We start from the raw sequence: 115235 nt of genomic DNA on the forward strand, positions 1-115235 counted from the left end.
GAGGGAGGGGAGGGTTCAAAGCCTAAGCCTGTGTGGTCTGATTCACAATCCTGGTGGCCCCAAACAGGAGCCATAACAGGAAGGTGAGTGAAGTTACAAAAAAATTTTTACATGTCTAGAAATTATATGTGTGTGTGCATGTGTGTATATACACACAGAGACATTTGAGAAAAGAGTAGGGGGTTGCAACAGGGCCTGGGGTCAGGCCTCAATACATATGTACAAGTGTTGGTGATGGGGTGGCAGGAAACCACACTTGTACCCACTATGACCAATAGGAGAGAACAAGGACACTCTGCAGGCAACACTGGAAGCTCAGGAAGCCAGTGCTCTAACAGTGTGGTATTCCAGGAACCGGGTAAGGCTGGGAATGGAGGTCTGACAAGATGCTTACAAAGGGACCTTGGATCTCCGTGCTACCACTTCCTAAAATGTTTCCAAAGAACCAATATTGGCAGCCAGGCCAACCCATATGACCCAATGTTATCTTAAATAGTGTAGCAGAACCAGTGTTTCTTTCTAGAAGTTATGAAGCCCACACGACCAGCTTCAAAACAGAAAGTACCCTCATTGCTATTGAGAGTTGAATACTGAGCATTCATAGACTGCAATGTGAGGCCTTGCTACTCAAAGTGTGGTCCTTGGACCAGCAGCATCTGTCAGAAATGCAGAATCCTACAGGACCAGGACCAGAGTGAGTCAAGTGAGGCACCCAGGGCACAGCATTTAAGGAGGCCCTCACCACAAGGGCCGCACAATGCCACTCCAGGCGCCTTCTTGCCTCACCCTAGTTGCAGCCCCCGAGTCCTACCCAGGCATTCTGAATCAGACTCTGCATTTTAACAAGACCCTCAAGTGATCTGTGTACACAGTAAAGTTTGAGAAGCTCTGGCCTAAGATTTGTGGCACGGCTTTGGCAGGGAGGATGCCAGACACTAGCGGAATTGTCAAGGAAGCGTGCAAATGCCATATACTCTGCAAGCCAGTGTACTGGATTGACTAGTGTTCCCCAAAACTTCATGTCTACCCAGAACCTGTGAACGTGAGACCTCATTCGGAAATAGGCGCTTTGCAAATGTAATCAAGTCAAGATGAGGTCATACTAAATGGGGTGGGCCATAAATCTAATATGACTGAGGTGGAGAGATACACAGAGACAGGGAGAAAGAAGGCCATGTCATGGTGGAGATGGTGGAGACAGAGATTAGAGTGATGCAGCTGCAAGCCGAGGGATGCTGGCAACCACCAGAAGCTAGGAAAGGCAAGGAAGGATTTTCCCCAAGAGCCTTCAGAGAGAGTCACGGTCTTTTTGACACCTTGATTTCAGACTTCTAGATTCCAAAACTGTTTGAAGGAACACATTTTTGTTTTCAACCACCAGGCTTGTGGTAATTTGTCATGGCAGTTCTAGGAAAATAATGCAGCCAGAGTTTTCATATCTTTACAAATGGGGATGCTGCCTTCCTTACTATGTCACTGGGCTATTGGAAAGAATATATGAGAGAATGATGTAAAGATGCTTTAAATAGTATAAAATGCAATGCAAATGTGAAGTGCTATTATTTTTAGTGAAAACATATTTTCATTTATAAAATTTAGTTGTTTTTATGTAGTTTTTTTCAAAGAAGTGTGATAGTTTGTGTGATAAATTATTGTGCAGCAAATACTTGCTCCCTTCCCACTGTGGGCTTCTTGCTCCATTGACGTAGGCTTGGCCATATGACTTCCTCTGGCCAATGGGGTTTTAGAGGGTATGATGTGAGCAGAGGCCTCCAATGTGCTTGTACAATTTGGCTGACCTCTTGCACTCCTGCCACTGTCTGTGAGAACAAGTCCCCCAGGTAATCACCTGGGCACAGAATGAGACACATGCAGGAGATCTGAACCTAAACCCCGGCCTGGAGCAAAGCCTAGCTAGATCAACTGACCCACAGACTATTGGTATGGGAATAAATTCTAATTATTGTAAGCCACTGAGTTTTGGGTTAGTTTGTTAAGCAGCATTATTGGGAAATAGCTGACTAACACAGAGTGGAATATTACAAAAAGTAGAAAAAACAATCTATCCACACTAATACTCTCCAAAGACATATACTGTCGACATTTCGACGTGTCTTTCCAGTCTATAAAATCCTGTATCCTGGGGCATTTTTGTGTATTTTTTAAATTTAAGTTTAGTTGGCATACAATATTATATTAGTTTCAGGTATGTAATCCAGTAATTTGATATTTATATACCTTACAGTATGATTACCACACTAAGTCTAGTAATAATCTGTCACCATGCAAACTTATCACAATATTATTGACTATATTCCCCTTCACCTTTCTCACCCATCCTCCAATCCCCTCCCCTCAGGTAACCATCATTTTGATCTGTTTCTATATATCTGTTTTTGTTTTATTTGTTAATTTGGTTTTTTTTTTTTCAGATTCCATATATAAATGAAACCATATGTTGTCTTTCTCTGTCTGACTTATTTTACCTAGCATAATACCCTCTATGTCCATCCATGTTATTGCAAATGACAGAATTTTCATTTTTATAGCTGAATAATATTCCACCATACATATATCACATTTTCTTTAACCATTTATCTGTTGATGGACAAAGGTTATTTCCATATTTTGGCTCTTGTGAATAATGTTACAGTGACCATGGGGTACAGATATAGCTTCAAGATAATAATTTTATTTCCTTTGGATAAATTCCCAGCTGAGAAATTGCTGGATCATATGATCATTCTACTTTTATTTTTTGAAGAAACACCATACTGTTTTCCATAGTGGCCGCATCAGTCTGTATCCTCATTTAAGATATTTTCTTTCTTGCTTTTCTGATCCTATCCAGGAAATTCTTGTACAGATTCTGAATTTGATCATATTTTCACCACAGCCAAAGCTAAGAGCATTAGCCTAGTCAAAAAGAAAACTGGAACAACAGTAGAGGAAAATCGAAGCCTCAGTTTGAATCTGTAAAACAAGGGTTTGGATTGTGTGGTTTCTTGTAGCCCTTTGTACTCCAGCATTCTTCGATTATGGTACATTTTCACCCACAACCAGGTTGAGATACATCCGCCACTCTGATGTAATAATCTAGGGTATTTGCACCATACGTGTACTTTTCTTCCAAATCTCTGGCATCACTCTGCCAACACTGATCCATTATCTGAGTCAGGCCACATAATTCTGTAACTCGAATTTCAGGGCAGGTTGACAGGCTGTTATGACAGCCAAATATACCCCAAGGACAAAAGGGATACCAAGAGGTTAAATGGCTATGCCAACCAATGTTAGAGCAAGTGAAATCAGGCTTCTGCCTCCCCAAAGAGTAATCTTAACAGTAATAGAGCTATTGTTACATGGCTAAAAGAATCAGAAGGCTAACATGTATTAAGGTCTATTACTTGGGCTTCCCGTGAGTTCTCTCAATTCAACCTCTGGGTGAGGTAGACATCATCAGCCTCAGTGTAAAAATTAAGAAATGTTCAGTGGTGTGTCGGTTAATGTTTAATAATTCTATGAGAGGGAGGGAGGACTAATTTGCCAATTTTCCCAGTGTAAGACTCCCACCACAGCCAACATGACACCAATATGACATCAGTGAACACAGAGTTAGGAAGAGATTCAAACACTCAGCTCTCTGATCGGGATGAGCCAGCTCCAGGACAAACCAGAACCGAACTGTGTACACAGAAGTCAAGCAACTTGTCAAGGTCACTCAGCTAGAATGTGGTAAGTGAAGATTTGAACTCAGATCTTCTGCTATGCTCTTTAGCACTACTCTTGATATTTCTGTGTGAACAGTAAGGCCTCTTGAGCCAAGAACCCTAGGTTGCCTTTATTTGCAATAATACCCCTGAAGTGACTTTTCCCAGAACGTAGTTGGGTAAGGACTACCAAAACTCCATGGACATATTTTCCTTCCTCCAATTATATTACGCCAGATTTCAAATGCCAAAAGAGTGAAAATTTCTACTAAAAAAAAAACTGCAGACCTCAACTCCTGGCCCACTTGTCTAGTAATGACATTTAATTGCAAATCTGGGTCAGAGTTAGGGTTCAAGAGGGGAGGATAGGGTTCCCCCTTCTTAACAGAGCAAACACCAGTCCTTGACCGGAGACAACCCCATCTATCCCCATCCCCATGACTGGTTGGCCCAGGTCTTGCTATTGCTTATATGATTAATGTCAATCCCACCAGAGAGAGGTGACTTTTCCTCAGGGCTGAGCTGTTTTTAGACACTGAGTAATATGTTCTTATTCTGACCTTTTTTTCCTTTTATAAGTGGTTCTTTGAATCGGGTAGACATCAGGGGAGCAAATGGGCAACCAAACACTTGGCAAGAAGCTATTAAATAATTTATTGCTTAAAACTAAGCAAAGTTCACTCTAGGATAAGAGGCTGCAAATGAAAATACATTTGGGGGCAGGTGATGTACATGGGCACAGTTTGTCAGACATGAGAGCACACAGATTTGTGAGACAGGCCCTACCTACATAATATAAATATATTTAATTTATATTAAATAATATCGTATAATTTATATAACTTAAATATATAATGTATAGACTTCTATCAGAACTGCTTAGCTACAAGGGACAGAAAATCAAAAATAATAGAGGTTTTTCTCTCTTCTACCTAAAACTCATAAAACATGTCAGGGACCCACATCCTTTTATCTTTTCACTCTGCCATGCACAGCTTCCACTCACAAAGTCAACTTATGGTCAAACATGGCTGCTTTATCTTCAGGATTATGTCACATGGTTTCAGTTAGCTACAAGGGAGGTTGAAATATTTGGTCTTTATTCAGATTAGCCATGGGCTCAACTAAAAATCAGAGTTCTTTTAGTGGTAAAGAAGATGGTAATAGATATTGGGAGACAAGTAACTCTTTCAGCCATAAGCACGTACTATGTGCCAGGAACTATGTTAGCTGCTAAGCATAGTATATTAAACAGTTTGTAATGTACCAAAAGACAGATGTCTGAGCAAATAACTCTATAATACTGTATAATAAGTATTATTCTTGACATATAAAAAAAATACATGAGAACAAAAAAAATGAGAGAATAATTGGTTTTGTTAGAATCAGGAGGAAATTAGGAAGGACTTCACAGAAAGGGGACATTTAAGCTTGGCCTTGAAGGATGAGTAAGACTTTGCCAAGTTGGGAAAAGGGTGGGTATTAGATCAAGCTCGGCAGAGGGGGCCATTAGTAGAGAGAGCCAGTGAATGAGAGCCAAATACCTGACAATAATCACCAATAAAGTAATTGTATTAATATTTTATTAAGGATTAATAAATCATGTATTTACAATCTATATTATTTTCAGTAATGACAGAAAGCCACCACTGTTAAAATTTGCTTTCCAAACATTTCATATTCTAACTCTCTGAAATCACTATGTTATACCTTCTTCTCAAGAAGCTTCCTCAACATTTACCCTCGGCTTCTGAGCTCACCTGTATATTATTGAGCAGAGTGAAGACATCAGATGGGAACAGCCTCTTTTCACTCTGCATTTGCCCTCCGTGTCTTTCTTCCCTCCTGCCTCAATGAGAAAAGTGTCCAATCTCCAGCCTTCTGAGTATTATCCCCTTGCGATCCCCAAAGAACTTTATTTCTACAGTTTCCTCTTCTCTATTTTGCATTTTTCACCTATCCCTATCTCCTGGTGCATTCTAGCCTGCAAACATGTTCTCTATCTAGGAGGGTTTTAAAACATGGCTGCAAATTCTTTGCTTCCCATCAAGAGGTCAGGTCTCTGCCCCTCCCCATAAATCTGGGTGGGCTTGTGGCTGGATTGACCAATAAAGTACAGCAGAAGTGATGCTATGTGGATTCTAAATGTAGGTCACAAAAGGCTGTGTAGCTTCTGTCCTGTTCAGGGGACACACCCTCTTGGAGCCTTGAGGCTACCGTATAAGAGCTTCAATTACCCTGAGGTCACCATGCCAAAGAAGTCACAATCAGGCACTGCAGTTGACAGTCCCAGGGGAGCCCAGCCTTCTAGTCATCCCCACCAAGATGCCAGACCTATGAGTGAAGCCATCTTGAACCCTCAAAACCAGCCCATTCAACAGCTGAATGTTACCAGTGACTCTCTCTAGTCAATGCAATGTGGAGCAAAACAACCATCCACCCAAGCTTGGACCAAACTCCTGAGCCACAAAAATCATGGAATAGAATATAAGCCACTAAGTTTTGTTGCTTAAGCCACAAAGTTTTAGAGTACATGTTAGGCAGCAGTTGATAACTACAACACTATATCCCACCTTAGATTTTGAACTTTACCTTGCCCCATTTTTCTGCTCAGTAAAACTTCTCCAAAAAGTTAAGAAGACTAACACGCACTTTCTAATGTCCTTAACTCACTCCTCTCTGGATTCTGTTCCTAATCCCCCCTAAACCCTGCCATTATCCAGGTCATAAATGTCCTCCATTATGCAGCCTCTCAAAACCTGCTTGCCAGTGTCTTCCTTAATAAAACACTGTTCTCTCTCGACTTCCCGACTTTCATGATTCCAAACGTTCCTGAGTTTCCTCCTACCTCCCTGGTGGCTCCTTCTCGGCCTGCTAGCTCCTTCAAATGTCAGCTTAGTTCCCTTCTCTTCTCTCTCTATGCACTTTCCCAAGGTGGCCTCCACCAATCTATTTGTTTTAAGCACCATCAATATGGTGATGCCTCCAAATTTAACTCTCCGGCTCTGACCTCTCCCCAGAATTCCAGTTATTTCCTCAACATCACCTTTGGAGGTCAACCAGATATCTCAAACTTAATATAGCCAAAGTAGGGCCTATGATTTTCCTACTCTAAATCTGTTGCTTTTTTGGACTTCTCTACCCCAGTAAATGAATCTCAATCCATCCAGTCCTCAGGTCCTAGAGCCTAGGGATCATCCTTGATACCTTCTTTTCTCTCATCCTTTGTGCATTAGTTTCCTATGGCTGTTGTAACAAATTACCACAAACTTGATGGCTTGAAACAACACACAATATTCAGCCATAAAAAGGAATGAAATTTTGATATATGCTGCAATATGATGGACCTTGAAAACATTATACTTAGTGAAATAAGCCAGACACAGAAGGACAAATCTTATATGATTCCACTGATAAGAAGTACATAGAAAAGACAAATATAGAGACAGAAAGTAGAACAGAGGTTACCAGGAGTTGGGGGTAGGGAATGAGAAAGGGGTATAGACTGCTTTTTTGTTGTAGATGATGAAATGTTTTAGGCATAAATAGTGGTGATAGTTACACAATATTGTGAATGTATTTAATGCCACTGAATTGTATACTTAACTAATAGTTAAAATGACAAATTTGTATGTTTTACCACAACAAAAACAACAATAACATAAACATTTATTCCCTTAAGAGTTCTTAAGGTAAGAAATTTGAAATCAGTTTCAGTGAGCCAAAATCAAAGTGTCAGCAGGGCCATATTCCCTCCAGAGTTTAGGGGACACTCCATTTCCTTGCCTTTTCTAGTTTCTAAAGCTGCATTCTTTGCATTTCTTGTCCTCCCCTTTCTCTGTCTTCAAAGCCAGCAGTGCAGCATCTTCCTTCAGTCTCCACATTACCTTCTTCTAATGTAACTCTAGCTTTGCTCTCGCCTGCAATTAACATAGCAACAGGAGTGGCCTTTTAACACATAAAGCAGGCCATGTACAACTTACATGATAGGATCCCTGCCTATCTCCCCCTTTACCCACTAACCTCCAGCCACAAAGATCTGCTTTCCGTGACTCAAATACAGCAGGCTCCTTGCTGCCTCCATATCTTTGCACATGCTATTTCCTGGAGCATTATTCCCAGGACCCTTTGCATAACAGCTCCATCTCATCCTTGGGTCTTAGTTCTAATGAAGCAGCCCTTCTAGACCATCTCCACTCTCCTCCCCAATTCCTTTATATCATATCAGCCTGTTTATTTCCTTTATCGCTCTTGCTGTAATTAGTAATTACCTTATTCGTGTATCTATTTAATGTCTATATTCCCCAACAGAATGAAAGCTCCTTGAGAGGAAGGACTGTATCTGCTCCAGCATTTAGAACAGCGGCTAGTACAGAGCAGATGTTCAGTGTATTAAATGAATAAATAAACAAGTGATTGCAGTAACAAGCAACCTAAAACCACAAAGTTTATTTCTCATAGTATATATCCATGTGGTTAGCCTCAGGGGAGCTCTGGTCTACCTAGAGACCCAGACTGATGGAGCAGCCACCATCCCAAATAGTATCAGTTTCAAAAAATTGAAAAGAGAACTATCATATGACCCAGCAACCTGACTTCTGGGTATTTATCCAAAGAAATCCAAAACACTAATTAGAAAAGATATATGCATCCCTATGTTCATTGATGCATTATTTACACTAGCCAACATGTGGGAGTAACCTAAGTGCCCATGATAGACAAATGGATAAAGAAGATGCGGTGCACATATACATATACAATGGAATATTACTTGGCCATAAAAAGGAATTAAATCTTAACATTTGTGCAACATGGACAGACCAAGAGGAAATTATGCTAAGTGAAAGAAGTCAGACAAACACAAATACCATATGATCTCACTTATATGTGGAATCAAAAAAAAAACAAAATAAACAAAACAGAAACAAAGTCAAAGATACAGAAAACAAACTGATGGTTGCCAGATGGAAGGGGGTTGGAGGGCTGTGTGAAAAAGGTGAAGGAATTAAGCAGAACAAATTGGCAGTTACAAAATAGGGATAAAAAGTATAGCATAGGGAATATGGTCAATAATATTGTAATAATTATGCATGCTGTCAGGTGGGTACCAGGCTTACCGGGGGGATCACTTTGTTAGTTATATAAAATTTAACCACTATGCTGTACACCTGAAACTAATATAATATTGAATGTGGACTGTAGTTGAAAAAAACTGTTGTCAAACAAAAAAAGAGAACCTTGGAAGGTCTCACACCAGCAATTAAATTAAATTAACATAATTAATAAATTGCAACTCATTGGCAGGAACAAAACGTAAAAACATGGTCCCACCCAACCCAAAGAGTCAGGAAGTACAATCTTAAAGTGGCCAGAAAACCTGAACTATGTGGCAAATAGCACTAATAGCCACCACATGGCCTTTTACAAAATGACCCAAATAACCTTCCTACTCCTTTCCCTACACTCCTCCTCCACGGCCCGTTATCCTCCTGCCATTGTGAACTGTGCATTCCCTTGCTATTCCACGACTCCATGCCTCGTCATACCTCCATTACTTTGTATGTACTGGGCCATCTGGCTGGGATACTCATCAGAGGTAACTAGTTTTCTGACCATTGATTCATTTTTTCTGTTCTTGAACTTTGTATAAATGAAACTGTACAATATGTACTCTTGTGCCTGGCTCTGTTGCTCAACACAATGTCTGTGAGATCCATCTGTGCTGAACATGCCAAGTTCCTTCTTTTTGTGGCTTCCTAGGAGCCCACTGTATGACTAAACCATAATTTGTGGATCCATTCTCCTATGTGTAGCCTTTTGGCTTATTTCCAGTGTAGGGCTTTTATGAATAAAGTTGCTATAAACATTTGGTATATATAAGTGTTCAGTTCTCTTGAGTATAAACCCAGGAGTGCAATTGCTGAGTCATTAGGTGGATATACGCTTAGCATTCATAGATAGTGCCAAACAGCTTTCCAAAGTAATTGTACTATTTGACATTCCCATTAGCACTTTAAAAGAGTTCCAGTTGCTCCACATCCTTCCCAAAACTTGGTACTGTCGATCTTTTAAATTTTGGCCATTCTGGTGGGTGCATAGTAGAATCTCCTTGTGGTTTAAATTTGCATTTTCATGATGAGTAATGAGCACATGCTCACAGGCTTATTGGATACATTGCATTTCTTCATCCAATAAAATATAACTGAACATCCACAGCGCATGTGCAAGTTGCTATAGCCATAGGGAATAAATAACATTCAAACTCCGTGAGATTCCAAATCATTGCTTTGTTTGCACAACATGAGCACTTTTGCTTTGGGGAGAGTTTGTTTTTAAAAAGAAAAAAAAAAAACATATTAAAAACCTAAATAAATTTACAGGCAAACTCTGACTGTTCTTCTGTAGAAGATCCCAAATAAGAAAATATAATTGACTAGTAACAGAAAAAGCAGAAGGCACAGTTAGTAGACACTCATTCATTCAGCAAATATTTCTTAAGCATGTATCATGTGCAGGTAGTACCAGACACTGGGAAGCAGCAGGGAACAAGCTGGACACAGCCCCCAGGCTAACAGAGCTCGAAAACCAGACCTCGGTGACACAATCGGGCTCTCACACTATTAGTGACGGTTTTGTCTTCTACCCCTCCTAAACCGGGAACTCGTCGAAGGCAGGGTCCAGGTCTTGTTCATCTGTGAGTCCTCATTTTCTATAGTGAGCACCTGGGGCACATACTGGCATGTTCTCAGGATATGTGTGCTGAATTGCTGAGCCTGAACCAATTCCTTTAGTTTACAGATGAAAAATACAAGACAGACAAAAGCTTAAGAACATAGACGTTGTACCAAATAGGATAGTAGAGGTGTTCCAGATGCAAATCCAGTTTCCTGTCCCAGTTTAATGACCTTTTACACATGTGCTATCTCTGGCTGTGGTAAATTCCAGAATGTGGTTTATAAAAACAGCCCATATACTGTTCTGTCCCATTTCTCACATCCACAAGCAAAATAAAGTGGCAGATTAAAGTCCGCCCTCTCATTTCAGATTGAAACTTTTTTGTTACAGATTTTAAAAGGATCTCGAATAATATTTTTAAAAATTCTAAGCATTCTACAAATCCTCGTGCCAAAACCTTACTACTACTGAGTGACGCCTCAGTAGGAAAATAAACATGAATCTCAACCCATGACTATTTTATTCCCTCAAGATCATTTCCCCACAGGCAGTTCGGCCACGTCAGCGGAGCCCACTCAGATATCTTGGTCCCCACCACGTGAAAGCCTCTTTTCTGCATACCATTCCATGAGAGCTGGCTGCCCGGAGACTTGACAACCTGGTACCATATCCTCCCACAATCACCCTCCCCTTCCTTGGGCTTATCATTGGTGTCAGAGAAGAATGCAGCCTTCAAGTTTGTACATTCCAACTCCAGCACTTAGAGGAAGAGCCCTCAGCAGAGCCAGCTGCCGTCAGCAGGGCAGGGCGGGGGCAGCGGGCTGAGCAAGTCACCTGTCACCTAGGCCAGCCCCCCTCACTCCATCCCGGGTTGTCAGAGTTGTAAACAGAGCTGGACAGGACCCCCTCGGAAAGCACCAATTCTGGGTCTCTGGAGCAGCCGAGATTAGGAGTATTCATTTCTGGAGTTCTGGGAATGGGATGGGAATGGCAGGGGTCAGAACGCCTTGAAACTCTGACCAATGACCTGACATTGGCTAGGTATGTTTACTTGCCATACCTGTGGGAAAAGGCCTACAAAGCTAATGCCAGGGAAGGTGAGACCTGGTCACCTGGGCAAATAAGCCAGAGCCCAGAATAGAATAGTGAGAATTAGATCACCCTTCTTTCTCAATAGATAATTGGGACTCATCTCTGTAACCTCAGACAAACCAATTTCCCTCTCTGGGGTTCAGTTTTCTCTCTCTAAAATGGACAGGGAGGGAACCAGACAAGTTCTAAAGTCACTTCTAAGGCCAAGGATCCATGACTCTGATTTTGATCTAAAGCAAGAAAAGAAGTGTTGCCAAGTATGTAAATTACTGGCTCTTTTTTTGCCCCTGTAGGCTATGGTTCTACTAACACTCTAACCTTGTGATCTTCTTCCACAAGATCTTTCTCCCAAAGATCCATAAGAAACTTCTTTGTGATTCAATTCTCTCCTTCCACCTCCATCCCCACCCCACCCACTGTGCCCCAGTTCAACCCTCACCTGAGCCCTTCTCGAGGCTGGGATGCTAGGGACCTGGGTTTCGAACTTCAGGCACTTGAATGTAATGTTTACCATCTTGCATCCTGCCCCGTCCACTCCAGGGCACCATGAAGGAATTCTGACTCACCACCATGAAGGAATTCTGACTCACCACGTACTCTTCCCATTCATTTGTTAAACATTTGTCCCAAGTGCCAGACACCACCCTGGCCACCTGGGCTACCGAGAAGAATGGCATGGCCCAGTTCTCAGGAATTTTAGTACTAAGTTAGGGAGCCATGTCATCCACCTGATGGCAGTCAGCCCAGGTCACCTGGGAGTGAGCCCCAAGGGAGAGCCTGCTTGGGCAAAATCTTAAAGGGTGCTATAGCAGATGCTGTCAGTGCCCATCCTCTTAGCCCTCCCTGGAGTTGCTTGATCCATGCTCAGAACAAGCCAGGCATGCCCGGCAGTGAAAGCCACAGGAAGATCCGAGGGTCCCAGAGAAGCTGAGCGACCTACTCATTAACGCAGTGCCTTCCTTTCTCTGTCTCACTTCCTTACTCATTCTCCATGCTTCTTGGGATCACCTCCCAAATAAACTACCTGCACCTGAGTCCCTATCTCAGGGTCAACTTTTGAGAGAACCCACAGTAGGTATGGAATGTGAGCTGAAATGGTCAAGGGGGAGAGAGAGCCGCTTGGGTAAAGTGATGGCAGGCTGGAGGTGGCATGGCTTTTGGCATTGTGTGGCGTTTGGAGGACACATACTTGTTGGTCCCAGGACTTTGTTGTGAGACTTTAGCATCCTTGTCTGGAGGGGACAAACACTTCATTCATCTTTTCCTGACCTCTCAGAGGTGCTAGAAGAGAAGGGGCTGGAGAAGGTGGCCAAGGCCTTCCTGAGAGGTGCCCAATGGCCCTGCTCAGGCATCTGCTTCAGTCCTGGGCTCTCAGGGCCCCAAGGAGTGGGCTCTGTTTCTTCTGAGAATGAACTGCTCATCTATGAAAGGAAATTTCCCAACGCACCTGGCTTCTTTCATGATTTGGGTCTATCTAAATATTTGGAAAATGTTCTCTTGTGCTTATAGGGAATATTACAGTGTCAAATGCTGAGGCCTACGGAAGACAACGTAAAAGCAGTGGTTAAGCCAGACAGACTAACTAGCTGTGTGCTCCAGAGCCTATCAGCCTTTGTGAGCTGCAGTTTCCTTATCTATAGCACAGTAATAACAGCCAGAACCTGATGAGGATTCAATATGATAATGCATACGAGCTTAGGCTCTGACTGTAATAAGTGTTCAATTTAAAGAAGTGTGATTGTTCTGAGAAGGAGAGAACACCCACTGGGGCAAGGCCAGCCTGCCACCTGAGTGAGACTAGTAGGCAAACTCTGCCAAGCAGGGTCTGCCACCAGACTCCCCAGCTCAAAAGCCTACCTGGGCAGGCCACCCAAGGTGTGTCTGCCTGGGTTGGGTATGACCAGAGCCAGAGCAACAGAGCTGTCCGGAAGGCCAAACCTGGACACCAGGTCAGCCTGTCCAGTCAGGCCCTTTGCTGCCATTGGTGAACTAGCCAACAAGCAGTGGGGACAAGAAGTTGGCTCAGAGGGCCTGGGGCTCTGGGCAAGCACAGGGTGATGACCTCAGGGGAGTTCCAAGACCAGGGCCTCTCCAGGTTCCTTGCTCCACAGGTGGATAGAGAAGCACCCCAACATCACCCCCTGGGGTCCTCTTTTACAGCCCTCCATGAGGAGCCAACTTACTTCATCCTCAGGCTCTCTGTTCAAACAGGTGTTTTCCGTGGATTCGGCTTCCTCTCATCTGGGCAGCCCTGCCTGAACTTCCGAGACCCCTGCCGGCCTCAGGTGGTCCATTGCCCCTAGAGTAGACCTGGCTGCTTTAACTCGGAGAGAAGCTGATGTTTTAATTGACCTCTGTACCCGGTGAACCAAGCAAAGGCAGAGGTAGAGATTCACCTGAGGCTGCCCCCTGACCCACACTCTGGTCCTCTCACCTTCCCACCTTTCCCTCCCACTTGGCCTCCTGTGTTGTCCATGGCGTAGCGTTTCTACCTCTGGGGCTTGGGCTCCCTGGGTGGTGACTGCACTGCCCCAGACAGGGTTGCACAGAACAAGCCTCTCCCTGCCCCAACCTGGGACCAATGCAGAAATGCTTCTGAGCAGCAAGGCCCTGGCTGGCACTGAGGCTGAAAGGCTATTTTGAGGCTTTGGGTGGAGAAGGCCTCAAAGATATCCCCAGGAATGTGCAATTATCCAATTAACCCAACATGCCAGTTCCGAGGTATCCTGGGGTTCCTCAGGGCTGCTCAGATAAGGACTGACAGGAGGAAAGACCCCTGCAGTTCTGATCTCAGGGTCAGTGTTCGGGAGGTTGGGGGCGAACAACCCCTGGCCTGGGGGTGAGGGAAGGTGCAGATCAAAGGTCCTCAGACTAAATGAACAGTCTTATAACTCGGAGGGAGAAAGGCACTGTCTGCTCTAAACAAATGTGCTCTAAACAAAGCTCATCTAGCATCACTACAGCTTCAGGGAGACCTGGGGCTCTCGGTAACCAGGATCAATAACCCAAGCCATGAGTCGAGAATGCTTTCTGCATTTCTGCCCTTTTTATTTATTCCCACCACTTCTGAGAGACAAACATCCGTGTTGTCACTGAACTGGCTCCTAGAGAAACCAGACCAACCCTTCTTGTGTCCCCTGGATCTGGTTTGAGCCTGTCCCTGCTCCCAAACTCCTCTGAAGCCCCCTCTCTGGCCACCGTTTCCCATAAATCTCTGCAGACCTTCGTATGAACTAAGGTACATTCCTCCTTTGGGGTGTGGGGCCTCCTCCTCATGCTGGCTCACCATTTAGCATCCAACTGTCCCAGGAAATGGGAACCACATGGCAAGAGGATCAGATTCCTGGGAGGTGACACTGCGCCTCTGCCTCACTGTACCCATTAGCTCTCAGCCCTCCCCTTGGCCAGGGAGAGCTGACTCCCTCATTTCTCAGCCTGGAAAGGAGGAGTAAGGTGAAGTGAAGATGGGGAAGGGCTAGGAGGAGGTGCTGGGCATGCAAAGGGACAGGCTCAAGCCCAGAGTGAGAGGAGGAGACAAGCAAATGAAGGTGTTGCTAAAGACCACAGTGTGAGAAAGGAGGGGCTGCAGGAACCGGGGTATCTCAGGCCGCCTCAGTGGGTGGGGCCAGAGGGCAGGGGCATCTGGGAGACAGGCCTCTCTGGAATTCAGAGTTGAGCTGCTGTCTAAATCACTGGCTCCTGGAATCTATAAGACAAGACTGAAGACTGCAAAGGGGCATCCAGAGGTCCCAGATTCTAAAAGGTCAGCTTCCGGTGAGTATGACATACTGCTGGACACATGGCTTCCTTGCCTTAGTTTCCAGGATCTTTCTCGCTGCCTTAACCCCTGAGCAGCAAGAGGGAGGCCGGGGTGGTTGCCCAGAGACCTAGTGGTCGGCAGAGATAGCTGGGACAGGAGTACACACCTACAGAAACGGAGGAGTATCAAGGGGTGACCTCACGGCCAGGGCCTGCTAGAAGTAGCTCTGCAGCCCCCAGACCAGCCCATGGCTGCCTGATCCACCCCCACCTGATCTCTCAGCTGCCCTGTACAACCCTGGATACTCCAGAAACTCCACGCCTAGTAGCCCTCAGCCGTCCCTCCTGGGCACAGCTGACCTCAGGAGCCATGGCTTTTGTTGGGACCAGAAAATATGACTCCAGGTTCCCAAGCCTCACAGCTGTTTGAGGGCTCCTTTCTTCCCTGAAAGCAACTCTGAGTTGTGCCCTCCCAAGAAAGAAACTCAAGATCTTATTTTAAAATGTGACCTGCAAACCATGTCACATGCAAACCACGACTCATCTGCAACTCGTCAGTTGTAGGGGGGAAAATTGGGGCAACTGAATTTCCTCGAGATTGACACAATCTTCCTCTAGTCCCATCTTTATAGTCCAGCAGAACTTTTTCCCTGGCTGAAGTCATTCGTTGCACACCTGGGGAGAGTTTACAGGAATAAAGGACATGTTCCCGTCCCTGGGGAAGTTCGTGGCATCAGGACAAGTAACTGAAGAGGGTTACGGGGAGGTTCAAGCCCAGACAGGACAGATGAGGGAGGCCTTCTGCAAAAGGTCCCCTGTGGATTAGCACCCACATAATGAGACAGAATTAGAGGGAAAGGCATCACTGGGAGAAGGAAGGGCAGGAAGTGCCACGGCCTATTTGTGGAGGGGATGGGGAAAAGCAGGTAGGGGCAAAGTCACTGCACACCCAGTAACGCTGGGAACGTCCACTGCCTCCCAGGGAGCATCTAAGGCTCGTGCTTCCCCTCAGAGCCTGGGGGTAGGGGGGACATTTGCCCTGCCTTCCGTGGTTTCCGCTGGATTTAATGGGCTGTCACGTTGTTCTCTCCCCAGCCACGCGCCATGTGGTGGGCCCTGCTGCTGCTGCCGCCAATGGCGCTGCGCACCAGCAGGGCAGGGCTTCTGCAGGAGAGGGTCCCCCTTTTCCGGATCACTCAGCAGGGTCCCTGGGGGAGCGAGGCCAGCAACACCACGGGCACATCCTGCGAGGGTCTCTTCGCAGCGGAGAACACGACCTTGACGCTGGTGAATCGTAGCCTAGAGCGCCTACCTGACTGCCTGCCCCGCACGCTGCGCAGCCTGGACGGCAGCCACAACCTGCTGCGCGCCCTGAGCGCGCGGGAGCTCGGCCACCTGCCGCAGCTGCAGGTGCTGACGCTGCGCCACAACCGTATCGCCGCGCTGCGCTGGGGCCCAGGCGGGCCGGCGGGGCTACACACGCTGGACCTCAGCTACAACCAGCTAACCTCCCTGCCTCTGTGCGCCGGGCCCTCTCTGGGCAGCCTCCATGCGCTGGAGCTCGCGGGGAACCCTCTGCAGACGCTGCCGCCCAAGGCCTTCACTTGCTTCCCAGCGCTGCGCCTGCTCAACCTCTCCAGCACCGCGCTGGGCCACGGCACCCAGGGGGACATCGCCGACGCCGCCTTCGCGCCCCTGGCCACGCTCGAGGTCCTGGACCTCAGCAGCACGATCCTCACGCAGAGTGAGTCCTGAGGCTCCGGGTTTTCAGAGGCATGCTGGGGGATGCGCTCCCCGTGGTCGGGCTGTAACTATCTCCAGGGGTGGTGACCTAGATCCTAGCTCACAGTGCCGCTCATAGATAACCCCAGCTACATTTCCCGAACCAAGTGGTCCCTGTTCAAAGCTCCATACAGACGTTAACTCCCTGAGTTCCAAGAGGTGGGAACAGGAAGGCGAATGACTGGCTCGAAGTCTCACAGCTTATTAAGTGGAGCCTCCAAATCCAAACCCAAGCTTTCTGGGTCTAGAGCCCAAACTTTTTAGCCACGTAGTTCTACTGGCACAGCTGGTAAATGCTCCTAGGATGGAGAAGGGGATGTTTGGGGCTCAGCACTGAACACGCAGTTCATGTGAAGCAACCGATGTTCTAAGGGTGAATTCGTTGGCTTTTCTACTTGGTTGACTAAAATTGTGTCTGTAAATGTTGACTCCTTCAAAAAAGACACAGGAGGAAGGTGAGAATACCAGTTCTCTTGTACTTAGTGTATTCTGACTCTGGTTCACAGGTCGGTTTTATTATTTTTTAAAAAAACACTTCATGTATCTATGATCACCTGTTCCACCATAGACAAAGAAAGAAAAGAGCGAAAACTAGAAACCCAGAGGAAGGGAAACTTCCCCACGTGTCAGGAGAGCCACAGAGTTAGGTTTCTGGGCCTCTCCTCTTCTTCTTCCTCACCTTCCTCAAAAATTTCCCCACTCATGGCAACCATCGGAGTGAAGTGTGGATACATCTGTATGAAGTTTGGGGTGTCTCTGTGTGGAGAGGGTGGGCCAGCAGCAGACTTGGAGACAGTGCCCTTGGTTCGAGTCCTGGCTCTGTCTTTTCCCAGCTGTGTGACCTTGGGCCAATCATTCACCTCTCTGGCCTCAGCTGCCTCAGGTCGAAAGGAAGGAAGGACCCGTCATCTCTGAGGGCCCTTCTGGCTGAAACGGCCCAGGCTTCTGAGATTCCCAAAGCTGCCACTATGCCCTTGCTCAGCGGTGACCTTCGAAACTCACTTTGTCACTCTCGGTGTTTCCTTAAGGTTGTGCCAGCCTCCCGGGTTTATGCCTTCCTGGGTAGTAGGAAGTTTCTCTTGTGTTTCAGTTCAGACGGGGTGGATCAAAGACCTGTCGAAGCTCTCATCCCTCCACCTGAGGAAGATGCCCAGGCTGAGGAGCCTGGAGGGAGACATTTTCAAGATGACCCCTGACCTGCAACAGCTAGATTGTCAAGATTCGCCAGCACTTACCTCTGTCCAGACAAACATCTTTCGAGACACTCCCCGCCTACAGCTCCTTCTGCTCCAGAAGTAAGTGTTTCCAAGTCACATGGCCGAATTTTGTCCATTACACTATGTTGAATAGGTGTAACTATTTTATAGAACACACTAGACCTTAATTTTCCTCCTATGGCTCCTTTAAATCCTTTTTGGGCTTTTGTTCTTCCTCATCCTAAGATATCAGCAGTGATATCTTAGGCAGATTCCAGCTAGTCTGTCCAGCCTACAAACCATGCAACTCAGTCTCGTTCAGGGCAATATTGAATCTCCAAACTCTCATGCATGTAAGGTTTCCCTTAAGCCCCAGGTGAGAAACCTTGGGAAGAGGGGGTGAGGGCATCGCATTCTCTATTTCTCCATCCACCTGCTTTCCCCTGTGGGAAGAAAGCCCCTTCCGGGTTTGAGTGGGTCTAGGGAGGAAAGGTGAGAGGGTAGGAAAGTCCTACTTGCAGTGGGGACCCAGGGTTGGTGCCCTATGGCCCAGTGATGTCCAAAGTGTCACTATATCCACCCTTCAGCATCCCTTTGAAGATGACCCCAGGCTGTCTCCTTTCCTAAGCACCCACATCTGGGTCCTGGGAAGGAGGCACCTTTGCCCCACCATCACTCTCAATGTAGCCACTTTGTTTACTCTGCTGGTTCCCGCCCTAATCACAGTACTTCACTTTGGGGCTTTTTATGAGGAATAGGGAATCAGAACATGCAGAGCACTTAGTACAGTGCCTGGCACATGGTGTATGCTCTATAGCATTAATGAAGATGAGGTGGTTTGTGGTGAAGGAGATGGTAACGATGACAGTCGTGGTGGTAATGGTGATGGTGATGATGTTGATAGTGTGGTGAATTGATGATAGTGATGGTAATGGTGATGATGATGGTGGCGGTGATAACATTGATGAGAATGAAATCATCTCTGGCTCAGGTTCCTCTTTTGAGCTTTAGACTGATGCAGCATTGTGTAGAAGGCACCAGATGTGGAGCCAAACTGCCTCGGCTCAAGGGGCAAGTTATTTAATGCCTCTATGACTCAATTTCCTCATCTGTGAAATGGGGATAATGGCCAAATTCTCTCCCTTTGAATTGTTGAGAGAGGAAATGCTTTGATATGCCTGGCATAGAACAAGAGTTTCAGATTATTATTATTAATGGGAATTTGCACTAGATGTCTCATAGGTCTTTTAGTATCCAGCAGGCAATTGGATACATGAGCCTGGAGCTTATCACAAGGCCTGGGCTAGAGATACCTGGAAGTGCTCAGCCCAGAATTGTTGGAAGAAACATACAGTGATGATGCTGCTGGCGATAGTGGTGGATGGAGGTATTGGTAGCAATAATGTTGTTGATGGTGATGATGGTTTTGGTGATGATGGTGGCAGTGATGATGACAGCACAGCCCCTGCTTTCAGGAACCTCACAGTTCAGTGTAGGCAGCAGACATCTGCCAATTGTTACAATACATTATGATCAGTGTCAGAGGCACACACCACATATTGTGTTATAAAACAAGTAGGGCTAATGATCAGCTCCATCGGATCGTAGAAGAACATAATGGATCCATTCCTTTAAAGGTGAGTTCAAACTCACCAGGTGAATGCCGGAGGAGAAAGACAACCCAGACCCCAACATAAGCAGGCATAGCTGGTTCAGAAGTGATGGCCACCTCCTCTCATCCCTGCGCTTCTCAATTCACTGCAATCTGACCACCCACTTCAGCTCCGTGATTGAATGGAACCAGTGGTATTTCAACTGCTAAATCCAGTGGATGCGTCTCTGTCCATTGAGCCTCTTGTTGATTCTTTCCTCCCTATCAACACTTACTGTCTCCTTGTTCTCGGAATGCTGCCTTGGTGCTTCTCCAGCCTTCCTGCAGATGCTTCTGAAGGTCCTTGGCTATTTACATTTCCAACTTTTTTGCATGTCATTTCTCACTCTACATGCTGACCCCAGCACTGTCTCCACTGCCATATCTGTTGCCTCCTTTGCCATCTCTGTGCTGTGGACACTCAGTTAAGTATCTCCAGCTCAAGCCTTTTGATAAGCTCCAGGCCCATGTATCTAACTGTCTGGATGTTGGAAGACCTATGAGACGTCCAGTGTAAATGCCCAGAAATCATCATCATCATCATCATCATCATCCGAACCTTTTGTTCTGTGCCAGGAATTTTTAAGACACATATCAAATCATTTCCTCTCTCAAGAATTCAAAGGGAGAGAATATAGTCACTATCCCCATTTCACAGATGAGGAAACTGAGCCAAAGAGGTATTAAGTAACTTGCACCAATTCACACAGCTAGTAAGCAGTGGAGTCAGGACTTGAGCCCAGGCAATTTGGTTCCACATCTGATAACCTTAAATACTGCATGAGTCTGAAGCTCAAAAGAGTAGTCGGAGCCAGAGATATAAATCTGGGAGTATAAAGATTAAATTTGAAGCCACAGAAGTTAGTAAGATCAGAGATTTAGATAGAAGAGGGCCCAGGACTGAGTCTTAAAGAACCCAAACTTTTAAGATCAGGAAGAGGAAGAACCAGGAAAAGAAAGTACCACCGGTGAGGAGAGAAAAACTGGGAGGGTGTGATGCCCTGGACAGAAAAGAGTTCAGTTCTGCCAACCACTCCCTGAGAAGGGAGTGGTTGGCAGAACTGAATGCCTTTGAGAGGCCTAGTCATCTGAGGACAGGGGAATAACCCTAGGATTGGGTGTTGGTGACATTCATTCTCAGTGGAGCCAGAGGAGAGCATGTTCAAGAGCCACTGCTGGTGTAAATGGCTCTTAAGTTTGGCTTTCCTGTCACCAGATCCAGCCTGGTCTCAACAGCCCCTTCCCAGCTACCCTTTAGGGCAGCTTTAGGTCAAGTTCTCATCATTTCCTACCCCACTTACCAAGGGCCTTATAATCAGGGACTTTGCCTTCAGGGCCCCACCCTTTAGTGTAGGGGATCTTAAACGCTTCTGTGCCATGGACTTCTTTGGCAGTCTGGTACAGCCTATGGACCTTTCTCAAGAATGTTCTTAGATGCATAAAATAAAGTACATAAGCTTGCAAAGAAACCAATTATAGTTATAAAAATATTTCTAAATGGTGTTTTAGGAATATACATGTATGTAGAGTGCTTTTTTATTTAATACCTTAAATGACAAAATCCAGCAGCGGGTTTAATAACTTCGATAATTTTGATGATTATAAATGACAAGAAACTACTGAAAAGTGATATGGAAATATCTATGATTTCTATTGGATATTCGCCCATGGTTTGTTGCCTTCATTCATTGTTAAAGCAAATGGTAAATTTTAACAGTGAAATATAGTATCCTCCATCCATGTTCACGGACCTGTCTCTGTGGACCTCAGGTTAAGGACCCTTAAATCCAATCACTACATTCAGCCTGGAGATCTGTCTAAATTATAAGCCTCCTGCCAAATGAAACCCTTTCAGTGCTTTTCATGGCTTGAAGAAGGTTTCATTTCTTGGCTGGCTTATCCTGGGCCCCATACCGCACCGCCACTGATCCAGCTGGGAGGAGGGAGCCTCTTCCTTTCTGGATGCTCTCAATGAGAGCCTCTGTAGCTTGTTAAATTCTACCTTCCCTGCTGGATTCTCTCTCTGCCCCCTCAGCCTGGCCTAATCCTGGCATTCCTCAGCTCACTCAGTTTCCTCCCCTGAGAGGCTATCTGTGATAAAGAGTGGGTGACATTTGGGTGCACCCTCTGGAGAGGAGATAGGAGCCTTCCTGGCTGCTCTGCCAACTCAGCATGCTCAAAGCCCTCCACAGTTCCCTCCAACAACACTGCACACAGGAGGGAGAAGCCCTTGCAATATTTCTGCAAAGAAGATAAAAGACTATTTGGAAGAACAAATGGAAACTTCTTTCATGCTAGGGCTGTGTCAGTTCAGACTCAGAGTACCCCTAAAGGGGGACATGCACTAGGACGTGAGCCAGGTTCTCCTTTGCCTCCTGGGAGATGAGAGACACAGGGAGAGAGGCCCCAGCAAACCCAGTTAAGGCTCCATATATGTGAGGCCATCCTAAATTTTCTGGCCTCAGCTGAGGTGGCCCAGATCACAAGAACCACCGAACCAACCCACAGAATCAGGAGAATGAATAAACATTTATTGTTTTAATCTACTAAGTTTGGGGAAAATTCTCTACTTAGCAAGAGTTAATGGATACTCTTCAGCGAGGTATCTTCCAATGGACAGGTGTGGCGGGCCGTCAGCTACAGTCCAACTGCAAGAGTACACATCCAAGATTCTCATTAAGAATTCCTGCCATTCTTTGCGACTAGTCTATAATAACAATATCTTACTTTTGTGTAGAGATATACATTTATAAACACTTTCTTCATCACAGACTCTTTTTAATATAACCAGTGGGCGGGGAATTGTCTCCATTTCATCCATATATCATCCACATAATATCATCTATATCATCCATATAATGGGTGATATTGACTGGGTTGGTGTCTCCACTTTACAGATGACAAAAAAGGAAGTCCAAGGTCATTAAGATTTTTGCCCAAAGTAATATCTAACCCCTAACAGAATGGTTTCCCCATGACACCACCATGACTCTCTGGGAATAGTTCTGACCTGATTGTAAAAGCCTGACTTAACTGCTTTTCTGTGTATTTCAGCTGCAACTTGAGTTCCTTCCCTCCTTGGACCCTCCACTCTTCCCAGGTCCTATCCATCAATTTGTTTGGCAACCCCCTCACTTGCAGCTGTGAGTTGTCCTGGCTCCTCATGGATGCAAAGAGAACTGTCCTGAGCAGGTAACACATTAACAAAACAGGCGACCGAGGGGTGAGGGTCAGCCCCCCAGAGCTGAAGTTCTTGCAGCTCATGCCTTGCTCACGTATCCATGCTGGGATGGTTGGCAGTGTTGGGCAGAGCAGCTGTCCCCCATGTTGTCATACTCAGGAATCTCCAGGTGATGGAGATTTTGCCTCCCTTCCAGCCAGCCAGAGGTGTGGGCAACAGGGAGGAGTAGACATAGGACATTTTAATGAGCCAGGCCAAGAGGTGGTGCTCATCACTTCCACTCACATCCCACTGATGGAACATCAGTCAGCAAACCAAGCTTAACTGCAAGGGACGCTGGGAAATGTAGTCCGGCTCTGTGCCCAGTAGGAAAAAGAAATGCACTCTGTGAACAGTTGGCTTGTCAATGTCAAGCAATGTTAGCAGTGCCCCATTTTACAGACGAGTGGATTGGGACCCAAAGAGGGGGAGATACTTGCTTAGATTCATGCAGCTGCTGGGTGGAGAAGGCAGAATCCATCTTCCTCCAAAACTGCGCTCTTAACCAGTGGGCCCTCTTAGGTCCCCAAAACAGAACCTGGCCTCCTGTGTCATTCAGTTCAAGGCCAGTGAGCTTACAAAGCTCTCGTGGGACAGGAGTCCTATGAAGACTTCTCATTGGCTCTTGGCTGGAAGAGCTAGTTTTGCAGTGGGGAGACATGCCCAGGCTAGCCACTAGGAAAGGATGGGGCTGGGGACATCTCTGGTCTTGAGCGCCCTCAACCCAGCTCCAATGCTAACCTGTCCTCTTTGCAGCTCACTTTGGAAAACAACCCCCCTTCCAGCGGGGGTTCTTTTCTTACCTCCCACCCAAGCCTGAATATCAAGCAAAGATCAGTCTGCCCCACTCGCCCCTTCACATTATCTCCGAAGTCAAACACCCAGGCCCTTTGCAGTGAAGGGTCTCACTTTGTATTAATGATAAGGTTCAGAGTGCATGCTCTTTACACCACTTATTACTGTTCACTTTGGCTGCATTACTTAACCTCTCTGGGCCTCTACCTCCTCATCTGTAAAATGGGGATAATAGTACCTACTTCATTAAATTAAATTAGCCGATACAGTAAAGTGCTAACAATCGTCCCTAGCAAGTGGCAAGTACTCAGAAAATGTTAGCTCGTATGTGTTGTTATTAGTACTCATGGCCAGGGAGCAGGTAGGTGAGAACAGAATGGCCCACTGTACTTAGAGAATCTAGGCCTGCCTTTCACAGTCCTTCCCCCATTTGCTGGCCATACTATATAGGCAGTTAGTTCTTTCTGCACTTCCGTTTCCTCTTGCACAATGGGAGTGATGATAGGTGCCTCCTCCATAGGTTGCCCAGAAGGGCAGAGAGGTAGTACGTGTCTAATGTGTACCTGGCATGTGGTACCTGGAAGATGCGTTGACAAGGTTTTGGCAGAGTATAGTCTGCACTGAGGACACAAAGCCCAGCACAGGAGCAACCCTGATGCCAAACACCTTCTAACTGGTTGGCCTCCCCTCTAGGGCAGCAGACACCGCGTGCGCACCAGCTGCAGGATCCCACGGTGCCTTCTCAGCCCCTCTTCAGCTCTCCCAGCTGCCCAGTGTGTGCCATTCTGACCAAAGCACTACCCTCCTAGATTCCAATCCACCCTCCTCTGTCCATTCCACCCATGCACCATCTACACAGGGTCCCTCCACCCTGCGGGGCACAGCCCCCTCCCCTCAAGCTGCAAGAGGCCAACGGAGTGTCACAAAGGACCCCTCCCACCCTGTGGGGCCCCACACACAAGCTGCATGGCCGCACAGCCTTGTTGGAGAGGGGGCCACCACCTCCATTACCATCTCTACGGGAGGTTCCAGCAACTCTGGCAATCCGCCCAGGGCCACAAGCACAGCTGGGACAGAGCACAGAGAACATGCTACCTGGCTTGTCCTTGACCCTAATGTCTCAGCTGTCTCCACCCCATGGGCCAGCAAACACCCCAGTCTCGTCCCTGCCTCCCCAAACCCGGTGAGGACGCCCAAGCCCGCCTGGAGGACACGGGCCACCCCACAGGCTCTCCACCCGAGTCCTTCCGAAGGTGGGATTCCAATCTTGCTGTTGGACGACTCCAGTGAGGAGGAGGAGGAGGGGAAGAAGGAAAAGGTGGGAGCCCCTCCAGAGGATGTCCCCTGTGACTACCACCCCTGTAAGCACCTCCAGACCCCATGTGCAGAGCTGCAGAGGCGCCTGCGGTGCCGGTGTCCAGGCCTCAGCCATGATGACACCATCCCAGACCCTCCCAAGCTGCAGGGGGTGTCTGAGACCACCGACACGTCCGCACTTGTCCGCTGGTGCGCCCCCAACTCGGTGGTGCGCAGCTACCAGATCCAGTATTCTCTGGAGGGCTGGCCGGGGAACCAGTCGGTGGTGAGGGATATCTATGCCACTGCCCGGCAGCACCCCCTGTATGGGCTCTCACCGGGCACCACTTACCGTGTGTGTGTCCTAGCGGCCAACAGAGCCGGCCTGAGCCAGCCGCAGGCCTCTGGCCCGTGGGGGCCGTGCGCTGCCTTCACCACCAAGCCCAGCTTCGTGCTCGTCTTCGCGGGGCTGTGCGCGGCCAGTGGCCTGTTGCTCGTCAGCACCCTGCTGCTGTCCGCGTGTCTCTGCAGACGGGGCCGGGCAACACGCAGGCAGCACTATGACACGCACCTGGTGGCTTACAAGAATCCAGCCTTTGACAACTCGCTGAAGCTCCAGACCTTCAGTTAGCCCAGCGTTCCCTCCACCAGTCGAACTCGAGCTGAGGAACCAATTGCCTGTGTGCAGAAAAGAAGATACAGAGTCAAACAATGCCCTCTCCTATCAGCTCTGAACATCTGTAATTCTTGTGAAGCTGGCACTCCTCCCACACGCGCGGAATTTGCCAAGCTAGTTTCTCAGTCCAAGGAACTTCCCTTCCTTCTACTTCACTGCCTGTTTCCAAAAATGTGGTGGTCTACACCAGACAACTTCTACTGAATGGGGCATTCTTGTGTGTTTTATTTGGTTGTGTTTGTTTTTGTAGCAATCGGCCCCAGTGTTCAGTAGACTAGTATTGTGTGTGGAAGAGATAAAACAAATTCCGCAATCCAGCCTCTTATACTAGACTGGAAGGAACATCCTCAAGTCATTTTAGGGAAGTTCACTCATGGTCAAGCTCATAGGCAACGCACGTGTTATTCAAGGAATCACTCCAGTGGATTCTTAATCTGAGAAGTGGGGGTAAGGGAGAAGAGAAATGGTTGTTTCCTGAGGACTTCTGGGTTTCTTAGTTGCATTCTAGGATATGGCAAAAAATGTGCTTCTCTAGCTTTTAGTTAAAAACACAGTCCTCTGGGTACATTTGTGAAACACAGGAAAAAGCTGTCCTTCTTAAAGTGTTTACTGAATTTCACCTAAATGGATAAAGGAACTGTGAATTCTTTTTTAAGGAAGCATAATGAGCTCACTTTTAGGAAATTTTTCTTAGAAGAAATGAGTGAAAGAGAACCTCAAGGCTCTGACTAGAGACTAAGGCATTTTTCTGCTCCCAATTGCATTAAACAATGCCTTTATGATTTGTATCTGAGTGTTGGATACGCCTTACCACATTTTTTCACTTTTATACAAATTTAGGAGAAAAGGTGATTTTATCAAACTATAATGGGGTCATATTGCTAATTTTCTACATTAGCATTTATATTAGTTTCCTGTGGCTACCATAACAAATTACCACAAACTGGCAATGAAATAACAGAAAATTATTCTCTTACAGTTCAGGCCAGAAACCCACAATCAAGGTATTAGCAGGGTTGGTTCCCTCTGGAGACGAGAATCGTTCCATGCCCCTCCCGGCTTCTGGTGGTCGCCGGCAATCCTTGGTGTTCCTTGGCTTGCAGATGTATCACTCCAACCTCTGCTTCTGTTGTCTCATGACATTCTGCGTGAATTTTTTTCCCTTTTCTATTCTTTTCCTCCAGCTTTAAGATATGTGACATGTAACACTGTGTCAGTCTTGAACATATCTTTTTGGGAGACGCAAACCCACAACAGCATTTATTTCTACAGTAAAAAAAATCAAGTTTGAGTCTCATGTATTTTTGTTTCCAAAAAGCGATACAAGCACAAAACCCTGCCGCAGAAACAGCCTATTCAAGTTTGACCTGAATGACTGAACCACTATATATTGTTTTGAAAAAGTTTTGAAAAGTTTTGAAAAAGCCTCCCCAAACTCTAAGGACTGAGCTATTTAAAATGTTGTCTACCAGCTTCCGATTAAAAATTGCAAAGGAAAAAAAAGCACAACGAAATCCAAAAACGTGACTAATTAGCATAGTTTTCAGACATGTAATTATCCCAATGCCTTTTAAGCTTACTAAGATTGTTATCTGTTATGTAGGGGCACCCAAATGAATTTCTGCTGTGCTTTCAGTTTGCATGCATGAATATACACTCAAACATGCCTAATAATTCCAATGTTTTGTTAAACTCAGAATTTACATGTTTTACAACGCAGGATCCAAAAACCCAAGGAAACTTAGACTATTTTTCTAAGTGTTGAGGTGGTCAAAGTATATTAACCAGAGCCAGATAAAACCTTTTCTAAAGAGAATATGAGTCCAACTCATAAGTCACACCAATAGCATTGACACTAAGCTACATATAAACATAATGAAGTACAAAATCCTAATCTTTCCCACAACTACCTTATTTCAAGTTCTCTTTTTTTGAACACCATTTTTGTGTGTTCACACTTTGCTAGTGCTGATATGTGCTCAGAGTGCCTCTTGGATGGTCCAGGCTTCTCCCTGCAGCCTCATCATCTCCCAGGATGACTACACAAGAGGTTCCAAAAGGAAAAACCAGCTACGTGCCACCCTTCTTTACCCTCCCACCAACCTCCATTTGATTCAATGGAAGTGTCCCCGCCTGCAGGTTTCAGTGTATTCCAAGACAAGGGTTGCTTAGCAACTAGTCTGGAAAAAGGAAGCCAGGACCAGGAGGCAACAGGACACTAATCTGAGGATGCCAAGAGGCATGAATTTTGCTTGCAGCTTTCTATTTTAACAGCTCAACAGGCTATGTTTAGATAATCTCACTGTATGACTCCACATCTTGGGTTAAAACTTGGGACAACGGGCAGCAATAGGCAACCACTGATAAGAGAAAGCAACCAGCACAAGCTTTTGTCTTCCTCTTCCTTTTCCCTGAATCTCACATTCTCAAACATGTCAGTGTAGTGAAAATAAGGGCTTTTAAGTCAGATGACGACAAACCAATTATTTTTACAATAAAAGTGCAAGTGATGTATCTGGACTGACTTTATGAATCCGAAAACTTACACAATAGAGGACCATAGTATGCTATACAAACAGCCCAAGACAAAGGTAACTTTTTTTCCCAGCTTTTTTATTCCTTTAACATCTTAACAAAATAATATTCCCCAAAGTTTAAAAAACTTTTGAAAAATATACAGTTTCATATTATTTACAATAACATATGAGTACATGTTCCAATATCATACAAACACTGCTATGTTTCAGAAATACAGTGGGAAGGCATAATTCATTGCCTCCTGGAGGGTGTAGGCTCATGGATATGTTTTCATAGTCCAACTACCTCTGTTGTTATCCTGATACATAAACTATTAGGCACCTGAGAGGATGGAAGATTATTCAACATGAACTTCAATATCTTCTATTTTGATCTTAATATTTTCAAAACTTACAGCATTTATAATCTCTTTACAAGTTTATTTCATCCACAACTAAGCCACCTTTACTGTCATTATCCTAAATGATTAAATATTAACCATATGAACTGTTAATGTGTACACCGATCAAATTAAACATAAAACTGTGTAGCTGAGTTGTGGAAGATATATGTTTAAATCTAGGAAATTCCCTAGTGCTTTGTGAGCAATCTAAATTCTACTGAAGAAAAGTGGCAATTTTCCAGCTTCCATGCTCTGGTCTATTTTTTTTTTTTTTTTTTAAATATTAAAAAGTGACTGACAATAATTGGAATAACTGGTTCCTTAGAGTTAATCAAGAAACCCAAGATAAAAAAATTCTAAATGATAGTTTTATTTGTATTTAAAAATACATTGGAAATTTCACATATGCCCATGATCAAACTTATTTTCAATGCACATTACTTAAATTGTGATGACATGGTTTGTTCTGACAAGTCCTTTTTCAAGCTGAACACCAAACTAGGGAAACTCCTATAGATTTCCATGGGCCCCGCTGCCGATGATGTGTATTGCTTCCTTGCTAAGGATGATGGGTGACCTTCATCTGCCTTTTATCACCTGAACAGTTTTCCGACCATAATGATAGTAACTGTAAGCTGATGCAGCTGTGGTGAAACCTGTGCAACACCTTTAATGAAAGGAAAGAAAATTTAGTTGTCAAGTCTAAAAATCGGTAACTGTGAGAATGATAGAGAATACATTTGAAAGAGTTTAAAAAATAAAAAAAGGCTATGTGGTACAATTTTTTTACAAGAATTTAAATACACTGCTTTTAAGACTTCATTTGAATCAGTAATGTCAAATCATTAATCTAGTTAATGACCCTGAAAAATATTAGTAATTGTCATTTTTACCCAGATGTTACTCTAGGTGTCTTTCATTTTATCTTCACAACCACCTCACCTTCTAGAGGAGGAAACGGAGCCCCAGAGAGCATGTTCAGGGCCACAGAACTACGTTTGGGCTTGGTTTGGCTTCAACTCTACAGCCATGTGCTCTTTCTACTGCTCCATGCTGCTTAGAGTATTAGACTCTATTTCCTGAATACCTAAGCCATTTAAAATAAATTTCAGCTTTCTTTGATTTTTCTTTAGGTGAATTACTAGCATAACCAGATTTGCTTGAAATCACATCAGTGATGCTCACGGCTTGCTGAATGTTTGCAGCTAACGGGCTAACTTTTTAGTGCACCATGCACTTCTGCTTCTACCAGGTGAGGTGTAGGGCCATCAAGATTCAATTTTCATTTGATCCTAAAGCTGTTCATGCCAGTTTAATATTCTAAACCTAATATTCATAAGCCAATGAAACGTACAAGTAGGAAAAGTTGCTATTTCTGAAAACTAAGTTGGATGCTCTGGAAAAACTTGGACAAGGCCAGTTGCTAAAAAAATTACTATCAAAATATGCAGGGAATATAACTGTTAAAATACTGGAGAATATGGTAAGAAACCTAGAAAGTTTCTATACTCAGATTGCTTTGTAAATGTCTTAAATTTTTACATCACTTTAAAAGAAGCAGAAAATGAAAATCAGAGAGGTTGTATTATGTAGTTCATTCAAGAAAAAGTTTGAATTTGACATGTTTTCAAGGCTATAATTAAGCACAATAAGATGAAATTCAAACTCCTTTCTCCAAGCTTCTCCCTCACTCTGCCCCTTTGACTAGGCTGGATGCACTTTCCCTTGGACTCTGCTACCCTCTGACTTTGCTCAGGGTGTCCTGCCCCTGAATGGCCTCTTCTCAGTCTCTCCCTGTAAAAAGTTCACCTAGACCTCCTCATGGCTCAAAATTCCACTTCTTCCCTAAAGCTTTCCTTCTTCTTCTAAACTACAACTCTTTCCTTCCTCTGAACTCCAATACATTATCTGTACTTCTCATCTCTTTTAACTTGCATGAAAGCTTCTATAATTTCTACATCCTATATTTGATAATAAGCTTCTTAAGAATGATATCAATCCTAAAATATACTCCAGAGCTTTACCCAGTTGGTGCTCAATAAACACTATAAAAGCAAAGTAATTCTAGGACTGCCAAAATTAGCCATTTAGTTGACATTCTCACAGGGTAATTCTACATTTAGCTTACCATAGTATCTGAAGGTAAATGCTGTCAGCATAATTGAAAACCGGAGCTGCCAAAGAAGCTGCCACCAAGATTAACTGGACTGCCGTGTTTACCTAAAAGAGTCATAAATGAACAGTGCCGGCCAGATCCTGTTTCCAGCTCATGAGACAAAGGCATAGCCCATCACGGTGTAACACAACATACCCTCAGCATGCTTGATGTTATAACATCCCTGCCACAGAAGCTGGCATTCACATGAAAGGGTGAACTTCACTAACTGGCCCATCTGTCTGCACAGCTGCTTTTTACAGTGACGAGGAGAACAACTGTCAGAAAATAACCACTATCTTGAATTTCCATAGCAATTTGATAATGTTGCAAAGTTCTCTGCCTGTTGCTCATTAAAACAGCCCTGTGGATACGCAAATAATTAAGCCACTTTTTCACTTGCCTGCAATCAGAGCAGGTTAAAGATCCAAATCTAGAACCCAGATTTCCAGGCACTTCATTCCATGTTCCTTTCACTTGCTTACCTGTCAAACCTATGAGGTCAGAAAATTGAAATACATTCATCTCCATGAGAGAAGTTCTCTGGAGGAAAGGAGTAGGTTTCCCTACCCTAAAAGACAGCAGTGAGGATAAAAGGAAGAAGACAACCAGACACTGGGGACTCTCACTACTCAAAGAAAGAAGTGTTGGGGGGAGCGTGTGAAGTATGAATCAGTGGGTGATATGCTAGAGAAGCACCTATGTTCTATCACTCATTCTGCAGCAAAATTAACAGGATTCCAATTAGTTTAAAAAATAAATAATAAAAATTGTCTGGAGAACTCCTTGCAAGACCAAGGATCTGAGGCATTTGTCCCTGTACCTCTTTAAGCCACTTTCTATGTAGCACTACACTCAAATTGCTGTGCTTGATACGGGCATGTCATGTGAATAAAAAAAAAAAATCCCAGATATGTAGGTTAAAGTCCATGCCAAGAAGTCTGTGGTATAAAAGTAATCTCACTACTCTGTGCCAGAGATGATCGGCATCCCTAACCGTGAAACCTCTGCCACAGGGGATAGTGCAGAAGAATGATTAGAGCAAACTTATCAGGCCACTTGAAAAACAAATGTGCCTAGAGAGGCATTAATAATGTCCTGTGTACGAAGACTGGATATAGTTATTGTTCTACAGAGGACTCAGAAAACTGGATGGACAACTAAGAATAACAATTATTTACTAGTGAATTAAACTTTCTCCTACCCCTTTGCATGTAACAATAGATCTTGAAAAGTCAAAAGATCTTATTTATTATATGATGTTTTCATCACAGGGAGGGGTTCAGTGAAACCAGAAAGATACTTTCATAATCTGTATTGTATCTCAATCAAAATGCAATTACTTTTCTTCTCTTTCCACCTTCCCTAAACAGTGGCCCTATTACTTCATTCAAAGACTTAAATTCTCAGACCAACAATACAAAACACATGCATATACTAAAGAGTCAAAAAGCTTGGCGGACAAAAAAATTGGGTAATGACCCCAATCTCTATCCTCTATAGTCAATGCACTTAAACCTGTCTCATTTTTGGCTGTTCTAGAATAAGATTTATACTCATTGCAATAAAAATTTACAAGGGAACAACTTAAAAGGACATTGGGTGTCTCTTACCTTGCTGATGAAAGTTGGTTTTAACCTAGCAGTGGCATAGCAAGGATTGAAATACTTAGAAAGTGTTCGCTGGCAGAGGAGAAAAGAGAGAAGGTTTATTATTTATCATTCAAGTTTAAAACAAACATTTTATTACATGTAGGTAACAGTAACTGAGTGCTTACACATGCCTGAATCTATGTTAAATAAGCCCTTTATCTGCACTTTCTTTTATTATCCTAACTGAGCAGTATCTACATTCTTTATAAATTATACATGGGTTACTGAAAATGGATTTTTTAAAACTTATAGATTTCTCAATTCCAATAAAATTCTAACACTGTAACCATCATAAAGTTTGCCTGACTAAATCTTTTTACAAAATAAACTCAATAAATCCTCCTTATCACATTTTTTTTTATAAAGTAAAAAACAAAAATATATTACTGCTATTTTTAGTGGCCTGAGAACCAAAAGATGAGGTTATTATGCTATGTTTACGTGCTCAGACATTTGTAGAACCAATGAACATATATGCAAACAACCCATTCTATGATCATACAACTGTGGTTTTCCAGTTCTAGATAATCCACAGTAGAGGTTAAATTAATAGCACAGGAGGCCTGGTTATACAAAAACTCCTAACAGAGTTTGTTGCTGGGGATAGGGCTAGCTGGTCTGGGTTTTATGTGCTCTCAACTGAAAAGATTTTGACTAAAAACAAAAATGTACTTTTTAAAAACTGATTATTTATGTGTTCACTGAACAACAACCATAGTGAGATGATAGTTAATGTGTTTTTAAAAATTCTTTGTAAATGGATCAAAAAATAATCGCCATAAATTATTCCCATAAAGCCAAACTCAGTATACAAGAGTGCTTTTTGTTTTTTTACCATAAGTTATAATGAATAGTAACAGAATATTTTTCTGTAACTCACCGGTGTTGGAAGAGTTCGATATCTGACATAAAAAACAGCAGCAATCAACATTATATCTCTTGAAATTATCATATAAGTAAGTGGAACTGAAAGTCAAATATAAAATAATTTTGATTGGGATTTTAAAAATTACTAAGACATTACACATACAATGAAGCCCCTCATTCAGCCTTACCATAAACTGGTATTTCTCATAAGTAAAAATTTTAATAATAAACACCTATTGATGGTTTATGGTCCTTACAGTGAACCACTGATTTTTATATTCTTTAACCTTCCCTCAAAATAAAGTGAAGAACAGACTATGGCTTTTAAAATCTATGTATGTCATTCAGAATGTTGATCTTCTAGGCCTTTTTTTTTCTTCTTCTTTCATATGTTTTTAAGCTGCAATTATCAGTATCAGCTCTACTCAGTCCCACTATCTCCTTTATTTCTCAGCTTTGTGAGTTTGGAAGAAAGATCACTATGCTCACTGTAATTACATGAAATGAGATGGTAAAGAGGTTGGAAAGGATGTCAGGACTCAACCATTCTGGCATTTCAGGACCTTTGATTGCTTCTGCATTCTAGACTATTTTGTGAACAGCACAATTTGCTGCATATACCACTTGGGGAGAAACAAAATATTTTCATTCTTGTCTGGCCAGTTCCTACCCAAGTAATTGCTATTTTTTCTCCTGCACCATTCATTCAATGAATTCTTAACTAAACATGAATTCAACTTGTCAACGGTTTTCTCATTATTCCTTCGACTCTACAACATGACCTCTGAGCCAGCAGAGGATATTTCAGATGGAGACCTAAGGAACCTTACTTACTTATTCCTTTGTTGAATGAGAATGGGAAGGCAGAGGACTTGTTTCACTTTTACATCCTTCTGCACTACAGAAGTTTTAACCATGAAACATGTATTATTTTTATAAGAAAAAAAAATTTTTTTAAATAAAGGGGAAACAATCCTAGGACTAAAACTCAGTTCAAAATGTTTCAATTACTAAAATAAAAGGATCATGCACATCCCTTCCATAATACTTTCAAACAGCTCTTTTGTGAATTACTTTTGAGGCTATACTTATGGTCCTCTCCAGTTTTGACATTCTGATTGTGTAACTTGAGAAAAATCTCACTAATTACACATTTAAAATTTAAATCTCTGATCACAGCCATGATGTACGTGTTGATTCTTGGCCTAGTCCTGGGTGACAAGACTATTCCAAAGAGAAAATGCTTATCCACTCAAGTCATGGTATTTGGTACACACAGAAGATACAAATATATGAGCCAAATAACAAAACAGCTAGCCATGATTTTTAGAAGCATTTCTGTGCCTATAAAAAAAAACTTTTCTATAGCAATCACTAGCTGGCAAAATCTAACAATCAGATTTCAAAATGCAGCAAACTCATGCAAATTACATACAGTAAATCTCCAAACCATAACTTTAGAAGAAAATAAACACCTGCTAATGTATTTCATCACCACCAGGGAAAGAGAATATGACTTAATTCTAAACAAGAAGTTTCTGCGTGAGAGGAAATGAGACAATTCAATGCAAAGACTTGGATTCTAGTTCTATTAACTGCCAAAATTACCATGAGTTACTGAGCATCTGACACTGTTTTAAGCATTTCATACATATAAAGTCATTTAAGCTACATACTGACTTCAAAAAATAGGCCCCATCATTATCTCTATTTTACAAATACGGAAAACAAGCCTCAGGCAGATGATATAACTTGGCCAAGGTCACTAGTTAGTAAGTAGCACAGCTAGGAATAGAACCTGGGTCTATGGAATTTAGAGCCCATGCTCAGGGTACTGCATTAGGCTCCAACACATCAGTGTGACTAGGAATTAGCATTTCTGGACTCAGTTTACCATCTGTAACAGTCTGGTGGTAGAAAGGTTGTTAATAAGATCAAGGGTTCCCCAAACTGATGTCCTTCAGAGAATCACCTTGAGAGAGCTTTATAAAAGCACAGATGAAACCTCCCTGGGGGATTAGATGCACAGACAGGCTGGGACCCTGAGGAACCAGGTGGTCTCTAAGGCCTCTTCCAACAGACAATATATATTCAGGCTCTTACTTTGCTTCTTTGGGCAATTTTATCCAGTTTCCAGGCTTTTGAATGTACTAAGAGCTCCTGCTATCTCTCCCAGCCTTCCCTTCCCTTTGCTTCCAAGACTAAAGTAGCTTTCATTTTGCCTATCGGAGTATGATAGCATGTTAATGCAGGCAGAGGGGTATAAAATCTGTAAGAGATTACTCCAAGATTTTCCTTCCTACTTGCTAACTTGGTATGAAATATAGTTCATGTCTACCACAAGGAGGTGCATCATGGTCAAATTTTATTAGTGTTAAAGGGAAATAATAAAATCAAGTCACCTTTACAAATTAAATGTGGTCATCAATATCATAGGCTATTGCATTGAAAATAATAAAGTTAACAGATTATTCTAGAAATTGATTTAAACTAACAATAAGAATTTGCTGTATAATAAACTGTAAACAACATAATGACATGGAAAGGAACCACTACTTGGTAAATGTGGCAAGACAAATGCACATAAGCAAGTAGAAATTAACTTGGACTCACATCCGATACTATTATAAACGTAACAAAGCAAAGGGTTTGTTTCCATCCTTCTTTCCCCTTCCAGAGAAAAAGCAAGAAAAACAGAATTATTTACTATCTAGCTGAGGAAAAAAGTAAATGTCTTACTCTTGAAGAAGCAAGGCTGTTCAAATCAAAGTGGATACAACTTTAACCCAAAAGCAGTATAAATATAAGAAGATACAAGACTACATATATACATCTTTCTCTTCAAAACCCATATAAAATGACAGTAAAGGAATGAAAGGATATAAAGTCAAAAGACAAAGAGAATAGATAGAGGAGACAAATTTCAAAGTTTTGACTACGTTTTCTAGTAGTAACTACCTTAACAGAGTGGGAAGAGCTGAAACCTAAGTCCTTCACAAAGGGATGCTCAGGAGAAGCACAGAGATGGCAAAAGAGGCAACAGATATGGCGGTGGAGACAGTGCTGGTGGGATTAAGTTAAGGTCAACATACTGAACACTGAGACACCTCTCCCTCCTCCAAAGTTCCTCTCATAGCTTGCTCCCAAAACATTGGTGGCAAAAAGAGCTCTTACTTATAGACTAGACCTAAAAGTACTGAGAATTCTGAGCCATGCCTGGTTCCCGCCTGTTCACCCTAGCAGGAAGCGCAAGAGACATGGTAAACACAAAATGTATGAGGCTGTGGCCAGTGTAACACAGTATAATATTTTCCAGCAAATTTTTGTTTTTAATAAGTAGAAAGGGTATACTCTACAACAACAATAGAAAGTATAGAATAGTAAATACATAAATCAGTAATATAGTTGTTTATCAAGTATTATGTACTATACATTAATTGTAAATGCTACATTTTTATATGAATGGCAGCATAACAGATATGTTTACAGCATCATCATCACAAACGCATGAGTAATGTGTTCCCTATGACATTATGATGGTTTTGACATCACTAGGCGATAAAAATTTTTCAGCTCCATTACAATCTTATGGGACCACATGTTATACATGTGGTCCATCATTGACTGAAACATTATTATGCGTTACATAACTGTATAACCAGGTAGGACAGATAGGTAGGTAGAAGATATCCTGAAGGATAACACTCATCTATGAAATTTAAAGAAGACTCTTTTATGAAATATTGCCATTTGTGACAACATGGATAGAACTCGAGATAATTAAGCTAAGTGAAATAAGCCAGACAGAAAAAGTTGAAAATCACATGATATCACTTATATGTGAGATATAAACCTAAAAGCAACAAATGAGCAGGACAATCAAACAGAGACTCATGGACATGGACTATAGACTAGTGGTTCCTAGTGGGGTGGAAGAGGAGTGGGGAGGCGGACAGGGTAAAGGGGGTCAAATATAGGGGCGTAGGGGAAGGGTGAAGTGGGTAAAGGGGATCAAATATATGGTAGCTGAAGGAAACTGGACTTTGAGTGGTAAACACATAATAGAAAATACAGGTGTCAAATGATAATATACACCTGAAAATTATATAATTGTATTGACCAATGTTACCCCAATAAACTTAATTAAAAAAATAAAATAAAAAACTTAAAAAAAAAAAACACAACAAGAGCTTTTGGAAATTAAAAATGATAGCAATAAAAATTTCAACAGAAGGAATAACAAAGCTGAGGAAATCTCCCAGAAAGAGAAAAAAGACAGAGTTAAAAATATATAAAATAGGAAAGAAGAGAATCAATCCATGAAGCTTGATTATGATTAAGAATTCCATCAGCCATAAGAAGAGATGAAATACTGCCATTTGTGACAACATGGATGAACCTTGAGATAATCATGCTAAGCAAAATAACTCAGACAGAAAAAGTTGAAAATCACAAGTTATTACTTATATAAGGGATATAAACCTAAAAGCAACAAATGAACAGGACAAACAAACAGAGACTCATGGACATGGACTACAGACTAGTGGTTACCAGAAGGGAAGGGGTAGGGGAAGAGCAGGGAGGTAGACAGGGTAAAGGGGGTCAAATATAGTGGGTTAGGGAGAGGGTGAAGTGGCTAAAAGAGATCAAATATATGGTAGCTGAAGGAAACTGGACTTTGGGTGGTAAACACACAATAGAATATACAGATGTCAAATGATAATGTACACCTGAAAGTTATATAATTGTATTAACCAATGTTACCCCAATAAACTGAATAAAAAAGAACTCCAGAAAGAAGGAGAAAACAGGACAGAAAGCTACTAAAGACATAATATAATACAATTTCCAGAACTGGATCATGAGTTTTCAGACTGAAGGGGCCTACTAAGTACTCAGCAAAACGAAAGACTCACACCAAACTCGAGTAGGATTTAGAGCATATACCATTGCATAATTTCAGAAAACCACAATAATAATAAAAATATCCTGGGGTTCGGCTTCCATTAATATCTGACTAGATGATTCGGAACAATCCTTCTGATAAGATAACTTAAGAAGAACATTAAAAGAATTGTTTTGAAAGCAAAAGGCTTACATGATGCTAAGAAGGTATCAGGCTAAAAACTCAGAAAAATAAGCCTCGACACTCAAAGCCATTATCCCAACACACAGAAGAAAGACACAAGAGTGTAATCTGTGGTAGCCTCATGGAGTCTAAGAGATAGTAATCAAAGCCCAGAGCCTTCAACCTTGGGCTCTGATAAACCACTCCTAACTGTGAGCTAGGATCTGAAGGACTATTCCCACAAGATTGGGAGAGGAGATAATACTAAGTAAATTAGGCCTCATAGAATGCCTCATCATCTGACAGCCTAGGTGGTCTCAGCCTCTTAGCACCTAGCAAAACTGAACAAAAAAACCTTCTCTGGCGAGTAAGGCCATCATCCTAGACATCAAAATATTCCTCCAAATTATTTCTTGAACATTAATTCAATGTCTAAACAGTCAAAAATAACCAAAGGCACAAGCTACCATAAACTCAATAAAGTAGACAAATGAAAGAGATCCTCAAAGGATAGATTTTAGAATTGTAAGAGACTATAAAACAACTAAACTTACTATGTTCAAAAGGATATAAAAACAAAATTTTCAGTTAGGAATTCAAAACTACAAAAGATGATTTTGTAAGTCTGAAGAATAAAATAGAAATTCTATAACTGAAAAACAGAAGAATAAATTGGGCACAGCTGAACAGAGAATTAGTGAACTGAATGAGCGGGTACATTGGTAAGAGGCCAGAATGGAGCCCGGAAAGATAAAACGAGGTAACATCCAGAAAAGAGGCTAAGACACTTAAAAGACACTGGAGAAAGTCTAACATAGGTACACTGCAGTCTGAAAAGAGGAGGAAAAAACTGGCACAGCATTATCTGAAGATTGTGGCTAGAAATTTTCCAGAACTGATTAATAACATCAATCCACAGATTAAAAAGTCCAACAAATCCCAAGCAGGATAAATAAAAAAAAATTCACACTCAGAAATATTATTGTGGAAAACCAAAGACAAAGGAGAAATCTTAAAAGCAGTCAAAGTAAAAAAAATTCATTCAAAAAAGACACGGACTACCAGTTTTCTTGTTACCAACAATGGACATAAAAAGATAATGCAATAACATGTTCAATGTGCTCAAAGAAAATAACTACCAACCCAGGACTGCATACTTGGCAAAAATATCCTTCAGGAATAGAGGCAAAATCAGACAGAGAAAGGCAAATACTACATGGTGTCCTAAGTGAAATCTAATTAAAAAGTTGAACTCATAGAAACAGTAAAAATGTGGCTGCCAGAGACGAGTGTGGGAGAAACAGGAAGAGGGTGGAAAAGGGTATAACCTTTCAGTTTTAAGATGAATAAGGTCTGAGGATTTAATGTACAACATGATGATGGTAATGAGAAAAACAAATGGAATAATAAACATTGCTGAGAATCACTTAAAATAGGGTCAGGAGGCTATTAGGGAAGTGCGACCTATACACATCTTGTACCTTAGTTGTCGGAGCTGCTTGCACATCTTGTACCTTAGTTCTCTGAGCTACTTGCTAGTTAATTGCTAAACATGTTGCTGAACTCAGCTCAAGATCAAGTCATAAACATCCTGGAATAACAATTGCTACAGGGACACATATAAATTGTACTTTCCTTGTAGTTTCTGCCTCTCTCATTCACAAATTGGAATTAACCAATCCTTGTTAACTTAAGCTGGATCCTTCATTTGAATAAAAGATACACTTTGTGGTTTTCGTCTTAATAAATCTTGCCTGTTTTTAGTCTCTCTAGAGTGCAGTTTGGATTGCTAACTTAATCTACATTTTTTAAATCTGAATCCTTTAAGACCACAAATAAATTTTTAATTTGTTTTAAAGCCTCAAATCTTTATTTGTTATCAGTGACTACAGTTAATAACATTCTATTATATGACCGAAATTTGCTTAAGGGATAGAATGTAAATGTTCTCACACAAAAAAAAAGAAAAAAAGGCAAAATAAAAATATTTACAGAGAAACAAAGACAAGAATGTACCACTTGTAGTAGATCTGCATTAAAAGAATTTCTGGAGATATACTTTATGCAAAAGAAAAATGATTCCACATGGAAGGTGTGAAATACATCAAACAAAATAAACTCCAAAAAAAAGTAAATATAAAGATAAACCTTAATGAACACTGATTTTATAAACAATATCATGAGGGTTTAAGAAATACATAAATTAAAGTATGACAACAATAACCTAAGTTGAGAAAGAAAGGGAGTTGAAGTATTCTAAGGCCCTTCCAGTGCCCATAATGAGCAAAGAGTTTGCTAAACTTTGACAATATAAGGATGAATGTTATAATTCTGAGAATAGCAAAATGAAAACAAGAGTGTAAAACTTTCAAACTGGTACAGGGAAGACAAATGTAATGATAAAAAATATAAATAAAAGTAGGGCAGAACATATGGGCCAAATAAAACACACAAAATAAAATGGAAGATTGCTACACAAATATTAGTACTCATAGTAAATGTTAATGGATTAAATGTTCTGATTGAAAAATAAAATATTTTTATACTGGGAAAAAATAAAGAAAACCTATCTCTGTATGTGTTATTTATAAGAGATAGCTAACACATAAAGATATGGAAAAGTTGAAAGTAAAAGATTTATCATCATGCAAACAATGACCAAAAGTAAGTTAGCGTAACTATATGTACTAATATTTCACAAAAGAGACTTTAAAGCAAAACTCATTACTACAGATATAGATGGTCACTCCAAGTAAAAAAAAAACATTCAATTCACCAAGGAGGCATAACAATTTTAATTTATATACACTTAATAGTATGACTTCGAAAGACACAAAACAAAAAACAGTACAAAGAAAAATGAAAACTAAACATACAGTAGGAAACATTAACCTACTCTCTCAGTAACTGACAGAACAGGGAGACCAAAAAAAAAAAAAGTCAGTGAAGAAACATTTAAACATCAGAATTAAAAACTTGACCAAATGGACATACATAACATCATACCTAATTTATAGAATAAACATTCATTTGAAGCATGCTTTAAATGTTTATAAAATCTGACTGTATACTTAGATTGAAGGCCTAAAATCAGAGCCTGGTTCTCTGATTACAAGGTAGTTTTGCTTGAAATCAGTAACAAAAAAGATACCTAGGAAATCCTACAAATTAAGAATCCACTTTTATTGCCACACAGGTCAAAGAAAAAGTCATAATGAAAACAGAATATTTTGAACTCAATAATGACAAAAAATGCTATTATCAACATAAGAGATGCAGTAAAAGGGGTATTTGGGGAAAAATATACAGCCTTAAATGCAAACTTTAGAAAAGATAAACTGAAAAGCAATGAGTTAAATATACTCCTACAGCTGTGCTATTCTATACAACAGCATTTGCCCATGTGAAGATAACCACTCGAAATGTGATAGGTCTGAATTTAGAGGTGCTGTTAAATGGAAACTATACACTGGCTTTTAAAGACATAGCATCAAAAAAACTCGCTATTTTTTTATTGAATACAATTGAACTGACAGTATTTTTTATCTCCTTGGTTAAATAAAATGTTATTAAAATTATTTTACCCGTTTCTTTTTATTTTCAACACAGCTATTAGAAAACTTCAAATTACATATATGGCTACCATTATATTTCTACTAGACAAAACCATCTAAAGAATTTAGAAAAAGAACAGCGTAGGAAACCCAAAGAAAGAGGAGAAAGAAATAAAAGAGCAAGACTTAACGAAGTAGTAAACACCTCAGAGAACCATGATAAAGCCCAGTTAGTTCTTTGAAAAGGTTGGTAAAACTGACAAACCTCTGGCAAGACAATTCAGGAAAAAAACATAAGGGACAAATAACTAATAATCAGGTTAAAAGTGGGGACACACTACTACATCTATAAACATAAAAAATTAATGTGGATACTATTGATGGTTAATGGTAAGTTTTTTAAAATGTAGCTGAAATGGATAAGTTTCTAGAAAAACATCACAACTTACAAAACAGACAGAACATGAACCAGAAAACCGGAATCATCCTGTAATGATTTTTTTAAAAACTGAATCACCTATTTCAAAATTCTTTCCCAAAGAAAATTCCAGGCCTCGATAGCTTCAACAAACAAAAAAGTTCTACCAAACACTGAAAGAAAGAATAATTGTAATCTCACACAAACGTCTCACAACAGACAAAAAAAGGTAGATTCTCTAACTCATTTTATGAGATTAGTATAAACTGGATACTAAAACCTAACAAGGGTGTTCAGAGAAAAGAACTCCAGGACAATCTTGTGGATCTAAATAGGAAATCTTCAATAAAATATGAGCAAACCAAATCCGGCAATATTTAAATATATCCTGACCAAGTTAGATTTGAACCAAGAATTTCAGGTTGGTCTAACATTTGAAAATCAAGAATGTAATTCACCACACATTAAAAGCCTAAAGGGAAAAAAATATGACTATAATACACAAAGGAAAAAAGAATTTGATAAAAATCAATATCCTGTTATAATAACTCTAACTCCCAATAGAAGTGAACTTTCTTAACCTGAAAAATCAGGGTATCTACAAAACTCTACAGGAAATGTCATATAATAGTGAAATGCTGAAAGCATTCCTTTTGAGATTGGGAATAAGACACAGACACCACACTCCTGTTCGACTCTGTACCATGCAGCATAGTAAGGCAAGTAAAAGAAAAGGTAAAAGGATTGGAAAAGAAGACATACACTGTCATTGATTATAGACAATATATAACTGAGGATACAAAAAATTCAAGAGACTTTTACATTTACATCATTAGAATAAGAGTTCAAAAGTTTTACCAGACACAAAAATCAACATTAGAAGTGATTTTCATCTATCAATTAGCAGTTATTACAATATGAAATATTTAAAAAGCTACCATTTATAAAAGCATTAAGAACTATCAAGTAAGTACCTAGGAATAAATCCAAGAATATTACCTCTCAAACATTTTGACATTTTTAAAAGACCTAAATAGAACAGATACCTCATATTTGTGGAATGGAAGATTCAATATTGTAAATATATCAATTCTTCCACATAGATCTAATAAATTAAATGCAATTCCAATTAAATACCAACAAATTTTCCAGAGAACTTGAAAAGCTGATTCTAAAATTTACATACAAATGGAAAGGGGTAAGAATATCAAAGGTGAAACGACTCGCTCTACCAGATATCATGACTTTTAAGCAAAGTAATAATAAAGGATGGTACTGGTGCAAAGATAGACCAATCAATGGGGGAAAACAGAGACAACCCAGAAATGAACCCATGTATATATGGATATTGAAGAGAGTCTGGAGAGAGTACACACTTTTCAATAAAAAGCACTAGGATTAACCATAGAAGCAGTTCAAAAATTAATTTTTAAGAGAATTTTTTTAAAACATCAACTAGGAAAATGTAAAAAAGAATGTTAAAAGCCTTCCAATACAAAACATAATCACACATAAAGGAAAAGGTTATCAGAATGGCATGAGACTTCCCAACAACAATATGGAATCTTTAAGTCTACAGAACAGGGTCTTCAAAATTCTCAGTGAAAAGAATCTACAATTGAAAATTATGCCCAGTTTGAACTTCAATCAAGTATGGAGAGCAGAGTAACAAACATTTCAGATGTCTTTAGAATAAAGATATTTTTGAGCTCTAAAAATTTGGCCGCCATGCTGCAACCTTGCACAGGAAACAGTGGTTGCACTCCATCCACCAAAAGCAGGACCTTAGCAAAGAAGCCATGGAAGCCTGGAAAAATAGACTCAACATGGAAAAGAGAGAATGGAAATCTCCAGAATGATAGTGAAGGGAAGTTTCAGCTTGGAAAACAACCTACACTCATTATTTAGGTAAAGCTCACAGCAACATTATCCATAATGCCAAAACCTGGAAACAATGCTTGTTTAATAGGGAAATACCTGGCTAACCTTTGTAAAACAATACAAAAAAAAAGAAAGTAACTCTGAAAAATAGGAGGCACAAAAGTACACAAAATCATTTGAATTTTGAATGTCAACAGAATGCTCCCGTTTCTCCTACAAATTATTTATAGCAATTAGAATGAGACTACCCCTGCCCCTTCCACACCCCCAATCATATACACACAACTCTGACTTTCAAAGAAGCACATAAATATAAACATAAGTCCAATTCAATTGTTAATTTAGTATGGAAATTTAAAAGCCTAAAGATAGAAGAGAAACAGAATGTCTAGATTGAAGAAACTATACTAGACTGAAACATCCCTACACTTCTTTCTATCAAATGCCAATATAACTTGCTATTGAAAGGCCATGTGGCAGTTTTTTGTTCTCATATTCTATTTTTAAATCTTGGAAATAAAGAGTTTAATCTGAAGGAGGGTGAAAAACTAAGAAATACAGCTAAAGTAGAAAATGAACAACCAGGAAAACACATGCAAAATACAAAGCAAGATCATAAAATTCTGTTAGAAAGAGTATTCATATAATGTACATACTACATGCATGATTTGAAACTGCATAATAGTGTCTAAGTAATAATAATGTGAAATTTTAGAAATCTTCAAGGTTTCAGAGCTCTCAATTATTATGATTAAATTGTACTTAGGAAAACTTTAAATTGTTTTCAAAAACCTAGGCACTAAGAAAATATAACAGTTTCAAAACATTCTAGACTAATATGAATTGGCACTGAGAAATATTTACTCAATTTTAACTATAAACAATCTTACTAAGAAAACATCAGATTCTACTAGTATAACAAGGATATAAACTCTAAAGCTTGACATGCCAAACAGTTCAATAGTTCACAATTAGGGAAACAGTTTAAAGTTGAAAAATATATTTTTGAAACAAAATTATTTGTCCATAGCAGTTACTAGCTATTACTACCATTCTTCTCTGTGCTATTAAAAAGTACGCATGACGGCGTTCTTACCTGGAATAAGATCTGCATAGGTCAAGCTAACATATAAGATACTGATAAGTATTTTATCAGCAAGTGGATCAAGAGCACTTCCCAAAGCTGATTTTTGATTGGCCCAGTTTCGAGCAATAAATCCATCCAACTGAAAATAGAAGTTTTTTTTAAAAAATAAATTTCATAATAAGTACAGAGTAGATATCTTGAAGAGATACCAGAATAACAGCTATACTTTCAAAATATGTAAATAAAATCTTCAGTTTCTTACCCCCAAACCTTTTCACTCTTTCACTGGTATATGGTTAGCTTTTAAATTCCCAACTGGTCTGAAAATAATTTCACTTTTCTATAGTACTTTTCTTTTCCGAAGCCTTCTTATATTTCTGGTTTTCATAATGCCCCTTTGTGGGATGAACCCAGACACAGATGTAAAAACCCCAATAAAACTCACAGAAAACATAACTGATTAAGAGTGGACAAGGAGCCCCTCTCTTGAGCCTTGGGCTGAATTTTCACTGCAGCCCAAACAGCTGCTTTTACTTGCAAGAACTACCATTTACCTGTGAGACTCTTTAACTCCTACCTAGTTTTCTGTGATGTGATCCAAATCCCCAAGTTTTAACTATTATTATTTTCTTTCTTTCTTTTTTTTTTTGTTTAGTACTACTGTTAATTCCATGACTGGCAATATTCGCATGACCTGTATTTGAAGAAAAAACTCAATCCTCTATACCTGGCCTACTTTAAATTTTTGGTACAAAAATTACTTATTCACTATTCTTGGAAACAAATATTTTAAACCAGAGGTCATATCTGATTGCCAATGGGCCAAATGGGGCCTGTAGGGCTAGTTTTGTATGACCCGCTCAGTGCTTTTAAAAATATAAATTAGTTGCCAAATTTAAATATTCAAAGTCTTACCACAAAAAAAAACCAAAAAACAAAAAACCCAGATCTCCAGGCCTACCCTGGGGCCACAAAATGGACTGAAACCAAGTACTGCCTATCCTCATTAAACAAGGCAGATAGTCTTTAGTTTTCCAAGTCCCTACCTGGCTTTTACTCATTTTTTTTAACTTTAAGCTTCAAGAAATTTTGGAATTTTATAGTCCTATTTCCAAGGGAAAATATCAAATTAACTTAGACGTAATTTAACATGGTACATTTCATAGGATAAATAAGTCCTCCATATCTCCAGATCTGAGTTAGAGGAAAACAGCAGTAGCTCAGGACAATGGTTAAGAACTCGCTCTTTGCGGCAGAACATAACTGGTTTGTGTCCTGGTTCTCCACCTTACTGTGTGACCTTGGGCAAGTTATTTGGCCTCTCTAAGCCTCAGTTTTCCTCATCTGTGAAACAGAGACAGTATTATCTACCTCAAAGGTGTTGGATGTCTTCAGCATATGATGTGATTAATACTTGTGCAGTACTTGACACTTAGTAAACCCTCCAAAAAAGCAGTTACTAGCTATTTCTACCACAAATGAAACAATCTATTTTCTTCCTAAGTAGATTAGATGTAATGCTAACAGACAGTGCCTAGAACTAGGAATCAGGGCCTTGGAAGATTCAGCTTTCAGCTGTTTCTGATCTCAGGGAACTTAACTTCCCATTTTTTCACCATCATCACTCTCATCCTCACTGTTCCTCTACTTACATGAGATTCCAAAGTCATCATCACTGCTCTGCAAATAACTATTATTACCCCTATTCCACTCTGCCTTAAGCCTGCTTAAGCACAACTATCCATATACTCCAGCCAAGCCCGAACCCAAGCAGTTGAACACTGATCAAGGAAGACATATAAATAGGTTGACTGATCGCACTTCACATTCATGACCACAAATCTCCTGTGGGCACTCAATACTGCTTGGCAACCCTACACCTGCTTACTGTGTTTATCTACTCTTTTCACACTGTCTGCTCTTACCCCAAACTGATTCTATCCCTCCCAAAGCCTCTACTCTAACTCATTACTGTCTATAATTTCCTTGAAAAATAAAAACAGGTTGTCAGCAATCCCTCATATTCCCATTTCTAATCCACCAATTACCGGCATCCATTCATTCTCTCTGCCTTCCCTGATCCCAGGCCCTCTCTTCTTACGATTTGCCACCATCTTTCCCCACCTCCCTTGCAACATCAATCTCTCCCTTTCTACCCATTTAATTAACTAGTTAATTAACAACATAATTTTCCCCAGTATGTGTATCTTTAAAACTACCTTTCCTTGACCCTATTTCTCTATGCTCCATAAAGCAAAACTTCCTCAAAGCAATGTCTATTGCCATTACCACCTCACATTTGCTCACTAACGCACTCTGATTCCCACCCTCTAGAGATGGTACTCATAAAAGTCACCAAAGAATTCTACATTTTCAGCTTGACATCAACACAAATTAAAGCACTTTCTTCACTTAACTTCTGGGACACCTCCTTGTCTAATTTTCTTCCTTTCTCACCAGCTATTCCTATCTTAGTGTCCTTTACTGGTTCCTTCCCTACTGCTCTACTTACTGTTCATTTTTCTGATCCCTTCTCCTCTTTCATCGCAGCCTAGATCAGGGGTCTCCAACCCCCGGGCCACAGACCAGTCTTTGGCCTGCTAGAAACTGGGCCACACCACGGGAGGTGAGCAGCAGGTGAGCCAGCAAAGCTTCATCCGTATTTGCAGCCACTCCCCAGTGCTAGCATCACCGCCTCAGCTCCACCTCAAATCATCAGGCATTAGATTCACACAGGAGCACCGGTCCCTGGTGCCAAAAAGGTTGGGGACCACTGGCCTTGATAACTTCACCAGACTTGACCATCTATATGCTGATAACTCTCAAATCTATCTCTAATCATGACTTCTTCCAACTCCAAACTACTATATTTAACTACTCAATTTATACCTCTATGGGGACAGGCATAACAGTTCTTGGTATTTTTCCACAAACTCTGCCCTACCCTAAGCGTTGCTAATCACGGAAAATGTTAACCTACATGTACCTGCTTGGTGAAAAGAAAAAAAACAGTAACAGCCCACCAGTCATATTTAACTCCTTTTTTTTCCTCACCTCACATATCCAATCCATCAACATTATCAACTCTAGCTTCAAAACATACCTCGAACCCATTCACTTCTCTCCCACTCCAAACTCCCACCACCACTCCCATAGATTTCTGTAAGGCTCCCAACCAGGCTCTCTGCTTCCACTCTTGCCTTCCTATAATCCACTTATTTCCCATATACAACATAAATCAAACCTTGTCATTCCCCTGCTTAAACCCTCCATGAGTCCAGCCATCTGCCTAGCAGCCATTCTAGAGGCACTGAAACCTCCGTGAAATAAGTGTGAAATATGGTACCAGCTAACTCGGGTTTCCATACATTGTCTTACATAATTAGAAAATGTAAATGAGGGTTCTCTCATTCAGTGACTATTGCAATCTTATGTGGCAGCTAAAAAAAAACTACAAACAAACAAACAAAAAAAGAATGAATCCAGTAAGAGAAAAAGATCTTGTCTGTTACGGAAAAAAAAATCCATTATCAGTATAATGTCCTTGGACAGAAATGGAGAATACATTAATAATCAGCAGAGGTCTTCAGGCTTCAGAGATAAAAGCAGGGAAAAAGAGATTATGAGAATGGGGAGAAATTGTGACAAATATGAGGTAACTCTGGAAAAACACAGGTAGCAGCCATTTTGAGAGACTATATTTGATGCATATTTGGAAATGCCATATAACAAAGCAAATGCCCTCCCTTTGTTTACCTGCAAAACCTTCAGCTAATTCCATACTGCTCACCAGTCAATGGGCAGGTGGAATTTTGTTTCTATGAACTTCAAAGGGAACAGCTGATGTTACAAAGAAAGATGCTATACAACTTTTATTAATAGAAAATGAGTTTCTCTTTTTTCTCACTAAATATTGAGCAAGGCTTTTCACATATAAATCAGTTTGAAGAGGCACCAAATCATTACTGCCTGTCTGGACACTCACATGGATCTAAACTAGCCTTGCACAAGAATATATTGTACCTATTTCTACATGCTAACTTTGCCCTGATTTAAAATTTTTCCTCTATCTTTTCCCTATTTCTCTCAGCTGTGTTTTTGTAGGACATGTCGTTTTATAATCCATTTCAAATCCCTTATGAAACAAGGTAGGTAATAAATACAAATAATGTTATATATCATGATGGCTGGTCAGTCCATGAACACCTTTTTACGCATAATGCAACCTTCTGTTATAAAATTATCTTCTAAGTTCTAATTTGAGATAGGCCAAATAACACCCCCAAATAACAACCCCCAACAGTGGTATCAAGGAGCTTTTCTTGCCTTTGTTCATCTGCTGAGGGAGTAGAAGAAAGAAGGATGCCTAATGCTGGGTGGTCACAGGGTGTGAACCAGGGTAGGGAGAAATCAAGGACCAAATCTGTGCAGTGCCTATGTCCTCCCACCAGCATAAACCTAAACAGAGCTCTGACCTCTACAATCTCCCTGATCACAAAAACTGGCCCAATGTTTCCCTCTCCACCAGTAAAACAAACTGTTGCTGAAGATCAGAGTATTTCTATCACAATAAATAGAAAAATAGTCTCACAGCTCCTTTATTTCTAGATTTTTTTTTTTTTAGGTGAGGCAACTCTTGGGTCACCTCACAGATTGCAAGGACCTTGTAAGCTTACAATCCCTTATTTTTTTATTTTGTATGCCTACAGCACCTGGTCTTCCTAGGTGGTCTCCCATCCAAGTACTAACCAGGCCCGACCCTTCTTAGCTTCCGAGATCAGATGGGATTGGGCTTGTTCAAGGTGGCATGGCCGTAGACTATGTCTATCTCTAACGCAAATACCTGGCTCTTCGGGAATTTCTAAGAGTTTTTCTTTTATGAAAAAGTTAAAAATCAAGAGTAAAAAGCTCCCTCTCATGCCTCCCTACAATCTCTACTACCTTCCTTAAATGACATAAAGAATAACAGAGTCCCACATACATGCTAAAGACAAGTCCCTATGCAAAGTATCAGGTGAAATTCATCTTGAGGATTTCCTTACAAAGAAAAGCGAACTAAGGCCGTGCTATTTCAGTGTAGTAGAGGTCCTGGGATTTGGAAGGGGAACAAAACAGAGGGAATGCCTGTACAACTTACCAAATCAGTTAGTCCAGCTAAAGCAAAAACTCCTAGTGCAATATTAAAATCTTCTTCGATAATCAAATAGCCCAAAACTGGGGCCAAGCCAATTCTCGTCATTGACAACATATTTGGGATTGTCCATGGGTTTTCATACTGAAACACAAATGCAACAAAATTTAAATTAAATGCTATAAATTCATACTTTAAATAACTATATACATTGGAAGAATTCACTTTATCAACTTAAGAGTTAGAAGCTGTATAAACTTTAAATTTAGTACTTTGAGTTTTTATATCCATTCTGTTTTTTACAGATGTGCTCTAAAACTGCAAAGGATACAAATGATCTGTCATGTACCCAACCGTAAACTAAAGTGTCTACTATATATACAGTAGATTCTCTTCCTAGAGAGAAAAAGAACAAACATATTCTCTACCACATAAGTCAAGCCTTTGATATATGACTCCACCATTAGAATTCAAAACTTAAAACACTGATCAAGTAGACAGTCTAGAAAATGTCAGGAAAACAACAACAACAACAATAAACCTTGGGCATTTTGGCTTAAAAATACTTATTGTAAGTAACCTCCCTCACTCCCCTACAGATTCCCATCAAAAGACTACTACTCTACAGTGTATGGAAATACGAACGACAAGAAAAAAAAAACATTCAATTCCATAACCTCACTACTAAATTGGAGAACTGCGGGAAGAAAATGGAACTAGAAATAAGGATTGAGATCCTTAAGAAATAAAGAGAAATTCAGTAATATATTCAAAATAGCCATAGAAATAGTAAGATCCCCAACAAGAAACCAAGAGCTTTCACACCTCCCCTGAGAGAGCTTTACGATTCCTTGAAACTTCATCTGGAGCCAAGCTGTTTGAAGTTGACACTAACAAAAGGACTTCTTGGCAGCTCCTCTGAAGAACATTCCTTCCTTGCCAAACATAATCTGTTTCATGAAAGGGTATTTCAACTTTAAAAAGCCTCAGCTTAAGGAAGCTAAGACACCCAGCACAATGGGGTACAGAAATAATAAGAAAATGTATTTTCCTAAGCCTGGATTTTTTTCTCCACTGACTTGAGACTGCCAATTCTACCCCATGAGACTATCTCTGCACAAAACTAACCCTAGATGACCTTTCTTAAATGGTAACCAATTTGCCTGAATCTTAATCTTGATTTTCTAAAAAAGTGAGTTTCTACTTCGAAAGACTTCTTTTAAAATTCCATGAATAATCCTGTAAGAAGAAAGAGTTCACCAAAGATACTTAGTTTGTGTTTTTAAACAGAACCCCGCAAGAAATGTTCACCTCAGTTTGAAGGAATAATGGGGTTACTGGGGTCAGGTGGCAGAATACTGTCATCGAAAGCCACAGAAAAACTTCAAATTCTCCAGGAAACAATCACCAAACAAGCGGCAACACAAACCTCTACTCAGGGACCTTTTATTAAAAGGAGACCACATTACACACCATAATTAAATAGAAACATTCTTGGAACATATTCCAAATTCAAGTTCAAAGGTGACAGTGTTTCAGAATCCGAAGAAAAGGTCACTCTGCTGACTACACTGTGGTGAAGAATAAGTCAAATACCGATTCAATATTACAGCAACTCACAGAGTGAAAAAGATAGTTCGACTGAGAAAACTAACAAAGCAAAGGGTCAGAAGAAGAGGCCCAAAATTAATCTCAGAGATATCCATGGGGCAAAATTAAACACAAAGTTGCAAAAAGCCAAATCATTTCGTTTGAATTAATAAACCAGATAGAATGTTGTTCAGACAGTGAAAGGGGTTCTTTTAAACTCCACATAAACTATTTCAGTTAAATAAAGTAACTCATTAATTTCTAACCATTTCAATTTGAAAGTTTCTAAATTAAAATTAAGAGAGCTAATCTCAGATTACCCAACCAGATAACCTGTGGCATACTCGACCAACTACTGCCATTGTGGGAAGGACTTCAGCCAGCATATGGCAACCTCAAAGCATCCAGCATTCCAACCCTAACATGCTTTAGCTATTAGTGGAGCTGAGACCCCTGCCAGGATGTGGCCACCTCAAGCCATGCTGTACAACAGATGAAAGCAGTACAAGGGCCCACTGAAGACCTAACAATTGAAGATGTAATAATTGCATGAGTCTTGCTAACATGACATCAAAAGCTCTCCCACATTTATGCTCTGGTGTCTTCTACTTGGGTAGTATTTTAACAGGTAAGTGGACAAGTATTTCCCTCCATTATCTCAAAAAGAGAGTTTTAATCTTTTCCTGTAATTAGAGGTTAAAGGATCTTTTAATTACGACATAAATTATTTATCCTTCACCTTATATGTAAGGTTGCCAAATGTCAAATAATAGCGAATCGAACCTGCACAAGCAAACAAAAGGCCTGTATAACTTTCTGATGATTCCCAAACTTGCCCTAAATTTAGGGAGTCCCCTCATAAAATTAAAAATAGGCTTTTAACAATAAAACAAGTGAAGGTTATTTTTACCAATGCAATATCCAGGGGCCAGTCCACCAACTGGTGCGGACAGAAGAGGATTTTAACCTGACCACCGAGACTGAAGGTGGACCCGGTTGGTACCCCTTAAATTCATCCTAACCGAATAACCTTCTCGTAACTTCGCTTCAGGTAATGTTTTAAAAGTTCTGAGAAGGAAGCACCCGGACCTGCCAAAGATCCTTATCCAGGACTGAGCCCCGCAGAGCCGGCACCCAACCCTGGGTCGCCCCTCCTCTTCCGTACGTACCAGGCTGGCCGCGCTCGCCGGGCCCCACCGGCCGCCCCGGGCCTCGGCGGCCGCACCGCCTCCGGCAGTGGGCCCGGGGGTCGCCTTCCCCGCGCCTGAGCAGCGACCCCGCGAGAATGCCCCAGGCAGCTGCAGGCCGAGCGCGGCGGGGCGCAGCCACCAGCGCTCTGCCAGGAACCCCAGGCACCAAGGTGCGGGCGACAGCAGGGGCCCTAGGGCGCTCTCCTTGCCCCGCCGCGCCCTCAGAGCCCATGCGGCGCCGCGCAAGGCTCCCCACGAGCCGCGCGCTACACGCGAGGCCAGCATGGCCCTGCGGCCGCGCCGCACAAAAACAGGCACTGAGAGCTCAGCAGCCTGGGGCACTAAAGAGCCGCTTTTCTCTCGAATACCCAAATCCTCCTAGGACCTCCCCAACCTCCATACTTGTTTTCAAACCCCAGCACGTTCTCTTATACAGGTGGTCTGGAGCCGCCAAGGGCGGACGGACGTCTTCGCGACGCTTTTGCGACACCGTCGCTGCTGGGCTCCCCTGCGCCCCCGGCGGCAGCGGGAGGCGCTTGTAGTTCATCCCTTTAGCTTTGGGTAGCGACTTGTAAACATTGCTTGCGTCTCACCGCCACAGTCCGGACCGAGGTGTTTAGAAAGTTAGGAACGACCAGGGCGGGGTGACGTCAGGTGACTTCAGGCTACGCAACGAAACTCTCCCAAACCCTTGACCTGCAAAAGCACGCCCCACGACGCCAAGGTTCTCCCTCCCCCCGACGCCGAGGTGTTCGCGGCGCTTTCGGGACATTGGCAAAGGAAGTTTATTAGTAACGGAGTCCGCGAGAAGTAGTAGTGCTGACTCCCTGCTCTTTTTCCTCTTCTGAGCTTTGCGTATGCCAAAAATATGGGTTCTAGAAAATGTCAATAATAGAAATTACTGTTTACCTGAAAAGGATAGCCAGCCTATATATAGTGCATTACCCCCATTTAATCCTCTCAGCAACTCTAAGGTTCTATTATTACTTTTACCCTTTTTACGGATAAAGAAATCTAGGCTTAGAGGGGTTAAGAAACTTATTAGAGAAATACCCAAAATAATAGTTTATTGTTAATTAACTGGTTAATACTATACATTAAATATTCATATAGTAATTATACATCACAGTTATTGCGATATCACTAATATTGCAATATTGCAGAACTGTTTTCTTGGTTCCGTATCAAATTGAATTTGAATGGTTCTTGCTGCTAAAGGAGAGCAGAGTTTGCCACCACCAAATGTACCTCTTTGGGATATTTTAGACTGGTTAATTTTAAGAAATAGACATGGGAGAAGCTCTGAAAACCTTACCTGTAAGGTTTTCAAATAATAATAGCTTACTTGTAAGCTCTGAAAAGAGTTACAAGTAACTCTTTCTTGAAGGACAATTACATTTAAGAGAGGAATCCCATTTGTAACAGTGTTTTTCTCACTATACCAGGCCTTTCTTCACTATCTGTTTAGATGTTCAAGTGTGTATGTGTGTGTGTTGTAGATACATATTTTTCTGTCCCCCAATGGTATTGCTAATTTATAAAAGAGCTCTATTTAATTTGCTTAAAAACAAGCAAACACTTATATAAATTAAGATTTGGTATTCAGAACATCTCAGAAATATAGAAACTAACCCAAATGCTTTTCACGTTCATGTGATTTGGGAAAAATATTCGGAACTAAACTTAATTTAAATTTGTTGGTTTAATTAAAACAGAAATAGAGTTATCAAGTGGATAATACTTTTTAGGCTTAGAAATTTGTCAGCAAAAATAACAAAATGATGGCTGACTTGGTCTAACATGAAGTTTTCATGAATAAACAATTGTTAAGGATTAATAAATAGATGGCAGTAGAATAAAAGGGTTTTAGGTAAAGCTTGTTAGCAACATGTATGTGTTATGGTTTATGTATTTAAAAATGGTTTCCCAAAACCCAAAATCTTTTGGCAATTTGAAACCTTAAGAGTTTTGCTAAGTTGAGTTCAGTGATGGAAATTATTGAGTATTCAGATAATTTCCAAACAAGGTAAAATACTGAAACATTAATTGCTAAGTAAGTCCAAGTTTACCTATTTTGGGCTTTGTATTACAGAGACCGTAAGATAAATGTGTATCTGTTAATGAATATGTCTTATGCTTTGTTGAGGAAGTATATCTTTCTAAAAATTATTAAATATATTTTCCAGTTAAAGAGCCTATGTTTCTAGAGGTTATGAAATGTATTTACAATTTGCTAGTCTGAAGAATGCTAATTACTTCATTTTCATTAGAAATTACAGCTTTGAGGGTTAAAAATGCCAATATATGTAATTGAGACTGTTAGGAAAAACGGGGAAACAACTTTGAATGTAAAGAAATAACATATTTTCAGTAAAAGATGGTACGAGGTATGGAGTTACATTTTGTTAAGGAAAATGAGAGTAATATTGTCTAAGCTAGAATTTCTGGTTAAAAGGGTAAGTTAAGGGTATACAAAAAGTGAAAGAAAATTTTACCTTGTGTAATCAAGCTGGCTAAAACTGTATAAGAATTTTAAAAATTAAGCTTTAATATCAATGGTGTGTTTGTGCAAAGCTAAAACTTAATCTTTCACCTAATAAAAGTACAGTGTTTTCTGAGACTGTTGATCTGCTCCTGATAAGATGTTGTGAAAAGATTTTTTTGCCTAGAAAGCAAAGATTCTGTGTTTTATCAAAATAATTTTCTGTGTTTTGTGTTGTTTAACGAGGTCCTCGATTACTTAAGAAAACGGAATCTACTCAATAGTAAGAGCTAAGTTTTGCTAACAATGATGCAGCCTTCTTTATTTGTCTTAAAATCTTTTTTCACTTTAATTACATGAATAATTAAGTATTGTTTCATAATGACCTATGATCCTATTTAGTCAAGTGTTTTAAAAACCTTTTGATATATTTTTGACAGACTTCTCAAAATTTAAGTTTTAAATAGAGTCTTTTTCTTAACCTAAAAATAACTGAGATTTCCTAAAGACAGCCCTTGGAACATTTCAAAGAATTTCTCTCTCTCCCCCTCCCTCTCTCCCCCGCCTTTCTTTCTCTCTCTCTCAAATATTAAACAAATTAGGCTTGTTTGGTGTGTTGAATTGCATGAGAAGGGTTGTCAAATAAGTGAGATAAACTTCTATGGTATATTGTATGGGCAAATATTAATATAAGTTCCAAAATTGTATGGAACTTCTAAAATTCTGATATGTCCTGGTATAATGTTATTACAAGTGATATATATCATATATATAGATATTTGATATATATATAAATGTTGTGTGCCACAGAAATAAGCAAATTTCCTTATTGACTGCATTATAATGAACTCTCACCTGACCCTTAACTATAGGTGGGCATTTTAGTCTTTGTCATTTACGGAGAGGACTCTGACACTCTAAAATACAAGTTTCTGATAAACTTTTAGATTATGCCATTGAACTGGGTAAAAGTTTGTAGAACTGATGGTTTCATAAATCTGCCAACAGAAGTTCAATATAAACAAAGATTGGTTATATGGGATTGAATAAACTGATGAAGATGATTATAATTTTTATGGCTTTTCTTTGAAATAGTGCTCATTTAAAAAATTTTTGTTTTCCAGATATAGGGAAATTTGTTTCTCTTAAACAATCTATGACTTAGAGCAATTTGGTAAATTATACCTTTGTAAACAGAATTGAAACCTATGTCTTTTTCTCTCTACCTTATCCCTCCATAATTCAAAAACTCCTACTGGATCAGCGAATATTCTTATTTTCATGGTAATATTGTTCTTTGCATAAATTCAATAAGAATCTGTAATCCTTGTCACAGAACACAATTGGAAACTGGTCATATTACCAAAGCTTTGTCTAGAATGTCATATTTGAGAAAGACATATATAGTTGTGGATACTACCAGACAACTCTAAGGAACTAGGGTTGACTTTGGGAGCCAATAGAACTCTTGGAAAAATCAGCCTGGTACCTTGCTTACAGGGTTCCAAGCAACTTGCCAGGTGAATAATAAAGATTACTTCCTGGCAAGCACAAGAACTTCAGGATATTTGGGGGACTTTTGAGACATGAGGAAATAACCCAAACTAAAGGAATTGCAGGCAAAGTCATGGCAAGTCTTTGGCTTGGCTTTTCTGGCTTTGAGAGACCTTGTAACTTCAATCCCAAGATTCTTTGTGAAAAATTCCAGCAAAGCAAGATTTAAAAGAGCCTATATGATCAATTGCTATCCTTATTGTACTTATATAATCAAGCCAAGTTTATTGACTTATTTTGCAAGTAAATTAGTCTTAATTTGGCTATCTTTGGTAAAAATAAGGGTGATTTTAGAAAGAAAAATTCATTCAATAGAACCTATAATATACATCTATGGATATTAAATTCTAGTACATGAAAGAAGCTCTGAAAACGAAGTAAAAGTTACTCTTTGTAAAGGACATTTGCATTTATAAGGGGAGACGTTACTAAGGAGGCGGTACTTGAGGAGATAAGCCATGTGGCTCTCTGATGGAAGGGCATCCCAGACAGAACAAGCAGCATGTGCAAAGTCCCTCAAGTAGGAATGTGCCTGGTATGTTCCATCTAGAGTATCCTGTTCACCTACCATCCTATCAGCATGATGTCATCAATGTATAGACCAGAATGTCATCTATGGGATGGTGAGATGGTTACAGTCTTTGTATACTAAGTTGAGACAGCAAATCAGAGTTGTCATAAAACCAAGATAAGACATTGAAGGAATACTGTTCTCCTTGGCAGGTGAAAGCAAACTGCTTCCAGTGTTTTCTCATTATTGGGATAGAGAAAATAACATTGCCAAATTTATAGCCACATACCAAATTCTAGGGGCTATATTGATCTACTCTAATAGAGACTATATTTGGAACTGCAGCTGCAATCAGAGTAATTTAAAATATTACATTGCTATTTTTTCTAAGACATCTTATATAATAAAGTGGGTTAAATAGTGTACTCCTTAATCTTCCAGAAGAGTTAGCAATAATCTCTGTGATTCCTCCAAGAATTCAGCATTGCCTGAGCTATCATAATATTTGATCTTCCTATCATAATAGCCCTGACCCATGAATTAGGGAGCCAAGTAGAGATTCTGCAGGTTGATAAGTATGTCTATTCCAGTTATGCATTTAGAAACTCAGATAACTGTAGAGTAGGTTCAGGTCCCCATTGGGCCACTGACAAACTTGGGCCCAAACTCCATTTGTTACCTGTTCACAATAGCTCCATCCCGCCCCCATCCCAACTTTGATCTACAGTGATATTCTGAGTTTCCCAAGATTAATGTTAGCTCACAGACAAATCATGAAATTTTTGGTCTTGATTTCTAGTCTCAAATCTATTTACATATGAATTTTAAATGTCTTATTTTATTGCTTTATGATGAGAGAATATTGTCTAATATTTTTAGTTTTTGGAATTTTTTAAGGTTTACTTTATGGTTAACATTTGCAATTTCCATGAGTATTTGAAAAGGTGTATTCTGTTTTCAGGATGCAGACTGGTATTTATCAGTTAGATCCACTTCATTAATTATGTTATCCACATCTTCTATAATCTTAGTTTTTGTTCGCTTGACTACCATGAACTAGAGAAGTGAACCAGTTTTCTATCAATGTGTTTCTGTTTCCTAGTATCTCCTGTAGTTTCTGCTTTCTAATGCTATTTGGTTCATAGCCATAATTATAATGAATTGCTCCTCTTAGCAAAATAAATATGTTTAATCAGCTTTGCCCTGATTTCAATCTCTTTTTATATTAAGATTACACCCTTACTTCTTTTTGTTTGCATTTTCCTAGTATACCTTTATATATACTTAAAAATTTTTTTAAACTTTCCCTCACTTTGTTTTAGGTGTTTCTTACATATAAGAGTTTGTGATCTCATCTTAAAGTCTTTGTTTCAGTAAGTGAGCTCAGCCCATTTGCATTTATTATTTGGTGTAGGTTTACTTCTGTCACAAATATGTTAGGCTCTTATTTTAAAAACTTTTCATGTTGTAATTTTTCTTGCTTTGCTTTATGTATTTCTGTTCTAAAATTTGTACTTGGGATTTGTTTTAATCAGGTATGGTAAGCTGACAAAGGCAGAAAGACAAGTGCCTTTGAAAAAATTTATTACTTACATCTCCTGAGAGAAGGGGCACACCACGCCACAAAGGGCCACATGGGGACATACCAAGGTCCACCAGGAGGCTGGAAAGTAGTGAAGCCTAGGCTTTTATTGCTATAGCAGTAGAAAGTCGTTAGGTGGGGACATCCCCTATTGGGCAGGAAATGAAACATAGATGTTGGAGTTTGTGGTTGGAGTATTTACGTCCACAAAGCTGGACCACCGGGGAGACGTAAACAACTTTGGTCATTAGTCTGGCCTATGATTAAATGGATGCCAAACAGACAACACAGAATCATAGAAAACACAGAAGCATTTCTTCTGATGATTTAGGTTTATATCTTATTTTCTATAATTTTATGTAATAGCCTTAACCTTGGACCTTTTAAACGATATGTTTTCTCCTTTGAACAATAAATTAGTAAATTTCCTCTTCTCTCATGTCTATCACTTTATTTTGCTATTATCTCTGTTGGCTTTTGTGAAATATGCTTTTAATTCCATTAATAGACTTCTATCAGCTGTAAATAACTTTTAACCCTCACCTCAGCCTTTAAAGACATCATATTTACACTACTATCTACCTTTTCCCTCCTCTAAAAATCAGGACTTAATATTTACATTCTGTTCTATCCTCACTTTTGTTTAAATTTTGGTCCTAGAGTTTATTCAACCATTCTCTAAGAACGGTTCACACTTTCTGAGTTCTTGTATGTTAGGAAGTATTTGTTGGCTTTATATGGTACCAGTACCATTTGAACTCTCAACATGTTGGAAAGTCTGGCTTTATTGGTCTTGCCTTTCTGTGTGCTAGTATGATGGTTTTAGCAAATGCTCCTTGAAGTTTATCCTCTTGGTTTACCAGCCTTCTAACAATTGTGAGCTAAACAAAATTCTTTAAAAAAAAAAATTATTTTTTTACCTGCTTTTGACATCAAGCCAGTTTCTACTGTTTACAACCAAGAGTCTGCAAACCGCAGCTCATGGGCCAAATATGACCCACTACCTATAATTGTTTTTTTCTTTTTAATTAAGAATATTAAGAATTCTTCACATGTGAAAATTTCATGAAATTCAAAATTCAGTGTCCAGAAATAAGGTTTTACTGGAACACAGCCACACTTATTTATGTATTCTATGGTTGCTACAATGTTAGAGTTACGTATTTGTGAGAGGCCAAATGGCCCAGAAAGCCTAAAATCTTTCATATCTGGCCCTTTACAGAAAAAGTTGGACTTCCTGTTTGCAACTAAGAAACTTGACTAACATCTGGGTATGAAATTCTTTAAAAATTTTGTAGGCATTGCTCCTTTAGTCAAGAATATTGCTTTGGAGGAATTTGAAGACAGATTTTTTTTCTCCTTCCGAGTGGCTTGTGTGCCTGCTCATTTAACACCTCTTTTACATCTTGTACTCCAGCAAGGTCCAGAAAAGCTGCCGCCGCCAATCTGTATGCCATATTCACAATATTGCAAATATGCGATTTTAATTTTTGCTCCAAACAATGTGCAAAGTATGCTTTGAGAAATACACTTCGTTGATTCCTTCTAAAATCTTTAGTCACAGGCATCATCTCTGCTTTCTCCTTTATGAAACTGCCTGGTTCATCTTGATAGCTTTTGGCAGCTCTTCCTAGTGTGTTGGGGTTTAGGGTTTTGTTTCTTAGTTCACAGGAGATGGACTATATATGTTTGTTTCCTTATTGCTTTTGATCAGCTTCCCAAGAGAGAAGGGGGTGAATGCCTCTATCTCATTACCAGAAACTCTTGTTTTTTTCTCTACCACTCTGTGTCCTCATTTGTATTAAATGAGCAGTCACACAGATAAGCCACTTTGAAGGAGAAAAAAAATCTGTCCTCAAATTCCTCCAAAGCAATATTCTTGACTAAAACAAGGAGCAATGCCTACAAAATTTTTAAAGAAAGAATTTTATACCCAGATGTTAGTAAGGTTTCTTAGTCACAAATCATCAATTTTATGTGTCTCTACTTCATAAGGGATATGTGGTCAAAACCCATTCTACCTGCTAGGGCAGTGAGTAAAGCGAAGTCTTTGTCTTTACATAGCTGGACAAGAGATAGTGGTTTGGGCCAGAACAGTGGAACTGGAAGTAATAAAAATTGATCAGATTCCAAATATTTTGAAGATAGTGCTAAAAGGATTTGTTTTGATGGACTGATAAAGGAATAAGAGAAAGAAAGGGTAAAGATAACGCCAACATTTTTGGTGTGAGAAACCAGCATGATAGAGTTATTAAACGCTAAAATTTCATAATACCGTGGGAAAAAAGGAGATCCAAATAGCTTCTTAAGAGTAAAAAAAGATCGCATACCAAGACTAAACATCAAAATGGCTTTGGATTTCTAAACAGCAACATTGAAAACTAAAAACAATAGAGCAAAATCTAAAATTCTGAAGGAAAGTGATTTTCAAACTAAAATTCTATGTCCAAACTATCAATCCAGGAGTGAGAGTGGAAGTTGCCTTATGAACTCTTTCTCAGGAAGCTACTTAGAAGATGGGTTCCGCCAAGAGTAAACCAAGAAAGAAGACATAGGAGCCAGGAAATGGGAGAGAAAATGAAAAGTCCCAAGATGACAGCTGCGTAGTTTTGACTGGAAAAGACCAGAGAATTCTGAGAGAGGTTTCCAAGAAGTTAAAGTGGACTATTTGATTTGTTTGAATGTTCTGAGAGGAGACTTAGATTTACGGTTGGAGTCTTGGGGTCAAATTAGTGGTAAATACATAGAAAATGAAGTAGCTGGAAAAAAATTTAATTCTAAAGAAAATAACAAGTTGTACAAGAAAGGAAATAATATTCAACCCATAATAATGTAAAAGCTAAATATAGATTTAACTAAAAATTGTGATTTATAACTAAATTGGAAAGAAATGGGAAATGTGTAGATATGTATGTAAAAGGGTTTAAGAGAACAGCAGTAGTACCTTTAGTAAGAAGTTAATAATTTTTAAAATTGAAAAATTAAGAATTAGCAGTGCTAGCATGTCCTTTAGAAAAAATGGAGGTAAACAGGAAAACTGTTGAAATTAAGCAGTAAATTAGGGAATATAGAAGTGTGGAAGTATAGATCTTAATATAAGCCTTGCACAGCTATTTATTTAAAATAGGTACATGTCTACCTTTAGTAATAAAAAACAATACATCTTAAAAAATTTCAGTAGCTACAATGTTCAGGTAAATATGTCAATATAAAATATTACTAAATGTTTCTGGAATTGAAAGTTGGTTTCAATTTATTTCTGAAACATCTAAATTCATTTTTTTTTTTTGATGTGAGAACTGTTTAAACATTAAAATGTAACTTTGTGAATGCTTCCTCAGATGGACATTTGGTATGCAAAACTATGAAATATAAGAAGACAGGTCAAAAACAAAACTGTAAGTAATTTATGTCATTCAGATAAACAGATATAAACAGTTTATTTTTAACCTTTAGAAGTAAAAATTAACAAATGACTATTACTTTTTATATTAGTTCGATACTCTTTTCCTATTACATTATTTTTGGGATGTCATTTTTCAGAAAACAGTATTTTTTCTGCACAGTCTTAATTCTTGAGATGGCTTTAAACTGCTAATAAACCTAGGAGGTCCCAGCTTGGTAGTCCTTTTACACAGTTTGAAGCTGGTAAACCTTTGGGCCTTTTTTCAAAAGGTAACCTTGCTCGTTTAGTGATGCAATAAAATTTTCAAAATCAGCAACCTGGAAGAAAACATCAAAAGAGTTAGCCCACTAATTAATGTAAAAAACTATGATGTTAAAAATTAATCTCTCAAACAGTAACACACAATTGTAAAGACAAAAAATGTTTTTTAAAAAGCTCTGCACAGCTAATTTCATAGCTTAAAAAACAAGCTTATATTTTTAAATACTCCAAAAATGCCTATTTCATTCTCTTAATCTAAATCTTTTGATATTTAAAAGTTCTATTATACATTATTAAAGACCTGCTGGCATTATTATAAAAATATTTATTATGTATTTGGTTTATCATACCTGAATGTTTAGCTCTTTGGCAATCTGCCGAAGTTGATGAAATTGAAATAAATTATTGTAAGTTCTTTCAGCAATGTTGTTGAGAGCAGAAATAAATCTTTTTGCTGTTGACCTGTTGCTCATTCCAGAACCGTGTTGGGATCGCTCAAAATCTAGGTTCCCAAATTCATCAGAGTAAGTTCCAAGCATACTTAATAGGAGGGGAAGAAAAACAAAGTTACCCAATGTGGCGTGCCTGTAGAAATTTTTATTCCAGGCCTCCAGATTATAAGAAAAATGTGGAAGTAGTCATGAGGCCTCACATAGCAAAGACAGTATTTATTGAAATTCACTATGGGATGGACTGGGGATAAAAATATTTTGGATACAGTTATCACTCTTAAGAAACTTCTAAATTTGAAAACAAATGCATAAAAATAGAAAGTGGAGAGACTGTAACATAAATACCTGGAACATTTTTTTTGATCCATGAAAAAGAGAAATTCTAAACATACTAAATTTAGACTTTACTGGGTAAAGATGTGTTCCCAGCTCCCGGTGTGGCATCTGGCAAATAAAAAGTGCTTACAATATTCTGAGAATGAACTAGAAGGGTTCCGCTGACTTGCAGTAATGACTGTTAGATATTAAAATATACACCTATTACCTCCAGTTCTCTGCTGCTTCCTCTTATTTTTACAGTATCATTAAAGAAAGAAATGCACACTTGACAATAAATTTTAGCCAGAAATCTGAAAACACTAGTTAGATACAATTAGCTATCTTCTCTAATGCAGCCTTGTTGCTGATTCCTTACCTGAACTCTCTGCCTATATTGAGACAGATATAATCTCACAGCCAGGCTCATAAGCAAAGATGTTATTTAATCAGAAATTAATCAAATATAAATTGGTCACTTAAGTAGTGGGCTTACAGTGGTGAACAAAACAGGTACAATTACCACCCTTAAGGAGCTCATAGGAACGAGTTTAAAGGGTTACTAAAAACACAGGTTCATTTTGTTCCCTAAATAGATGAGAGCCCATAAAAGAGAATGAACTGTACAAATAGGAATGTGTGTCATTCAAATAAGACTGTATAAATGATAAAACAATAAGATAGATGAGTATGTGTTTCCCCTGAAAGATAGTATAATCTTATTTAAGGCTTTTATGATAAACCTTTCTACCATATAATTTATCGTATGCTTATTTCTCATACAGTTGTCAAAAATGCTTTAGGCTACTACATTAATTATAATAGCTAATTATATAATTATAATATGCTATCCTATTTAGTCCTCCCAAGCAATCCTATGACTATTTTTATTCCCATTTTACAGATGAAGAAACAATATTCTAGTAAGGTTAAGTGACTTGCCAAAGGTTGAGTGGCATACTTGAGATTTGAATCTGAGCTATACTGTTTCAGATTTAAAGAAAGATAAGTAAAATATTTGAGCCACTTTCCTGAAATGGAACTCACAATGATCTCTCATATTTGAAGGTAGCTCTGTTCTCTTCTGCGTCCTAGTATATTTTCAATTTTAAGAGAAAGTTTATGTGAACTGTTGCTAATAAACATATGTTTTATAGCTATGTGCTCTGATAATTATGATGAACTATATCACAGTTTAGATTTTTATTTAGGCTTCTGTTTCCCAGTTAAAATTTTAATTTTACAGGTTCAAAACCAAATGAAGAGCAAATGTTTAAAAGCTGAAGAAATGGAAACTCTGAAATGGAAGAGTAAATGAATGAAAGATGATTACTAAGATCAACTTCATCATCAATGCAGTACATTTACTGAGGGCCTACTATGCACTAGGCATGATTCTGGGTCTCAGGAATTTATACCGGCAAATGTGACAGATAAGTCCCCTGTGCTCACAGAGTGTAGAGTAAGGACAGAAAGCATGTTAAGAATAACATAATTCACAATCTAGTCTCAGTGTGTTTAACTAGGTCTTAATCTCTACCACGGCAATTATGCCACGCAATTCCAATCATTTGGAATGAAACTACTATCTTTTATCTGAAAATTTTCATAAAAGCCAGTAAAAAACATTCAATTTAAGGAAACAAACTGGTAATCTCTATCTCAAGACAATTCAAGGAAACAAACTAGTAATCTCACATGGGTGCCGTTTTCATTTAAAAATGAGACCTCTTTTTTTCAGAAGCCCAGAATTAAACTGACAGTCTGAAAACTAAATCACATTTACCAGCAAGGCTACTTCGAGAAGCTGTAGAAAACAAGTACAAAGTTCCATACAAGAATGTCCAAGAGTTCTTCTTAGATGGAAAAGAACATACAAACACTGACTGGCATGATTATTCAGACATGCAGAACTAATTGTAAATGAACAATATGGCATTTTTATTGGAAAGGTAAAGCACAATTTACCTTGCTTAAGTGTAATGCTCAGATATGAGAAATAATCCATGGTGTCCACAGATCAGTGGATTTATTGTGGAGAAGCACCAGATGGCTGCTTCAGGAAAAGTCTGGGGTCTGAGGCCTAGGGAAATTGAGTAAGGGTAAAGCCTCAAAGAGAAGTAAATAAGAGAGAGGGTGATCGGGGTAGTTTGACCTTTCATTTGTTTGACAGCCAACATTCTACGAAGTAGAAATACATGACATTTTCAATCAAACCAGGCACCAGAAGACCCAAAGGACAAGAGATCATTAAAAGGAAAAGGAAACCAGAAGTGGCAATCTTAGCCCCACCCCCAAAGGTGGAGTATTTAAGCACAGGATGCACAGAAAGAAACACATTCTAGATTGTAAACAAAAAGTCAGCAACTTGTCATTAAATAAGAACTTGCTATTGCGTGGTCCTTGTTTTTTATTAAGAAAAAAAAAGAATCCAAATTTTCTGGAATTTTGGTTAGGTTGAGTGTGTTATTTTTCGAGTGAAAAAAGGATCACTGATCACTGTTAGGGCAGTTTCATATTTCTTATTGGTCTGGTCTCCTACCAGAAGTCAAGAAGGCAACTAGAATTTGTGGCCATTCTTTTATTTCATATACTAGCACACTGAGCCACTAGCAGCATGTTGTATGAGAAAGTCTAGTAATTCCTAGACTATCTGGTTGCTTATAAATGGCAACTGGAGGGTCTCCAACATAATGAAGTCAACTGGAGGAGGAAAGAAGTTAGCTTGGTAAAATTTTCGCCTCAAACCCTAGTACTGAATCACATAAAAGAGATAACTGATGGTTCAACACTGTGATACTAAACCAATAGGGTATTTAGACATAGAAGGTAGTATGTTAGGAATTGGCTGAAAGGGTTGATAGTCATTAATTGTTAATGATTTTACTCATTGTAAGGCAGTTCTTTGGCATCAGTAATAAAAATATAAGAGCTGTCAATTCTAGAGTCTTTAAATCTTTCAAAAACCTCAAATGTAACCTCACTGTTGCTGACAAATTCTGACACTTTGAATTAAAGAGAAAGGCTCTCCTTTGTCCATAGGCTGCTTAAGAAACAAATTACACCTTAATGCTTAGACCTTCAGGGTGTAGCATGGGTGCCCTTCTCCCCATACAGCATGCTTCTAGAGGCAGCAGAGGGAAAAGAGTGGCCTCCAATGACAGGTCAGTACCAGCTGGGAATGAAGAGACAACCAGTTAAAGTCTCTCCCTGTGAGGAAGGGGAAAAAGGATCTGTAGGGTTAGAGCTACTAGAAAATTTAGATGGAGAGCACTGAAGACTAGACTCAAGATTCTTTGAAAAGGGTAATAATTTTGGAAACTTCTAACCTATAATGTGAGATTTGCCAGTTTTGAAGGCTTCAGTGTGTTATATGAGCCAGAGAAAGGAGGATCTGCTCAGTCTCATTAATATCAAAGCTAGCACTAAAAGTCATACAGTGTCCAATAATTACTGAATGTCCACTAAGGTGCCAGAACCATATTTGTCACTTTATATAGCTTCGTTGCATGATATCTCAGAGCACAATCCTTTGTGTGTGTTTCACACAAAAGGAGATTGAGAAGCAAGAGTATAACTTGCCAGGGCAGCTCCAGGTCAGACTCTAATGCCTGTGCTCTTCCAACTATGCTGTGCCATTTTTACTCAGAGCCCGAGGAACAACTAGGTAAAGTCACCTGCTTCTGACTCTGATTAAGCCCAGAATAGGAGCTCTTAGGAAAACAAAAACTCCATTTACTTTTAAATAGAAATTACTTAACAAAATAACAAAATTATTTCATCTTTACTATATTTTTTTTGCCTTGGAAAAGTAGATTCCTAATAGATTTATATTTTAATTGCTGTGACAGCATATTGAAAAGAACTAATTTCTAAATTATAATACATCCACACAATGGAATACTAGGCAGTTGTAAAAAATAACAGCTCTTTTGGCACTGATATGGAATGATCTCCAAGATCTGCATTTTAAATGACAAAAGCAAGGTATAGAATGTATATGGCATGCTACTATGTCTTTATAAAAGGGGAAAAAGAATACACAGATACAGAGTTCTGATGGGTATTTTATATCTGAAAGTCACACAAAAGATATCTGTTGCCAGCCACTGGGGCAAGAGGAAAAAGAACTAGGTGGCTAATAAACAGGGTACACTTTTTGAACTTTGGAATTTTGAAGCATATGAATGTGTGAACCTATTAAAAATATTTTTTAACTGAAAGAAAAACCTACCTAAAATAATTAGCTTTCACTTTTACTGGTTGAAAAAATGTCTAAGGTAGACATATATGATCAGTTAAAATATAAATTTTTTTTCTTTTCTACCAAATGATGTAAAATACGAAGGACACAGTTTAGAAATATTTGTCAAAATCCAAATGTATTTATCTACGCTTGAACCCAGAAATATCATTTCTGAGAATTTCTCATACAGGTATACACTTACCCACATATGAAGTATCTTAAAGAGAGTACTCAATTGTAGCATTGTTTGTAATGGCAAAAGAATGGAAAATGTTCATGTATCTAGCAATGGGGGACTGGTTAAACTATGGTGTATCTAAACAATACATTACTATGTAACTGTAAAAAAGGAGGAAGTTACTATGTCATAATAGGGAAAGATCTCTGGATATAATGTCAAATTAAACAAAAAGGTATGGAACAGTGTAAGTCATATCCTATTTACAAAAAATGAGTGTTTTGGTAGAGAGGAAGGGTGGATGGTGAACAGGATGGGAGCAAGCCTTCTTAAAATATGTATTTGTAAAATGATTTTAGAGCTATGTATATGTATTGTCCATTCAAAAAAATATCAATTAAATATTATTTACACAGAAATATTTTAAACCAAGAAAGTAGAGTTTGTTCAGAGGAAAATGTGATCCAATAAGCAAAATAAAAACAATTTTGCCTTGTTTAATTAAATCTATAATAGAGATGGAAAGAAGACTGGTATTTCATGTAAAACATTAAAATTTTTATTCTTACCTATATTTCATAATTTCAACTATATCCTCAGCATCTTCTTTGGTTGCTTGTTCTCTCAATTCTAACCTTGCTCGTGCCTTTGAAATACAACCATTTTCAGACAACAAAAGATTATAAATATATTAATCTTGTTTGAGTAGATACAGTATGTCTAAGCTTCTTTCATTTATTCATTTCACACAAAAACTGACTTCTGGGGAAGGCAGTTGTATGTAATATGAAAGTCGGAATTTAAAAAGATTTGAAAACTTGAATATGAAAATAATCACTCATTTAAAATATGGATTAAAAACTATTTTTTATCTACTAACATCTTTCTGAGTATTCATTTCGAAGAGTTGACTATGAAATATACTTGATTTTTCCTTTCCTTTAACTTTCAACAAGTCATGCTTAACCAGTCTGTTAAAACAACAAAGAGGAGTTAATCAGATTTTCAAAGCAAAAAACCCAAACTCTGACCCAGCTAATTTTAACTGCCAGGGTTCTCTCAGTATTCCATAGCTGTGACTAGATGTTAGAAAAATAGGCACTATCCTTATGGACCTGTCGTGTTTCAAGTCAAATACTCAAGGTATTTGACACATTCCATGTTCCCATATACTCAGCTTTCAATCTCAACATCTTTAGTTAACTTAACCACTCTTCACACTACAGGAGTTTCCTGTGGCATTTAAAAAAAAAAAAAAGTTGCATGGTAATTAACTGGTCCTGTGCCTAGAAAGAAGTGGCTATACTTTAACATGTTAAAAAGATGAACAAACCTTTTAAAAACAAATCAATCATGCAGAAAACTGAGAGAAATACTATTAGTCCTCTGTCCCCTTTCTTAAGTCAAAAATGCATGAACTTAAAACAAACAAACCTCCGTTAGACGAATCAGAGATTCCAGCTGTCTAGTGGTGATTGGTGAGCTATTTAACCGCTGGCTCTGTTTCCGGAGCTCAAGGTAAAAATTTTGAAGAATCTGAGCAGCTTCTGTGGATAGCCTTGGATAGACATACTGACGAGCATAACCAATGTACTTTCTCAATAGCTGATGGGGAATTGGATCTATTGTTTCTCCAGGAACCACCTAACACATGATAAAAAGGCCCAAGATGACAAGGATAAATAGCAAGTAAAATCTTTCTGCTAAAATAAGTTGTTTAGATAAATATAAAATTCAAAAAGACTCTCCAGATAAGTCAGATACACTCTCCAGATAAGTCAGATACTCAGCTCTTGGCCTAGCTGAGTTAGATTACTTCAAATGGAGTTTACATAAAGCCTAGTATCAATATAAAAGATTTGGTATGAAAGTTTATATACTACTGCTCTACAATAAGCAAGGCACTGAACTCTGACATTGAAACAGAAGTGAACTGAATGATTAAGAAGAAACATTTATACCTTTAGTCTTTCTGATAATGGTTTATCAGATACCACTTCAAGTATAGAAGTATTTGAATCTTGACTATTCATACGAGCTACTGTAGCACTGCTAACAGTTCTCTGCTTTCCAACTCTTAGTGCAATTACGTGTTCAGAGAGTAAGTGATCATGATCTTCATCTGGGGTGTCTAACAGGATAAAGACCAAATCAAATCTGGATAGCAGGGCACTCCCCATTCTAAAGAGGCATGAAAGAAAGAAGAAACACTGATTGGAATCAAAACAAACTAAAAACCTAGAAAACCGCTGACTTGGTTGTTTACTACTCAAGTTTCATGTAGAACTTAAAAGAGGATTTAAAGAAATAAGCAATAGCTCTTGAATTCAACACACCCAGCAACTCCAGAGACACCATGCCATATGTCCTTCAACATGTGCACAGCCTTACTTGTACTACCTTTGAAGGTTGGGAACATGGCCTTTTTCACCACCAAAATCAATGAATTCTTCTGTGTTCTGTATCACCACCTATGATTTTGGATCATTGAATTTTTAAGCTAGAATGCTACACGATACATCAGTGATTATCTAGTTGAGTAGTTTTAATTTCTTCTATATCTGTTGCCTCACCAATATTTTGAGTCTCTCAAAGCACCCATTTAGAAGCAAAAAGGCCATTTTTTTTTCCTAAAGAGCCATCTAATTTGTCATTATAATAAAAATGTTATACTCTTAATCATCTTCTCTGAATCCACCAATCAGATAACTCCTCTATTTGAGATAAGAAAACAAATCCAGAATGACAAATTTGACCAACATCCCAAAGCAGGTTTGTGGTACCACTAAAATCCAGAACCCATGTCCATGAGATCCTGTTCAATAGAATCCTTCTGATCTTTCCAATATAGTACTTTGTCATTTTACTAAGAAAAACTAATAGATTGACTTTTTTGGTGGTAGTGGTACAGAAATACCCAGAATCTCAAAGTACAATTGTATATTTTACTATGTACCATTTCTGTATTAGAAGTACACATTATTAAACATTAGGAAATCAGCTTTTTTCCCACTAGAATTTAAGGTTGCAGTTTTTCAGATGAGGCATTCTTTTGTCTTTTTCTCCCTTTTGCATTGCTTGAATTTATTTTTCCCTTCCCATACATTTTGTCCAACCTATACATAACAAATTAGAAGAGAAAGCATACGCACATACAGATACAAACATTGTTTTCAGACAAAAAGTGGGATCATTCCACATATGTGTGTAATGTGCTCTTTTCATTTAACAGTAGAGACATGTTCCCGCATCAGTACTTACAACATCTTTCATTCTTGTAATTGCCTCTTTTCAGTGTCTTACTGTATAGTTTAACCACTTTCCTATCGATGAACATTTTAAGTTGTTTCTAGTCCTTGGCAGTGATAAACAATGCGATAATACCCACCCTATAATCATACCTTTGTGCATTTGTGTGACTATTTCTGTGAATACAATTCCCAAAAGAATTGGCAGGAACAAACAGAATGTACATTTACTATAGCGATGAACATGCCAAGTTGTCCATCAAAATGCTAAATTGTGTATGTGAGAACCCATTTCCCCATCCCTTTGCCAACAATGATTATTATTTAAAATGTTTGTCAATCTGGAAGATATCAACGGTATTTCGTTTTAATTTGTAGTGTTCAAATACATTTTTATACATTTATTGGAAACTTGTAACGTCTGTGAACTACCCATTATATCTTCAGTTATCTTTTCTTATTGATAATAGGGATTCGATATACTAAAGGTATAAATATTTGAAGAGACTTACTTTAAATTCTCGGAAACTGTTTTGGCTTTATTGTAGTGTCCTCCAACTGGATTTGCAGCAGCAATAATGGAAGTTCTTGCAGGGAGGCTACAAACCATGCCAGCCTTAGCAAGACTAATACTTTGCTGTTCCATGGCTTCTAACAAGGCTTGATGTTGACTCCCCATCTTATCAAATTCATCAATTCCACAGATACCTATAATAACAGTAATATAATACAGACAAAAATTTGTCCTTTGGTCAAGTTCCAAACCTTACAGAATGGAAATTATGCCCCAATAAAAAAATATTTCCATTTGTTTCCAGCAGTTAAAATTATAAAATGTCATATAGTAGAGAATTTCTGATTGTTTTTACAGCAAATAAAACACATGTCTTATTTAACTAATTTTTATGTAATATATACTCATTCGGCATTTTTCATAGGCAAGGCACTATGCTGTGAGGGTCACAAAAAGGAAGAAGATATGACAGTGACCCTCAAAAAGCTTAAAGGCCTAATTTCAAACAGGTGAGATAAGACATATACACATTCAAGAGAGTATACTTCAACAACTCTAAGAGCTATGCATAATTATATAAGATGAATTTCCTGTGGGTGGGGGGAGGTTAAAAGAGGAAAGGGAATCTGGAAAGGTTTCAAGAAAAATGTGCTATTTGAGCCGGGTCTTTTGGGAACAGAAGGGTAGCATGATTTGGAAAGAAAAGCATGGCTCTAAAGTCAGAAGACTTGAGTGCAGTTCTTAGCAATACCAGGTGCTGACTGTACAATTGTAGGGAAATCACTTAACCTCTTAAAATATAATGTAAAGACCCACCACTGACTGAAGGCATTTTATGTGTCAGCTATATTATTATGTCTAATCCACAAGTTATTGGAGACCCTCTAACATTACCTTATAATGTGTTTCCTCCCCTACTTCCCATACCATGAGCAGTTAGGTGGTCATCTCTAGAGGGCTTTGCTGTGGATAAACCCCTCTCACCGACTCTATGACCAAGTAAGCCATGCCAGCTCCAAGGTCAGTCCATATCTCTCTGGAATTGATGGTATTACTAGAAATTCTCAAGATTACTAATACAGTGTAGGAACAAAGTCAAGCTACTTCTTTGACTAGCACTTTTCAAACTTTTAAAGCAGGAGTTGACCATCTTTTTCTGTAAAGGGGCAGGTGTAAATATTTTACATTTTGCAGGCTACACAGAGTCTGCCACGTATTCTTGGGAGTTTTTGTTATTGTTCTTTACAATATTAAAAATATTATTATTATTGCCAGAATTATTATTATTCTCTTTGGTCTCTTACCTTGATCACCAAGCACCAGGGCACCAGCTTCCAAAGCAAAATCTCCAGACCAACTATCTTTTGAAAGAGTTACAGTCAAACCAGAGGTGGTAGTGGTATTACCACAAACATACACACCACGTGGAGCGACACTGCACACTGCCTGAGGAAACGAAAAGTTTAAGAGAATCAGCCAAAGTAAAAGGGAAATAACGGCTAACAGTAATTGCTCACAAATGTTAGCTACATGCCAGGTATTATTCTAAGAGCTTTACCACACAGTCTTCACCACCACAGTAAGAGGACGGTATTACTACGTCCCCATGTACTGATAGAGTAACTCACACAGCTATGAAGGGTGAAGTGTCAGGATTCAATCAAACACAGGATGTTATCTGTGGGCATGTGAATACAAAATTCCATTTTATGCTTCACTTTCAAGTTCAAATAGCAAAAATATGAGTACCAATTTTAATTTCAAAAGCTTCAATGCTTCTTTAAACATCAAGTAATAAAATGGCTCAATAATGCTCACCCGAGTAAATAATCTATGACAAATAAGGAAAGTAGTCAAATAGCACAACAGTTAAAAGCATGAACCTTCAGTGAGGCAGACCTGTTGTAATCCTGGCTGTACCATGTACCAACTGTGCTGCTCTCGGACCTCTCTGAGCCTCACCCTTCTTATGTTTTATCACATATTGCCCTGAGGAATAAATGAGATTGTGTATGTAAGGCCCTTAACCTGGTACCTGGCACACAATAAGTGCCCAATGCAAGGCTACTGTATATGGCTACGCACTGCACAACTCTAGCAGACAGCAGTCACACTGTTATCTATGTCAGAGTAATCTGGACTTGGCAGATTACCCAAGGGACCCTATGGTGCCTGGCTTATAAATAATAGCTATAATTGTGTTTGTTACTTGTAATTTCTTGTTAGTCTGAGAATATGATTGTCTACTAAATGGTCAGAGGAAAAGGGGATTAAAAATATAAAGTAACCAACTCCTGTTAATGTTAGCCTAATTTTTTAAAAACCTTGGCTTAGTAGGGCTAGCAGACTTGCATGCGATACTCTCCACTATTTACAATATTTAATTTCAACTAATATTTCAGCTTCTATTTTTAAATTGAGCCAAGGGTTTTAAAAGGCATTATTCCAAGTCTAAAAAAATATGAAAAACTGACATTGTCATTTTTCTTGGTATCAAAACATTTTCAGTGCCATTAAATGTATTTTGGAACCATTATCTGCCAAGACATAGTTTGTAAATAAAAAAGAGAAAAATGAAGTTTTACATACTGTAAACAAAATGTAGAAATTAAACAATTTTTACAGATAATCAGACACTATAGAGGTTAAACCAGGCTTACACCTATATCATAATACAAAAAATTGCACACGTGCACGTCCACACACACACACACACACACTACAAAAGAGAAAAGAAAACTATAACCAATAACCATTTAAAATCACATGTACGTTCTGTATGCATATTCTGACTAGGTATCCCATTTTCATTTTTATCTAGTTTCACCTATAACTGGGTACTCTGTGCCAGACTTCTAGCAAGGGCTCAGAACAGAATTTTTTTTTTTTTAAATACAGGCCCTGTTAGTCAAAAGGATCAAAATGTGACAACATGGATGAAATGCCAGATTAGAAATTAAAATAATGACTGGTTTAACACTCAGTCACAGGAAATAATCATTCTGACATGAAAGACAGTGGGTTTATTGTGCAACAATGAGATCAAAGCAGTTCTCAATCCTGGCTGCACATAAGAATCACCTGAGGAGGGTTACACACATACAGATACTAGGACTTTAACCCAGAGACTCTTAATTCACTTGGCCTGGGCATCAGTGTAGTTTCAGAGAGCTCCAAAGGTGATTCTAATATGTAGCCAGGGTTCCCAGCCCACAGACAAAGATTCAATAGTCACAGAAGAGACAGGGAGACCCTGGTCTGGTCACATTTTTCCTTATGTGTGGAAGAGGGTCAGAGGAAGAACATGGGCATTCTTAGAAAGGACATTATGGCTGGCTTACTAGGTGTCACTCCAAGAAAACCACGGGCATTCCAAAAAGCACCTTCTAGGGCCATCATAAACCCTTGAAAGAACTACTAGACTCTGAATGGCAGAGGCAGCAACTTCTTGGGGACTGACAAAGGACTGCTTATAGAAGCTGTCTTGCTTTGTACTCAGAAGTAGTTGAAATGTATATCGACATACCTCTTACCTTTATCAGATTATTCTTAAAGCCCAATACAGTGTTTATGTAGTTGTGTGAAGAGAGAATGAGTGACCCTGCTTTACTCTCGAGCTATTCTGTTCATAGGTGAGGTCACAACAATGAAGACTAGCAAAGCAATGCTGGATACAAAAAAAGGGGTTAGAGAAATGGCTAATGTTTCACAATAGTTAACATCTCAACAGATCAGCATGCCTGTGCAGTCTGTGTGACAGAAGTCTGGCTTAATTTGAAAAGATGGTCAGATTCAAGTTACACATTATTCACACAAACCCCAATTCACTTATACCATCAGACAACCTATATCCTCTGGAACACGAACACTATGTGCTTTGTGAGAAAATTCATTTATGAATTATTCATACATTTTTTAAAAATTACAGTTGACATTTAATATTATTTTATATTAGTTTCAGGTGTACAGCACAGTGGTTAGACATTTACATAATTTATGGCGTGATCTCCCTGATTACTCTAGTACCAATCTGGCACTATACATAGTTATTACAATATTATTGACTATATTCCCTATGCTGTACTTTATATCCCTGTGACTATTTTGTAACTACCAATTTGTACTTAATCCCCTCACCTTTTTCACCCAATCCCCTACTCTCCCCTCCCATCTGGCAACCATCAATTTGTTCTTTGTATCTATGAGTGTTTGTTTTGTTTGTTCGTTTATTTAGTTTATTCATGTATTTTATTTTTCTTTTAGTTTTTCTATTGTTTAATTTAATTATTTGCTTTTAATTAATTAGTTTTTTTTATGGTGACACTGTGTTAACGAAATCCAATAAGTTTCGGCTGTACATTTTAACAGTAAGGCATATATATATATATATTTACTCTGTGTTCACCTCCCATTTATTCATGTATTTTGTAAACAAAAGGTAAAATTCCTACCTGTAGCATCTGACTCTTTCCCAAGCCTGGATCTCCAACAACAAGGACATGTGGGTCTCCTCGAATTGGAATTCTATTTTTGTCATCCGCATATTTCTGGCTTCCTCCAAAGAGTGCTAATGCCAGACCTGCTTTAACAAGCTAAAGTGTGAAAGAAGAAGGGGAATAAAAATACAGAAGTGAGAAAAATATAAAGATGACTAGCAAAAGGGGTGCTCCTCCTTTCAGTTTACAACATTTATTTGGGGATTTAAAAAAAAAAAAGATTGAACTTTACTTTTTTCGTAAGAAAAGTAAGTCTAATAATATGAACTACTATAAAGTAAATGATTAAAAAGCAAAAATTAGAAAGCATATAAAATCAGAGTGATAACTTAAAAGTCGCTAAATGAAGACCCACCTTGCAAGGCATGAATCCATTCCAGAAAACTGGAAAATATCTGTTAGTTTCTGCTTTGATATTTATAGTGTCCAGAGTCAGTTTAAAGGAAACCCGTTCCTATTAACTCTAATTGGTAACCAACTTTTTCTTACAAAGGGTTGTAGTTTGCCTGTCCTAGCATTCAATTATGGAGAATAATGATTCATATTAAAATAAGAATAACTGGCCAATAGAAATTAGCTATTTTTTGTAAAGTCTTCATATTTTATTTTTGCCAACTTTATATATAATTTTTAAGCAAAGATACAGTAAAATACTTACTTCGTGGCCAAAAATGACAGGACAAAGTGAGCTGAAAAACAGAATACAACTTATAAATTATAACTTACACTTCATTAATCTATTACATCTACTTTACAGGTTGCTTAATTTTTTTTTGCACCAACAAAAGACAAAAATAAAAAAATTTACATCCCCTCAAATGACTCAAGAAATTTTATTCTAACAGTAAATTTCTCAAAAATTTTGGTTAACCTATAAAGGGAAGAATGCTTAAAAATTGTGCCAGTATGTAAGGGGCATAGAATACTTGTAAAGTATTTTAATGTGACCAAATATACTGTTGATGTCTTTATGTTACTAGCCTTTAAAATGGATCATAATCATGGTTTTCTACTTTAGGATACAGAATTATATTGTATTTCATGTGCACAAACATCTTTAGATTTGTGCAGCCAAATTATTAAAAGGAGACTAAAAATGAACTGCATACATATTTTAAGATGGAACAAAATTTCATTTTTTCAGTTCAATTCAAAGGATCAGAATAACTAAGACCATATATGAATATAAAGTATATTTACATTTATCAATGGTACAAACAAGGAACAAAAAATAGGGTGGAAGAGATATACTAAAGAGTAAACTGTGACTTATTATCCCTTTTAATACATATAAACATGGATGTCGGTGTCCTGCCATATTCCCTTGCTCACTGTTCAGCATGTTTCTGCATAACTGCTGCTGGCTCCCTACCATGCACCTGCACTTGTCTGTCAAAGGGCTGTCTATGGCCACAGATAGACTGGGCAGGCTAGAAGTGCTGGGTTATCTAACATTCCCAGGAGCAGCTCCAAATCTAGGCCATTGGATGGAAAAATACTGAGTTCTACACAGCCTAGTGTCCTAGAGGCTTCAGGAGGATTAAGCCCCAGATGCTAATAATAACTAACCTGTTCACTAAGGCACCTACCATACACTGACTGCCATCCTTTCTCTGTCTCACTTCCCTATTCCTCTACCAGTATGTCTGAGGATCACCTCCCAAATAAACCACACTTCTCAAATCATTGCTTCTGAAGGAATGGAAACTAAAAAGAACCGTCCACTGTCTTCACTCTCCTTTCGTGGTCCTCCTCCATTTTGTTAATCCAGCAAGGGTCCATAACTTTTTCTTAAGGAGCCCAACGTAAGTATTTTCAGTTCCATTGTCTTGGTCACAACTACTCAGTTTGTCTAAAGCAACCATCAACAATATGTAAATGAACAGGTGAGGCTGTATTCTAATAGAACTTTATTTACAAAAACAAGCACCTGCCTAGTTTGTGAATCCTGGCAAGATTAACAATGGAGTGCCATTAAAAAAAAAAAAATTCTAGTTCTGATGTTAAAATTAAAATTTAGAATTAAATGGTAAAAGCAACTGTGGGAAGAAAATCCAAGTTTTTCATGTTAACTTATCTTTTATAAATGCTGCAGAAGACCACTACAAATGTTCATTTTTATTTATAACCGATGAGAAGAACCAATCAGAGGTGTTATGATCCTCAATCAGAGAGCTCCTCAGCCCCTGATACAGACCACTCACCACGCCATTAATTCTCACCAGATCATATCCCCACCCTGGTTCAGCACCTCTCCCAGAGCGGTTCATCTGGCTACATATTCAGAGGAAAGCTCTGAGAATTTCTGGACAAAGAATTCTTAAGGAACTCCATACTTTTCTTAGTTGGCTAATTAACATATTAAAGGTGGAAGAAAAAGTGTCAAGTTCTCCTAGAGCCCAAAGCCATAAAGAGGAAAGCATGATAAGATCAATTTTTCTAACACAATGCATTTCAAAACATTAGTTCTTCACCTCTCTTAGGTATATTTATTATTCAGTCCCATTTTCTCCCATTTCTTCAAAATTATCCAAAAAGTTGTCAAAAAGGTGTCACAATAACAGCAGTTATTAACTTGTTAATAGTTAATTATGTTAATAGTTAATACTTATGGTAAGTACATTACAAAATCTCATTTAATCTTCAGAACAACCTCCTGAGACAAATACTAGATGATTAAAATGAAGGAGAAATCAAGTAACATGCCCCCAATCACACTGGAAGTAAGTGGCTTAAGCAGGATTCTAATCTAGGTTTATTTCCACAAATGAGCTCTTAACTAGTAAAGCAAAAATGCTTCTACTTTGCTTCTTCTCTACTACAGAACAATAACACAGAAATAAAATAATATTATGAAATCTCTATTGAACTTAAGTGACTTCTATGTGAATCTTTCTTGCCTTTTAAAAGTAAAAAAAAAAAGAAGAAGAAAAGAAAAAAACCCTACATACAACTAATTGAAATGACTTTGGAGTTCACTGTCCCATCACTCTTCTTGTGAGACAGTAATATTTCCTTACTCTTTATAGAGATCAGCAAACTTTTCTGTAAAGGACTGGACAGTAAGTATCTGTAAACCACTTGTTCTCTGTCGTAACTCTCGACTTTCATGAATGAATATGGCTGTGCTCCAATAATGGACAGTGAAATTTGAATTTCATATAATTTTTTGTCATGAAATACATTTTTTTTCAGGTGTTAAAAAATGAAAAAAACTTTTTAGCTCACGGGCCAAACAAAACGGGCAGTTAACTGGATTTGGCCTGTGAACTGTAGTTTTAACTGTGGACAAAAAAAAGGGGACCATATATTAAACCCGACAAGCTCAGGGAGGCTTGCATGGTGGGCCTTACAAACTCAGAGACTGAAAGTAACCACACAGGATGGTCTGAACATAAAAATTCCTAATTAAAAGCAAGTCATGATGGATAGTCAGGTCCCAGCCCGGCAGCTTCCTTGACAAAGGTCAACCTTTACCTTAAGTGAACCTACTGTCTAAGATAACAACATTTGAAATGTCAGAGTAATTTTCTTTTCCAGACCCCTCAAGGCACAACCGTCAGCACTAGAGAGCAAGAGACCACAGAACCCCTCATTGTTACTGTGTTCTCCGCATAGCATCTCTATGTGCTGTAAATATTAATTATTAGCAATGTAGAGATTTTTATTCAATCCCTGAGATTCCTCGCCCCTGCTTTGCTTTCTCCCACCCCCTTAATCTTCACCAATGGATTTCATGTGACCCTTCTTATGTCTCCTCCTTTTACTGTAATGTATAAAATAAGCTGCAGTACTACTATTTTCCAGAGGATTTTCTAAATCTGTTGAGATTTTGCTTCTCTGTAATTGTCGTCGGTTTGGCTCAAATAAACTCATAAAAATTCTCTACAGATTTAGACAGTTCTTATGTTGATATAACTATTTTGACTAGTTTTTTGTTACTTGTAGCCAAGAGCATCCCAATATGCACATACGTAATAAAATCTAAGATAATGTTATACATACTTGACAATAAGTTTGAACAGGTTTTCTTCAGCTTGAATCTCTTGGATGGCATAAAGGTCTTTAAGGGAGAATTCCATCAGTGTTCCGTGCTTACACCCATCCTCGGAAGCCTTTGTTTTCTGTCCTTTGCTATTACTAACAGAATTTGCTTCAATGTACAAAAGGAACATGCATTTGTCATTCTTATTTCGAGAACCTGTAAATTTCAAAGTATGAAATATGATAATTGATATTTTCATTTTCCCTACAAAGATTCAAGTAGAATATAAAAGAGTGGCACAGTAAGCAAAAAATAAACCTTTACTTCTGAGGAAAAGTTTCACCTATGTAAGAAACAAGGAACTCCCTAAATAAAGAGACTCAAGAGTACCGTAAAAAAAAAGACAAATGCTGACAAATTGTTGAGGGACAATCAAAATGAAGAAAGAGTTATAACATACCTTCTTCAGCATTTGAGACTTTGACAACTCCAGTGATAGTCACTGTGTCCCCTGGAACACAGCTATCCACAAGATCGTGAACAAGCTCACATTCTATTGTTCGTGGAATCCGACCTGCTTCTCGCTGATCATCAGACATCAGCTCCTGGATTCTAAGAGGTAAACAATTTTCAGTCAGTACACATACTGATTTGGGGTTCTTTCTTATACATATTAACTATTTAGGGTCCACAAAGTGCTGAGCTAGATAAACAGCCAATTAGTAAAAAAAAAAAAAAGTTTGATGGTTTAAAATAATTTTAGCAGTTTCCACCTAAGGATGGCAAGATGAGTATGTACATTTGTCTACCTGCCCTCCAAAACAACCACCAAAACTATAGTCACTACAAGAGTGAAGAGAAGTTTTTGGGCATGTAGAAGCGTCATCAGCAAACAAGAGATACTGAAATTTTAGAAAACAGCAAGTGGGAAAGTATTGATGGATAAAACAAAATGGTGTTCAGAATACAGAAAGGAAAAAGTTACAAGGGTACAAGAAATGCAGAAGCCAAAGTTCTCTACTCCTAAGTTTTGATTTCCTAATATCAGTGGACAACAAAGAGACTTTGTTCAAATAATTACCCTGAATCTTCTATGCATATATTCTATTATGACACTTCTGTGACACTTCTGAGGCCCTCATCATACTCTTCAGTGGCGACAGTCTTGCACACTTGAGCTGGAATCTGTTCCACTCACGGAACAGATTTAGGCTCAGGAGTCTTAAAACACTTTCTCTTTTATAAAATAGAGTGTCTGTAACTATCTCAGCACAGTGAAGTTAATTATTACATATGTTGGCCTTGGTTTTTATAGGACAGAAGGGGGTAAAGCTAGGACAGGGCTTGGTAGCAATCTACCTTACTTTTACCGTAGCTTCTTAGTTTTTTAAGACTAGTTCCTGTTTCAGCCAGGTTTTCTGCAGAGCATTTTAACTTCAAAACTACCCATTATTTTCCATTTAGGATGAGTTATGGGACTGTAGCCAGAAAAATGAAATACTGTTGGATTAATAATACACATACATGCAGAAAATTATCTGACTTTTGGGGAAAAAAAATCTATAGTAAAATGCTTCATGGATAGTGATAACATGAAATGAAACACTCCCATTTCCAAGAAATTCTTTAAACTTTCAAAACAATATTATTTTGCTCACAGCTTATTATAGAATGAATTATATGGTCTACATCCAATTCAATGAGTCACATAAATAAGAAATAAACTATTAAACTATTTCTTAGTAGCAACAGGACATACTTGCACACCAAATCTTTTTTGGAATCTGATAGGAAATAAATTTCAAATAGACCTTTATCATTTCAAAACATAAACTCCTAATCGAACCTTTTATTATACACTTTATCACTGTCTGCAAATAAGAACCACAGCATAATACAGGAAAGTTATAGGTTTATTTGGCAGTATGAGAGATCTAAAACCTGCCTCTTATTAAACAATCTGATTGCTTACTTGATTGATTGCCAGTCCATCGTCACTGTAAGAGGAGAGCTACGCAGAGCGGTAAAAGACTTTCCTCGACATGTAGGCACAGGACACTGCAACGAGATTAATTCCCACTCGGATGTGATAAACCACAATCACATCTCAAGGTAAAATGCTTCACTTGATATTGTCTTAAGAGTTGTTCTCAAAATGGTATTTAAGCAAAAGGCAATAAGAGCTGCAACAATCTTCTATCCCCTTCTGCACTGATTTTGTATCACAAGCTTCTGAGGCACTTTTTCAGCCGGTCCCTCTTGATTATTGCTCTTATTCTTTCTGCTGTGGATATTCAAGACTCCTCACATCCTAAGTAGTATTCTTTCCTTTGTACCCATACAGTCTCCTGATCCTTGAATGCCCCCTCGCATCCAGTCCCACATACCCAGCCTCAATCCTACCCTTTCCAAAAGCCTTTCCTGGGTCTTCTTTAATCACTGGTTGTTCCATCTAGCCTCCTTTTACACTGTTTGTAAAGGATAATATTTATTTCAACACACAGGCGGTCCTCAACATATAAGTAAGTTGTGTTCAAATTTTCATGTCACTTGTTTGCTGATTGGACTTTAAGGTACATTTAAAATTTCAGAGGTTGTGGCAGACTATATTTTCCAAATATGTCTGCAAAAATATCTTCCCATGAGCTTTCCTACAACCTTGCTCCTCCCCATCAAGAAATGGTGTCCAACGACCCCCTCTTGAAATTTGGACAGGCTTATTACTTTGTAACCAACAGAATATGACAGAATTGATGGCACCTGACTTCTGAGGCTAGCTCAAAAGAGGAAAAGCCATTTCTGCCTGGCAGCTGAACCTGCCTCTTGAAGGTATCGACAGTCACGTGAGCAGAATGAGTGTCCTGAGCTGCCCATACTGTGTGCAAGAAGACAAAACAAACCCATACAGAAAGACCACATAGAGGAGAGATGCCCTGGCAGCCACCAGCCGCTCCAGCCTTTTGCTCTTCCACCATTTGACTGAACTACGAGAGACCCAGGGCCAGAACTACCCAGCCAAGCAGTTCTTCCAAACTCCTGACCCACAGATACCATGAGAAATAATAAAATGATTGCTGTTATTTTAAGCCGCAAAGTTTTACAGTGATTTGTCATGTAGCAATATGACTGGAACAGAAATCACCTGGAACAACCATTATCCTGGTCATTTCAATTCACTGAAATTCACACAGGCAGGACCTCTTCATATTCTCACTCATCTTATGAATCAGCATTACTACCTACTACATTAGAAGGCAGGGAAAAATCTTGAGCAAATACAGTTTACAGAAAATATCTGATTTAAATGAGGATTTAATTTCTAGCCTCTAAGCTAAGGGCACTGCCTGAACTTTAAGCCTAGCCAAATAGTATATGACACCAATTTATGAACACTGCTGATTATTCAGAACCAATGGATGAATCTAACACCTTATTCTTCCTGTAAGAGAAAGAGGACTGAGCAATTTCAATTCAAGTAAAAATGTAATGTTAAATTTATTAAAGTCCAAGAATGATAAAGTCAACTCTGGAAAAGATGAATAGATATGGTAAGTCTAACTACCTTATCAAGTTTAATTAGATCAAAGTAAATAAGATCATACAGAGCTGGCACAGGACCAGTGAAATGAAATGGAATCACATGTCTATAGGAGCACGGTGTACTAAAGAAACATTATACATCAGTAGGAAAAGAGGGCTTAATTAATAAATGGTGACAACTAGCTTTTCACCTAAAAGAATAAAATTAAATCCTTAGTTTTTGCCATAGACAAAATTAAATTCCAGCTGTATGTGTGTGTGTGTATATATAACAAGCCTTAAAAGTATTAGGATAAATGTAAGAGACATGACTGTAATGCTTGAGTGAGGAAGCCCTCCTTCTTAAACAAGGCATAAAATATAAAGATCATAAGGGAAAAGACGATCAATTTGACCATATCAAAATGTAAAACTATAAAACAAAAGCTACACCACAGTTAAAAGAGAAACCAAGAACTAGGAGAAAATATCTGCAATGTATATAATCAATGATAAGTATCTACAATTCAAAGAACTCCTAGCAATAGTGTAGTAGTCCTCCCACTATCCATGGTTCCACTTTCCACAGTTTCTGTTATCTGCAGATAACTATGGGCTAACCATGGTCTGAAAATATTAAATGAAAAATTCCAGAAGCAAACAATTCATAAGTTTTAAATTGCATGCCTTCTGAGTAGCATGATGAAATCACATGCCCTCCCATTCTGTCCCACTAGGGATGTGAATTATCCCTTTGTCCAGCATATCTATGTCGTAGATGCTCCCCACCTGTAAGTCACTTAATAGCTGTCTACGTTATCAGATCAACTGTCACAGTATCACAGTGCTTATGTTCAAGCAACTCCTATTTTACTTAATAATGACCCCAATATGCAAGAGCAGTGATGCTGGCAATTCAATCTACCAAAGAGAAGCCGAGAGGTGCTTCCTTTAGGTAAAAAAGGTATACACATATAGGAAAAAACATAGTATATATAGGGTTAAGTACTGTCTGCAGTTTCAGGCATCCACTGGGTGTCTTGGAACATATCCCTTGCAGATAACTACTATATAAAGAGAAAAATGAACAGAAGCTATAAACAGAAAATTCAACAAAGAAGGAAAATGAATGGCCAAAAAAGATGTGAAAAGATGCTCAACCGTAACAAAAATCACAGAAATTCATATTAAAAATGAACTACCATTTTATACCCATCAGACTGGCAAAAATTAAAAAGCCTAACAACATCAGTGTTAATAAAAATATGGGGAAATAGTAATTGCTTAACACTACCAGTAGGAGTGAAGGCTGGGACCAACATTCTGGAAAATAATTTGGCGACATCTAATAAAGTTAAAAATAAGCATATCTTATAACTGAGAAACTGCTAAAAAAAACAAAAAAAAACCAAAAAAAAAACCTGGAAAGCACACAAATGTTCACCAGGAAAATGATACTCCGCAACAGTAAAAATGAAAGCATTAGATGTGTAACAAGATAGGCAGAACTCCAAAATAACCACGTGAAAAAAAGTTGCCAAATGTTACATTCAGTATACCATTTATGTAATATATGCAAGAAAACAAACTCTACATTCATAGTCAAGTATAAAAATGCAGTGAAGAACACATACTAATTTCACAAAAGTGGCTCTCTCTAGAGATGGAACAAAGTGAATGGAACTGGGGAGGAAAACAGAAAGACTTCAACTTTAATACTTAACTATTTTTGTTTAAAAAATTAAGCTAAAAATAAAAAAAATTAATATTTGCCAACTCACAATGGTGGGCATACAGATGTTAGTTACATTATTCTCTGCACTTTTCTATGGTTTTAAAAAGGTTAAGAAAAAAAGGAACACTTTCAAACAGCCAAATAAAGGAAAGAAAACTTGGTGTATCTATTAAATCAAAATATAAAAATATGAATGGAAAGGATACACATTAACATCAGGATAATGATCATCTCTGAGAAAGGTATAAACAAGGGGTAAAAAAATTTGACACTAATTTTATCAGTTATGTTATATATCTTTAAAAATATATTTGAGGCTGGAAAAACATAAATTCCGAGTGATGTGTAAAAGAATGTTTTATTTATTTTGTGTACCCTGAAGTATTTCACAATTTAAAAACCAGAAATAAAAATAAGCTCTGTGTTCAGAAACATTGGGAAATGTTTTCTGAAAATTGATTTGCCTTCTCTGCCAAGTAAATAAAGATGCAGTTAAAATACATGCTATTACCTTCGTGGGAAGATTATATTTTCCATCTGGAAGAGAAAAACTCTGAACTTCTCCACATGCAGCACAAAGAAAAGCCATCTTGGTGCAAAGAGGCTTTATGTTACTGACGCGAACCACTGTCCCTCGCAGAGCTACGTATTTTCCGTAGTAATTGGCTCGGACATTCTTGAGTTGTGTCAAGGGCTCATAGTTGTATACCCTAAAAGCAAAAACAGGGACAAATTTATCTATGAATTTACAATGGACAGAAAATTGAAGTTATTTGCATTTTCACAACTATGCAATTCTCAAACCATATCATCCCTAAATATATCAAAAATTTCACCAAAATTAAATCATTCTTAAAAATTAAAAATGCTAAATTTTCTCTTTTCTTCTTGTCCCATTGGCTGTTTTCTAGTGAAAAAGGGGGAAAAATCAATAAAGATGAATTAAAAAACAAAATTCCATTTGTTCTGTGTCTATTAGCAACCTAATAATTTTAACAAAATATAATCACATCATTTAGTGTATTACATGGATTATTAATTTAAACAGCAGGGTCTTGATAAGTACACATCCAAAATTAATGTTTACCAAAATCTGCAGGTTGGGAAATCAACATATTTGGGCAGAAAAAGCTTATTCGGTCATGATCTCTTTAATGAATTCTCAATGGGTTCACTTGGGTGTGCTGACCAATGAGACAGCAAGGAACTTATACTCTTAACTGATTTCTTTGGCTTTATAAACTAAGGTTCTCATTCTTAAACAGTCTTCAATGCCCCAATTCTAAATACCAGCAAATTCCTCACCTTGCATGAATGTGTGGCACATTGACCATTGTTTCTCCATCTCTAGACAATCCTTCTTGAGCTTGTAATTCAGCTGCGTGCTTTTCGAGGTCCTTAGTTAATACCTAAATAGGACATTCACTCAAAAGTTGGAAAACAAAATATCATCTTGAAGAACTTTTTTATAGCGAATATGAAGTCTTTGACTATAAACAGTTTAGAACAGAACCTTAACAGAACACTAACAGCTCTTTAAAACTCTAATATTTAATTGTGACTACTTATTTTATAGTGGATTATGATTTATTATCCCTGGATAGGAAAACTTTACCATCCCTGTCTGTACCTTTTGTCCCAACTAAACCTAATATTAAAAGTGCTTATGGAGCTCCCTAAGCTATTATCTCCTGGACAAATTCTGGTGAAAAAATATTTTTTACTTCTCCCAATTCACTGATTAAGACAGAGACAATAAAGATGACTTTTGAAATACCAAATACCACTCCCTTGGCATTTGACATTAAATAAATATTTAATATCTACTTGCATTCAAAACAGTATGTTGATAATCTAAGAGGAAATGAGATGCACATATGCAGCTATTCTTGTTATAAGGACCATATAAATTTACAGTGAAATACCATGTGAGTTTTGAGAAGGGGTCGTGAGAAAGGTTTCACCGAGAGACAATTGAGTTAGGCCCAAAAAATCCGGATATGCAAGGCAAAGGGCATTCTATGTTGAATGGACAGCACATGTGAGAGATAGCAGTATTTAGAGTATCCTGGAGAGAGCTCAGCTTAGCTGAATGGTAGTGAATGAAGAAGAGTTGTGGGGAAAGGAAGTTGAATTAGATAATGGAAGGTTTTCAATGCCACGTAAAGGATTTGGATTTTATTTGATAGAAGTCCTGAGATTTACTATACTTTGCTTTTAAGCATTGATGTGTTTATCAGCCTAAAAAATGATTTTACATACACTGTAGTATCAGATCCTGAGAAAAACTCAGGCAGGCGCAGCACATATTGTTATTTTCAATTTTACAAACTCAGGGAGATTAAGTGACTTGCCTCATGTCACCTAAATCTGAGTTTGGCCTTTTTGTTCCAAGTTCATAACTGATAACACCATAAGGCCTTGTCTTATCTTCCCTATGAGATTATATAGCTCCTTGAAAACAAGGTTTAATTTCCACACAATCTTTAATAAGATTAAACTAATTCAAATAAATTAAAAATGTTACATTCAAGTAAGCTATTGCATATAGAATGAATGATATCATTCAGGACAGGATTGCGAGCTTTCAGTTCTAGCTAATACCTGTATGTAAAAACTAAGTATCTTTTAGAGAAGGTACTATCACTGTGAAATCTTCCTTTAAAATGTTGACAAAAGTCTCACAAAATGAATATTTACCTGATGTATTGCCAGACCCATGCAAGCCAAGGTTTTTTCAGGTGTATCCCTTAATTCATTTGCTACATTTGGTATCAATTTAGCTATTTCTTCGTCATTTGTCAATTCTTTAAAATCCACCAAAATACTTCCCTTTCTTTCTATTTCATCCTGTAAAATATTAAGGTATAAAAACAATAATTGCTTTTTCAGTCAATTATAACTGAGCATTCAATTTACACACTTTACAAAAGCATATCATGTTTATATGACAATAAATATTGTCTTGTGGCCAAGCACGGTTCTAATATTTAAACTATATTAACTTACTATTTATGCCTCTTAACAACCCTTATAGTAGGTATTAGTAATACTACTGTCCTCACCTTTTAGATGAGAAAACCAAGGCACAGAGAGGGTAAATAATTCAACAGAGTTCACACTGCAGGTAAGTGGCAGAGCTGGATGGCTCCAGTGTCTATGATCACAGTCACTAGCACCTCAAATACACTGTTCAATAAGATGATACGAAAAGGTGGACTAGTAGCTTTTTGTTTTATGAGACTCTTACCTTATCATATAAATCAATATGCCTTGTGAAAAAATTTTCAAATGTTTGAATCTTCTCAATAAAAGGAGAGCTCTCACTGTAAACTAATCAAAAGAATATGGCATTAGCACTAATAATCACATACACACAAGCATAATTTTCATGAGACAGAAGAAACACTATATACATAGTAGATGAATTTTTCCAATTGCTTTGCATTCTGATTACATTTAGATACAAAGCAGTGTGAAATGAATACTTAAGACTCTGAAACAAGTTTAGGTTCACATAATCTAAAATGCAGACAGGCAGTATCTCTCCCTAAAAACACCAATATCTATGTCAGATGGGTACTAGACTTATTAGGGTGATCATTTCCTATTTATATAAATGTTTAATCATTATGTAGTACATCTGAAAATAATATAATATTGTATGTCAACTGTAAAAAATGAAAAAAATTATAAAGTATAAAAAATAAAAAAAGGCACTAATATCTGGGAATCTTTGTATAAAACTTTAACACCTAATAGCACCTATTAGTTCAAATAGCTTACATAATAAAGCTTAAAACAAAAACTATAAAGCCAAAGCTAGACACACAAACTAAACTCTTACTCTGAAACGGAGCTGAAGACAGTCTTTACAAAGTAAATACTAGTCCAAAATGCCACTTGTCAAATCCCTCCCTGAGATCAGGGGAGAGACAGTCTACCACTTGACTCTGGTCCCAAAACTGTAAAGCTATCTTTTATAAAGTTCTGTAACATTTTTGAATTAGTCTCCCACACAGAAAGAGTACAATGAAGTAGTATGAAACATATTTGTCTCTGTACTAGGAAAAAAACAGACTCTCAATATAAAAAACTTCCATAAAGCACTTTATTCATTCAAAAATTAAAACTGAGTACCTGTTCTGGGGCAGGATCCTTGCTCTTAAGCTCTGTACAGTCTAGTGGAAAAAAAACTTAGCTACCTATCTATGTATCTACGTATCTATATCATAAGAAACTAACAAGCATATAGATGCTGTAAGAGCATAGGAAAGACAATTCTTCAAACCGATATAGACAGATGTATCATGTTAGCTGGTGTCCTGTATTATAAAAGGGAGATTCCTTAACTGTGTTTATACAAAAACTGTATTGGTTATTATCTCTCAGTTCCAATCCCACTCTAATCTGATTCTATGATCAGGATCAGCACATTGCATTTCCCAGACTCAGGTTCTGCCAGAGGTACTTTATTTTTATTTAATTTTAAATAATTAATTATTTTATGGTGACATTGGTTAACAAGATCCAGTAAGTTTCAGCTGTACATTTTATTAGAGGTACTTTAGAGAATGGGAGGTGGCAGCAAAGAAGAAAGGAATTTATTCTTGTTTCCAATTCTTTTCAGCATTTCCAGCTGCAGAGGATAGCTACAGTTCCAGCGAGCACCAAATGTGCTATCCTCCCCCCAGAGTTACCAGCAGCAACCAGCTTAATTTGCTTCAGTAGTCTAAGCACAGCTTTGCAGGGTACCTCTCACAAGTCAAAACAACAACTATGCTGTGGCCCTTCCTTTGAATTCCTAGGTTCTAGTAACCTCAGAACTTCTTTTTTTCCTCAGTCATAAGGATAGTTGCTGCTTCCTAAAGTTACCACTATCTGGGGGCTTACCTCATGTTCCCTTTTGGCTCTTTCAGTCTTCCATCTATATATCTAATTTCCTGTATTAAATTCCTTTTCTGAAATACCTAGTGTGGTTTCTGTTCTCCTGACTGATGCAAAACCTAACTATGATGTTCTTAAAACATAAACATAATGTTTTGGTGAACTAATATTAAAAGGAGTATATATGAGAAAGCAAATGAATTATAGTAATATGAGATATAGCATCAAAAGACAAGTTAAGAAATGATAATGTATGATACTTCTTGCATTTTTAAGTCTACCTTCGGAGAGATAAAGCTTCCAGCCTTTATATGGTATGAACTGATCCAATGTTGATTGTAGTAGCAAAGACTGAGGGGTTTGTTCTGAAAACAAAACAAAACAGTTAGTAGAAACAGAGTAAACTTTTTTCAAATTTGCTTTTTCCAACAATGAGAACTTGATATATTAAACTGTAAGCTTCAGTGAGAATTATGGATATTAATAAATACCACATTAAGGGTATTTTACATCAGTAAAAGACTGAAATTCAAGTTAAACTGCTTTGTATGCCAGGCATGAATAGATTCTTTCATGAAGGAAAAAAAATTGAACAGTCATTGACCTCCCCTACCAGAAGCAGGTTTTCCCGTGGTTTTACTCAGATCAGGTCTGTGTCCTCTTCCTCTCCATTTCCCTGAGAAACTCCCACCACCTCTTCCTCTTTTCCAGTTTTGAAATCTTCCTCGTCCAAATCCTCTACCTCTATACTCTCCACTCATGTCTTCTAAAAGATAGAGATTTGGAAAGTCTGCATCAAAACTATAGGGGAAACAGTGCTCCTAAAAATGTATTAACATAAGTGAAAATTAATATATTCTAGTCTGAGACTAGCAAACAGGGCTTGTAACATTATACACCATGGTATAAGCCCATTTCTCTTCTAATCCTCATCTCTTTTTAAGGTATACCATAAGTGTTTAACCAAGTATACTGGATGCTCATGAGATAAAAATAAGAAAAGGTACTGTTATCTGTTTTCAAGGAGCTCTCACAATAGAAATAAAAACAAAACAGGTAATTAACTCTGAGATAGCTTATTTGCTATCTCATAGTGTTTTGAGACTTATAAGGCAGCACTGGCTTAACATAATCCTGACCTGAGACACTAGGAATATATCATAGCTCTTTCTATAATCAATCCTGCAGTGTCTTACCCACTTTTATCAGATACAAAGATATTCTTACATAGGCAACTAAGGTGGATCTTTCTGGAGTTGGATAGGGTACACAGAAACAAGCTTCAACTTTTCTTTCTCTGTAGGGACCAAAGTCTTCCAGATTTCCTCAACTGTGTTAAAAAGACAATGGAAGCAAAATCAATTCCAGGTCAATATTGATTAGATGGTTTATTTGCAGTTTTTAGGTAAATTTATCGAAATGCAAGTTTTTATGGAAAGCATATCTATATGTTTACATATTATGTTTTGCTAATTATCCCTTCACATTTTTTTCTATTTTGTACATAGCAAGTTTTATTAAACTCAGATCCATAGTTTGTGGCTGAATATCAATAAATTGAAATATAAGTGACCTTTAAAACAAGGTTTTAAAATAATTCATATAGGTGGAGCACAGGGCATTTTTAGGGCAGTGAAACTATTCTGTATGATACTGTAATGGTGAATATATGACCTTATACACTTGTCAAAACTCATGGAACTATACAACATAAAGAGTGAACCCTAATGTAAACTATGGACTATAGCTAATAATGTATTGAATTGGTCCACTGATTGCAATAAATGTATCACACTCTAAGGCAGGGTGCTCATATAGGAAGTGGGGGTGCAAGGAGGGAAAAAGATCTGTATGGGAACTCTGTACTTTGTGAATTTTTCTATAAACCTAAAACTGTTCTAAAAAAGTGTATTTTTAAAAAGAGTTCATATCCTAAAGATAAATATACCCGTATACCGTAGTGCAATTCATTATGAGAATGTATCCACATCTTTAAAAATTTCTAAGTAATAAAGTTCATATTAGGGCAAACCAGGACTTTGATAATCGTCTAGACTAAGTCACACATTAAGAAACTAAAACCCAGAGAAACTGGTCAAGATGAAAGTTGTTTGGGGTCAGTATTGACCTCAAAACTCCGTCTTCAGACTCCCAAACTGAAGCGCTCCTTCGATAACGCTACATGCCGTCTTTCCCGAACGAAATAGGATTAGAATAAGTAGTAAAAATTCCAACACAAATGAAGTAGGACTGAAGAATAAGCAAAGGAGCCACTCGTGGGACTGCTGTGCTTCTTTAATACTCTAGTTCACTTACGGATCCCTAGGCAAAGTTCTGACTGGCAAAGGGTAGAGGTTCCAACACTTTCCTAGTTCACGCCCGGGCCGGCTCCGGGTAGGAGTGGGTCCACCCAGCCGGCTCTCCCTTCCGCCCGGGGAAAGCACGGCGGGACCGAGAGGAAACTCCAAGGCCCGAAGTCCTTAGGTGACCCCTGCCCAAGTCCCGCGGTTTGAATGGCAAAGGACAGATGTCCCAACACTGTCCTAGTTCACGCCTGGGCAGGCTCCCGGGTAGGAATGGGCCCACCCAGCCGGCTCTCCCTTCCGCCCGGGGAAAGCACGGCGGGACCGAGAGGAAACTCCAAGGCCCGAAGTCTTTAGGTGACCCCAGCCCAAATCCCGCAGTTCTCTTCAGCTGTAGTTCTCTGACGTCGCCCCGTGGGGCCGAATCTCATCTGTTGAAGAGGCTTGGGGACCTAATTTTCCATCCAAAACGCGAAGGCTCCCGAATAGCTGTGGCGCCTCAAATTGAACTCCAAGTTCCTTTTTGGCGCTGCTGTGACGTAACTTCCGTCCAAGGGTCCGCGAGAGAGTTGGGGCGGGCCGGAGTGCAGCCAATCAAAGAGTTCGGCCAGACAGAGGCCTTGAGGCTCCCGGAAGCTGTCCCGAGGGTCGGCCCGGAAAGCGGAAGCGGTGCTCAGCACGTGGGGGCGGTGCTGTTCGGAGGGTTCGGCGTCCCTGTGGTCTGTGGGAAGTGAGGCTGGCAGCAGAGACAGCGGAGGACGAGGGGCGGGGCGCAGGGGGCTGGGGAGAAGCTGCACAGCACGGAGACCCGCTGAGCGTCATGGAGGGCTCAGGGGAGCAGCCGGACCCACAGCCACCGAATCCCGGGGACCACCACATCCGCGACGGAGACTTCGTGGTGCTGAAACGGGAAGACGTGTTCAAAGCAGTGCAAGTCCAGCGGAGAAAGTAAGTCAGGTTGCTGGCCTTAAGGGTCTTCCGCTCGCATCTTCTAGATACTCCTTCCCTCCAGGTCTTCCCACAGCTCTCCCACCAGAATTCCATTCTTGGCTCTCTTGATCCCCAACCTCCTCTTTCGTTATCTCCTTTTGGATCTTCCCACAACGGCCTTTCACCCAGGATCCCATCCTGGGCCGTTAGGGTCTCCTCTACCCTCCTGTCTTTCTACAGAGTCCTCCTTCCATGGTCTCATACCTGGCCCTCTGCCTTCGGCATCCTTCTCAGTCTTTCCACAGAGTCCCTTTCCATTCTTGGTCTTCTAGTGGCTGAGTGCTCCCCGCCCCCACCCCGTTACTGGGGTTCTTTCCCTAGGTTCTTGGGATCTCCTTTTTTTCTCACAGAACCCACTCTTCATCCTCCGATCTCATACTTGCCGCCCGGATTCCCCCGCCCGCACTTTTCCCATAGACCCTTCCTTCTCCCTAATCCCTCAACCAGGATCAATCCCACAAAAATGAAACCTCTGTGACCTTGTTTGGTCTTCTGGGCGCTTCTCTTTACTCAAACACGGGACTACCTGTCTACACCGAATAATGTTAGGAAACATCCCGTGGAATGTAGCATCACTCTAGGGTTCCCTCATTTTACATTAGGGGGATATGAGGTTTGGAGAAGTTGAACTTCCCAAAAGCAGTTTGCTCAGGGTCTCTGAACTTGAAATTAGGTTTGGTTTGTGAACCTGCTGATAAGTTCTCTTTCTGATTTAGCGTTAGAGTAAGTGGGAATTTTGATAGCTTTCTGGCTGGAGTGGCATGGTTGTTAAGTCCCAATTGTTTATTAATAGTGAAAATGTATTGGGATGTTTTGGTTAGTTATCTGAAAAGTACAACTAAGCTTTCTTTTGAGTTGGATTCTTGTACTACTTTTGACGAAGAAGTAAGTTGAATATGGTGTCAGGTGAACAGCTTTCTGCAGACCGTAAGGTTAGCTATTGTAAGACTTGGAATTTCTGATAATTGCTTACTTCAGATGAATTATTTTACCCTTTATGAATCAAACTGTTGACTGGTATTTAAAGTGAAACAGGTGTCATTACAAAATAGTTGTAATAGTCCCCAAAGCACCAAACTGCTGACAACCGATCTTCTTTGCACAAGCACCAATCGCTAAAAAAATATACAAGGGGGGAGGGATTTCTTTTAGACTAGAAATGTAATATCTGCACAGGCTTTTAAGAATTTTAAAATTCCTCATTGATAAAATATTAATTTTGGTGGTTGACATTAGAGAAATTTTATGACTATCTGTCGTCACTACTGCATTTTGTATTTTTGAAACCAGGATTTTTTACTTTTCAGAATTTCTGATTAGAAATATATGCCTGCTTCCAAGTACATAAGTTTTGGAAAGTGCCAATAATAATTATTTAAACTTTTAAATTGGAGTATAACAGTGCACTGTAATTCATAAGTTAAAAGTTCAATGAATGATCCAAAAGTTATACAACTGTATAATGACTGTACAGGTAAAACTTTGGGTTTTTTTTCTTTTCTTTCTCATACTATTCTTTTAAGTTGCCCAATTTTGAAATGTGGTTGTTTGAGTATACTTAATAATCTGCTCTTATAGTTTGGAAATGCTTTTTATCACTTTTCTAGGCAGAAGCCACAGAATTAATTTTTATTTATTTAGAAAATGACTCTGAGCTCAGCTATATCCCAGGCCAGACTCCCGCTTCACTCTTCTCTTTGGGCCGCACTCCTGTTTTTGGGCAGAAGCAATCTGGCTCTCAAGAAGGAGGCTGTAAATTCCACTCTTTCCCAGTGGAGATAAGGTTTCACATCCCTCTGACTTGGTCCCACTTTCCTACCAGGGCAGTGACCGCTTGTCCTACCTATTAATTTGAATGACACACCCTCCTTTACACATCAGACCAGCTGCCGGAGGGATAAACACAACCTAGCTCAGAGCCAGTGTTTCCTTAGCACTGGGTGCTCAAAGGATGAGGGCGGGGGGCAGGGCAATGCACATCTGGCCTGAGTTGAGTTTCAGCTTCTCTGCCAACATTTATGTCAGCAAATATTTTGTCTGTTATGTGTTAGTAACTGAGCACCCAGTAAAGAGAACTGGCCCTATCTAATGACACCGGTTTCTAATGACACTTAGGATCACTCAGATAGCTCAAGTGAGGAGATTTAATGAAGACGTGACACATACACATACAGAGGGGAGGCAAGGTTTAAAGAACCAATAGAGAATTGTGATGCACCCAGGGTCTAACAACATTGGGAAGCCTTCAGCAAGGGATCTTGAATGTTGTGGTCTGTGCCTCCAGGGGCACAGAGTAAGGAAGAGAAGGTGTGGGTTGGGGCACGAAGAAAATTAATCAGTATGTCTTGCAGGATTCGCAGTTCTGTTGACATGGGCCGCATCTTGAAGCGAGGCAGGGTTTCCTGAGATTCACTGGTCTTTGCTAGGTAACCTGTGTGGTATAGTGGAAAGAATCAGGCTTTGGGGTCAGGCAGACTTGAATTTGAATCCCAGCTCCTTCTTTGTAACTGTGAGTCTTGGACAAGACACTTTCCTGAACCTTGGATTGCTCTTCTGGAGAGAGATTACTAGCTTACTGTGAGAATTAAATCAAAAAGTACAAAAATCTAGCACATACTACCTAGCCGCTGGTCGACAATCAGTGGATGTTACTTTTATTCTTTTGAAGGGAAAGATTTGTGTTTTTATGGGATTTCCCTTTTAAATTGTAATAAAATAAAAAACTGGTTAATGGGAAAAGCTAAAATTGCCTGGTCCTCCATAGAGCGTCACCGATGTTAGGCACCATTTCCAAATGTATAGATTGTCAGTAATGCTTAATTGTAGATATAATTTGCTTTTACTAGATAATTGTCAAAGAAAATGGCCAGTTAGGCCAGGGAATTTCTTCCCTGTCATCTCAATGATTGTTCAGTTTTGCGGTTTTCTTGTGTAAGTTGCAAGGGGTGTCACAGTGTGTGTCCAGTGGCCTAGCAATCTTGGCGATTCTTTATGCTATTAAGAAAGTCTGTGAAGGTTGAGTTTGGACATCCTGTCAAACAGTACAAATTGGAGTCAGACCAGTGCCTCAAAAGAGGAATAGCTTCTCTTCTTGTTTCTCATTCCAAAGTCAATGTTTTTGTGATTTCTTTATTAATTTATGTCTCTTCCCCAACCAGATTCTCTCTAGTTCATTTGTTAGTTTGTGTTCAGAGGTAATGCTGCTGATCATCCTTTGTGGAGCTCAGTTTTGAAATAAATTAAATTGAACATATCTTTCCTATACTGAATACAAATAAGATTCAGCTCATTGATTGTATTTTCTTCCCCAGAAAAGTAACTTTTGAAAAACAGTGGTTCTATCTGGATAATGTCATTGGCCATAGTTATGGAACCACATTTGAAGTGACTGCTGGAGGAAATCTTCAGCCTAAGAAGAAGAAGGAAGAGCCTACTTCAGGTACACTACTTTGGATGTATGAGGTAGATGCTCTTGAGCTGCATAGTCAGAAATCTGTCAACTTCATTTAATTCTAAAGTGATAGCCCAGATTATTCCTAAAGAAATCTAAATTTATAATCTAAGAACTGTACCTTGGTAGAACGAAGCAAGATCTGCCGTTGGCTTTGAGATGCCTGAATTCTGGCTCCAGCCCATCATTAACTGGCTCTCTGGCCTTGGGCCAGGCATTTAATCCCATGAGTCCTTGCCACTTCAGTGTAAGAGCCGGTGCAGTGCCCAGAAATTAAGTAACAGCCTAAGGGTAGTTAGCATAAAGGGTAGAGGCTAAGAGGTCTGGCTTTGAATTCAGCTGACTAAGGTTTAAGTTTTTAGCTTCATTACTTGTCTTGTAACCTTGGGCAAGATATTTGGTTTCTCTAAGTCTTATATCCTCATCTGTAAAATGGGGCCATAAACACATTTCATGCCTAAGCTATAGCAAGTGTACAGTCATATGACATATAGGAAGTTCTTAACAGTGCCTTGCCTATAATAAAGACCCCATAATGTTAGCCATTATTATTAATAAAAATTAAATAAATATTAAAATTAATGTACTTAAAATATTAATAAAATAAAAATACCTAAATAATTATTAAAATTAATTAAAATACGATTAAAGTTCTGATAGAAACTAATTACACACTTTTAAATTATCAACCATATTTTTATTAAGCACTAAATATGTTCCAGGCATGATTAGGCACTGTGATTATACCAGTTCATATGATAGAGCATCTCATAAAATTTATTTAGCAGTAGAGAACACCAAAAATAATCAAGTAGACAAGCAAACAGCATAATTTCAGATGGTGATGTGTACTATGAAGATGACAAAACAGGGAGGTGGCCAAAATGATGAGCTCAGCCCTGAATGATGGAAAGGATCCAGCCATTCAGATCTGTAATAAGATATTCCAGGCAGAAGGAGCAGCAGATGCCAAAGCCCTGCAGTGGGACTATGGTTGGAGTGTTTAAGGAACAGAAAGAAGAGCAATGCGGCTGAATACAGGGATCAAGAAATGAGGCCAGACCTACTGGAGCAACCCAGATACTTCGAGCACCAATGACTGAGCCCAGTACCCTCCAGGGACTGGAGCCTGGTCAGGGGTATGCTCGAACAGCCAAGTGGACACTTCTGATGACTTTCTGAGGGCCTACCTTCTGTGGCAGGATGAGGAGGGCTGTGTCTTATGCTGTGGCTTGGTTACATGCAGGGCCCTGATCCTCTCTTAGTGTTCTCGGCGTTTGAGCACAGAATAGGGAAGAGGGTGGTGTCCTGTGCCTTCTGCTCTGCAGTGCTACCTGTGACTACTTTAGAGACAGGAGAGACAGCTGTATCACATGGGGCTAGGCATTGAATGGTCATGGCATTTACATGCATTTGTCCTGCAAATTTTCGTTGGTTGCCCCAAGTTTTATAACTCACCATTGCAAGTTAGCTGTGATGGACCTAAAGCAAGGTTTCCTTAGCTGTATGTAGTTGGTATTCTAACATGCAAATGAATTTTCTATATATCATGCAGCCCTGGATTTTAACAATAATTCAGTTCTGTACCCAAATGCAGACGTGTGTGGGCACCCACAGTCAGTGTCTGCTGGATTATGCACTGTGACAAGCAGGCCATGTGGACTCTGTGACTGTCTGGTGCCTGCATGATGTGCATTCAATATCTCCATTGTCAAATATTCATTCACTTAAGTGCTTCCAGGAAAAACAATTCATGTAATTCATGCTTTAAATTTGATTTAATATTTAAGGAATGCATTTAACACTTAAACAAAAATCAGCTTGTTTTTTATGTAAGAACTGTTTTTTAATGCTAATAAATCAAGCACTGCTCATAAAATAAAAAAGAAAAAAAGAAAGGCCATAAAAGAATAGGAATAGATGAGCCAATTTGCATTTTAAAAAGAGAACTCTGGTGTTCAGGTGGATCGTGAGGAGGCAAGAGTGGGAGCGGAAGATGAGTTACAGTCTTGGAGTAGTCGTGGCAAGAAAAGATTGTGGGCTGGGTGGGGGCAGTGGACCGGAAGGTCAAATTTGAGTGGCCAATAAGCCGAATGTGGGTATGAACTTAGAAGAAACTAAAATATTAGCAGATCATAAATGTCATAAAGCAATTTTCTTCCTTAGAGACCAAAGAAGCGGGCACTGATAATCGAAATATAGTTGATGATGGGAAATCTCAGAAACTTACTCAAGATGACATAAAAGCTTTAAAGGACAAGGGCATTAAAGGAGAGGTAATATTCAAAGAATATTGTGTTTTGCTTTTGTTTGGTATTTAGGGAATTGCTTGGTTTTTAAAGCAGACTTTACCTAAGGTAACTGGAAAAATACCATATATTTTTGTTAGAAATAGTTTAAAATGTACGTGCAATTCAATATATCAAAAATTTCATTTCTTAATGCAGGAAGATAAGTGAATGACATTACTAATATTGTTATCAAAGGATACTTTAATAACTTAGGGCATAAAAGAGCTTAACTATGTTTATTTTCAGGAATGTTTTCAGCCAGAGTCTTCAAGATTGACAGTTCCCTTTACCTCTCCTCTTTCTTAATTGTATATCTCTGGTTTAATTGAAGCTATAAGATACTTATATTTTAATACAAATTCTAGATAGAGTAAAAAAAATACAAAGTTTATCCATTTGGACGTCTATGAAAAAGGGACTGGAGAATCATGCCTTTGGATACATTTTGGGGTAAGAAATCTTTAAAATGATCTGTTTTGCGAGTAAAGTTTCAGGAAATCTGCTTGCTCCTTTCCTTATAGGAAATAGTTCAGCAGTTGATTGAAAATAGTACAACATTCCGAGACAAGACAGAATTTGCTCAAGATAAATATATAAAAAAGAAGAAAAAGAAGTAAGTAGTTTTTGTTTTAAGAGAATGGAAACATTAAATCTTTTCGTATATTTATAAATATATTATTAAAAACAAGATATTTTTAAGCTGGTTTTTTAAAATTTATGTTCTGTTTTTTCTTCCCCCAGATATGAAGCTGTCATTACTGTTGTGAAACCATCCACCCGCATCCTTTCAATTATGTATTATGCCAGAGAACCTGGAAAAATTAAGTACGCTTTGTTTCCTTTCAAAAGTATTATTGGGGGAAAATATAGCTTTAAGAAAGTCATAATTTTAAGTAAAATGGAAAACTTGCTCACCTGCATAAAGTGTCCTCCTATCTCATAAATTGTAAGTCCTTTTTATTGCCTCCAAAGCACTAATCTTATTAACATAATTTTTATAAAACAAAACTTGAAAAATGATTATTAAAATAACAGGCTTCGCTTAGCTAAAAATGAATGAATCATTCTTTTTTCCTTAGCCACATGAGATATGATACACTAGCCCAGATGTTGACATTGGGAAATATTCGTGCTGGCAATAAAATGATCGTAATGGAAACGTGTGCAGGCTTGGTGCTGGGTGCAATGATGGAACGAATGGGAGGTAACATTTAACCTTTTCAAGTTCATGAAAACCCCACTATGCTTTAAGTAGAGGGATCTAAAAGTACAAACTCATGGAAAGTGAGGTTGAGTTACTGTGAGGCTAATGAAATGACTTGGGTTGGCCACAGGTTTAGTCCCTGGGATCTTCCTGCACAGTCCACATCTTCCAGCCTGAATTGTATTAGCACCCCTGGAAGACAGTTGTCATTTCCAGCTTCAGTATCAGTGGGGATGGTTCTGAAGCCTGTGGCTGGCTAGGACCCCTGGGACAGTGATTTTAGTAAACTCTTGGGTAGCTAGTGCTCGAGCAGGAAGAGTACTAAGGACATATTCTGTTCTGGAAGAATACAACACACCTGATTTGCCTGCCCTTTCTCTGACCCCACACAAGATGGGAACTTCTAACTGCCTTGTTTGAGGAATGGACAGAGGGGAAACTGAGAGTCAATCATCAATCATGTGACATCCAAATTTGCATGATGACAGGTTTTACTGTAGTGTCAAGTGGGGGAAAGCTTCTTTAAGACTTCCTGTTTCTCTGTTTTGGAATTATATTACACCTGATAGGAATATTCAAAGGTTCCAAATGAACCCGCAGAGGAGCTGCATCATCCTTCAGGCTCTGAACAGAGACCTTCATTCCTCTTACTGTGGAGGGCCCTGAGTGTTTGCGCATAGTCTAGCGTCACCTTCGTTGAGAGATGTTTGTTTCTTTTATCTCTTCAGGTTTTGGCTCTATTATTCAGCTGTACTCTGGAGGTGGACCAGTTCGGGCAGCAACAGCATGTTTTGGATTTCCCAAATCTTTCCTTAGTGGTCTTTATGATTTCCCCCTCAACAAAGTGGACAACCTCCTAAATGGAACATTTTCTGCTGAGATGTTATGTTCAGAGCCAAAAGACAGTTCTTCGGTTGAAGAAAGTAACGGCACATTGGAGGAAAAACAGACTTCAGAACAAGAGAACGAAGACAACATGGCAGAAGCCTCAGAGAGCAATCACTCCAAAGAACAAGAAACAATGGAAATTATCTCTCAAGATCCAAAATATAAGGAGCCTAAAGAGAGAGGAAGCAAAAAGGATTATGTAAGAATGTTACAGAGTCCCCACTGCCTTCATAATATTCCCCTCAGGGCCTCGGTTAATTTCATTTAAGCACTGAGATTTAATTTGGCTGTGGAGCACAGCTCTCAAAATAATAAATATCAAAACAAAGGGAGAAAGAGTGTGTGGGAGTGTGCACACATGTGATACTACGTTTGGGATGAAACTTTAGGATACAGAAGCGTTGCATATAGGTAGCCTAATGATGGTTTTATAACATATGGGCTTTCTTGTGTGTTTTGAACTTTCTTATAAGTGACTTCTTCTGTTGCTTTAGTTCAGGTTGATGAATTATTGAAATGTTTTGACAGACCAGCATTTCCATAAGTCTCACTGATGACCTCAGTACGTTGGTTTCTTATTTTTCTTCTTGAAGATTCAGGAAAAGCAAAGGAGACAAGAAGAGCAGAGGAAAAGACATTTAGAGGCTGCAGCTCTGCTGAGTGAAAGAAATGCAGATGGGTGCGTTGATCAAAGAATGTAGGAGACATCTTGGTGCTCGTGGGCGCTGCTTCAAACAGATTAGCGTTCTCTGCTTTGATTATGGTGGGAGCAGACATGGTTCTTTCTTGGGTGTTCAAAGAAAGGTGGGAAGTTGTGCTGGTTTCAGAGTTTTAAAAGAAATAAGAAATTTCTCTAATGATGGGTCTGTATAGTCCCACTAGGTATGGGTGGTGGGCATTCAGATTGATGTGATACTGCCTAGTGGCCAAGGCTAAGGATATCTGACAAGGAGAGAGAGATTCAAAACCAGTATCACAATGTTGGATTTGTTTCCATATGATTTTTTTAAAAATTAAGAATGTTAAATGCTTTTTACAGTTGCCAAGTACCATGAGAACTTAAAATCCAGTTTGTATTTCCTAGAAAATAATAGCTCATGATTTCATTGTTTGGAATTCCTGGAATGTTATATTTAAAGCTCTTGTGTGAGTCACGCAAATAAACACATGATCATTTTAAATGCACTTAAAACCTATGCTCCATTTTGGGGGCATAGAGAAATAATATGTCCAACATTTTTCTTGCAGTTTAATTGTAGCTAGTCGTTTCCATCCCACTCCACTGCTGCTGTCTTTGTTGGACTTTGTGGCCCCCTCAAGGCCGTTTGTGGTCTACTGTCAGTATAAAGAGGTAACACTGAAACAAATGGATAAGAATTCTTGCATCCGAATGTTGATTCTCATATCGTGGCCCTAGGAGTAATCCTTAACAGAACTCTGTTTATGCCTTCAGCCTCTGTTGGAATGCTACACAAAACTGCGGGAAAGAGGAGGGGTCATCAACCTCAGGGTGTCTGAAACCTGGCTCAGAAACTACCAGGTATGTGTTCTTACAGCCAGTCCCAGGAGCTGCTTTCTTGGGTCCCTGGCTCCTTGCACTAGTGCCGGGAAGTTGTTAAATACAGATGTCCCTGTTTCCATCTATAGAGATGAAATAGTCTTATGCCTATAACTCAGAGAGAGTACCTTGATCTTTCCTGACCCCTTTATCTCATGTCAGGGTCTATTACTCTGTAACTCCAGTCCAGAGACATTTAAAATGTGAACAGTTATGTTTGTGTTTACTCAAGGCCTCAAGATGACCATAGAAGAAATAACTGATAATAGCAAAATTCCTAAGCCAAGAAAGTGACCCTTTTCTTCCCTGCTGGGATGTCTTTGCAGTGAGTTTTCAGGATTTACTGTGGATTTTTTGGCAGTTCAGGTTCTCTGTAAGGCAAATGTCAAGATGGAATTAGAAGTATAAGAGAATTATCAGGGTAAATGCCTTTGAAAGGTAAAGGGGGTGGGAGCAGGATTAGGCAAGGAGAGTCATCAGACCATATAGGTCTGCCGCCTATGAAAGGGGGAAAGAGCAGGGAAGCTGCTCTGAGGAAATCTCAGCCAGGATGATGGGGAGCCCTAGAGCAAAGATTATCCATTAAAGGAGCCCTGTATTGGTTGGAAATTGTGCAGTCCTGGTAGCCATGCTCAGTTATCAACTTGGAGCATCCCACGGCCTTCCTGGGAGTGAATGCTACAGTGTATCCCAAAGGAGAAGCTTCTGCTGCTTGAATTCCTCACCGCCAGTTCCCTCTTGAAGAGAGATCTAAGGGAGCACCTCCACCATTGCTACAGGCCCTTCCCCGCTGCTTGGACATCTTACTTAATCTAGGACACTCTGCAGCCCTGGGCAACCCTGCCTTTCATGGTGGTTACCTTATTTAACTGCAGTAACAGGAAAAAAGAAGTCTTGTCAGAGTCAACAGGACATTAGGAAAGGGAGAGTATGGGTGTATGTTTAGTAGCTACATCTCCACAAACTCAAGCTCCACTGTTGGCCATGAAGCATCCTGGAGCCAGGAGGAAGAATGCTTCACACAGGCCCAGAGCACTACACAAACCATTTGCTGATATGCTGCCAGATATTTGTTCCAGATTTAAGAGAAACGACTTCAGTTTTATTTTTCAACACAAAATCACTGAAACGAATTTCTGTACTTTTATCTGTACTATCATGTAAATGAAGGAGTTCCTTGGGAATTGGTCCATTTAAATCTTCAAGACAACCTGTATCATTGAAATTCTGATTTCTGGCCTGTATATTATTAGCATGTACTTTACCTGCTTAGGAAAACATGAGTATCTGTCTTTCTGTCTTAATTAGGTTTTGCCAGATCGAAGTCATCCCAAACTACTGATGAGTGGAGGTGGGGGGTACCTTCTTTCAGGATTCACTGTTGCCATGGACAACCTTAAAGCAGACGCCAGCCTCAAATCCAACTCAAGCACTTTAGAGTTACAGAAGACTGAAGAGCCAGCACCTAAAAAACGGAAATGCCCAGAGTCTGACTTTTAACCTTTCAAAAATTGCTTTGACTTTTGTTCTCAGGCATTATACAGTTAGAAATTAAACTTTAAATGTCATTACTAATTGTTTTTTCATATCCTAAAATAAGATTGTGTCTGTATACCTGTTCCGGGGAAAGACAAGTAAGCCTTTTGTTCACCTCTGACACAGATGAGTTTGGTCTGTCAAAATCTCAAGCTAAAATAGCCAAGCCTGAGGTATGCAGTGAACTGACATATGGCCAATTCTGTTTATTTCACAGAAATCTTCTAAGTACTTTTAGTACTCTGTGCAAACATCCTAGAGATATATTTATACAAGACTTCGTTTATATGTTAAGCTAAGCAAAATGACACAATATAGCTAAAACTTGGATACCGAAAGGAAGGAATTTGTGGGAGAAATTTCTTCTGTTCATTTCACTCTCTTCAACTTAAGCAATACAAGTGTGTGAATGTGTGAATTATAGTACCAAAAATGTTTACCCTGTTCCCCCAGTGGGATAAACTTTTTTAGAACGCTAGATTTTATTATTTTAATAGTCGACAACCTAGGAAAGTTTTGAGTATTTATTTTACTGCTTTTTGTTATAGAAAGGTGTAGTAGGGTACTTTTACATTAATTTACCAATCCCCTCCTCCTCTGTTCCAAATAGAGTGACTAGAATTTTTATGTACTATCAATTAAAGGAAACAAATGGTTTTTTTTTTCCTCCCCAGAGACTTAAGAAGATAGGTAAATATATATATACATATATATGTACAATATTCCTCACTTAATGTTGTCAGTAGATTCTGACTTTAAGCAAAAACAATGTATAACAGCCAATTTTGCCATTGGCTAGTTCATGTAAATAAGAGTTAAGTTCCTATGGCATCTCATCAACATGACGAAACAACATTGAATGAAACGATGTTATTGGAGGACCCTCTGTATATGGATGTTGGTATATACACATACATATATATATTTATACATACACACGGAGACAATGCACTATCTTTATGAACTATGACAAAGTTTAGTGCAGGGCTTAAACCATTTCTCACTGCATTACTGTCACTGTCAAATGTGTTTTAAAGTGCCTTTTTTGGTAATTAATGCTGGTTTATTGAGCTCTGGCATGATTAGGTGGTTAGCCTTTCTAAGTGCTGAAAAAATATAATCAAATTATTTGGTCAATTGCTGCCGCCAAGAAAAGTATTTCGAGTAAGCCAAGGCTCTCGTCCATTTAAGAGTCTGAGTCTTGCTCACTGCTAAACACTCTCATTGTGTGTGTTGTTCACATTATAGAATAGATGCATCCAGCAAGAAGTGTCTCAGAAAAAAAGTTGCTTTTTACTAATAGCATGTACTATTCTGATAATGGCCAGTGTGATTACCAATAAATATGATTTTGATTCCTTTTTCTTAAAGCAATTGCTTTTAAAGAATAAAAGTGTTTCCTACTATGATCCGCCTGACTGACATTGATGATGCCGTCAGTGATGCCGCATTTTTTAGCTTTCAGTTGGTTGTGACACATGATCTATGTAAGAAAACATGCCTTGATTGGCATCTCATTGAACATGTCCTTGCAAACAGTCATCACCCAAATAACAACCAGTCATGTTTGGTCAAGGGGAACACAATACATGCACAGACTGGATTTGTGGTGGATGGTCTCCACTGGTCACTGTTAGAAGCATCTCCTACTTGGCACTCAACCAGTTTCCAAGTCCCATCTCATTCCATTCAATCTGGAGGTCTGCGCTACTGAGGCCCTGTGTCACCACGTAGCTGCCTTGAGTTCAATTGCGGACCTTAAAAATGTTATTTTTTCATTCATATAATTTACTTTGTCTTTGACTACTGATGATTTATTGCGCACCAGGATCCTCTGGACAGCTTGTTAAACAGGTTGTCGGGCCCCCAACCCAAAGTTTCTGATTTAGTAGGTCTGGAATGGGCATTTCTAATGCGTTTCTGGTGATGCTGGTGCTGCTGGCCCAGGAAACACTCCTTGAGAAACACTCCTGTTTGTATAGTCACATTGTGAGTGCAGCTAAATACATTGTGTTTCTGCCTTGTTCTGTAGTGCACATCCACCTTTGGAGCAGATGAATGGATAATTCTATGACTTCTAGACATCCAGCCACCAGGATAGTTATATGAGATAGTATTTTAATGAATGGCAATCAAAATGACAAGAACAATTGTAAAGTTCATGTTATTTCTCCATTGGGTTAGGGTTCTTGGAAATACACAGAAATGCCAATTAGAGGATTTTTTTTTTTTTTTTTAGCTTAGAGGTACACTAAAATGCACAAAGCAAGATTTTTTTTTTTATCTTTATTGAGTTATAATTGACATAACTAAGTTTAAGGTGTACATGTATTGTTTTGACACACACATATTACAAAATTATTACCACCATAGCATTAACTAACACCTCCATCTCATCACATAATTATCATTTCTTTTTGTGGTGAGAACATTTAAGATTTGCTCTCAGCAACTTTCAAATATAATGATAGTCATCATGCTATACATTAGATCCCCTGAACTTATTCATCTTATAACTGGATGTTTATGCCCTTTAACCAACATCTGCCCCGCCCCCTTCCACACACATACACACTCTACCCGACCCCAGGCCCTGGCAACCAACATTCTACTCTATGGGTTTTTTAGATTCTACATGTGACATCATACAGTATTTGTCTTTCTCTGACTTATTTCACTTGGCATAATGCCTTCAGTATCCATCCTTGTCAAAAATGGCAGGATTTCTTGTGGCTGAATAATATTCCATTATGTATATGGAATATTATATATCCATTACATTTATGGAATATCATATAGGTCTATCCATTCATCCATTGATGGACATTTTAGTTGTTTCTATATTTTGGCTATTTTGAATAATTCTGCAATGAACATGGAAGTAGAGATATCTTTGAGACACTGACTTTATTTCCTTCAGATATATATCCACATACAAAAGCTCTACATTTTTACACTCCTCCCTACCTTTTGTTTTTATTGTCACAATTTACACCTTTATGTCGCATATCCATTAATAAATTATTGTAGTTAGTTATTTTTAATACTTTTGCCTTAACCTTTATACTAGAATTATAGATGATTTACCCACCATCATTACAATAGTAGAGTATTCTGAATTTATATATTTACCTTTATCAGATAGTTTTATGCTTTCATGTTACTAATTAGTTGATTAGTAATTTTCATTTCAGCTCGAAGAACAGCCTTTAACATTTGTAAGGCTGGTCTACTGGTGATGAACTTCTACAGTTTTGTATGGAAAACTCTTCATCTCTCCTTCAATTCTGAAGAACAACTTGCCAAAGAGAGTATTATTCTTGGTTGGCAGCTTTTTTCTTTCAACACTTAGAGTATATCATTCCACTTCTTTCTGACCTGCAATGTTTCCGCTAACCTCCCCCGCCCCCTGCACCTTCGCCCCCTTCCCCGCCCTTGGAATCTTATGGACGTTCCCTTGTAGGTAACAAGTTGCTTTTTTCCTGGCTGCTTTTAAGAGTCTCTCCTTGTTTACTCTTGACAATTTAATTATAATGTGTCTTGGAGGAACCTGCAGAGACTCATAGACATTGAGACAAAAGTACCCAGCTGTTGATTTAAAACACAGATTATTTTGATGAAGTATAGAATTTTCGTTTTCTACTCAGAAAACTTTTCATAGTATCAGTAGCAGTCCGAAGTTTTCAGAAACATTATCTTATTCAGCAGAGAGAAAAAAATACAAGTCTAATTTTGTATTAGTTTACTGTTGACACTTAAGTTTTAGCTTGATCATACGTAAAATTTCCTTTCTCAGGCTAATGGCCGTTAAAAAGTAAGCAAAGAAGTCCTTGGTTCTTCCTCTTTGATGTAGGAAAGAATCACAGGTCAGTGATATTTCGAGAAAATTTATTAAAAGTATATTTTAGAAAGACAAAGAATGCCCTAAGGAGGCACATGATTTCAGTGATGAGAGCTGCCTGTAATAACCACAACAACAACAAGAGGGCAAAAACAGCCACAAAATGACAAAATAAAACAGCCAAAGTGAGAATTTTAACAAATATAAAATCTAAAGCATCAAACAAAAACCATAGAGTGAAATAATATAATAACCGAATTGAAAAGTTCAACAGGCTAGATCAAACAGGAAAAAAGGATCGGCAAACTCAAAGACAGGGCACTGGCGTTCATCCAATCTGAGAGACAAAAAGAATAAAGAGTGAAGATAGCTTAAGGGACTTAAGAGACACCATCAAGTGGACCAATATACACATTATAGGGGTCCCAGAAGAAGGGAGAGGATGGGGCAGAAAGCTTATTCAAAGAAATAGTGATTGAAAACTTTCCTGTCCTGGAGAAAAAACAAATATCCAGATCCAAGAAATCCAGAAAGTACCCAATAAGGTGAACCTATACCAATGTCTCTGAGTCTCCACAGGTTCCTCCAACAATGAACTAGAAGCTATGAAATATTCCTGCAACCAGAAAATGGATAAATCTATAAACTTAATTCCCCAATCACTTGGGGTCCTTCTCTTTCTCTTGGTCCTTCTCGGGGACTTTATACTGTCCCCATCTTTCAATTGTCTCTGTCCCTCTGAGTCTCTCTTAGACTCACTTGTACCTTTGATTCTTTCTTACACTTCACCAAGAACCCCCTTCTCTCAATGCAAGGCTTTCAATTCTCCCCCTATGCTGAGAATTTGCCCTGTCTTACCTCACTATAACTCTATAGCCACTCTGCTCCATCCCTAATTAGTCTCACCACGTACCATTTCAATCGCCTCTTCTACACCAAAGATCCACACTACAGACCTTATCAGGCCAGGCATTAGAGGCCAGGCTCATGAGAAGGAAAGGACAGAAGCTAGGATTGCCCAAATACTAGCAGCCTTTCAAGGCCAATCATAGCCCAGCTGTGGGTACCCAGCTCCCAACAGCTAGAACTCATCGACCTGTCACCAAACTGGGCACTGGGCCAAAAAGTGTCCCAACAAGGACAAGCCTCCCAAATGTGCTTGCTCCAAGTGTCAGCAGTTGGGTCTCTGGGCTGCCCTCTGCCCCGGGCTTCCAAATAGTTGCACTGGACTGAAGAGGCCCCCTCCAGTTGGCAGAATATCTATATTTGTCTACACACTACTCTGGAGCCAAGGGAATCAATGGTCATGGTGGGTAGGACAATTACTTTCCTTTTTGAATACTGGGTCCATCTGCTTTGTTCTTCCTTCTTTAGATCATTCTCTTGAACCTGCACCTTTCTGGGAGACCCCAGTAAGCCAATTTCTCTATTTTACTCCATCTTTATATTACCTATTGGATAAGTATCCATTTACCCATATACCACTAGTCTCTAATCCATATATTCTCCTGGAAAACATATCTCCAGAGACTGTTTTACTACTTTGGACTTAAATGATGCATTCTTTTCCATCCCTCTGAGTCCGCAGTCACAATTTCTATTTACCTTCATATGGGACTCCCCTAATGGAGTCCATCAGCAATTGACTTGGACAGTACTTCCTCAGGGATTCCGGGACAGCCCTCACCTTTTTGGTCAAGCATTAGCTCATGATTTACAAGATTTACAACTTGAGGGAGGACCCAATTTACAATAAATACATAATCTCCTTCTCTGTTCTCCTACCACACTGACTCTATGACCCAAGACTCATATGTCAGGTCACTCAACCACTTTATTAATCAAGGTGTACAGGATAATTCTCCAGTCTCTCAGTTATAGCCAATTTGGAAAGAACCTTACCCTGTACTCCAGAATTTCCAGTTGGATTTATCACTCACAAGTACCTGAGGTTCCTTTTCAAGAAGGGGAAAAAAAACCAGGTTGTTTATTTTGACCTTCTCATCTTTGTTCATTTTTACCATGGCTATTCTGATTCCACCTACTCCTTATCGATTAACCAAACGAAATGTCTCACTCAAGTTTTCTCAGCCCTGCTGGCTCTGCCTATCTACTCAGAGCTGGGGGTGTGTCACTTCAACCCCTGACTATTTGTAGACCACCACTTCTAAACCACCGTGTTCAATTTATTTCTTCCAGGTTCCAACCAATTCATCTACGAATGGTTCTTCAAGGAAACTATCACTCACTCCAGTCAATGGATCCTGTACCATACTGCAGTCCCTTAGACAAGCATCAACAGCTGTTGCCCCCTGTCGACAGAGAGCAAGTATAAGGGACCCCATCCTCTACCTTTGTCTCTTCTCAGCCTCAAGTAGCCAGAGAGGTCATTGCCCCCAAACCCCAAAGATTTGGGTCCCTAATACTTGAGGGGGGAATGTTAGGTAGCTAGTCAGACATGAGCAACAGGGGAACAAAGGAGTAGGGGCCCAACCTAGAGACAACCCAAAGAACACCCCAATGGTAGTAGAATTCTGGGTATGCACATGCACAGTAGGCAAAGTGTTATATAGCAGCCAAGTGTCAATCAAAATGACTCACTTGCCAATCACCTAAGAATGCCTTTGGAACCACCCATCATAGTCCAGATATAAAGTAGACATTCCCACATTCTGGGCCTCTTTTTGTGGCCTCTTTGTGGCCTCTTTGTGTTGGTTATTGTGGTTACAGGGCTGGGACCATGTGCCTCCTTGAGGCATGTTTGTCTTTCTCCACATGCCTCTTTGGGGCATTCTTTGTCTTTCTAAAATATACTTTAAATAAATCTTTTCTAAATCTCAAAAAAAAAAAAATTCTTACTCTGTTCATGTGTTGCTCTCCTGACCTTGTTGAGTACTTTTATAACCATTATTTTGAACTCTCTATCAGATAGATCATTCATCTCTGTTTTAGTAAGATCTGTTCTTGGAGATTTATCTTGTTCTTTCGTTTGGGACATATTCCTTTGTTTCTTCACTTTCTTTCGCTCTCTATGTTGGTGCCTATGAATTTGGTATAACAGCCACCTCTCCTAGTCTTAACAGATTGGTCTCATGTAGGAGATGAACCTCATCAATTAGCGCAGTCTGAGCTCCTGGTTGTCTCTCTAATCTCTGTGATTGTCCAAGCTGCCATCTTTGTTCTTAGTGGCTCTCAGTTATTGAGGGTGCGCCAAGACCAATAAACATCCCAAAGGCGAGAATTGAAGTCAACTCCTAGACGCAGGCTGATTATAAGCCAGATCTTCAGGCAGCAGCTGGAAAAGTATGCAGTTAAGCCCCTTCCAGGGAGAAACTGGAAAATGGGCATTTTTGCCTGCTCCCTCTGCCTGAGCTGTGGGGAGAGATCTGTGGCGGTGGGTGCTTATCCACTGTTAAGAACTGCTTCTTTGTTTGCTACAGTCGTGTGAGTCTAATAGATACAAACCTCGTTGGCTTTCAGAGGTAAGTGTTTGGGAGCCCATCCCTCAAGGGGGAGGGGGAGTCTTAAAAGTTGGGTTGCTATATGTGTGATCCAAGCCCTTTGCTCCTTAGGGAGAAGCTGAGAGTTGGGGGTTCTCTCTCAATTGTATGGCACTGTGCTTGGGGATGGAGTTTATGCCAAGCGTGTATCTCAGCCTTTCCTACCCACTTTGATAATGGGCATTTTTCCATTCATCTGATGTGTAGGTGTCACTTAGTTTCTGGGTTCCTCTCAGAAAGAATTGTTCCATGTATAGCTGTACACTTGGTTCATCCATGGGAGGAAGGATGTTTAGGACCCTTCTATGTCACCATCTTGGTTCCCTCTCTTGTACGAAGCAAATCTTAATGGGCAATCATTCATTTCTTGGTTGTACATGGAAAAGCCAAGAAATATATTCTTTTTTAATATGTACAAACTTTTGAAAAAGATTAGAGCATTTGCATTTTGTTTTAAAGCATTGGTTTTAAATATTGCAAGAGCAACAGTGAATACTGAAAAGCATTCCCTGAAAATCTGATCATTAAGATTCATGTTGCTTTAAGTGTTCCTGATTTTGGAATGTATTTCAGTGCAGTGCTAGAAAGGACTCGAATGTATCTAATATCTTTGCTTGAAATATAATGTTGCCTCTAGGTTAGTATTATTTTTTGTAAAATAGATTAGTGGATTGTTTAATGGACTTACCTATGTAGCATAGATCAGATGGCAGGAACTGTAAGTTCCTGAATAGCTACTTAAAGAGCAACTGATAAGCTGTTAATTACCCCCAATTAATATTTATTAGGAACTCACCATTTTTTGACCTTTTATGAGAAAGGAAATTTGAAGCTTTTTTTTTGCCTTTTTACAGTTCCATTAAAATCTGGGCTTTTGGTATTTAGCTGAGATTTTAAAACTGGAAAGCTTCGACATTTCAATTTTACATTGACTGAAAGGTAACAAGGCGCTAAAGAAATTTCATTTCAAAATGTGAGTGGGCTCAATCTGTTTTAGGGTTATCATTCTAAACCAACAAACCTTAAAAAGTAGAGAAATTAATCAGAGAGTAGAGGAAAGGAGAGCGAAAGTTCTCTTGCCTTTTACGCAAACAAGTAAGTGGGTAAAGTGGTCTCTCACCTGTGAGTGACATGAAGTAGCTAAAGCCGTATGGTGACAGACTCAAGGAAAAGAGTAGGTAAAAATAAAGAATGTGGTTGATTTCTATGAGGAGTCAGCAAATTGCAGCCCACAGGCCCAATCTGGCTCACTTCCAGTTTTTCATATGGTCTGTGAACTAAAAATATTTTTTTTATTTTTAAATGGTTGGCCAGAGGTTTGTGTGTATGGGAGGGGGAGGGGGCAGGGGGGAGAAACAAAAGAAGAATAGTTTTGTGATGTGAAAATTACATGGCATTCAAATTACAGTGCCCATAAATGAAGTTTTATTGCAACACAGCCATGCTAATTGTTTATGTGTTGTCCATGACTGGCTGCTCTCAATCTATAGCAGAATTGAATAGTTGTGACAGAGACCATATGATATGACCATGAGGTGGCAGTAGCACACATGCTTTTTTTTGTATACAGGGTGACACTCTGACAGGTTCAGAAGGGGAGACAAGATGTCTCTCACAGCAAGAATCTGTTCAGAAGCTATACCATGGGGGTTGCTATTCAGAGGTGGAGGAGGGCAAGGGAACTCCCAAGCAGAGGGGAATCAGAGAGGTGACCTTTGTGTCTGTCTGGGTGATGTTGCTCAGTGTGGCAAGGAGTTGCTGGGTCTGAGAGCTCTGAGGGGCATAAGTCTTATAATTTCTAAGGCTTGGAGTCTTGTAACCTCAAGACTCCATCTTGTCAATGGCCAGCAGATGCTGGGTGTAGTTTGGAGGAAGTATGTGTAGCAAATGGGTCCTAAATGTCTAAGCATTTGCTATTTGGGAAAAGTTTAAAATAAATGAATGTGTAAAATTTATGTGTGGTACTGGCAGGCTTTTGAGCTAACAGTTCTCATCCTACGGTGAAGAGATAACCAACCTAGGGGCCAATGCACAGAGGCCATCTTTGGATCATATATATCAGCAGTAGTCCCCAACCTTTTAGGCACCAAGTACTGGTGCTCCATAGGTGCTCCTATGAGAATCTAATTTCTGATGATCTGAGGTGGAGCTGAGGGGGTGATGCTAGCGCGGGGGAGCAGCTGCAAATACAGATGAAGCTTCACTTGCTCGCCTGCCACTCACCTCCTCCTCCTGGTTCCTAACAGGCCATAGACAGGTCCCGGTCCATGGCTCGGGGGTTGGGGACCCCTGCTTTATATAACACGAGGTGATCTCACCTAGTTTTAAGGCTTTAAATATCTCTACGACGATGATTCTCATATTATGTCTTTAGCACAGACCTTTCCTTAAGCTCCAGGCCAATAAACACAAGTCAACACTTCCACTTGTCTAGTCACATCTTGAACTTAACTTATCCCAACCTTAGCTCCCTCTATCTCCCCTCCCAAGGCAGTCCCGCCTGCAGTCTTCTCTACCTCTGTTCTTCCCAGTTGCTCAGACATAAAACCTTGGTATCATCCTTAATACCTCTCTTTCCCTCTTGCCACACCAAATCCATCAGCACGACCTGTCATGTCTCTTAAAATAGTTTGCTGACTTCTCTCCACCCCCAGTGCCACCACACTGGTCCAAGTCATCACAATGACCTGCCAAAAGATTGTTGCAGTGGCCTCCTTACTGGCTTCTGCATTTATGCCCTCACTTCCTCACTTCCCCCACAGCCTTCTGTCATCCCAGCAGCCAGTGTTATTGTCACATAATGCAAATCATGTCATTCCTTTGCTGAGAACTGTCCAGTTGCAAGGGCAAAAGTCCTTAACAAGGACCTAGAAAGACCTTTGCGATCTGGCCCCTGCCACCTCTCTCACCTCATCACCTATGACTGTTCCCCATGCT

The 115235-nt window shown here is 39.1% G+C and overlaps 4 protein-coding genes and 1 non-coding gene across 21 annotated transcripts; 2 read left to right on the forward strand and 3 right to left on the reverse strand.

Annotated features, from left to right (window-relative positions):
• The first annotated feature begins 14891 nt into the window (after positions 1-14891).
• On the forward strand, positions 14892-27143 carry LRRN4 (leucine rich repeat neuronal 4). Of its 2 annotated transcripts, none has more exons than XM_039863746.1 (5): positions 14892-15251; positions 16332-16980; positions 18109-18313; positions 22920-23057; positions 24574-27143. In XM_039863746.1, the coding sequence occupies exons 2-5, from the start codon at positions 16341-16343 to the stop codon at positions 25805-25807; spliced, it is 2217 nt and encodes a 738-aa protein (XP_039719680.1). In that variant the 5' UTR covers positions 14892-15251; positions 16332-16340; the 3' UTR covers positions 25808-27143. The 2 variants fall into 2 exon arrangements, with proteins under 2 accessions (XP_039719680.1, XP_039719681.1); XM_039863747.1 differs by having other exon boundaries at positions 15097-15240.
• A 1889-nt stretch (positions 27144-29032) lies between these two features.
• Positions 29033-53930, reverse strand: CRLS1 (cardiolipin synthase 1). 2 transcript variants are annotated; one of them, XM_039863749.1, is made up of 7 exons: positions 53768-53930; positions 50592-50729; positions 45464-45593; positions 33460-33545; positions 32541-32609; positions 30901-30992; positions 29033-29439 (listed from the first exon to the last, which is right to left on the reverse strand). In XM_039863749.1, exons 2-7 carry the CDS (start codon positions 50700-50702, stop codon positions 29352-29354), a joined length of 576 nt encoding a protein of 191 aa, XP_039719683.1. In that variant the 5' UTR covers positions 50703-50729; positions 53768-53930; the 3' UTR covers positions 29033-29351. The 2 variants fall into 2 exon arrangements, with proteins under 2 accessions (XP_039719683.1, XP_039719682.1); XM_039863748.1 differs by lacking the exon at positions 53768-53930 and adding an exon at positions 53345-53658.
• Positions 50155-50273, reverse strand: LOC120604239 (5S ribosomal RNA). Its single transcript, XR_005653274.1, has one exon. It is a non-coding gene; the product is annotated as a 5S ribosomal RNA (ribosomal RNA).
• Positions 53931-62900: 8970 nt separating the features above from the next.
• On the reverse strand, positions 62901-93578 carry MCM8 (minichromosome maintenance 8 homologous recombination repair factor). Of its 15 annotated transcripts, none has more exons than XM_039863756.1 (20): positions 93053-93578; positions 91964-92066; positions 91341-91499; positions 91018-91101; positions 89100-89182; positions 88550-88699; positions 87155-87258; positions 86361-86559; positions 82568-82653; positions 81056-81207; positions 80616-80811; positions 77269-77299; positions 76566-76706; positions 73419-73560; positions 72113-72308; positions 70314-70533; positions 69787-69996; positions 68922-68998; positions 63512-63701; positions 62901-63217 (listed from the first exon to the last, which is right to left on the reverse strand). In XM_039863756.1, exons 3-20 carry the CDS (start codon positions 91495-91497, stop codon positions 63125-63127), a joined length of 2511 nt encoding a protein of 836 aa, XP_039719690.1. In that variant the 5' UTR covers positions 91498-91499; positions 91964-92066; positions 93053-93578; the 3' UTR covers positions 62901-63124. The 15 variants fall into 15 exon arrangements, with proteins under 15 accessions (XP_039719690.1, XP_039719685.1, XP_039719694.1 ...); XM_039863751.1 differs by having other exon boundaries at positions 91341-91502; XM_039863760.1 differs by having other exon boundaries at positions 91350-91502; positions 91964-92071; positions 93054-93577.
• Positions 93579-93640: 62 nt separating this feature from the next.
• Positions 93641-105605, forward strand: TRMT6 (tRNA methyltransferase 6 non-catalytic subunit). The gene is made up of 11 exons (XM_039863766.1): positions 93641-93987; positions 97341-97468; positions 99647-99756; positions 100293-100384; positions 100513-100596; positions 100851-100975; positions 101704-102062; positions 102457-102542; positions 103112-103214; positions 103317-103403; positions 104730-105605. Exons 1-11 carry the CDS (start codon positions 93860-93862, stop codon positions 104919-104921), a joined length of 1494 nt encoding a protein of 497 aa, XP_039719700.1. The 5' UTR covers positions 93641-93859; the 3' UTR covers positions 104922-105605.
• The last annotated feature ends 9630 nt before the right edge of the window (positions 105606-115235 follow it).

This window comes from Pteropus medius, unplaced genomic scaffold (genome assembly GCF_902729225.1).
Source record: "Pteropus medius unplaced genomic scaffold, Ma_sr-lr_union100, whole genome shotgun sequence".
Lineage (NCBI taxonomy): Eukaryota > Metazoa > Chordata > Mammalia > Chiroptera > Pteropodidae > Pteropus > Pteropus medius.

Coding starts and splice junctions, on each gene's coding strand:
- TRMT6 (XM_039863766.1), top strand. CDS start 93,860: ATGGAGGGCTCAGGGGAGCAGCCGGACCCACAGCCACCGAATCCCGGG. Junction 100,597..100,850: donor AGAGAACCTGGAAAAATTAA/GTACGCTTTGTT, acceptor TTTTTTCCTTAG/CCACATGAGATATGATACAC. Junction 103,404..104,729: donor CCTGGCTCAGAAACTACCAG/GTATGTGTTCTT, acceptor TGTCTTAATTAG/GTTTTGCCAGATCGAAGTCA.
- MCM8 (XM_039863759.1), bottom strand. CDS start 91,497: ATGAGTGGAGAGTATAGAGGTAGAGGATTTGGACGAGGAAGATTTCAA. Junction 81,208..82,567: donor ATGGACTGGCAATCAATCAA/GTAAGCAATCAG, acceptor TTTACCTCTTAG/AATCCAGGAGCTGATGTCTG. Junction 63,218..63,511: donor CCAAAGAGCTAAACATTCAG/GTATGATAAACC, acceptor GTTTTCTTCCAG/GTTGCTGATTTTGAAAATTT.
- CRLS1 (XM_039863748.1), bottom strand. CDS start 53,650: ATGCTGGCCTCGCGTGTAGCGCGCGGCTCGTGGGGAGCCTTGCGCGGC. Junction 50,730..53,344: donor CGGCGAGCGCGGCCAGCCTG/GTACGTACGGAA, acceptor TTTGTGTTTCAG/TATGAAAACCCATGGACAAT. Junction 30,993..32,540: donor AACCAACTTTCATCAGCAAG/GTAAGAGACACC, acceptor TGACTCTTTTAG/GTAAACACGGCAGTCCAGTT.
- LRRN4 (XM_039863746.1), top strand. CDS start 16,341: ATGTGGTGGGCCCTGCTGCTGCTGCCGCCAATGGCGCTGCGCACCAGC. Junction 16,981..18,108: donor CAGCACGATCCTCACGCAGA/GTGAGTCCTGAG, acceptor CTTGTGTTTCAG/TTCAGACGGGGTGGATCAAA. Junction 23,058..24,573: donor AAGAGAACTGTCCTGAGCAG/GTAACACATTAA, acceptor CCTCCCCTCTAG/GGCAGCAGACACCGCGTGCG.